The 144,179-nt window shown below is 48.2% G+C and overlaps 1 protein-coding gene and 1 long non-coding RNA gene across 4 annotated transcripts in view; one reads left to right on the top strand and one right to left on the bottom strand.

Moving 5' to 3' along the window:
* Positions 1-27,628: 27,628 nt before the first annotated feature.
* On the bottom strand, positions 27,629-131,590 carry PAX2 (paired box 2). The gene is made up of 10 exons (XM_074958510.1): positions 130,910-131,590; positions 127,300-127,468; positions 125,882-126,079; positions 88,543-88,628; positions 86,459-86,578; positions 60,754-60,929; positions 58,880-59,006; positions 39,514-39,615; positions 33,982-34,068; positions 27,629-32,462 (listed from the first exon to the last, which is right to left on the bottom strand). The coding sequence occupies exons 1-10, from the start codon at positions 130,950-130,952 to the stop codon at positions 32,341-32,343; spliced, it is 1,230 nt and encodes a 409-aa protein (XP_074814611.1). The 5' UTR covers positions 130,953-131,590; the 3' UTR covers positions 27,629-32,340.
* Positions 131,591-136,849: 5,259 nt separating this feature from the next.
* LOC141990822 (uncharacterized) overlaps positions 136,850-144,179 on the top strand; it is a 14,954-nt gene continuing 7,624 nt past the window's right edge. Inside the window, exons 1-3 of one of the 3 annotated variants that reach the window (XR_012640271.1) lie at positions 136,850-137,250; positions 139,223-139,517; positions 140,991-141,068. This is a non-coding gene — a long non-coding RNA (uncharacterized LOC141990822). Of the gene's footprint in view, positions 137,251-137,722; positions 138,223-138,563; positions 138,657-139,222; positions 139,518-140,990; positions 141,069-144,179 lie in introns of those variants that run through there. The other 2 variants (XR_012640272.1, XR_012640270.1) reach the window with 2 other exon arrangements.

Genomic DNA, 144,179 nt, shown 5'->3' with positions numbered 1-144,179 from the left:
AGACACTTTTTAATAACAAAAAGGTCACATTTTTTTTTAAATTTTAGATCTAATTATTTGTCATGAGGAAAAATGGCTTCTTTCCCTGGCCCAAAGGCTCTCTGAAGTGACCCAACAAGGAGAGGTGAGATGATGCCCTTTCCTTCTGTACTCTAAGCCTTGCACCACAGGTAAGTGCTGATGAGGCTATGCACTCACCCGTGCTGCCTGGCTTCAAGTACCAGTACTAGGGATGACTCCCTGCAGCCAGCCACAGATCGTCTCTATCTGTGTGCACTCCTCGGTGGAGCTGGCTGGAAAATGTGGCTTTTTTCCTGGAAGTTTTTGATGAAGAAAAATCTTTTCCCTCTAAATCAGGGGTCAGCAACCTTTCAGAAGTGGTGTGCTGAGTCTTAATTTCTTCACTCTAATTTGAGGTTTCGCGTGCCAGTAATACATTTTAACATTTTTAGAAGGTCTCTTTCTATAAGTCCATAATCTATAACTAAACCATTGTTGTATGTAAAGTAAACAAGGTTTTTAAAATGTTTAAGAAGCTTCATTTAAAATTAAATTAAAATGCAGAGTCCCCCGGGCCGGTGGCCAGGACCCGGGCAGCGTGAGTGCCACTGAAAATCAGCTCGTGTGCTGCCTTTGGCACGCGGGCCACAGGTTGCCGACCCCTGCTCTAAATCTTCCACAGAAAATTGATTTTTTTTTTCAAATGAAAATTTAAAAAGTGAAAATTTTCAGCCAAACCCTGAAATACTTCAGTCCAGAAATTGTGCCATGGAGTTGTAGGTTGGGGTGACTCATGAGCTTCTTGGTTAATTACACCTCTCTTGATGCACCGCACTTTCCCCTCTTGGAGAAGGGCGGCAGTGCATCAGAGAACTCCCTGGCCATGGTGCATCATGGGAGATGTAGGGTACAGCTGGGAAGCTTAGACCAAACTTCCTCTCCTATGAAGCACTATGACAGCATTTCCAAATCGAAATATTTCAGGTTTCTGGTGTTCGGGGTTTTTTTTTGGAAGGGAGGGTGTCAAAATTTCCTGTGGAAGGCAAACTTCTCACAAAAATATTTGTTTAATTAAAAACCACCATTTTCTGTTGAAAAACATGGTCATTAGAAAATTTTCAACCAGATCAACTCCTCACACACTAACAGAGGCCATGCCACGTTGGGCAGCGCCCAGGTCACAGCTGAAGTGCTAAGCGACATTGCATTTGGCAAGCACTTGGGTGGATAACCTTCAAGGAAAATTTGGGTTCTGGAGGAAGAGAGATTTGGATTGTTTGCCTGAGAAAGGGGATGAATAAAATGGGATAAGATAAAAGTATATAAACTAATGAATGGTCTAGTGAAGGTGGACAGGTAGAACAGAGCCCCCCAGTCTTGTAATACAATTACAAGGGGATAGCCAAGGAAAATGAAAGGCAGCAAACTCACAACTGAAAGGACACCTTGTACTTTTTCACTCAGCTGTGGAACTCACTGTCACAGGAAGTCATTGAGGCAAAGAATTTAGCACGATTCAAAAAGAGATTGGACATTTATATGGATAAGAATAGCCAGAATTATCATTAAAATTAATGATAAACATACTGGAAGGGATATTAAACTTCCTGCTTGAGGGCTTAAGCCAGTCTCTGACTATTAGGGCTAGTCTACACTCCTGTGCTACATCGGCACAGCTGCATTGCTGTCGCACAAAGCTGAAGATGTGCTACGCTGACGGGAGAGTGCTTTCCCATTGGCAGTGATCCCTCTAATTTGTCCCACCCATGTGCAGAATGAATTTTGTTATGTGCGCCAATATGGAGGGGATGTGTGACACATCACCTTCATATTGAGGCACATAAAATTCATGTGTTGGGGTGGGGCTGGGGGGTTTGGAGTGTGGGAGGGGGCTCAGGGCAGAGGGTTGGGGTTCTGGGGGAGTGAGAGCTCTGGCTGGGGGTGCAGGCTCTGGGGCAAGGCCGGGGATGAGGGGCTCAGGGCTGGGGCAGAGGGTTGGGAGGGGTGAGGGCTCCAGCTAGGGGTGCAGGCTCTGGGGTGGGGCCAGGGATGAGGGGTTTGGAGTGCAGTGGGGCTCCCTGTGGCTACAGTGGGGAGAGGACTCCCTCCCAGCTCTCTGTCCCTGCAGCAGCACCTGGGCTGTGGGGGGAAGGCACCTCTTCCCGCTGTGGCAGGTCCAGGCCGGGCGGGGCAGGGGGAAGGGTGCCTGTCCCTCAGCTGCAGCAGGTCGGGGGCCAGGCTGGTTTCGGGCCGAGGGAGGGGCGCCTGTCCCCAACCCGCAGCAGCTCCAGGCCAGGCTGGGCCAGGGAGGGGTGCCTGTCCCCCGGCCACAGCAGGTTCCGCATTGGGCTGGGTCAGGGCTTGGGGAGAGGCATCTCTCCCTGCCTCAGCCCTGAGCGCCTGTGTGGCACTTAATAGGCAGCTGCGCGGCCGCACAGCTTAGGGGGAACTTAGCCCATCGGCATAATTACTCCACTTCAAATGAGAGGCAGAAGCTATGTCAGTGATGGAACATCTCCCGCTGACATAAAGTGGTATCCACATCAGCGCTAAATTAATGTAAATTACATGGCTCCAGGGGATGGCTTTTTCACAGCCCTGAGCAAGGTAACTTACATCGTCTTAAGCAGTAGTGTAGACAAGACTTTAGAGACCAAGGTGAGACCTAATGGGGGACAAATTATTTCATGTCTGCTTCTTTGGGTTCTTACACCTTCCTCTGAAGCAGCTGGTGCTGATTAGCGTTAGTGATACTGGACTACATGGGCATCAGGTCTGATCCGGTCTGGCAATACCTATATTCCTAGAAGTGTTAGCCTTACTATCCTGATCAGTCTGAGCAATTACATCCTGCCTCCCTCAAGTCCACCTATTGTTGCAGCTCCACGGGCTTTTGTCCTTCACTGTCTGCTGTGTAGTACTGCTAAACAGCTGCCACTTTCCACTCAGAGGTGGCTGCAGCTCAGTGGTGATTGAGGCACTCTCCATATATGGTTATAAGGCTGGGGGTTCCGCCGAAAGGCAAGGTGCTTTATAAAGGACAGCTACTATGTCAGAATTGAGGATTACTCCAAACCATGCGCTGAGTGGGGATCAATTCTGACTGCAGGCCTCAAGGCTTTAAACAGGGCTGGGGATGACATGGAGTGGTGTGATAGAGACCTGGCTCTGTCTAGAGCTCACTTACACAACAGGTGGGTGTACATCTGACAGGGAAGGGGAAGTGGTGCAGAGGGGCACGTGAAGGGAGATGGCTATGGTAGGGGCTGCTGACCCAGTCTGTGTCTTCTGGCTCCTTCAGCTGCTAGGACTTGATATGTTCTTCTGCTTCCTCTTCAGGTAGGTCCTGTGTGGGCAGGAAGCAAGGCGAGCACATCAGGGTCTTCTCTCCCTTCACCTGCTGAGTCCAGGGAATGGATGGGAGCACTGAGAGCTTTCTTGCAGGGGATCTGCTAACTCCCATCCCCGTGTTTGGCTGGTGGGAAGGAGCAGGCTCTAGGGGCAGGCAGAGAGCAAGGCATAGTTGCTTCTGCTCCCAGCTCATGGGCTAGGCAACTGTTCATCAGCTGAGAACAACATGAAGATCATTCATGCACTTAGGCAAATCTAATTTTTGGTACACTCACCCTTATGCACTGCATGTCAGAGAAGCCAGGTGGGCTCAGTTTGGAGAACCACATTTTAAAGAGACAAATCTGGAAAAAGTGAAGGGGAGAACAAATGAAAAAAGTGATCCCAGGGTTTTGGGAAACAAATCTCCCCAGGGTAGAGTAAGAGCTGGGTGTGGGTGCAGGGGGGCCAGAAGAGGGAGGGAGAGATCCAGTAGTTAGGACAGTAACTGAGGACTTGGCAGACCTGGATTTAGGTCACTGTTCTGCCACAGACTTCCTGCATGAGCTTGGTCATGTCACTTACTCTGTGCCTCAGTTCCCCATTTCTGAAACGGGGGATAACAACATGTCCCTAGCTCCCAGGGGTGCTGTGAGAATAACCACATTAAAGATAGCGAGGTGCTCAGTTACCATGGCAATGGGGCCTTACAAGTACCCTAGCTAAATAGGATAGGCAGCATAATGGTCTTGTGATCCAAGCAGTGCTGTTTGCTGTTAAACACGTTACATTCCCCTCCAGAAGTGGCCGTGTTTCAGGGGTGACTAAAGTGACCCTTGCACACACTGATGTTTGTGAAGTGCTTTGGGATCCTTGGGGATGAAAGAAGCTAAATCAGTGTAGAGTGTCATTCTAAAGTGGTTAGGGGTTATTCCTGTTGCTTGCTAAGCACAGGTGACCTGCTCCCGAGGCACACTGGTGGACCAGGAGGACAGAACAAGGCAAAAGGGACTTTAGATGCAGCAATGAGAATTCACAAATCTCTAGGGGCCACAGTCCTAGCTGGTGTAAATCGGCATTGCTCCATGGAAGCTACACCAGTTTATGCCAGCTGAGGACCTGGTCTGCGACTCTACAGACAGGTTGAGAATGGGGCAAGGTGCCAACCAAGGGAGGTAGTGCAATAGATGGCACTAGAGAGATTCTGGACAATGGCTCTCTGAGGGCTGGTCAATGTGGTGAGGGAGGGACTAGACTACTCCAAGATTCTAACGAGGGAGGTTTCACATTGTACATTTCACAATGGTACTGTGTCTCCTCCCCAGGCAGGGAATCATTTACAAACAGTCCCTGAAACTACATTGGTTTCCTCGGTGCTGGGATAAAATAAAAGCCTGAATTTACAATGTGTGGCCTCTTCCTGAGCTGACACAGGAGTTCCATCTCATCTTGGCTGATGGGTCTGTCCTCCCCACTCCAGCCAGACCACTGGAGTCTTAGCTGCACAGGGTACCCCAGTGAGCAGGGCCTGGATTCCACACACGCTGAGAGCAGGTACGGGACATTTACGAAAAGTTTATAGAGGAGATCTATGGCTTTCTCTCTCTACAGAAGATATGGACCAAGACTCAAACCCCAGAGCTGAACACTCCCAAAGTTCAGACTTGTCTCAGGAGCCAAATACTCAGCAGAAGCCCTGTATCACCTATTCGACATTGGTGAGGCCTCATCTGGAGTACTGTGTCCAGTTTTGGGCCCCACACTACAAGAAGGATGTGGATAAATTGGAGAGAGTCCAGCGAAGGGCAACAAAAATGATTAGGGGTCTGGAACACATGACTTATGAGGAGAGGCTGAGGGAACTGGGATTGTTTAGTCTGCAGAAGAGAAGAATGAGGGGGGATTTGATAGCTGCTTTCAACTACCTGAGAGGTGGTTCCAAAGAGGATGGTTCTAGACTATTCTCAGTGGTAGAAGATGACAGGACAAGAAGTAATGGTCTCAAGTTGCAGTGGGGGAGGTTTAGGTTGGATATTAGGAAAAACTTTTTCACTAGGAGGGTGGTGAAACACTGGAATGCGTTACCTAGGGAGGTGGTAGAATCTCCTTCCTTAGAAGTTTTTAAGGTCAGGCTTGACAAAGCCCTGGCTGGGATGATTTAATTGGGGATTGGTCCTGCTTTGAGCAGGGGGTTGGACTAGATGACCTCCTGAGGTCCCTTCCAACCCTGATATTCTATGATTCTATGATTCTATGATCTCTTGGAACTAGAGTAAATGAGGTGGGTATAGGAGGTGCACAGATACCTGCAGCTCTGTACTTGTCAACGGAAGGCAAACCACCCCAGGATGGAGGGAGGAGTGTCTATTCCTCCCTGGGTGCTTGAGTCAGAAACATACCCTTGTTTGAGAAAGCTGGGGAACCACAGCTGCCTTCCTGTGCAAGAGGACCATTGCTGCCAGGGGCTAGTTAGCAGTGAAGAGACACGTTGCTCAAGCTTTCACAGGTAAGTGAGGCTAGAATACCCCGCCTCCCAAGTCAATTGCAAAACTTGTATGAAGTCAAGGGGCCAACATTTCCCCCAGAGTTTTCCACCCAGAGATGGGAGATAAGGGGTTGCACATGGCTGATGTGTAAACCCCTGGCAGGCACCAGTACATGACAAATGTCAAACAGGGTTGCAAGTCAGTTGCATGCTCCTGTCTAGGACTGTAGTCAGGAGACTCTTCCAGTTCCTGTGCAGATTCTTTAAAGGGGAAGCATCAAGCATGTGCTTCCTAGCCTTAAAGGCACAGTGAAGGGACAAATCACCAAACTCCCGTTCCAGCCACTTTGCCTCCCACCCCCATGGCTTTTAACTCTTCCCTGCCTGGGAAAGGCATGTCTACCCAGAGCACCGGCACTGCTCTTGCTGGCTGGCCCCCTTGGTTGATCACGCTGGGGCAGTGGAAGGGGCTGGGTGCAGAAACGACCCCTTCTGCCCACATGCTGTGGGATCGCTTCCCAGTGACAAGAAGGAAAGTTGATGAGTCCGTACTGAGACAGCGAAGTGGCCGCTGTGCTGCTCCACATAATTAATAAATAAAGCACTGGGGGAGTTTTTGCCATGGCGGCTGCTATGACAGGGCTGTCTACGGTGCACTTAAGCATTAAATGACCAATTTCTGTCAGACTAACTTCCCAAGCCTCTCTCTCTCTCTCTCACTCACAGAGCTAGCTTCCTCGCTCCCTGCACTTGGAGTTTTTCAGCAACTGATGGCTCCTGGTTCATTTCTGTGGAATTAATTGGTCCCTGAATGAATTCTGTTGACAGGGCAATTTATCATGTGTTTGGGTTGACAGTGCTGGAGAGTGGCGGTGGGGGGTGGGGTGAGTGCGATGAGGGGAGATGGACAGGGTGGGGGTGGAGGACAGGAAGATGAGGAGGAGGAGGAGTGGAAGAAAGAGGAGGAGGGGAAAGGAGGAGGTTGTTTTGGGGGGGAAAATAAAATTCTATTTATCTTTTGCTCCCTCCCCCACCCCAGCCTGGTGCTCTGAATACGAGAATGGGGTGGCTGTTTGCCTTCTGATGGGTCCTTGCCAAAAGTCACACCGCTGGCCGGACAAATAACAAAGACAAAATAACTTTCCTGGTAGCTCCAGGCTTAGCCCCAGACTTCTGCACCACCAGCAGGATCACAGGGCAAATCAGATTAACCCTTATAATGCCATCATGTCCCAGACAGCTTCTCCAGTGGCATCCCTCTAATAAGGCACAACCTGAGTTACCCTCATGGCGTGGTTAGCCACAGTACTCCCCTGCTGGCCACGGTTATCAAAGCCAGCAAGGGGATTTGGGTGCCACTAATTTTAATGGGAATTGGCCTTTGACAATCTCAACCTTGGCATTATGTCAGGTCATCCAGGTTTTGGACAATAAGGGAATTGTCACTGTACTTAACATGGGGGGGGGGGCATCTTCCTGTAGCTCAGTTACATACATATATATAGGTCTCGCTACAGGAATCTCCAGGTGACAGTCTGATCTGTGCTATGCAGGTCAGGCTAGGTGACCACAAGTATCTTTTCTGGCCGCGGGTTCTAGGACACTTACATGGGGAGAGATATGGGCTCAGCATGCAAAGAGTTAAAACCAACCTCAGCAATGAGGGAATGAACTGGGACCTAGAGAGAGAACGAGTTGGGTAAATAATCTAGATCAAGTCGCTGGTCTCTCTTCGAGACAGCTGGGAGGCCTTTGTGTAACTTAAGGACACAGCCTGGAAACCCCCGTGCTGAAGCCAGGTCTCTGGGGTGTCAGTAGCAGCCCCAAACATTATCTTCACCTTTGTCCGCATGCTACCTCCCTGCCACAGCCCTAGCTCTCCCCTCCACAATGGAGCTTGGACTTTCCAGAGCACTCATTGTTGGCCTGACTCTGCTCCTGCTGAAGTCAGTTTGAGGGTGGGAGTTTTACTATTGACGCAATTGGAGCAGAGTTAGGCCAATGCTGTTTGCTTCTGAAAGTCTGGACTCTGCTGGGACCTGCATTTGGCCAGTGGAGCCAGGAGAGGCACTGAATTTCCAGTGGCCAGGGCCAACTGAGGATGGTGAACCATCGAAGTTACACAGGAAGTGCACCAGCCAGGATTCATCTGCAATGGGCTAACAAAGCTCTCCTGGGATGAAATACAGGTACATTTCTACTAATGCTAGAAGGTCCAAGATGCAGTGGAAGACTTGGGGCTCTTGTCTTACAAAGGGGACAGATCAACAATTATTGCTGATGGGACTTAGATTGTAAACTCTTCAGGGCCCGGCATTTGTTTGTGCAGAACCTCACAATGGGGCCTAGGTACTAACAATAATAATAAATAGCAAATGGGACACTAGGTTTCCCTGTTACAAGTTATACAGGAAGGATAAGTTAAGCACACTGAGCTTGGGGAATGAGAGAGATATAGAAAGGGGATCATTCCAGCCTGGGGTGTCTGAAGGTGGAATCTAGCTGGTTACAAATTTCATGTAACAGAAATACCTGCCTAATGATTTTCTATAATACACAGCCATTTGTACAGAAGCTGAGATCCAATGTAGTCAAATAGATTTGATCTCAGAATACAGATCATCGATATTTATCTTAAAGAAGGTTAAGGGGTGACTTGATCATTGCCTATAGGTACTTATGTGGGGAACAGAAATGTGATAGTTGAGGGCTCTTCAGTCTAGCAGACAAAGGTATAACAAGATCCAATGGCTGGAAGTTGAACCTAGACAGGTTCAGACTGGAAATAAGGCCCAAGTGGTTAACAGTGGGGATAACTAAGCACCGGAACACCTTACCAAGAGATGGAGGTGTTACGCTCTGTACCTCGGGGGAACACCCAGCACCCCCATGTTCATCCTTGTAAAATGATTGTGTGGTATCCAATGCAAAGTTTGACATCTCGGGTGTCTTGGGAAGGCTCATGATGCACTGAGCATTTTTGTTATAGTGATGTTATAGGTTATAATTTCATGTATATAGTTTGAGGCTGAAAATGTGTCTTCATGGCTTAAAATAAGCCCAGGCAAAAACTCTCCAAGAGCAGAGAGGCAGTTCACACGTCATCAGGGTAGGCACAGGACAAATCCAGCCCAGCCTTACAGGAACAAAGGACGCTGGCATAGGCAGCAACAAATGGATCTGTTGGACTCTTGAGTGAGTCACTCCCCTTCTGTTGGTCCGTTTGGAACGGCGATGAGGTAATGCTCACCTGACTCTGAAGGGGGGGGGCGCAAAGCCAAGAGGGAAGAAAGAACATGATAAAAGGGAGAGACATTTCATAGAATCATAGAATATCAGGGTTGGAAGGGACCTCAGGAGGTCATCTAGTCCAACCCCCTGCTCAAAGCAGGACCAATCCCCAATTAAATCATCCCAGCCAGGGCTTTGTCAAGCCTGACCTTAAAAACTTCTAAGGAAGGAGATTCTACCACCTTCCTAGGTAACGCATTCCAGTGTTTCACCACCCTCCTAGTGAAAAAGTTTTTCCTAATATCCAACCTAAACCTCCCCCACTGCAACTTGAGACCATTTGCCATGCTCTTCCTCTCTTCCATCTACAGACACCACACCAAGTGACTGAAGCGCTGATCAAAGGGGAGAGCCTGGCTGAAGGGCAACCAGCCAGCCTGTGGTGAGAAGCATCTAAGTTTGTAAGGGCACTGGAAGTGTTAAGATCAGCTTAGAATGGGTTTTGCTTTTATTTCATTTGATTAAATCTGACTTGTTATGCTTTGATTTATAATCACTTAAAATTTATCTTTGTATTAATAAATCTGTTTATTCTACCTGAAGCAGTGTGTTTGGTTTGAAGTGTGTCAGGGACTCCCCTGGGGATAACAAGCCTGGTACATATCAATTTCTTTGTTAAATTGATGAACTCATATAAGCTTGCAGCATCCAGCGGGCATAACTGGACACTGCAAGACGGAGGTTCCTAGGGTTGTGTCTGGCACCGGAGATATTGGCTAGTGTCATTCGGTTGCACAATCCAAGGAGCAGCTTACATGCCAGAGGCTGTGTGTGAACAGCCCAGGAGTGGGGGTTCTCACAGCAGAGCAGGGTGAGGTTGGCTCCCAGAGTCAAGGATTGGAGTGACCTAGCAGATCACCCGTCTGGATAACACCAGAGGGGAACATCACAAGTGGATTCTCCATCACTCGAGATTTTTACAATCAAGATTGGCTGTGGTTGAACTAGAACATCTCAGAAAAACAGCCACTGAAACAGGAATTAATGCAGGGAAATCCTGTGGCATGTGTTAGACTAAAGGATCACAGTGGTTCCTTCTGGCCTTAAGAAGTGATTATGAATCTGCCCTGGGATAACAGTGGCAATGAACTTGAAAAGTTTAAGCTAGATTCCAATCTCGTGTAGCCCCCTTTTACATGAATATACTCCACTGACTTCAGATACCTGATTTACATGGTGGAAGTTGAAAGAGAATCAGGCCTTCTGAGAAAGAGGACTTTATGGAACCAGCCAGGAGAACATTGGGTGTAAAAGGACATTGTTTCACTGAAGTCAATAGAAATACAGCAATTTAACCCACATGAGAATTTGGTCCATTGGGTCATAAACTCCTATTTTTTATGAGATACATAATAAAAGTCCCTTTAAGAAATCAATGGCTATTAGCCAAGATGGGCAGGGATGGTGCCGTTTGCCAGAGGCTGGGAGTGGGCGGCAGGGAATGGATCACTTGGTGATTGCCTCTTTCTGTTAATTCCCTCTGGGGCACCTGGAATTGGCTGCTGTCAGAAGACAGGATACTGGGCTAGATGTATCTTCGGTCTCATCCAGTATGGCCGTTCTTATGTTCTTAAAGTGGTGAGTAAAACCTACAATTTGAAATGGAGATGAATGTCAGTTTTAGGGTTGAAAAAAAACATCCATTAAAATCTGTGCTTTAATAGCACAGATACCAAGTAAGCTGCACATTGAAACTAGAGTATGAGGGACAAATAGCCAAAGATAATAGGACAGAAGATTAACAAATTATTCAACACAATCTGCATGGGCTGGAGAACTGATTGTTGTTAGCATTTAATGAAAGAGGGCTGGTGAGATCTCCACCCATTCCCTCACACTGTGGATTTAGGAACATAGGAATTGCCAGGTGGGATGAGACCTGAGGCCCATCTAGCCCACTATCCTGTCTCCAACAGTAGCCAGCACCAGATGCTTCAGAGGAAGGTGCAAGAACCCCCAGAGTAGGTTGATGTGGAATAACCTGCCTTCTGCATTAGGACACTTCCTCATCGCTAATAGCTAGAGATTGACCTAAAGCATAAGATTTAATATCCTGCCAAAGTTTGTTGGCATTAATTCTGGCAATTCTGGATATTCTTGTTATCCATATTCAATCCCTTTTTAGTCCTGGTAACTTCTTGTCCTCAAGGGCATCCTGTGGCAGTGAGTTTCACAGTCTAGTTGTGTTGTATGAAAAAGTTTGATCAGTTTTGAATTTTGTTACCCTTTAAATTCATTGAACGTCTCCTTGTGCTCTGGTGACTTGCCAGGCCTGGGAATGCTAAGGAGGCTGCAGGCTCAGCCTCTAGAGAATAAGGCACTATGTACTGCTTGTCAAATAAGTCCTCCTTGGCCAGGGAATGTCCCTGAGACATTGGGCTATGCAGATAGCTTAACCAGTTCAATGGCTGATGAAATGCGGCACGGCTAGAGGTAAGGGAATGGCTCTGGGGCAAAACTGAGCTGAAGTCCTTGTAGACAATGATGGCCCCTGAACTTTCAGGATACTTTGAAAAGGGACCCCCTGGAGTCATTGTGGATGGTTCAGATAACCTTTCTGCCCAGGGTGCAGTGGCAGCTAAAGTAAATGGGATGCTTGGTGGAGGAGACAATACACAGATTATCCTGACCTTACACCGATGGATGGTTGTCCACAACTGGAGGACTGTACCCTGTTTTGGTTAGCTCACTTTAAGCTTAGCACAACAGAGATTGAAAAGGTCCAGGGAAGGGCAATGAACCAGGCAGCAATACAGCAGGACACATGAATAGATTAAGACCCAAAGGGCCCATTCTGATCATCAAGCCTGACCTCCTGCATAACATAGGCCAGAGAACCTCCCCCAGTAACTTCTACATCAAACCAGGACTTCTGCTTGAGCTAGAGCTCCCTATCATTAACCTAGGTAACTGTAGGAGAAAATGCAGGCAGAAGCCCAGCAGCAGAGTGGGGGCTATCCTGTTTATTGCACTCAGTGTAGCATGTATGATTACCTGCCCTGTGAGCGGGTGGCGTGTGTGTGCATTTGGTGCAAGGAGCTCCTGGTCCTCAGAGACTGTATATGGGCTTTGGAGGTCAGGGTGGTGGAACTGGAGGAGCTAAGGGAGGCAGAGAGGTATGTTGATGAGGCTTTCTGGGACACTGTAGATTTGTCCCACCTCCGGTCAGACAGCCCCTGCACTGTTAAGGAGAATGAAAGGCCCAGAGAAGGAGAGCAGTCAATGGGAACAGAGGGATACCTTCCCATAGTTGGGACCCTCCTTCCAGATGATGTTGGGGTATCCTCTCGCACTGAGGTTACCTCTCCAAGGGAGGGAACTCCAGTCATTAGGAAAAGGCAGGTGTTAGTAATGGGAGATTCGATCATTAGATACATAGATAGCTGGGTTTGTGATGACTGGGAGAACCGTATGGTGACTTGCCTGCCTGGTGAGAAGGTTGCAGATCTCTCGAGACATCTAGATAGACTTGTGTTTAGTGCTGGGGAGGAGCCAGTGATCATGGTACATGTAGGTACCAATGACATAGGGAAGGGTAGGGGAGACGTCCTGGAGGCCAAATGTAGGCGGCTAGGAAAGAGACTGAAATCCGGGACCTCTACGGTGGCATTCTCAGAAATGCTACCAGTTCCACGCGCAGGGCCAGGTTGGCCGGCAGAGCCTGGATGAGACGATGGTGTAGAGAGGAGGGGTTTAGATTTATTATGAACTGGGGAAACTTTTGGGATGGGGGAGCCTATACAGGAAGGATGGGCTCCATCTAAACCAAAGTGGATCCAGACGGCTGGCACTTAGTTTAAAAACTGCTCTGCAACCTTTTTAATGTTAAGAGATGGGGGAAAGCCGATTGCTGCAGAGGTGCACATGGATCGGACAGACTTCTCTTAGAGGACAGTCTATTGATAGAGATTCACTAGATTTTAGTCAGGAGGAGAGGATGAAAGAGGATAAAGTATGGGCCAGATCAGATGAGAAACATTCACATAAAGAATCTGACACATCAGAAAAAGGCAGACAAATAAACAGAAGTTTTTAAAGGTGCTTGTACACAAATGCTAGAAGTCTAAATAATAAGATGGGTGAACTAGAGTGCCTCATGTTAAAGGAGGATATTGATATAATAGGCATCACAGAAACCTGGTGGAGTGAGGACAATCAATGGGACACAATCATTCCGGGGTACAAAATATATCGGAAGGACAGAACAGGTCGTGCGGGAGGAGTGGCACTATATGTGAAAGAAAATGTAGAATCAAATGAAATAAAAATGTTAAATGAATCCACATTTTCCATAGAATCTCTATGGATAGTAATTCCATGCTCTAATAAGAATATAACAGTAGGGATCTGTTATCGACCACCTGACCAGGACAGTAATAGTGACAATGAAATGCTAAGGGAGATTAGAGAGGCTATCAAAATAAAAAAACTCAATAATAGTGGGGGATTTCAATTACCCCCATATTGACTGGGTACATGTCACCTGAGGACGAAATGCAGCGACAAAATTTCTCGATACTTTAAATAACTGTTTCTTGGAGTAGCTGGTACAGGAACCCACAGGGGACAGGCAACTCTTGAGCTAGTCCTGAGTGGAGCGCAGGATCTGGTCCAAGAGGTAACTATACCAGGACCGCTTGAAAATAGTGACCATAATGTAAAAACATTTAACATTCCTGTGGTGGGAAGAACACCTCAACAGCCCAATACTGTGGCATTTAATTTCAGAAAGGGGAACTATGCAAAAATGAGGAGGTTAGTTAAACAGAAATTAAAAGGTACAGTGACTAGAGTGAAATCCCTGCAAGCTGCATGGACACTTTTCAAAGACACAATAATAGAGGCTCAACTTAAATGTATACCCCAAATTAAAAAACACAGTAAAAACTGAAAAAGAGCCACCGTGGCTTAACAACCATGTAAAAGAAGCAGTGAGAGATAAAAAGGCATCTTTTAAAAAGTGGAAGTCAAATCCTAGTGAGGTAAATAGAAAGAAGCATAAACACTGCCAAATTAAATGTAAAAATGTAATAAGAAAAGACAAAAAGGAGTTAGAAGAACAGCTAGCCAAAACTCAAAAGGTAATAAAATGTTTTTTACATACATCAGAAGCAGGAAGCCTGCTAAACAACCAGTGGGCCTCCTGGACAATTGAGATACAAAAGGAGCACTTAAAGATGATAAAGTCATTGCAGAGAAATTAAATGAATTCTTTGCTTCAGTCTTCCCACCTGAGGATGTTAGGGAGATTCCCAAACCTGAGCTGTTTTTTGTAGGTGACAAATCTGAGGAATTGCCACTGATTGAAGTGTCACTAGAGGAGGTTTGGAATTGAGAAACTGAACAGTAACAAGTCACCGGGACCAGATGGCATTCACCCAAGAGTTCTGAAAGAACTCAAATGTGAAACTGCGGAACTATTAACTATGGTTTGTAACCATCCTTTAAATCAGCTACTGTACCCAATGACTGGAAGATAGCTAATGTAACACCAATATTTAAGAAGGGCTCTAGAGGTGATCCTGGCAATTACAGACCGGTAAGTCTAATGTCAGTAATGGGCAAGTTAGTTGAGGCAATAGTAAAGAATAAAATTGTCAGACATATAGAAGAACATAAATTGTTGCGCAAAGTCGACATGATTTCTGTAAAGGGAGATCGTGTCTTACTAATCTATTAGAGTTCTTTGAAGGGGTCAACAAGCATGTGGACAAGGGGGATCCAATGGACATAATGTACTTAGATTTCCAGAAAGCCTTTGACAAGGTCTCTCACCAGAGGCTCTTACGTAAATTAAGTTGTCATGGGATAAGAGGGAAGATCCTTTCATGGATTGAGAACCGGTTAAAAGACAGGGAACAAAGGGTAGGAATAAATGGTAAATTTTCAGAATGGAGAGGGGTAACTAGTGGCGTTCCCCAAGGGTCAGTCCTAGGACCAATCCTATTCAACTTATTCATAAATGATCTGGAGAAAGGGGTAAACAGTGAGGTGGCAAAGTTTGCAGATGATACTAAACTGCTCAAGATAGTTAAGACCAAAGCAGACTGTGAAGAACTTCAAAAGGATCTCACAAAACTAAGCGATTGGGCAACAAAATGGCAAATGAAATTTAATGTGGATAAATGTAAAGTAATGCACATTGGAAAAAATAACCCCAACTATACATACGATATGATGGGGCTAATTTAGCTACAACTAATCAGGAGAAAGATCTTAGAGCCATTGTGGATAGTTCTCTGAAGACGTCCACGCAGTGTGCAGTGGCAGTCAAAAAAGGAAACGGGATGTTAGGAATCATTAAAAAAGGGGATAGAGAATAAGACTGAGTATATCTTATTGCCGTTATATAAATCCATGGTGCGCCCACATCTTGAATACTGCATACAGATGTGGTCCCCTCCTCTCAAAAAAGATAAGCTGGCATTAGAAAAGGTTCAGAAAAGGGCAACTAAAATGATTAGGGGTTTGGAACAGGTCCCATATGAGGAGAGATTAAAGAGGCTAGGACTTTTCAGCTTGGAAAAGAGGAGACTAAGGGGGGATATGATAGAGGTCTATAAAATCATGAGTGGTGTGGAGAAAGCGAATAAGGAAAAGTTATTTACTTGTTCCCATAATGTAAAAACTAGGGGCCACCCAATGAAATTAATGGGCAGCAGGTTTAAAACAATAAAAGGAAGTAGTTCTTCACTCAGAGCACAGGCAACCTGTGGAACTCCTTGCCTGAGGAGGTTGTGAAGGCTAGGACTATAACAGGGTTTAAAAGAGAACTGGATAAATTCATGGAGGTTAAGTCCATTAATGGCTATTAGCCAGGATGGGTAAGGAATGGTGTCCCTAGCCTCTGTTTGTCAGAGGGTGGAGCTGGATGGCAGGAGAGAGATCACTTGATCATTACCTGTTAGGTTCACTCCCTCTGGGGCACCTGGCATTGGCCACTGTCAGTAGACAGGATACTGGGGTGGATGGACCTTTGGTCTGACCCAGAATGGCCGTTCTTGTGTAGAGCTTGTCTTTTAGAAAGACACCCAATTGTACATCAATACTGCAAGTACCGGAGAATCCACCCTGATGGGAGCTGGCAAAGGCTGGGGCTAGCATCAGGGAATAACTCCAGTTTGCGTTTTGTACTCAGTAGCTCACACGCTACTATAGATGAGGGGTCATTGTGGATCGTTTCCAGCCCCTTCCCACTGCAGCTCATCCTAACTCCAACTCCATCCAATACCTTTACCTCTCTTTCTTTGAATTATTTACTTATTTAAAAGCCAGAAGCCACATCTCTGGCCTTTATGGAGTCTGACACAGGGCATGCTTCATGGGCAAGGGAAGAGAATATTGATGGGAGTGGAAGGAGAGGGGGACACTTTGCCACCGGTAATTTTTTCTCAAAACACCATGCACCTCCCTCCCACACAGCAAAGCAGACAGTCAGAAGGGCTTCATGGAAGTAGCCTCCTCCTTTCCCCCAGGAAGGCTCCACCATTACATGGCAATCCCCTGAGCTTCTTCTGACCTCCAAACAAAGACCTAATGAACAAATGTATGCTTCCATATGCCTGCACCCACACCTCAGACCCAATATAGCCCCTGGCGTAAGCAGGCACAAGTCTCTAGGAGCTATTCCTACTTAAACCAGGGTGAAGCTGGGCCCAGATTCCTGGCTGTCATCTTCATCTCAAACCAGTCATGTGACCTTGCGCAAGTCCCTTCACTTCTGTGCCACAGTTCCCATCTGTAACATGGGGGCAACAACATTCTTCTCCATCATGAAAGTGCTTTGTAAGACACCAGATGAAGAGCACCAGAAAACCTGCCAAATCTGGCCATTTGAGTTCAGCCATTTGTGAGTTATTAGCATAGGGGGAAATCCGTGGAATTTCCCCCAACCTCAGAGGTCTATCCTTCCCTGGTTCAGATAACACATCCCTGGTTCAGATAACACAGAAGGGCCATCAGGGACTTTTGTCAACAATAGGAATCACATGGGGTGGGGAGAGCATGACTCTAGCGGGACAACATTTGGGAAAATTATGAGTGCGTGAAAGTTTTCACAACCCTCTGGCCTGATCCAAAGCCCCATGGAAAGACTTCAATTAGTTTTGGAGCAGGCCCTTGTAGAGCTGATACAAATATACTCCCAACTTGATTGCACTTTGTTCTGGGTGGCTGGGCAAGCTGGCACAAGGAGCTCTTTCTTCTCTATCCTCTTAGCTCAAGGGCTACACAAATCCAGCTCCTTGGGTGATGTTTGACACCTCCACAGGGGTAGCTGGTTCTACATTGGTCAAAACATACCCTGCCACCCCATTCACTTTTGGCTTGAGCAGAAAGCTGAGAAATTCCAGGTTGTCATTTAACCACGCAAGCCTCCTCCTCCTCCCCCCACCCCCAAATGCCCTGCATCTCCCTCTCCTCCAGCACAGGAGGTGACATCTATTATTGGCCTTGGGGGCAAAGAGGTCTCAAATCAAATCACAACAGCATTGATTTTTGGCTTTTGCTATATCAGCCAAGCAAAATACGTAAGAAATAGTAAAACACATGAACCACCAACAGGTCCAAACGTGCAATCCAAACCCAGAGATAAAAACCAGAAAGACACCCTGGATGATTATGGAGACCCTAGTGGCAGCTGCATAGTTAAGAGTCTGCCTTTCTGCCAGTAATACACCCCAACCCCGGGGTGTCCCTAACCCCCACCTCTTTTGGCTCAAAAGTGTCTCATGTGGATTCTCAGGCCAGGAAAGCCTTATTTTGGAAAGGGACTAAAATCAGAAAAGTTGTTCTCAAGCAATAAAAGTGTAGGACTTCACTAGGGCTCTATCCAGCCACAGGATCAGGACTTTTGGTTTGGAGCTTCTCCACCAAGTGAAAAGTGGTTATTTCTACTACGGTATTGCCCGGAGCCCCAGTCATAGACCAGGCCCCACGGTGCTCGGCCCTGTACAAGCTGAACAAAGAGATGGTCCCTGGCCCCAAACAATTTACAAGCTTAGTGAGAGACAAGGCAGGTGAGGTGATATCTTTTACAGGACCAACTTTTGTTGGAGAGAAACAAGCTTTCAAGCTACACAGAGCTTGAGACCTGAAGAAGAGCTGTGGGGAGCTCCAAAGAATGTCTCACTCCCAAAGTTGATCCAATCACAGATATTACTTCACCCACCTTGTCTCTCTAATATCCTGGGACCACCACTCACTGCAAGCTACCATCTTAGTACGACAAGGGATAGCAGGCAGATGGGAACACAAGGAAACAGATTGTGTACAATGCTATACAATACTATGTTGTACAAGCTTAAGTGTTTTAGGAACAACAGAAAGGTGACACCATTGGCACTCCCTCTCATAGCCAGGCATGACAGGTTCTCCTCATTCACCACCCCCAGCTGACAACCTTTTCAGCCATGCAGTGGTCTGCCCCTTCTTCTGACTCAGCCCTCCAGCTGGATACTTTTAGACCCACCCCTTCCAGGGTAACAAAGAAGGCAATAAACTGAACTCAGATCAGCTGAACTCTTCACCCCTTTCTAGGCTCTGTAGGGCTTGCCTCCCACTTCTGTGTGGGGTTACAGCTCCAGGGCCTAGCTCCAAACACAATAGTCCATCTTCCCCTTGTGTCAGGGTATTTCTGCACCACCTTTTCTAGGGGAGCAGCCCAGGGACCGCATGGCAAGCAGCTAAGCCCTGCTCCCTCAGACTCCTCACTGTGTCCCTGGACTCCTTCTATCTTGACCTGCCTCTGAGTCTATATCCTTTCCCACAGCTCCTCTGTGGGCCTGCTGTACATTCACCTCTCTCTAGATCCTTCCTTCACACACTAGCAGGACTGTAGCCTCCTTGCCAATCCCCTCCCTTTATACTCACCACCAGCTCCTCCCCCACCTGGGCTTCCTCTCCAGTTGGGCCAGGCCTTCTCTCCAGGTGCAACCAGGTGCACTAATTGCCTGCGACCGCCAGTTAACTCTTGCATTACCTGCGTGGGATACACAACCCATCCCAGGAACTTACAGAACCAAAAAAGAGCTTGGGTGGAGCATGAGAAATGTCCCGTATACCCAGCTGGCTGGAGAACTAGGGGCAGATTTTTCATAAGGATTCAAGGACAGAGTTTTGGGGGGAGCCAAATGCCCAGCTCTCATTTAGGCACCAAAAGAAGGGCCAGATTTTCCAAAGCACCCCGCAACTCCCATGTTGACACCTATGGCTGGGTTGTCAAAAGGGCTCAGTACCCAACGTGCACCCAATGTCCTGGCCTCTTATGAAAATTGGATCACTTCTTTATATGCTTAAGAGGGAGCTGGACTCTGCCCCAGACTGTGCTCCTTTCCAAATGTCCACCAGTCTGGAGGTGTGACCCTCTGGACTTTCTGCGAGTGGTCAGAGATCTAGTCTTTCCTCTGGAGACTTGTGTGGCTTTATAAAGGGGCAGCATTATCTAGTGGCTAGGGCACCACCATGGGAGTCTGGAGAGCTATGTTCTAGACCTGGAACTGCCACTGAACTGCTGAATAACCTTGGTTAAGTCATTTCCCCTCTCCATCATGTTGATTTAGTGTATAAAAATCTCTGGAGCAGGGACTATCTCTCATGCTGTGTTTGTACAGCACCTAGCACATGGAGCCCTGATCTCAGCTGGTGTCTCCAGGTGCTACTGTAATATGAATAGGAGTACTTGTGGCACCTTAGAGACTAACCAAATAAATTGGTTAGTCTCTAAGGTGCCACAAGTACTCCTTTTCTTTTTGCGAATACAGACTAACACGGCTGTTACTCTGAAACCTGTAATATGAATAAGAATGCACATAGATTGCACGTTGTTTTCCATGCCTGGCACCTGTAACTTCACCACTTTCTAGGCTCATCCAGTACCCCAGTGCTGGTTGCTAAAAGGGCTGACTTTCTCTGAGCTCTTTTCCAGAGCTTGACCAATGAACCATGATGCACAGTTTGCAGCTTGATTTCATGAGCCACGCCAGCAAGCTTCCATGTGAGTGTTAGCTGGCGCAATCTAGCATAGAAACTAGCCAGCGTCTCAGCTGGTGCATCTCTCACTTGCCTGAAGTCATATGTTCTAGATGCGTTATATTGCCAAGTCCAAGCATCCAAACATCAAGAGTCAGACTCCCCAAATCCTGAGAGCAGCTTAAAAATTATGAGCTTTTTTTTAATGTTTTTTTTTCCCTTTGCCATGTGGGTTCTGTGCCTGTAGGTCACATTTACATTCTCAAGCTTTTCTCTACAACCTGGAGGGCTAAAAGCTGAGATTCTCCCCTAATCCCAGGATTCCAGGAACTAGGTTTAAAGTGCCAGATATTACAAGTCCTGTGATCAAAGCGTACGAGTTAGCAACGCTTTCAGACAATCGATTTCTGAAAGAAGTGGCTAACTGCAGCTGTGCTAAGCAAATTGCAGCAGCACCCACTAGACAGTACAAGAGACAAAGGGGGGATGGAAACATAACAGAAGGAAAGAGAAAATAGAAAGTGAGCGGGGCTGGCTTTGTGGGGTGGCTTGAGAGGCGGATCTGTACTCAGACGGCAGCATGGCAGGGGGAACAAGCTGCCTGGGAAGGCAAGGAGCTAGTGTGAGGAGAACATTCCGGTTCGGATACTCTCAGAACTTTCACCCAAACTGTGGTAGAGGCTCCAGAGCAGGGGGTGCCGTTGCCATCTCTGCTGAGGGCTAAAGAAGCTTCCAGGAACCGTGTGCCAGACATCTTTGTTGTGGGCAGCAGAGAAAAGTACAGAATCTTACAGCAGAAACTGGTGGGAGCAGTTCAAAGGGGCTGGCTGCTGAGAATCTGCAATAGCAGACTAAACAGGAAGGAAGCAGCGATGAGTTAGTTACAGGTTTGAAAGCAAACAACAACAAGGTGCAATCAGTGGCATGATTGTTGCACTGCCTAAGATCCCAGCACGGAGGGGATGGGCTTTGTCTACACGAGCACTTTTGTCAATCAGGGATGGGAAAAAACACACCCCTGACCGACAAAAGTGCCAGTGTGGACAGCGCTACATCGGTGGGAGACACTGTCCTGCCAACATAGCTACCGCTGCTTGTTGGGGGTGGTTTAATTATGCCGGCTGGAGAGCTCTCTCCCACTGGCATCGAGCGGCTGTCCGGGAGACCTTACAGCGGTACAGCTGTGCTGCTGTAAGGTCTGTATTGTAAACTTAGCCTTACTCAGTGATGGCAGAAAGGGATCAGCAGCATCAGACATCTGTTGGGTGCCCTTGGTACTGAAAGCCCTCAATTACCTATTGCTCTTCTGCCACGCTATGGCCCAGACTGTGACAGCGCAGCCAACTCCGCCTGTCCAAAAATCAGGACGTAGGCATGCAAACAAACTCTGAGATTAGATTCAAACTAACAAATGTGGGGATCTGTTTATTTGCCATCTAGTTTTGAAACCTTTAAGGAGAGCTACAAACTTTTTTTCTAAATACCTGAGATTCCCACGTAACTACCAGACTCCGGGAGCTGGAGCTCTAAGAGAAACATCAGACATCACTAGACTCACCATCAGAACTGGCAACACAGCTGCGAATGGCCCATCTGCAGCTGCATGGGGGGTGATGTAGTGATCAAGAAGGCTTCCCCTGCTCCTGCAGCTGCCTGGGGACTGCCCCACACCAGCAGGCCCTGAACTCTGCGGAGTGCTCACGTTTGCTCTTCTCCCGGGGGCATAATGCCGAAAGAACAGTGGGGAAGAGGTGGGGCCATAGTGGAGAGAAGGCGGGACCATAAGTGGAGAGAAGGCTGGGTCATGGCTCCCCATTTTGCTGTCATAGAGTGTGAGTTTCACATGAACCATGACTAAGTCCTATGGCCATACCAGGCCACTCATTGCTTGCAGACCCAAGCCCTGCCCAGCCTCACGGTGCCTGTTTGGATGTCACTTGAAATCCCCTCTAAACAGGTGATAGCTTCAGTGGGCAGGGTGTGAAGTTCCATGGACTCCAGCCTCCGTGAGGAACAACCTCCGCCCCACTGCTCTAACTTCCACGGAGTGTGTGGAGTAGATTATTGATGCTTGCTACCCAACCTCTCCTTCCTGTGTCGTCTTAAACACCCCTTCCCTCTCACATCCAGGGTTTGCACAGTTCCTTTCTCCAGGGTCCTGGCTGGCAGGACCCTGTGTCTTCCATTGGATAGGCAATTGGACCTTGGTGGGGTGCTCAGAAAAGTGTAGGGAAGGACTTTGGTGGTGTCACCTCCCACCCAGGCTCTGCTGTGGCTCATCTCCCAGAATCCCGATGGCATAATCTGCCAGATCAAACAGTCTTGCAACGCCTTTCCAGTCATCGGAAAATCTGCCTGCGCCGAGGGGTCGCGGCTTTAATTCACTACATGAGAAATGATGTACAGAACAAAGCCAATGGGGGCCCCAGGCCTTTCCCAGGGCCAGGAGGAAAGGGACGAGCTGCGGATTTTATTGAAACTGAAAAAGGCAAACTCCCCCCTCCCTCTTCCCAAGCCCCAGCCGCCAATAGGGATTCAAGGCTCCATGAAGAGAGTCCCTCTGAGCACAGGGCTGAACCGGAGGAGTGACAGGTGCCTCCTGATATGCCTAAATGAGAAGAGCCAATAGGAAGAGCCTGCTCAGCTTTTGTTGTCATCTGGCTTTGCTCGCAAAAGATGCATTTGATTGACAGATGCATCAAGGTTCACAGTTTATTGGTTTTTGCAAAAGAGCCAGATCTGCCAGTTTAGACAGGGGAGTGACACAAAACTTTCCATCTAAATGGACTAATTTTACCACAGGGAATTCCCAGGCAGAGCGCGCCAAGGCAGGCGCAGTCCTGTTTTATTTTTTAACAAGGACTGAATGACAAATATAAACGACAGTTCGAGGCTGACGGAACATCAGCATTTGACACTTCACAGGGGAGCGGTGAAATAAACAATAGGCAGAGAAATTGAATTAGAATCAGCTGAGAGTCAGGGGTGCTAGAGGGAGAGAGATGGCCTGATCCTTCACAGTCATTTACATCAGGGCAAAGTGAGTGCTAAGTCGGTGTAACACAGCTTTGTTAGCCGTTTGCATCCATTTGCATTGATGTACATGACTGCACAAAGATGCATGGCAGTGGAGACCCAAGCCTGAGGGCAGCTAATCCCTCTGTCCCTGCTAATTCAGGTAATCCAGAGCTGCATTATTGACAGAATCATCGAAGTTAAAGATGGCAAAGAACTACAGAGTGGTTTAATTGATCTCCCTGCCAATGCTGGACTGTTCTTTACAGGACATTGTCTAGGTTTCTATCCACTCTTGTTCATTCTGCCATCTGCTAACTTCCGAGTGCTTGGTTTTACAGCCTAATTTTAATTTCATTTTTTGTATGGAACTTCATAGATCACAAAAATAAATAAAAAATCGCCATCATGTGCAAGTGTAACGGTCCTGCCCATAGGGCATCAGCCTAGGCCTTTCAGCTTAACAACAGAGCCATTACCACTTGAACTACAGGAATAACGCTGTTAGCTGATAGCAGTAGTAGGCTGTTATCCTCTTTGTGCACAAGCCACTTAGGGAGATGTGACTTACACACTTAGCCAGGGGTGTGATTTACACACAACTATTTGCTACTCTAGCATGCTGGGAATCTGGATTCCTAGGTTTTATTCCTTGGTCAGGGGTTGAGAGTATGGGCTAGTCATCAGAACCCAGCCAGGGGACTGGAGGGATACTGTGACGTAGGACTCTTAGATAGAGCTGGGCGAGTCATTGATTTTTATTTTTTTTTTTGGTTTCGTGGTCAAACCAAAATATCTAAAAACAAATTTTTTTTGATTTGACACGAAACAGCAATTTTTCCTTTTTTTCTCACCAAAATAATAACAACTCTCTCCCAAAAAGGTATCGTTTCAGGCTGAAGAAACATTTTGTTTCACATGAAACCAAATGTTTTGTTTTCAATATTTTTAACCATTTTTGTTTGTCGTTAAATCTGGCTAAATTGAGAGGTGAAAAGTCACACCATCTCATTCAGAAAATGTTGAAACAAAATATTGTGACTTTTTCAGAATTTTCCCCCATTTTTTTCTCCAGCTGAAGCTATTTGCCAAATTCAACCCGAATTCATGAACAATTTTGGTCAACCCCAAACTGCATTTTTTTGTAGTGAAAAAAAACCGTCAGGGGATCATGGTGGATACAGGAGGAATTCTGAGTGGACAGGAGAGTGGGAGAGGAAAGGGGCAGAAACACGGGGACCATGTGTATGGCAAAATCATGTAGAATGTGGATGGACAATGTGAGTGGGACAGAAGACTGGGTGGGGGAAAGAAGGGGCCCACTGCAGGGAGAGGCAGAGCTGCTGAGGAGTCTGTCCCCCTCCATCCCCCGCTCCTCTCACTATGCTGTGGCCCTCCTCAGCAGCTCTGCCTCTTGGGCTTGGCAATCCTGGGTTTGACAAACGTCCCATGATGCATCACAGGGGGCGGGGGCAGCTCCTCTGTGCTGAATCATGGGAAGTTAATTGGCCAGACACTGCCCCCAGCTGCCATGCCAATGCAGTCTAGTTTTTGTTCTTTACAAATCTGTGCAGTTTATTGTCCATGACTCCATTAGCCTCTAGCTGTTCCATGAGTCTTCCCCTCACCCCCATATTTCCCCAGTATTTTACTCTGGATAGAAGGACTAATATGTAGACACGTGAGCTGTTAATTAGCAGGATCATTCTTCTTTTCTTTAGAAGGTGGGTACCATATTTGTTTTTCTTGCATCCTCCCCAGTCGCCACAGTTTTTCAGAACTGATTGCCAGAGGGACAGAATTCATTAGCTAACTCAATATCTTCAGATGCATACATCAGGACAGGTTGGCTGGGACCATACACGCTCATGGATTCCAAGCGTTCTGTTACCTGCTTCTTATTCAAATCTCTTTTTATAGGGCCTTCGTCATGTCAGAATAGTTCCAATGCCTCTTTTTCTTGTCCCAGTAGCTATAAAAAGGAGTTCATTGTTTCGGCCATTGTTGTGCAATCCCTTATGTCATCCCTTTCCTTGTTGAGGCTCAGATTCTGATGCCCTTACTCATATTGCATAGTACCTTGCCCTTGAGAATGGCTGTGGTCTGCAGTAGGATTAGTAGAGGATGGCAGAATCTGGTGCTTTCTACTATTTCTTTTTTCCAGGCTATAACAGCTCCTGAGACTGGATGTCTTTCTCAAACTATGTTGTAGTTCAACCATGAATTACAGGCGTAGAGGCCGGAATTAGAGCGAAATTTTCTGGCCTGTGCTACGCAGGAGATTAGACTAGATGAACAGATTGGCCTTAAAATTCTATGTAGCTATTATTAAAACAGAATGAAATTTGAAAATCCATTTTCCTTTCCACCAGTGACACTGGTTGTTGATTCTTAGTCAGATACTCGTCTCTGACAGTGAATGTAGGTTGGTCAATTTCCTTTGTTTGTAATCCGGTTCACTTCCCAGTTCTCACACATCAGCCCATTGCTGTCCTGGGTGCAGGGGTGCTGGAACAATTTGTATAGTGGGGGTGCTGAGAGCCATTGAACCAAACTGTAAAACCTGCATATGATGGAAGCCACTTCAAGCCGGGGGATTGCAGCAGCACCCCCTACGCCCCTAGTTCCTTCACCTATGCCCGGGCAGATTCCTAACACCTGCAGCTGTGCAGAGAAAGGTAGTTTTGTTTTGCAGAAGATATTGATATTTCAAAATTTGGTCTCGTTCTCATTTGGAACAAAACCCCAACATTTCAACATTCTTTGTGAAAGGGACTGGTGGCTCTGGGCCTGCCTGCCTGCCTGCCTTGGGGAGCTGCCATGAATGCTGGCTGGAGGCACTGGGGTCTCTGGCTCTGAAGCAGTCCACCAAGTGGTTCTGTTGCAGCTTCGTCAATTCTGACAAATCGGCATTCTCCGAAAGAAAAAATGTTCTGGAGAAAGCAAAATTTAATTTGAACCGTTTTGATTACAAAAACCAAATCCAAAACAATTTCATGGAAGCATTTCTGTCCAGACTTCAGAGGAGCTATGCTGCTTTACATAAACTGGGGATCTGGTCTCTTGATGTCAATGTAACTGTGCAAATTTATATCTGCTGAGGATCTGGCCCATTGATTTTGTGTAAAAACAATTTAAAGAAGCATGAAAAATGTGGATGCAAACCTAGTTTGGCCAAATTGCGAGCACCTTGCTAGGGTTTCACTGGGCCTATACTAAGTTAAACTTCCTTGGACTTCATGTTGAGCTGATGCTTGAGGAAACATTGAGTAAATAGGTCAGGATCTGGCCTGTTTACGGTGCTCCTTAAAATAACATACAGCTATTTCTTATGCAGAGGATGAATACTAAGGCTGGTAACTGGGCTATTAATGATGTTGCATTAGGTTTTGCCCCTCAACTGACCAGAATGATTCAGAATAGAGAGGAGGGTGCGATAAAGCACCAGGTTACAGGGATTCCACTCATGGAAAGAAAGCATATGTCTGTTAGAGTAGCAGAGTGGCAGGCGTCAGCTCTGACAGCTGTCAATCACCCTGCTTTCTGTTGAGGCTTTGCAAAGTACACCCACTCTGTCCAATCACTTTGGTTGAGAATTGGGACTAACTCTGGAAGGTTAAAATACGCTCGGAAAACACCTTGAGCAAGTGATGCTAACCCCCAAATGAGACTACAAGGAGGCGGGAGAGGGGTGAAATGGGACCGCTGCCCTAGGCCACTGTAATGCAATGGCTAACCCAATAACATCTGGACTGCTTGGGAGACACCAAATGTAAGTGTATCATTGGGAGTCCATTGAGAGAGATCAGTGGAAGAGGGAGTTCCCTGGCACTTCACAGGGCTGGGAAGCTGGGCTAGTGGAAGCTCACAGAGGCGGGACGCATTGCTAGAATGCATATGGTGCCTTCTATCAGGCAGTGTGACAGTTAGAAGTAGTGGTGTTTATTGTTTACAGGGTGCCCAAAGGTGTAGGTGTGGGGAGTGTGACAACCCAGAAATCCCGGGGTGAATCTACTGGAGAGAGAGAAACAAGCCAGGAGCCACCAGGGTGACATACAAAAAAAAATTGTTTTTATTTCTCATGTGCGCGCGCACACACACACACACACACAAAAGAGAAGAGGAGGAAGAAGAAAGAAGAAAAGATTCAAACAGAATTGAAGCAATGAGGAAAAGCCAAGAATGGCTGCAACAGCCTAGAACAGGTATGACCCTACGCCTGACGATGCCCTCCTCTCCCACCCAGCATCCTCCCAGTGACCGCCGCTAGCTCTGGTTCTGGTTTGATTGTGTTGTCAGTTCTAGAATTGTTATTTGATCCCTTTTTCCTGCCTTTCAAATCTTTGTCACCTTCCCAGACCTGAGCGAGGATCACATTGCAGTAGCATGGGTGGGTCCTACAGAAACCCTCATCCAGTCGATCCCGAGCAGGACGGGTCTGGCTGTTGTTTCTTTCCCTAGGGGACTGCATATCCTTTGGGTGAAAAAAGTCTTTTTTTTTCCAAACAGTTCAGTAAAACAAGATTCCTTTGGGGGGGGGGGGGGGGGAATGTATCCAGAATAACACTCGCAAGGAGAGATGGATGCAGGGTTGTTTGGGTTTTGTTTGTGTAATATCCTCACATTCATGTTGGGATTAGTTCTGAAGCCTTGCTCTGTATTTGACTCAGCACTATTGATGGGTCAGAAAGCATGCAGACATGGCCCCTTTTCAGCACGCCGAGGTAAAAAAACCCCACATTTACAGGTCATAAAAGGTGTCGCTTTAATGGAATTGTCCCTCCCCCCCTTCCTTCCCCCATTGCCCCCACATCCCAGCAAGGCCGCTAAACAAGAGGTCAGTTGATGAGAGGACACAGGAATTCAGAGAACAGGCCTCAAGTGCCACCTGGTTCCAAATGCCACACTTCCTGTTCCTTTCAGCAAAGCACGTCATTTGCGACAGCTTGTGGGATTCTTTCCCCGAAAGAGGAAAAAAAGGGGTTGTGCCACCTTTCTGCTCGGTCCGTTAGAAAAAGCAAATGTGGCGATGGAGCAAAGAATGAATGGAAAAGACAAGGAGAGCAAGCAAGAAGAGTAAAGAAAAGAACGACAATAAAGAGGAGCGAGAGAGCGAAAGGGGAAAGGAAAAGGAGAGGGAAGAGCAGTGGAAATCATTGCTGTTGCTAATAATACTTTACACTTCTGTTGAGCTATCTATCCAAGGACCTCAAAGCAGTTGGCGAATGTAACAAATTCAGCCTCACCCCACCTCTGTAAAGTAGGGAAGTATTATCATACTCATTTGACAGGCAGGGGACTGAGGTGCAGAGAGATGATGTGGCTTGACAATGTTTACCCAGAGCCAAGAAGAAATCTCAGGAGTCCTATCTCTGTCATCTTCTCTGACCACTGGAAACACCAGTCCCCTCTCCAGAAGTGATGGTGGGCTACAAATGAAGGCGTAAGGGAGGAAGAAATAAAGAGTGTTGAGGAGGGAGATAAAGAGAAGAAATGAAAGGAGGGAGAGGAAAATAAAGGAGAGCGAGGGAAGGAAAGAAAGCAGAATGGAGGAGAGACGTGAAACACAGCGACAGATTTAGCTGGATTTTGCATAGTGATTTTTTTCCTTCCAAACTTTATTTTTTGTTTGTTTTTTGTTGTAATTTTTTTTTTAAGAAAAATGAAAAAAAATCCACCTAAAATAAACCAACTCCCAGGCTCCTGGGGAAGGAGCCCTTCCACAATTTGGCTGTTCCCTCAGGTTCTGGGTTTGTGCTGTGCTTTATTGAACAGATAGTTTTGTTTTCAGTGAGCACAACAAGACTTGCACAGTACAGACAGCGCGTTCCTTATGTACAGGATGAGACGAGGCTGTTTTAATAACTACCATGATGAAGATGGAGATGAACTTATATACAAGAGGAATTGCCTTCACATTACACACATTATCTTCCTACAAAGCAGCAATTGTTTTTGCAAATAACATAATATTAAATAATTGGTAGAATTTCTGTGTTTCCTGCATAGTCCAATCTAATGGAATCTATATGAATATTGATGGTTTTCTTCTGCATAATATCACCACATAAATCCCCGTGTCAGCTACTAGACTTTAGCTATAATACTGCTTTACAATGCATCCATCGACTGTAACTCAAAACAACCAACACAAGAAACTCTTTGGCAAATGTAATTCAGTACATTCGCATGGGGCTTTACGGGGGGAGGTGATGGAAGAGGATAAGACTGCCTGGTCCTCTGCATATTACTTTGTCCTTCTGTTTTCCTGATCAAACCCACTTGCTGTTCTTCTAAACTTTCCAGGCCAAATCAATGAGTGGGGGAAATCCCCTTGCATCAGTGGAGTTAAACCAACTATGAATTTGGCCCTCTGAGCATCAAATTAAGCCAGCCATGACTGAGCCAACCAAATCCTGCCTTCTCAGCCTATCTTGTCTCTCTGTGACATGCCATCATAAGAGTGGACTTTTCTCAGCAGCTAGCTGCTTTGGAACAGTCTTCCTGAACTGCAGGTTGTCCAGTGTGAGGTGTGTCAGTCTCATGTTTTCTAGCCCCTTGGGTTATTCTAGTTGTCATGGTTGGCATTAGATACCTCTGGCCTTGACCGCATGCTGAGTGAAGCTGGATTTTGGACAAGGAGAACAAAGGTACTATTGAGAGAATCAAATGGGGACATCATGGCTTATGGCCCAGCATTTATCTAGTATGTGGGGGACAAACCGAGGGGATGATGAGGGTGAGTTTTTTAAAATGATTAACCATTGTCTCTTTTTTCATTTGAGATAGACTGAGACAATAGGCAAAATTCTCGACCCAGTCACATTGACATAAATCTGGATAAATTCCAATAACGATTGACTTCAGTGGGTTCACAATAATGAATCTGGAGCAACGCCATTGACTTAATGGGAGTGGAGTAACTCTGTTGACTTCACTGGAGTTACTCAAGATTTACCAGAACAGATTTTAGGCCCTTATCTTCTGTGTAAACGAAAACACTCCCTCTTAGCATTCTGGGCCATCCCATTGCAGAAAACGTATCCATATAGTCAGCCTGAGATGTGCAAGTGCTGAAAAGAGCTCTGGGTGAGTGGGGTCTTTGGGACCACTACAGCCAGTTGCTGATGATGGACTTTTCTTGCCTTCAGGCTAACCCTGGAGACAAAGCTGAGTCCATGCGCACATTTCATTCAGGGGCTGGGAACCCTGGGCTTTATACAAATGCTAGTTTCAGAAACTGCTCCATGGTTCACATTTCCACCCTCAATGGGTTGACTCTATCCTGCTTTTATTCATGGACAGTGGCGCACTCATCTTATCCCAATCCTCTCTAAACCAGCAATGAGAATCTACCTCTTGCTGCCCATGAAACCGGCTCTAGCCTTCATGTTTTCTTTGACTAGCTTTTTGGGAGTGTCAGTCCAAAGAACAGGAGCAGCTGAAGTTGTCAGCAATACAGGAGTAATAAGCATTTCCGCTGACAATCAGCCTTTCGAAAAACAGTGCTTGGGAATCACTGGGGAACCAAAGAGAGCAGAGAATCACTACAGAATCATTACAAGAGCATTCAGGAATCAGGGAGTGAATATTACGGTGTGAAATATAGGATTGAGGGTGCAAGGATGAGGCCATAGGTGATAGATGTTAGGGTGCACAACACAGATAACTAAGTGTAGGGATTAGGGTAAAGGGACCGTGGGAGTGGGATAGGGCATAGATAGCAAGGCTGTAGGGGCTTGGGAATTGAGAGTAGAACATGTAATGGGGCTGTAGAGATTAAGGTGTAGGTATTCGGGGACCAGTGTAGGGCACAGGTATTAAGGTGTGGGAGTTAAGGCTGACTGAGGCAGGTATGGGTGAAGGGAGTAGGTGCAAGGTTAAGCACATGGGAACCAAGTGGTAGGGAACCAAGCAACAATCCCAGCCAATTCTGAATTTGTCTGTCTCAGAACTGCTGGCTGACGGGAGATCTAATGGACCTGCATGAAACCCCACACGATCCTTTCTACCACAAGCGCAGTTAGAGCAAGAGACTGGGTTTGTTTTCTTTGTTTGATGACAATGGACACAGAAAATGCTGACTTCCCATGGGGTGCGTTTAGTTGGCTGTTTTGTTTGGTAATTTTATTTTTTGCCAGATGTGAATTGTCCACACTGCTCCCCGGAGAATGGGATTGAGATTAGGAAAAGAGGAGGTGATGGGGCAGAGCTGGCTTCCAATCCTCTCCACCATCACATTCTAGTGCAAAACAGAAAGGAAATGAAACCCAAGAGTGAATGGGGAGCATCAAACATCAGAGGAACTTGTGTGCCATTCGGGCGAGGGGATTTGGGTTTATTTTTGTAGGGTTTTTGTTATTTTGGTTTTTTTTGTTGATTTTTCTTTTTTTTTTAGAAAATTGGGGATTTGTTCATTTTTTTCCTTTTTACAGACCTTCATGACAAAGCATAAAAACACAGTTATATTTATATATCTATTTATATATTTCTTCATTTCATCGGTCGGTTGGTTGATGTCGCTCCATCCTCCTGTCTGAGCTGATTGTGTGTCACAGAAATCGTGTTTGTGTGTGTTTCAACCCAACTCCGCCCTGTGAGGTCACAGCATGCCGGGTGTGTCCTTCAAACGGAACCTTGAAGGAAGCCAAGGCATGAAGGGAAGAGTGGGGATGGAGCACACAGAGAGACCCGGGGGGTGGGGGGGAATGGAGAGTGTTGCACTTGGGCCTTTCCTTCACTGCCAGATGGGTTGCCTCTCTGTGCTGCCATCCCCATGCCAGCCAGACCATTCCCTCAGGCCTCTGAAACAGGCTTGTCGGTTAGCATTTTGAAGCTTCTACCACGGAAGAAAGTTTCTCGAGGGAACACTTTGTTGCAGGTGGCTTCCTCCCCGCTTCACCCTGCCTCTACCACTCCCTGGAGAACAGGGTCCTGTATAAACGAGGGTGGCAGGTTGCATTGCTGGAATTCCCCTCAGTCTTCAAAGTCAGGGAGGCCTTGCATGGCTGAACTGTGCCTGGGATTGTTTGACGGACTGCAGCAGCAGGTGAGCTGGCCACAGGCCTTTCCGGCTGCCCATGGAAGTAGTTAGGTTGGGGCGAGGGACAGAGTGCAGGGGACGAGTATTTCTCAGTCCGATGTCGCGAGCGCTTCAATCCAACACGTTCTGCGGGGAAGGGAAGGGATAGCTGGGCGTGGAGGGGGACGGAGAAGTTCTCTTCACTCTTCCCAGGGATGGAGAAAGTTGATCAGACAGGTACAATATGAAGGCCTAAGCTGTCGCCCTGCAGTTTCATGTGGTTTCCATGGTAACTAGTGGCGGTCATAGGCAGCGGCAGCAGTGGGAGGTGCAGCGCCTCGGGATGTGGCACTATAATAATAAGGGGAACCTGAAAGTTAACACAGGAGAAGAATGGACTGGTTGAAAGGACAAACAGTAAAAAAATAAAAATAAAAAAAAGAAGAAAAGAAAATGAAACAAAAGAAAAGAACAAAAGGAGAAGGACCAAAGGGAAGACCTGTGGCCAGGAGCAGGTGAGCCAACACTCCCACCCAACTGCTGTATTTCTCTGAAGATACATTGCCACACATCATGCTCCCAGCAGAGCTGGTCTCTCCAGGGCTGGGAAATCCTCATTCCTGTAGACCAGCGGTTCCCATGCTATGGGCCCCACCCCCACTTGGGTTTGTGCCATCAGCAGATGAGACTGCGATCCCAGTTGAATATGATGATGCCTCTGCCAAATGGCGCCCTCTGCTTGATCTTGCATGCACCTTGCATGCACACCTATTTCTGCTGGGGCCCTGTGGAGGCCCTGCAGAATGAGCACCTGGCCCTGGATTCTTTGGTTGCTTTGCTGCTGTCTGGCATTGCAGGAATCAATAAGTCTCCAAATGGGGCGTGCAGGCAAAACATTTGGGACTTGTTGCTGTTGCCCTTCTGCACAGGGGCTGAGAGATCAGTGTGTGAGTATCACTCTGGCAGCACCCCGTACCTGAGCTGCAGCAATTCATCTGCAGTAGGCCTCTAGGGGTTGGACTGACTGAACAGATGTGATATGGAGCTGCGAGCCATCTCCAAACGCAGCTGGGGGAGAAACAAAACAATTGTCCTTTGTTTCATTGCTTGGGATTTTGGTCACACTTGGAACAGAAGCCCTCCGGGCGGTTATTGGATGGGAGTTAAACAGTGATTGATTATTAAGATCACATTTGCTGAGGTTTAACAACACTGGAATAAAATGTGTATCTATTACCCAGTTGTTAAACCTTAGTGAATATGTAGTTAATAATCACAGCTTATTTATTTTACATACAATAAATCTCCAGTTCCCATAAAAGGAAATGCTGTGTGAGAGGACAGAGTTTTAGGGCTTTTCTCCCCCCCCCTCCCCCCACCCAGGACAAATTTTAGTTTTTCTGTGAACATTAGGTTCAGTGGGGCTCCAGCCCTGCTGGACAGACTACACCAGCCACCGACAAACTCGGCCAAATTGACCCAGGCATTGTGGGCATTGCTCCTGGGTGGAGAACTTGCTGACCACCCTTGGAATGGTGCAGCCCATGGGGAAAGAAGAACCTGAAGTGGATTTCTGACCTAATCTGGAATGGACTGTGGGTGCAACCCATGGAGAAAGGAGAACCTGAAATGGATTTCTGACCCCATCTGAAGCAGAGTTTTGGAGCAGCCTCAGGCTGGAGAAAAAATAGATGTCATGAAAATACCCACTGAGAGGCCAGACTGGAAAGTGAGGGAAAGACCTTTAGCCTGGCCAGATACTTGCAGACCATTTCAGAAAACAAACGAACAAACAAAGAAAAGAAAACAAAGAGACGCACAGAAGGAGCGCGAGGCGGGTGTGTGTGTGTGTGGGCAGGCAGGTACTCACTTAGTAACGCTGGGTTGCTGAATCGCCAGGCCTCGTTGTAGGTCGTGTACTGAGGGTGACTGTAAGGGTTCCCCGAGAACTCGCTCCCTGCAAGGAACAAAGTGGGAAGTGAAACACAGTGGGAAAGAGATGTCTCTACCCTTCCCCCAAGCTGGTGCTTAGGTCCGTCTGACCCAGGCCATACCAGTTTATGTAGTTTCTTTACCCACCTGGAAGTACAATTTAAGGATATACAATTCTTTAATGTTCAGTGCAATGCTGCCGACCCTGGACAGTCAAAAAGTATGAGTCATGCCCTCAAAATCACAAGATCTTTCTAAAATGTTTAAAATATTGGTTTCTTTTTCTTTGCCACCTGGTTTCCAGATATGCAGGTGCACTGGGGGGTCATATTTTCAAGCTTCGCTCTGCAACCATGAGGGATAGGAACTTGCTTTTTATTTTTAAATGAAAGCCAAGAGCCACACCTAATCCCATGACTCCAGGAGCTGGGCCTTTAAAAGAAACAACAAATATTGCAAGACTCATGATAAAACCACAGGAATTGGCAACACTGCCAATAGCAACTCATGTTGGTCAGTTTTGTTCTTAGTAGGATGCTGGGGGTTGTGAAATGGGGAAGTTTGTTAAGGAGGAAATCATGGGTGGTGGTCATCAGAAGCACTTCACAGGGAGGTGAGGGGAAATGCTATATATGAACTGCAGAGTGGAATATGCATGCACAGCACTTTCTTTCCTCCCCCCTCCATAGCATCATCCAAGCCACAAGAGTGGCTCGGATGTGATGGGCGCCCCATTGACATTCTCTCAATGACTCTCTCAAGTACATAAAAAGTTGTAACAAGGAGGAGGGAGAAGAGTTGTTCTTCTTAACCTCTGAGGATAGAACAAGAAGCAATGGGCTTAAATTGCAGCAAGGGAGGTTTAGGTTGGACATTAGGAAAAAATTCCTAACTGTCAGGGTGTTTAAGCACTGGAATAAATTGTCTAGGGAGGTTGTGGAATCTTCATCATTGGAGATTTTTAAGAGCAGGTTAGACAAACGCCTTTCAGGAATGGTCTAGATAATACTTAGTCCTGCCATGAGTGCAGGGCACTGGACTAGATGACCTCTCAAGATCCATTCCAGTCCTATGATTCTATGACTTCCATACAAAACTTGCTCAGGTTACAAGTCAAAAGGTGATTTTTCCAATTGCTAGTGCAATGGATGCTGCTTGGGTTTGAAAGGTGAACTGGGTTCTCTTTGTCTCTTCATCTTTGCCTAAGATGGGCCCAAACCAACATGACTATGAACTCTGTGAAATGCTGGAAATCTGGACCAGGATCCAAATTTTACAGCTTCGCCTCAGAAGAGCACCCAGTGCACCTCCCGTAGCTATATGGGCTCTTCAGGGCTCATGAATTTGCAACTGAGAAGATATGACTGGAAGACATATGTTGAAGTCAGACTGGGTGATCATAATGGTCCCTTCTGATCTTAAAATCTATGAATCTGTTGAGTAAGGAGATGGCATTTTAAAATAGATACTTGTCTGATCATCACCTCTCTTTAATGAAACTGCAGGCAGGCTGGGAAAGAGGAATGCCAGCCGAGAGCCTATGTAATGCACTCAAATGACACTAAACATAGGTCTGAACTTTGACAGTGGGAAAAGAACAAAGTGGCCATGGTGCCTGGTCTGTACAGTCTGATAATAACTTGCCCGCTATTCTCTGTAGGGACCAGAGAGTCCTTGGTAGAGAAACAATCAGTGTAGAAAGCATCCAGACCTTCTAATAGAGATCCATAGCATGGGGGTTAAAGGCAATAAAGCAAAGTACATGGAATGCCTCGGACACAATTATCAAAGAGATTTCAATTCATTATTCTATAATCTCTGCCAGTGCTTCCTTCTCAGGAGCATTAGAGCCAATGGGCCATATTCTCTGCTGGTGGAAACTGAGTCCATGGAGTCAACACAGCTACAATGATTTACCCTTGATAAGGTTCTACTGGGTTTTCTAAGCAATTCAGAATAATAGCATAAAGTAGTCACCATAAAAAGGTCAACTTTTGTCAAGAGCTACACCCCTCTTCCATCCTCCCCTCTCTGGGATCTGAGGTACTGCAGTTACAGTAGTTCTTACTCTGAGGGCTTGTCTGCACTTGAAATGCAACAGCTGTACTGTTGTAGCTCTTCAGTGTAGACACTACCTAGGCCGATGGGAGGGGCTTTCCCGTCAATATAGGTAATCCACCTCCTTGAGATGTGGTAGCTAAGTCAATGGAAGAATTCTTCCATCAACCTAGTGCTGTCTACACGGGGACTTAGGTCGGCTTAACAGTGCTGCTCAGGGAGGTGGATTTTTCACACTCTTGACTGATGTAGTTAAAACGCCCTAATTTTCTAGTGTAGACCAGGCCTAAATATAGGGGAATAGTTCAGATTCTCAGATTCTACCAAGTGGGAGCTGTTGGCAAATGTTGACTTTATAATGGCAACCACTGAATGTGCTTCCAACCCAGAAACATCCGGCCCTGGAAACCCTGATGGATAGATGGGGGATAGTCACAACATCCCTGCTAGAGAGAACACGGGATGCCATGGGGGGCAGGCAGAGTGATACTACACAGAGGCAGAGTACCAAGCATGGCCCTGATGTAACACCACTGAAGTGAGCTGCTCAGCAGAGTTGTACCAGGGAGAAACCTAGCCCAGAGAGAAGGAAAAGGCCAACCAGACAGGCATTTCTGCTCTGAGCTGGCTAGCCCATGTCTCAGTATGGCTGCAGGGGAGAGCAAAATTCTGATATTTCAAGGCTTCTCTCTCTCTCTCTCTCTCCTCTGTTGTCATCCTAAACTGTTACTGTGATCCTGAACCACAGGTTAAGTAGTGGAGAAAGAGCCCCACTCTGGTGCAGCCATGGGGAGCTGGGGAGGATGGAGGGCAGCCACTGGAAACGGTGTTTATTGACGAGGAGTGAAAGCATGCATGCAGCAGGATAATGAGCTTTTGAGCTCAACTGTGACCAAGAAGAACTGAGCTATTGCCTTTCCCGATCGCTAATGAAACAAGTGTAATTTCCTCATCAGCATTGGATTCTGTTTAATGCTCCCCCCGTTGCTGCTACCAGCCCTCTGCAGGCTCCATGCTGCTCTCTCTAAACCCCTTCTCCTTTTGGAGAGTCCTCTAGAGGGTTTGCAGACCGACTCCAGCAGGCAAAGGGATTGAGGCTGGGGCTGACAGCTTCTCTAAGAAAGAGGGGGAAGGGAGACAGGGATCGAAGGTGTCCTGTCACTTGAGCACAAGCCTCCCAAGCCTGGAACATGCTCAGATCCAGCATAACATTAAAGTAATGTCTGATTAATCCTCCTTTGACTGACCAATTCCTGCCCTTTGCAGGAAGATGCACTCAGTGACCTAGTAGCTTCCATCCATCTCTAGAGCCAGTGAGCCTAAGTTGCAGCTGTGAAATGTGTGCAAACAGGTGACTGTGAATGCAGGACATATCTTAAGGCAGCATCTGCATGAGCCAAAGGGATACGTGCACCCCAGATTACCCATTTTGCACATGCCTGTGTGTCTTTAAGGGGGACAAACTCCCTTCTGTTATACCAGTGCAAACCCATTGATGTCAGCAGGGTTTTACTGATGTAACAGAGATACATTTGGCTAGAGCTGGTCAAAAATTTTTAGATGGAATAGTTTTCCTTCTCAAAATGCTGCTTCAACTAATTTGAAATATTTCACAGGAATGTGTAGATTTCAATTAAATTTTCAACAGACAAGTTTCACAATGATTCAAAATTGAGTATTTCATTTAGACTTCCTTGTTTTGTTTCAACTTTCTCATTTCATTTTAACTTTCTTCTTTCGTTTAACTTTCTTCTTTTGTTTTATTTTGCTTTGACATATATTATTGAAACTAAGAATTTGATATTATCGAAATGTTTTGTTTCAATGTCACTGCATCAAAATATTTTGGAATATTTTGTTCCACCAAATATTTCAATATTTTGATTTTTTGTCCCAATTTGAGATAAAAACAAATTTTAAAATGTTGGAATTTCCTGCAGGACAGAAATTCCACGTGTGTGCCTTTGGATCCTGAATGAAATCCACTGAATCTGAACCTTTCTTCGCAGAAGTCTATGTTGTCTCTTATGATTCATTTCTAAGTTTAGGCCATACATCTGCACTTCATGTCCAACCACAGAGTCACATCTATGCTCTGACATCTGCATCATGGCAGCTTGACACAGGAACCAGTAAATCAGGGAGGACCCAAAGAGGCTCCAGTGGTGAGGACCTAGCCTCAAGATCCCTGCAGTGGAGTGGATGTTCAAAGCACCTGAATGATGCAACTCTCTGGCATTTTGGCACATTTGATTACATACCACAAAGATGTTCTCCGATTGGTCAGCAGGGAACCTTCTCTTACACACTGCCTGTTTCTGATACACTTAAAGAGTTCCTGTTTGTATCTAAGTCTCTGGATGTTTTCACTTCACATTCCCCATTAGGCCTATCAACATCTATCTTATGTTCTATGGAACACAGTTATGTTGGCTCCAGTTGGACTGGAATACAGGAATTGCCAGACCAGTGGTCCATCCATCCAGTCCAGTATCCTGTGACTGCAAGTGGCCAGCACCTGGCACTTCATAGAGAGGCATGTCCAAGTAGGTCCCAGGAAAAATTTCTTCCTAACCCTCAGATTGGCTTAAGCCCCAACATGGTTGGATTTTCATTTTCAGAAGGACACCTATTTGGCTTGAATAATTTCCGATGAAGTGAGTTGTAGTTCATGAAAGCTTATGCTCAAATAAATTTGTTAGTCTCTAAGGTGCCACAAGTCCTCCTTTTCTTTTTGCGGATACAGACTAACATGGCTGCTACTCTGAAACCTGTCTTACACATTGTAATTTAACTAGCCTGTTTTTTTCCCCTTACCTTCCTGCTTCCATTCTTTGTTTGCGTGTCTGCATGCTCTGGGTGTCAACTCTGTTGTCATATGAATAAGCTGAATTCCCTTACCCTTGACTTAAGGGTCTCTCTGACTACTTATTCCTGGTATGTGGGCAATGGGTTCTTAGTGAGTCTAGGTTGTAGCACTGTAGCCACCCATGGCTGTAGATATTAAGTTACCATTGGCATCTGGTCCTTAGCTGTCCTGGGCTTGGAAAAAAGATAGCTTGTTACCCTAGGCAGGTGGGTAGTTAATTATTATGAGCCATGAATAGTGGATAATAATTTACATGGACAGTTAGAAGTTAACTATGATTGTTAATGAATATTAAGATTAATTAATTACCATAGGTTATAGATAGCTAGTTGCCCTTAGCTGCGATGAATCAGTTTTCATGGGCAGTGGGTAGTGCATTATGTTTGACTGTGAGCCATGGGTAGCAGGCAGGGCTTTAAGGGCAGCAGAGACACTGATGGGAAGGGATTTAGAGCATTAGCAGAACACTCCAGGGCCTGAGCAGAATGATCAAGGCCTATACACTGGCTAAGCACAACACAAATGCTTTTGTCATTGACTTACCAGGTACCATTCCTGCGAGAGTTGAGGTTGGGTAACTGCCCTGTCCAGTCGGTGGGACATGGGGTGGGTAACCGGGCAAGGTGGTGCTCGCCATGTCACGACCTGGAGAGAGAAGGAAGTGGGGACAGAGGGTGAGCAGTGTCTTGAACTGAGATCCTTCAGCACAGAACTGGTGTCTCCTTTGTCCACACCAAGTGGCCAGGAGCCTCTTGGGCAAACCACTCTGCCTGGGACCTCTGACTTTCCTTTTCATTGGAAGATTTTGTTTTGGAGACCTTGATGCTTTTGAGTCCAAGCTACAAAGAGGGCACTGAAAAGGAGCCTCTTCAAGGCTCAGAGTTATTCATTTCATCCCACAGTACACACCGAAGCCTCTTGGGCAGCTTGGATCTATTTAACCTAATCGAAGCAAATCTAAGCTGCATAGGAAGTTCTACCACATTCATCACTGGAGTAGCTGAGCTCCTGCACGTGATGCAGGCAGAGAGAGGTGGCATGGTCCAGTGCCTAGAGCTGTCAGGAGACCTGTCTTCCATTCCTAGCTCTGCCACTGTGCATCCTTGGGCAAGTCACTTCACTTCTCTGTGTCTCTGTTTCCCCTCCCACTATTTGTCTGTCTAGGCTATAAGCTCTTTGGGGCAGGGACTATCTCTTCCCACACGTGCACAATATCTAGCACAATGGGGCCCCTCTAGGTGCTGCTGTCATACAAATAAAAAATAGGACCTGGGGTTTTAATTTGATTCCCTCTTTACTTCTGTCATAGATACAAGTTTTCATTGGTTCTTTTGCAAGCCCCAGAGTCAGGACGCCTTCCCCTCCAGGGGATGGGCATGGGGATGGGTGCAGGAGGAGAGGGGCATAGGCCAGTAGATGATAGGGGTTTATTTTTCACCACTGAGTAAGTGCAGCTGTAGGGTCCTTGCTTGCTGCCAGAGGCATGTCCTCATTGGGTTCGCCTGAAAGTGGGCCAGCAAGAAGGGCATTTTGCTGTGAGTGCTCATTGCATTTAAATGAACTAAAATCATCTCAGAAGCTGCTGGGAGTTTCAAGCCAAAACCAAAATAAAAATCCCTCTAAATAAATTAAGACAATCCTTTCCCCACAGCTGCTGGGATCTTCCCAGCTCAACCTCCTATGCTACCTACTGAGCCCTCAGCCCACACCAGCCCTCCAGATTCCTCTGCTGAGCTGTAGCTTGCCATGGAGCTTGTGCCATTGGCTGCTGCCTTATTAAATCCATTCTCTGTTCTGTTTGGAGACCTCGGTCCCAATTCTCCTTCATCTGTGCCCATGTGAATCAGAACCAGCAACCCCCCCCCGGAAGTCAACACAGTAGCACTGGTGTATGTAAATATAAGGAAAACCAGGCCCACTGTTTCAGCTCAGCTTATGGAGAAGTGAAATCTGCGGACTGGGTCCTGGAACCAGCCTGACACCCAGCACTCAGAGTAAATGAACCCTACTTCCCAGCAGAGGGTGAGTTCTCTCTAGGATGTGGTGGGTAGAATCAGTGTCACGGCTTTTGGGCTTTGATTAGTGATTGGTGAACCAGACTGGTTAAAATAAGAAGAAATGCAAACCTTGGTCTGTCCCTTGAGAGGGTCCTCACCCATTGCCATCTCGCCTCACCCTTGATGGTGGGAATTGGTGTGTTGGTTCTGCTGCACTCTGTCCATCCCCCAGAGGTGATGCCTAAGAGTGCATCATGCCATTCTATTCTCTTCTATTCTATAGGTTCTTATCCCACCCTCATCACGGTGGTACCCTACTGATTTCCAGTCATGCATTATGACGAGATAACTGGCTCTGTGGATGAGGGGAAAGCAGTGGACATGTTGTTCCTTGACTTTAGCAAAGCTTTTGACATGGTCTCCCACAGTATTCTTGCCAGCAAGTTAAAGAAGTATGGGCTGGATGAATGGACTTTAAGGTGGATAGAAAGTTGGCTAGATTGTCGGGCTCAACGGGTAGTGATCAATGGCTGCATGTCTAGTTGGCAGCCGGTATCAAGTGGAGTGCCCCAAGGGTTGGTCCTCGGGCTGGTTTTGTTCAATATCTTCATAAATGATCTGGAGGATGGTGTGGATTGCACCCTCAGCAAGTTTGCAGATGACACTAAACCGGGAGGAGAGGTAGATACGCTGGAGGGTAGGGATAGGATACAGAGGGACCTAGACAAATTAGAGGATTGGGCCAAAAGAAATCTGATGAGGTTCAGCAAGGACAAGTGCAGAGTCCTGCACTTAGGACAGAAGAATCCAATGCACCGCTACAGACTAGAGACCGAATGGCTCGGCAGCAGTTCGGCAGAAAAGGACCTAGGGGTGACAGTGGACGAGAAGCTGGATATGAGTCAACAGTGTGCCCTTGTTGCCAAGAAGGCCAATGGCATTTTGGGATATATAAGTAGGGGCATTGCCAGCAGATCGAGGGATGTGATTGTTCCCCTCTATTCGATATTGGTGAGGCCTCATCTGGAGTAGTGCGTCCACTTTTGGGCCCCACACTACAAGAAGGATGTGGAAAAATTGGAAAACGTCCAGCGGAGGGCACCAAAAATGATTAGGGGTCTGGAACACATGACTTATGAGGATAGGCTGAGGGAACTGGGATTGTTTAGTCTGCGGAAGAGAAGACTGATGGGGGATTTGATAGCTGCTTTCAACTACTTGAAAGGGGGTTCCAAAGAGGATGGACCTAGGCTGTTCTCAGTGGTAGCTGATGACAGAACGAGGCGTAATGGTCTCAAGTTGCAGTGGGGGAGGTTTAGGTTGGAGATTAGGAAAAACTTTTTCACTAGGAGGGTGGTGAAACACTGGAATGTGTTACCTAGGGAGTTGGTGGAATCTCCTTCCTTAGAAGTTTTTAAGGTCAGGCTTGACAAAGCCCTGGCTGGGATGATTTAGTTGGGGATTGGTCCTGCTTTGAGCAGGGGGTTGGACTAGATGACCTCCTGAGGTCCCTTCCAACCCTGATATTCTATGATTCTATGATTAAGCAACATAACTAACATCTGTCATGTGTGGGTTGTTCTTTTTTTCATCCTCTCCCTCGGGGGAGAATTGTGTGTACACTGGAGCGTCCAGGCTTCGGACTCACTGGGCTTTCCCAGGCTGAGCAGCCTGGCACGTTATAGCAGGTGTCAAGTGGGGAAAAATGTCACTGAAAAATGGTGGAGAACTCTAGGCTTGACATCCCTGTACTGAAATGCTGCCGCGGCAGGTGAAGGACATACACACTGACATTCCTACTCAGATGTGGGCACGCAGGCACATGCACACAAATCACACCAGATCTATGCACACCCAGATCTAGGTACACCCCCTTCAGATTCACACCCAGATCTAGGCACACTCAGATCTAGGTACACCCCCTTCAGATTCACATCCAAGTATAGGCATCCCCACCCTCACATTCATACCCAGATGTAAGCACAGCCCCCAGCCTACATTCACACCCAGATGTGGAAAATACAGTGGGAGTTGGACACCTAATTCCCTAAGACTCCTTCAACAGTGCCAACCTGGAAAAAGAAGGTGACAGCTCTCCTCCATCTCGGTCAGTGTGGTGATGCAGACGGTGCCACCATCTTGGCTGTGGTGGAATCAGACCAGATTACACATCAGCATTTCTCCGTGGGTTTCTCTGCTGACATCACATAGGGGCCCTGCTTTACTTTGCTGGGTTTCACTTGGTTGTAGATTGGTAGAACCTGTGACACTCTGGGGTCACGGGGGATAAAGCCGCCTAGTTCTTTAGATGGTGTTTTGGTTGCCTCTCAAAAAACATCAATGGCCCCATTGAGGAACCTTTTTTCAGGGTGGTGAACACTCACTGACATCAGTGGGACTACTCAAATAAAGAGAACGGCAAGGGGAATAAGGGTTCTGCAGTGGAGCCCTGAGCATGCCCTGCATACAAACTGCTTTCAGTGTCAGTGCGCAAACAGGCTCATCACCTAAGTTCCCTGTAAGCTGCGTGGCCGCCATGCAGGCAGGGAGAGGCACCCCTCACCCAGCCCAGCCCAGGCTTGCCAGAACTGCCAGGGAGAGGAGCCCCTCCCCCAGCTTGACCTAGTGCAAGCCCGCAGGAGCTGCCGGGGGCAGGAGCCCATCCACCGGCCCGGCCCAGCCCAGCGCAACCCAGCGCCGCTGGAGCTTCCGGAGAGAGGAGCCCCTCTGCCAACCCAGCCCAGCCCAGCCCAGCCCAGCCCAGCCCAGCCCAGCGCCATCAGAGCTGCGGGAGCCTGTTGCCTGGCCCAGCCCAGCCCAGCCCAGGCCCGCCGGAGCTGCCAGGGAGAGGAGCCCCTTCTCTCCCCCGGCCCGGCCCAGCCCAGGCCCGCCAGACCTGCTGGGGAGAGGAGCCCCTCTCCTGGTCTGGCCCAGCCCAGGCCTGCCGGAGCTGCCATGGCCAGGGAGAGGCACCTCTTACCTGGCCCCAAGCTGCTGTGGCGAGAGAAGGCTGGGGGGAGTCCTCTCTCACTGCCACAGCCTCGGGGCAGCCTGCATCCCAAATCCCTCATCCCTGGCCTCACCACAGAGCCCACACCCCCAGCTGGAGCTCGCACCCTCTCCCACACCCCAAACTTCTTCCCCAGCCCAGAACCCCTCACTCCCAGCCCCACCACAGAGCCCGCACCCCCCCCACACCCCAACCCTCTGTCCCAGCCCTGAGCCGCCTCCTGCACCCCAATCCCCTCATCCCCAGCCCCACCCCAGAGCCTGCACCCCCAGCCAGAGCCCTCACCCCCACACACCCCAATCTTCTGCCCCAACCCTGAGACCCCTCCCACACTCTGAACCCCTCAGCCCCACCCCCACCACACATCACCTCCAGATTGGTGCACAGAACAAAATTCATTCTGCACATGGATGTAAAAAAATAGAGGGAACACTGCTCATCACCCACCTGAGCTCACAGGTCAATGACAAAGTCAGATTGCTGTCCAATTTCTGACAAGCCCCCATTGCCAGGCCATTCCCGCAACCCAGGAACCTCCTGAGTGATCAAAACGGAGCCCTCGACTCAACTGTGGCTCTGAGCTAGAGAGCGGAACCTTGAGCTTTCTCCCATCTACAGTTCCCTGCCTGGCCTGAAGGCAGAGAGATACTGAAGGAACCTGCATCTCCTGAAACATTTCACCATGCTCTGCTCCAGAGGCTGCTTGTCCAATGTGCAACTAGAGGAGCATTGCTGGAGATAGCTTGGGCTTGGAGAGACACAGAACTCAGAAGCACCACGAGGCTGCATTAAAGCTTGGACCAAGAGAGCTCACAATACTGTTTTGCTCTCTGGTCTCCTACTGGGAGGTCTTCAAAAGAGCCAGAAAATGAGGAATAGAGATTTTAACAATGCAAACCTTGATGAAAAGGGAGACATTAGAGCAGGGGTGGGCAAACTTTTTGGCCCGAGGGCCACATCGCGGTGTGAAACTGTATGGAGGGCTGGGTAGGGAAGGCTGTCCGTCCCCAAACAGCCTGGCCCCCGCCCCCTATCTGCCCCCCTCAAAACCTCCAACCCATGCAACCCCCCCCATTCCTTATCCTCTGACCGCCCCCTCCCGGGACCCACCGCCCCTAACTGCCTCCCTGGAACCCCACCCCCTATCCAACCGCCCCTGCTCCCTGTCCTGTGACTGCCCTGACCCTTATCCACACCCCCGCCCCCTAACCATCCCCCGGGACCCCACCCCATATCCAACCCCTCCTGTTCCCTGTCCCCTGACTGCCCCCTGGGACCTCCTGCCCCTTATCCAACCCCTGCGCTCCCCACCCCCTTACCATGCAGCTCAGAGCAGCAGGAGCTCACAGCCCCGCCACCCGGCCGGAGCCAGCCGCACTGCTGGCATGGCTGCAGGGGAGGGGGGACAGCAGGGGAGGGGCCGGAGGCTAGCCTCCCTGGCCAGGAGCTCAAGGGCCGGGCAGAACTGGCCTGTGGGCTGGATGTGGCCCGCGGGCCGTACTTTGCCCACCTGCACGTTAGAGGGAATAACAACAACATAGGAAGTAGAAGGTAGAGGTGGCACTGTTTGCACTGGGCACTTTCCAAATGCGAGAGGGACGCATAGGAGGGTGCGGGGAGTGGGATGCAAGAAGAGGCAATCAGGACAGGATGGGGTGTGGGGGGAAGCAGTGCAGGGGGCAGGGATGGGAGAAGGATGCTCTGAAGCTTCTAGACTGTCCTTCCTGCTCCTCCATCCTCTCTGTGGGGTCAGGGTGCATGGCGATGTGGTGCCAAAACCTTTTTCCCTAGGAGAAGTCACTGCTGTGTCATCTCAGACCCAAGCTAGGGTTCCTTGGTGGAGTATGGTACATCTCCATTGAGAAACTTCTGAATGGGAAACCCAGATGTGGCAGAAATGGGCCAGGTCAAATTGACCATCAGAGTACTCAGTGAAGACCCAGGTAGAACCTAGTTCTCAGGGAGGTAGGTTACCAGACAGATACCCTGGGCTCCCAACCTAGGTGTCTCTGTCAGGGACTCACCCAGCTCAAAGATCTAAAATGTGGCTATAGCATAGCACTCACGGTCATTTGTGCCCTCAAGAATGAGGCAAGCGTCAGAAAATCTGGAAGAGAAGACTGTATGATGGGCTCAGGCCCAATCCAAGTTTGACATGGCAAACCATCTACCCTCATGTCAATGAATGGAATCACTCTGCCATCATGGCAGGTATTGCCAGGGGCATATAGGTGAGTCAGCTTGGGTGACCTTGGTTTGTACAGAGTTAGGCATGTGATAGATGGCAAAGTCTTTCAGACTCGCTCATCACTTGGACGGGCCTCATCAACTTCAGGTGCCCGAATCGATGCTAGGTTATAGCGCCTGTCTAGGTGGTGAGAGAGGGGAGAGTTTCTATCTCTGAGTGCTGCTTATTCTGAGTGCACCATACGATCCCCAACATGTCTGCCTCCAGCACATCTGTCTCAAATAGGCTTGCTGGTAGTCAAAAAGGCAAATTTGCTATGTATGGTCTCCTCCAGGGCTCTGGAACCTTTATAGACAGCAAGGAACCCTGAGCACTGGGACCTCTTTGCAATAAGTCTGTCTGCAGTGACGACACAAGTATATGACACATTTCAGTGCAAAATAACAAATGTGGTGAATTAGTGCCCAGGTACCTGTACCAAGTGCACTGTGGTCAAGCGTGATCACTCCCTACCTTTGTAGCCTAGAGATTTGCATGGCAACCCAGCAGCGTAGAAGCTGAGCATCTCTCACATAACTGGAGAGAAGCTGCCCTTCCAAACTGGGGTTCAATAACCAACCCAGGATAGATTAGCGTCAGGCATTTGCAGGTCTCTATATCCCAGCATAGCACAGCAGGCATGGTTGGCACCCGGAAGGAGAGGGGGGCAGAGAGCAGGGCTGGTGGAGGGAATCGTGGGTGGGCAGGAGTGAGGGGTGATATGGGCAGAGGTTAATCCTGTTTGCACAGCCCCCAGGCACATGGAGTTTTTCCAGTCCCCCCTCTGCTTTATTTCTCTTTTAAAGCATTGAATTTTCAGCTCTAATCCCTTCTAAACCGCAACATTTTTCAGGCGCTCTGTGTAAGTGAAACCATAATCTCTGGTAAAACAGACTGCTTAAGCTGCTGCAGCATTAGGCCAATCTGATCCAGCCCCTGGATTTCCTCTCTGCCCAGCCACCACAGAGAGGATTTCAGCTTGAAAGGCTGACTAAAGCCCTCGCAATGGGAACAACAGCACCAGGCCTTGCCTTGCAAAGCTGGGCAGGGTTAAGGGACCAGAAGCTATTTGTCCCAGTGTTTTGAGGTGGTTAAAGCCCCTGCCAGACTTGCAGTGGAGATGATCCCAGACCCCACTTGCACACATCAGGGCTTAGGAAGAAAAATTCCTCACACCTTTCAAAGGCAGCACCTCGTACTCAATGGAGGGGGATATAGGGGTGGAGAGCAACAAGGCATGGGCAACAGGGATGCAGATATACCAAAGACCTTCCTCTGGTGGGCAAAGAGTGAATCATCAGAGGGCCAAAGATGAGCATCTGTCTGTCACTCTACACTAGGAAACTGCATAGTTGTAACTCACTTGCAACACAACTCCACTGGTGGACAACACATACACACGTCTACCACCATGTTATCTAACCCTGTCCTGAGTAAAAGCACCTATGTTTGTCTGCAACATAGCTTTCCCCATTTCTACCACTGGTAGAGCTACCCAGGTAGTGAAGTACAGCTACTCAGTGTGCCATGTAGACAAGATTGATCAATCGATCCCATCCTCCTAAGAATCTCTCTCTCTCTCTCTCTCACACACACACACCTAAGCACCTAGAAGAGACACCCATTTTTCATTTTAACCCATCCCAAATTTCAGTCTGGATCGTCAGCCCTTTCCATTGATTTTCACTGTAGCTCTTTAATGTTGTGGTATTTCAGGTAAAGGAAGGCAGACCTCTCCCCACATCTCCCCCCACACACACACATCCTGGCATTGGCATCAGTCCGACGCCGTGGTGCTGCAACACGCTGGCTTGTCTCTTTCTCACTGGGAGGGGTGTCCCTCGATAAGATTGCATTAGGGAACCCCGGCGGTATCTGTCAATGTCTTATTACTATGGAAATTGACCAGCAATTGAATCAGAAATGGAACAGCTTGTGACCCCTCCCAGGAAGTGGAGAGCCTCATCCTTGGCTCCCTACACATTGTAAAGGGCACTCAGTGTCCTGATGCTGCCCAGAGTCATGTTGGGGAAAGTTTTGGGGGGCCAGGGTGTGAGGGGGTGTAGCTACTAGGACACTCATCTGTGACAGAACAGCAGAGAACTAAATATCTTCCCCACTTTCAGCGCTTCTCTCCCCCCCTGCACTGGCTGAGTTATGGCTGTTTTCCTTCCCTCCTAACACTCTCCTCTGTTATCCTGGCGGGCAGGCGGAATTGGTGATCTCTGGCCTAAATTCCCCCCACGATTTTGGCCAGACAGCGAGAGGAAGATTCACAGCTTTGGGTTCCTTCGGAGACTCATCTCGGCATTTATTGCCCTCTCTGCGGCTGATGGGGGAGTGGGGGAAGCGGGTTGGTTTGCAGGAGGGATAAGCTGCTTGTTTTTCAGTGCTGATTTCCTGGAGGACAAACTAGCTGCATTCAGGGTTTCTTTTCTTTACACAAAACAAGGAAGGGAATTCCTGGATGGCATGTCCCCACTCAAGGGGTCACTAGGCACACCCTCTTAATGCACTCCTGTACACTGTCTTACCAATATTTATGAGTCCCTCAGCATTTCCCTGGTCTATCTAACGTCCTTATCTGGCCCCCATTCCTATTGTATCTGAGTACTTCCTGATCTTTAGTGCATTTATCCTCATACTGCCCCTGTGAGGTAGGGAGCACTATTATCAGCTATTATGATAGCTGTTGACTGACTCTGATGTAAAATAGATTGGTGGGTCCAAGTCACAGAACTGAGGCACAGAGAAGCTAAGTAACTCACCCAAGGTCACACAGGAAATCTGTAGCAGTGCAGATCTTGAACCCAGCTCTCACAAGTCCTATGCTAATGCCCTAACCGTCGAACCAGACTTCTTCCCCATGGCAACTCCCCCTCACTTAGAACAGATTGTCCAGTGCAAACTGGCAGGGCCAGATCCTGAGTTGCTGTAAATTGGTGAAATTTCACCAAAGTCAACAGAGCTGTGCCAATTTCCATAGTCAGGATCTGGCTCCAGAGGTCTTATGAGTCCTGCAGGTGTGACATACTGTATCTCGCACTGTGGCTGTTTCCACTCCTCATTCCTTGACCTTCCTTTTGCAAGAATATTATGAAAATCATGCTCCAGCTAAAAATCATACTGTATTTAAAACTCTCTCCCCCTTTCCCTGTGTTGCTAACATTCCCTTGGTTATAACAATGGAAAGGATGCGAAGACCCTAATCTGCTTTTCAGGGCCACTGCTCTTGCTTTCTGTTTGCACTGCACTCTGGGTGGACAGCGGACCGTGCAGAGCTAGTTTCTGTTTCTGCTCCGATTCATTCACCATTTTCCAAGCCTTAGCCCAATGCTGTCCTTTGAGTTCTCAGCACTGCAGGGAATTGCTGAAATACATATGCAAAGGAACAACCCCAGACCTGGTTTTTCTTGAAAGTCAAAGCTGTTGTGATTTTATTGATGTTTATATCAGGTTTTGTAATGCCCTTGCACCTTCCTTTTTAAAACTGTATTTTACAAAATCTACATTTTTGGGGTCGACAGTAGCTCTATAAATAAACTGACATGTTATCTCCACCTCCTCACCTGCTGGAAAAATTGAGGCTCTGTAGTCCTCAAATACAGTACAGCATGAAGCTTCCAGTATATTGGGTGGATGCATGCATTCTGTCAGAACATGCTTAACATTAATCAACTGGTGTAGCCCCATTGAAGTCAAGTCTACATGGCTCTAGGAACATTTATCTGCAGATATAACTGTTAAAACCTGGACAACGAATGATGTGCCTGGTAAATTTGGCAAACGCATTAATTCAGTGCAGCCTCATTTGTTGACTCTTAGTTCATTGGGATGTTGCATTCACATGAGAATATTCACATGCTTAAAGTGAAGCACGTGTTTTAAGTGCTCTGCTGCACTGGGGCTTAAATGTGGCCAACTAAATGAAGGTGCCTTCAAAGTATGCTCAGAAATACTGTCAGAGCAGGAGACATGTCAGTTTCCAGTATACTCCAGGGCCATCCTAGGCATGTGCAGTCTTTCCTCTGCAGAGATATTCTTCTATTGATACTGAGGCACAATGAATTTTCCTGGAGAGTCCCTCCCCAATTCTACACTGATGAGAGAAGGCCAGAGCCTTCCACACACTATCCAGCTCTCTGAAAGCATGCAGGAGCAGCTCCCACTCTACTGGCAGATGGCCTGCCTGAATATAGCCCAGGTTGGTGGAGCTGAAAACTCACTGCCATTTAATGATAGCTGTTGACTGACTTTGATGTAAAATAGATTGGTGGGTCCATGTCACAGAAATCGCCATCACAGGAGGCACTCATTGGCAGCCTCTTAAGAAAAGCCTAGGACTGAGGGGGCATGGGGACTACATAATCTTCTTCCCTAGAGGTGGCCCCTTGAGTTCAGGGTTGAGGCACAATTGCAAGGTCGTACCTGCACTGAGGCCAAACAGATCTAGGAATGTCAATTCACTACTATCTCTAGCACCAAACTAACTTAAACATTAATTTAAATGTGGCATCATTTCTTGCAGGTGCAGCCACATCCAGCTTTTCATGCCCATCTGCCTTTCACGCTCATTCAAGCCTGAGATTCACTAAGTCCTTCCTCTTCAAAATCCTTGTCTATTCTCTCCTCTGTGCCTTCACAATTATCCTCAATGAACCTTCCCCTGAAAGCTTGGAACTAGCTCCTCTGATTCCTGTCCTATCCCTGATATTGCTAAGCTGTCTGGCCAACCATCACCTTGGGCCATTTGGTCCTGGAAGTCATTGAGCGGAGTGATGCCTTTTGCTTTCCCACCTCTTCTGATAAGATAAGGAGATAACATCTCTCCTGGTGCTGGAAAGTCACTCCTTGTCTGCAGACGTGCCGTGAGATCTATTGCTATCGTCTGATCCCAAATAGAGAAGGAGCTTACGCTACATCTTGGCTCTCCAAAATCTAAACAGGTATCTTGGAAGGATACAGTTGCGGATATTCATCCTCAATGCAGTTTTCCCTTTCCTCCTTAATCTGCACTGGCTCTTTGCACTTGACCTAATTTGACATATTTCCATGCTGCAGTCTGTCCTTTCTAACAGAAAGTATCTCCATTCTGCTGGAGGAGCAGAATCATTCCCAGTAACAAGTGATCTTCTCAGGGCTTGCAGCAGCACCATGTGTATTTGTCATTTGCCTCTTGGTAACTGCCATTCAGTGGAGGCACTGGGTATGCAGGACTGAGCGTTTGGCGTAAGAAGTTCCAGCCAAGAGAGTGACCTGTAAAAGCTCAAAGGTCTGTCTTTCTCTAGCCTTTGCCATCTATGAAGCAAATTCCTAACTACCAGCAGTTAACTGCAGAGGAACTGAATCCCTGAGCAGAATTGTTCCCTAGAGTCAGTGGTTACAGTAGATTGGAGCAAGAGGGGAATTCTCACCAACCCAAGCAAGGATCAGGGGAGGTTGCTTCTATCCCAAGCCAGGGAGAGGAGGGGGAGTGTTCTGCCTCATTTTAATCCCTGGCTATAGTATTGTCTCAAGTTCTTCGTTCAGTCCACCAAAGCACTGGGGCTCTCACCGTGCCATTTGAGAGACTATTTCTAACAGGAGTTCACTGTTAAACTGTTTCACTGCAGCTTGCTTGAGTGGCAAAGACAGCAGCTGAAGGTGTTTGCTATAGAGGAGGTCACCATTGCAACAGGTGGTGAATTCTATTTTCTTAAATGTTGACCATCACAAGCACATTGCTGTGCTTCCAGGAACTAGTTCAAATGCATGTGGTTTTGCTCCAGAAAGGAACAGGATCAGGTTCTTTATTACACTTGTTCCATCCTTTCTCCATGAGGAAATCCTCTTTCCCTTTCCTCTGATGCACAAGGTCTTGAGGAAGGTGAGACTTTAGGGCACTTGCACATTTCTGGTAGCCTCTGCTTGGGCACATCATGGGTTAGTTCTCAGGCCTTGACACTCTGGATGCTATTTGTTCCTCTAAGGTCAGGCCTTCTTTCTCAGGGAGAGAGAAGGGTTTTCCTTGAGAGCCCTGGCACATGGTGGCTTTGCTGGTGAGAACCATGATGTGAAGACTATCCTGCTTCTGTCCATACATGCTAACCATATCACTGCAGTATCTCGGAATCCTCCATGTCAGAAGACAAATGGAGGTCCTTTTCCATTTCAGTTGATCACAACGTGTTTTAAAGTACCTGTTTGCCCCTTTGCTTGGATCATAGCTTAGTCTGGACTTCAGGTGGCTGCAGTTAAGGTTCATTTAGCTGATACTGCACCTTTCTAGGAGCGAACTGAGGGAAATTTTTTCTTTTCCTTGCCTACAGACAAACTTTTCTCAAAGGGCTGTCTTCAAATACAGCCTCCTGCGAAACAGAATGTTCTCAAATAAGCTTGCAAGCCAATTGTGAGTGTTCACTGGGTTTTATTTTCCTCAAGATTGGCCTTCTCACACCTCCTGATGGCTATCCTGTTGGTTAACCCTCCTTGATTGAATTGAAGGACCTCCGTCCTGATACCAAGCTATTACTGAAAGCCACTTGAGAATTCCATCTCATTATTCTCTTCTGTTCTCAGGTGCATATTCCAAAAGGGGAGACTTTCCTCCATATGGTGGATGTAAAGGAGGGCCCTTAATTTTTGTTTTGGTAGAACTAGGGCCTTTTTTAAGCCTCCTTATTTCATTGAAAAGTTCCACATCCCATTACCAGCACTCCTGGAAACATGCAGCTTTCCTCTGCTCCCTTCTGTGTGATAACTACTTGTCAGTTTCCAAGAATGGGGATCTGTGAAGCCCCTGATGATGGATGAGAACAACCTGCTGAAGTTTTTTGGGTTTACATTCCCCCTCCAGGTGCACACTCATCTCTTCTCCCTGCCTACTGGCTTTTAAAGTTGTTGCTTCTGGGTTGGTAGTTACAAAGAAGGGAGACAGGCTGTCCTTGCACCCATGGTCTCAACTCCTCCATGCACATGCATTGAGACCCAAAACTTGGGTTAGGCTCCAACTATGTTATCAATCCCATGAATGGTGTACAACCCCATGGAGGACAATATTCTTATTGGTTGTCACCCACAGGTAAAGAACAGTCTGTACCATTTCACTCTGGCTGCTCCTGAGTTATTATTTCTCAGACTTTTGGGGTGCTGCACTCCTATAGAAGTCTATGGGAACTGCAAGCCCTGAGCACCTCTGAAAATCAGCTCACACTGTATATATTGTCGCATTAGTGTTGCTTTTTGCTTTCCCAGTACTACATACCCTCTTCACTCACATGTCTGTGGGGACTATCAAAACACACAGAAGGGCCAAAATGACCAAGGGACGTGATGGATTCTCCATCACTTGAAGTCTTTAAATCAAGATGGGAACTCTTGCTAAAATAAATGCTCTAGCTCAGTCACAAGATATGGGCTGGATGCAGGGATCACTGGGAAACATTCTCTGGCCTATGTTATGCAGGAGGTCAGACTAAATGATCAAAAATGTCCCTTCTGGCCTTGAAATCTAAAAAAATTGGCACATGTGGGTGGCTCAACATTAGGCACCTCACTTCCTAGTTAGGTCAGGGGCCCAATTTTCAGAGGTGCTGAGCACCTGCAGCTCCTACTGACTTCAGTGTAAAACACCTCTAAAAATCAGTCCTCGCTCTTTCTTAGGTTCTCAGATATGGCTGCAACTGCCTAACTTGAGGCCCTCAAGCTTGGCCTTGGTTTCTGAGAAAGCTGTTCGGTTCCCAAGGATCTGGGATTTGCCCCAAGTTTCATCTCCCGAGCACTCAGCTCGCTGGCATGAAGGAGCCTGCCCTATCCCCCTACGCATGCAGGAGATGAGCTGAAGGAAATGTGGCTGATACCAGTTCTGAGGCCATCCTCTGGCACCTGGGGGACAGCAGCAGCACACTACACAACTGCACGGCATCAGCTTGGGAAGGAAACGGCCAGCTGATGTTCCAGAGGAAGCGTAAGGGTGGTCTGCCCACTCCACTGTGAACCAATGACATCAGGTGGTGTCTCTTCAGGAGGTGATGGGGCAAACAGATCATCAAAGGTGTTCCAGATTCACTGTTTGGAGGCTAGTCCTCAGTGTTGGCCGTGCTAAGCAAGGTTCTGCCTTTTGTAACCACACCACTGCAGCTGCTCTTCGAATATGCACTGTGATATCCTGCTAGTGCTCTTGGCAGATTCTTCCCTTCATGGTGGGGAGGTCCCTGTCTTCTTTGCTTCCAGTAACGTCATGCAGTGTCGGTGACCAGTGGCCCTGACTTTCAGCACCACACACTTCCCTTTACTCTCAGTATTTCCCTAGAGCACTCTGTGGATCAAGGAGCCCACTGGTGAACCTGCCCTTGCATGGGACACCAGACAAACACAAGCCATGCTCTGCAATCCCTCTGGGGTTATGGGCTGCAATATTTAATTTACACACCTCCCAATCCGATTTCACAGACAGAAAAGACACCATCAACCCTTGCCAAAGTAAAGCCACTCACCATATTATTCTTTCTGGAGACTTCAGAGAGAGCCTTTCCCTCTGGCCCGAGCTGGCTGGAGCCCCTGGAGAGCCTCTCCCCCCATCCAGCCCCCTCCTAAACTGGCCAAAGCTTGGACAATAGGCAGCACTCTACAGTCTCAGAGTGTAGCATGTCCAGTGTTCAGAGGCATCGCCCTTTCCACGCGAGATGGCGCGCTCCTGGGAGTCACAGAGACCCCCAACAGTACAGAAGAAAAGGGTCCCTTAGGTATGGGTGACCTCAAAGCCCCTTTATCTCATCTCCCAGCCTTATAAGACTTGGCTCTCATCCTAGCGCTCAGTTGTGATGGTCATCCCCATGCAACACACTGGTAAACTGAGACACTGAAACGTCACACGACTTGCCCAATGTTACACACCAAGAGTGAAATTCTGGCTCCACTGAAGTCAATGGCAAAACTGCAGCGGGGCCAGAATTTCAGTCCAAGTTAGAAACAGCCAGGAACAGAACCCAGTTTTCCTAAGTCCCAGTCCAGTGCTGCATCCACTATGCCACACTGCCTCCTCCAAGCACCCTGAGCAGCCAAAGCCCTGAACTTCAGGCAGGCACATCCAGTGTCCCTTTGCTGGAGGGGAACCTGCTTTGCCACAGAGTACCCCCTCATGGTCCTGCCCCCCCATAGCTCCTGGCCAGTGGATGATCAGGAAGTGATGCGCCGCTCCTCACCTTGACAGCCCCTCCAGAAAACTCTGCCTGTCCCCATAACAAACACATTGTGAACCATTCATCTTTAATGGCTTATGCAAATCAGGGGGGACATCAAATCAATGAAGATCAATAACTGCAGCCGTTTAATTGCCAGGAAAAACATTTTAAGAATGAGCATTATCTGCAGCCCTTTCTCGGGTAATGGCGCCATTAATCCAAACGTTGGATCCCGGCCTAAGTGCAGAGGAATAATCCTCCACCCCTTGTTCTCTGCCCCTCCCCGCGCCTCCTGGGTTGGGTTTTATCCTCTTTTCATTTCCAGTATCTGAGTTTCCCCGTCATTACCGCTGGCAAACAGCTCCCAACGTTAATGGTTCTGCTTTTGTTACTCTGTGCCTGATTGAAATGTCGCATACAGATTGAGATGTTAGTGCTAAGTTGCCACCTGGGAATGTCAAGCTGGGCCTGAAATGAACTTTTTCTCACTCTCAGATCCAGATGGATCAGGCGGGGATGTTCCCAAGCTGAGCTGGGAGTGTTCCACGGTGCAGGGTGGGTGGATGGCTGGGGGAGGCACTGAGCTCAGTTTCTGCAGCAGCTCAGGGCCTTTTTTACAGCCCCCTCTTCTCCAACCCATTCCTGAGGGTCAGATCCAAAACGTGTGCAGAGTCTCAGGCCTACTGGGATTCTGCTCAAGTCCCACAATGGATGACTTTCTCTGGCCTGTGCTGTGCAGGAGGTCAGACTAGATCATCTGATGGTTCCTTCTGGCCTTAACAGCCATGAATCCTTGTTCCCCTCCCTCATCACAGGCCAGTGGAAGGAAAAAGAGGGGATGTGCTGTGTCTGATCCTGCCCCCCGGTTCAGAGAGGTGCCTCTTGTGAGAGAGATAAGGGTGCCCTATTCCTCTGGCGCTGCCCCATAGGTGAGCAAGGTCGGGTCCCCCAGATCCTGTGCTCTTTGTCAGGGAAGCACCCTCTGTTAGAGGTGTGTCTGGCCCCCTCAGCTGGTCTGTGCCCAGAGGTGCATCTCTAGCCATATATATCTGAGAAGGAAGGAGGAGAGGCACAGTTGTCCCACAAATTCCAGCTGTCTAAGTAGCTCTGTAGTGCTGGGCTGGGTCAGCCTCATACATATCCCAGGTCAGGCTCTGATATCAGCCAAACCAAAACCTATTCCCCAGGAAGTCTCAGGACTCACATCGCTTGGCTCCCTCAAACCGAGACCCTGACCTTGCCCCAGTGCCCAGTAACCCTTTCCAGGCCTCTGGCCAAATAGCCCATGTACCTGTGGGTGACGCTCACTTACGCTGCTGGATCCCACCCGGCGGTCAGAGGTCTCCAGATCCTAACATGGCATCCTGCAAAACCCCTGTGGTCAGTGACTACTCTGGGGGAAGCTGGGTGATGCTGGAGCCAGCCATGCCGGCTGCCTAGGAGCCATACCCAATTCAGCCACCAGCCACACTGACCCTGTGAGCTACTAGGCAAGACTGCTGCAAGGAAATGTGGGAGTTTCCTACAAAGGATGAGTGAGGGCATATGGTCCCCCCGGAACTGTCCCCTGACTGGCCACAGAGCTTTTTCCATTTCAGGGGACTACTCCCCAAACAAATCACCTAGGCAAATGTAACCTTGGAGATTTGGGGTACTAGAGCCATCCACCCACTGGCTCAACTGCCTCTGAAGGCTGGAGAGCAGTGCCCTGGCCCTTAAAGACAGGCTATGTCCCATGGCTCACTGGTGCATTTCCTCTGAAGGATCAGCAAGAGTGTCTGGGCCCAGCCTGAGATCCCAGCCAGCTGCTTCCCTAGTGAGGAAGGTGGCTCAGCTCCACCTTGCTTCCTTTGTCATTACCACCAGTCCTTAGTGTCATTGTGCCTGAGGTCATTGCATCTCCCTGTACTTCCCCTATTCCTCACTCACTCATGAGATACCTCCACATCTTCCGCCATTCTCAGTCTTCCTGTCTCCTGGGGAGCTGCCCCTTTCTCTTAGAGCCTCAAATGCTTCACCTACCAGAGTTTTCTCTAGCACATAGCCTTTCCCCCAGGGTAGGCTTCCCCAGGTCTATCTGCAAGCAGCTGCACCAGGCTACAGGCCTCCAGGAGAAGTTGGGGCCAGCTCCCTTTCCTGTTGGATGATTTGAGGCCAGTTCTGTGGCCATGAGTCAGCTACTTCTCTTGCTGATAGGACCTGAGACCCTGGCTTGTTCTATTCATAGATACCTGGGCCATTGGGAGCTCCTGTATAGCACAGGCCAGAGAACTGGCCCAAAAATAATACCTAGAGCAGATCTATTAGAAAAACATCCCATCATGACTTAAAAATGGCTAGCGATGGGGAATCCAACATGCCCCTTGGTATATCGTTCCTATGATTAGTTACCCTCACTATCAAACATTTACGCCTTATTGCTAGCCTGAGTTTGTCTAGCTTCATCTTCCAGCCATTGGATGGTGTTAGATCTCTCTCTGTTAGACTGAAGAGCCCTTAATTGAGTACTTGTTTCCCATGTAGATACGTATAGACTAATCAAGCCATCCCTTAGCCATTCCTCATCTTACATTGCTATGGATCTAGACAGTCTAACTCCGGCACAAGGGTGCCACCCCCAGCACTAGCATCTTCTGAGCCATCCACGGCATGAGGATGCCACAATGAAAGAGCCTGCTGGCTCACAAATTGTCCGTTGCTCCTTTGTGCCCTGGTCCCCCAGCTGTCTCACATTTGGTTTCATTTCCTCCCTCTGGCTTCCCACTAACACCTGATTTTAATGTGCCTGCTATAAGGGAGAGGGGAAGCTGGGAGCTGAGCTATTTTGACAGATGCTGTAGGAGGCACATGTGCTGAGGGGTGGGGGAGCTTAGCCAGGATAGTTTAGCAGCCCTCGCTTGCAAAGGAGAGTCCTAGCTTGCAAGTATCCCTTCCAAATGTTAGGGCCAAATACAAACCTAAACAGCTAGTTCTCCCCGAGAAGTCCAGGTGTGAGCAATGAGTCTGTTGTTCCAAACATGAAGGAGAAATCTAGGACATAGCAACCCAGGTTCTCTTCTCTGTCTGCCTGTCCTATCCCAAATTCACAGCTGGGCAGACCTGTCCCTGAGACACACCTGGGCACACCTGTATGTATGGGGGGAGGGATAGCTCAGTGGTTTGAGCATTGGCCTGCTAAACCCAGGGTTGTGAGTTCAATCCTTGAGGGGGCCATTTGGGATCAGGGCAAAAATTGGGGATTAGTCCTGCTCTGAGCAGGGGGTTGGACTAGATGACCTCCTGAGGTCCCTTCCAACCCTGATATTCTATGATTCTATGATACCCCTGGCTGCCAGTGCTGTGAATTTTAACCTTGTCTTTACCTCTTATATTCCCCAGGCCCCCCTGCTCTCTCTGTCTATTCCGGTGTTAGCCACAGAGCTGCATCTTGCATCGGGAGAAAAAGCAGAAGCTAATGGTGATGACTTGGGAATAAACGAAAGTCTTAGGAGTGCCATTTGGGCAGGAAGCTTACCGGTCACCACGGGGTACGTCTGGGGTCCTGAGACGTTGGTCCCCAGGTCTGGGTTAGCAGAGGCAGATAGACTTGACTTGACTTCATCAAGACCAGGGGTCAGAGCTGGGAGGGAGTACTCATTACCCTGGGGAAGAGAGGAGAGAGATAGCTCACTACTGATGCACCGAGAGGAAGGGAACAGCATACAGATGCGGGGTGGAAGAGGAGCGACGCCAAACCCTGTACAGATGGGAAAGGAGGAGGAAACAGAGCAGATGAAGGAAAAAGGTGGCGGGGGGCAGGGAGCTGTGGACGAGACCCTCATTTCTGCTGTGAGCAGTGGCTCCTTCCCCATCTGGGTAGCAGTGATGGAGAGGGACCAACAATGGGAGTTATTCTGCTGCGGCCGAGCACAGAATGTGGCCCATTCCCTCTGGTGTGGCCAAGCTTTCAGGCCTGTGGACGAGGGGGAAAGTTTGTGGGTAGAAGCTCAAGGGGGAGCAAGAAGGGATGTGGCAGCCTCTCTGGTGAAGGAGAGGTAGGGGCATGGCTAACACATACGTCCCCATGGTTGGGGCAGGATGTTAGAGTGAAATGACAGGGATGCCGGGGCATTTCTGCTGCAAATAGGGCCTTGTAGGCCGGTGGCCATTGTATCTGAGCTCAGTTTGCTCGGAGATTCCCCCCACCTCTTTCCTGGCTCTTGAGAAACAAAGAAGCCTCATCCCCCACCTCTGTCACTTTGTGCATCGGGGTATGAAATTGGGGAGGGGGGAGAGCCACATGGCTAACAGAAGGGTAGGAGGGGAAGAGCCACTGAATCTGAAAGGGTGTCCTGTCCGAAAGGCTCTGGTAATTGCCTTTTTATTGTGGCAGCCTCCAGACCAGACGCGGAGCCAGAGAAACCAGAGGGACTACAAAAACACAAGAAAAGTTGCTCTGATTAATATTACGTTAAATTAAAACTGATTTTCTGCTCTTTCTGCTCTGTTTTTTTCCATCCACTTCCCCAACCCACCTACCCGCTCATATGCTGCCTGCAAGTTGCCCCCTCTCTGCCCCCTCCTGTCCCCGTCCGGCCACGATTGCCTAGTCATTTCCAATTCCTTCTCGTATTGATCTTCCTGTAGAAATCAGTTTTGTAATTAGCTGCAAATTAGGCCTTCTACTGGGGGTGAGCCTGCCCCCTGATTTATCACCAGAGTAATTCACTGTGATCGGAGAGAAATTAAAATGAACTCAATTAGGCTTTGGATTTGCTTTATGGGCCCTGCTCAGAGTTTCAGGGGGAAAAATGACTGTGTCGGTGTTTAATAGTCTAATGAAAGTAAATAAAGGTTATTCATTGTAATAAAGCCAGGGACTCGGGGATGAAGGGAGTCTACAGCCAGCTTCTCCTTCCCTTCCTTTGTTGGTTTATGGCTTGGGGCGGTTTAAAAAGACTTTTGATTTTCATTTTATTAAGACAAACAGCTTTCAGGATAAAAGGCGGAGTGTGGGGCAGGCGCTGCTGAAGCACAGAGCAGAGCTGGGCCGTGAGAGAGAAGCCCAGGGGTTTTGGAACAAGCTCGTAGCTCCCTGGTTACTGGTACATTCTGAAGTTGCACATGTTTCCATACAATGACGTGTGCATGTGGATATGCAGAGAGATGCATGTATGTGTCCATGTGGAGAGAGCTGTACATCTGTGTCCATGCAGAGAGGGATGCATATGCATGCATTTGTCCATGAAGTGGTATGTGTACACATACATAAGTGCCAAGATAGGCATACATGCAGCTGGTGTGGGTGTCAATGGTGCATGGGTGAGTGAAGGAGCTCACTCCCTGCCATGTCCCCCACGTGCCTGATTAGAACCCATTTGCACCCATGTTGCCAGGCAAAGCCCCCACCTGCTCAGATTTGATGTGCTCCGATGTTTGAAAGACATCAGGGTAAGAAGGACGTTCAAAGACTCGATCTAAAGCTTCCAGCTGTTGCTGGGTGAAAGTGTCGGCACGAAGGTGCTTCCGCAAACTGTCCACGCTGCTCTGGGAGTCTCCATTGGGAACCGAGCCCTCAGACACATCTGTGGGACACAGACAGAGAGAACAGGGAGTTAGCTCCACCCAGTCCCTCAGGAAAGGTGTTTGTTGGCTCAGATCAGCACGTGATGCAGTGCAAGGCCCAAACGAGCTAGGAAAGAAGCACTCCTGCTGCCCCCTCCACTCCAAGGGAGCTGCGCCTGTGGGAAGGGAAGGCTGAGAGGCCTTGGGGGTGAGCTCCTGTGCCCTGCCCTCACCCCTGGCTTCCATGGGGAACATTACTGTGCTCCCACCCAGCATGCTTGGGGCCATGGAGAATGGCACTCAGCTCGGAGATGAGTTTCAGTTCCGCTGATTTGCAGTGTTAAAAATCGCCAAATCTCCATTGCGGAGCGTAAAATGGGAGCAAAGCGCAGAGATTAGCATTGCTAGGGACCACCAGAGATGCAACTCATGCCAAAATGATGGGCCTGAGGGGTGGAGACATGTAGCCAAATCACAGCATGCCAAAAACATCTGGAATTTAGGGAGTGCTGTGGTGCGGCATCAAAAGATGTGGCAAGTTTGTCTGTATTATAAGAGCCTGTTCCATCCAAAAAGAGTCCATCCGCGTTCTAACCCCCCTTCCCGCCAGAGGCGAGTCCGTCCGCATTCTAATCCCTGTTCCCGCTAGAAGCGAGTCCGTCTGCGTTCTAACCCCCCTTCCCGCCAGAGGCGAGTCTGTCCGCGTTCTAATCCCTGTTCCCGCTAGAAGCGAGTCCGTCCGCGTTCTAATCCCTGTTCCCGCTAGAAGCGAGTCCGTCTGCGTTCTAACCCCCCTTCCCGCCTGAGGCGAGTCCGTCCGTGTTCTAACCCCCCTTCCCGCCTGAGGCGAGTCCGTCCGCGTTCTAACCCCACTTCCCGCCTGAGGCGAGTCCGTCCGCGTTCTAATCCCTGTTCCCGCTAGAAGCGAGTCCGTCTGCGTTCTAACCCCACTTCCCACCTGAGGCGAGTCCGTCCGCGTTCTAACCCCCCTTCCCGCCTGAGGCGAGTCCGTCCGCGTTCTAACCCCCCTTCCCGCCAGAGGCGAGTCCGTCCACGTTCTAACCCCGCTTCCCGCCTGAGGCGAGTCCGTCCGCGTTCTAATCCCTGTTCCCGCTAGAAGCGAGTCCGTCTGGTTCTAACCCCACTTCCCGCCTGAGGCGAGTCCGTCCGCGTTCTAATCCCTGTTCCTGCTAGAAGCAAGTCCGTCTGCGTTCTAACCCCCCTTCCCGCCTGAGGCGAGTCCGTCCGCGTTCTAACCCCCCTTCCCACCTGAGGCGAGTCCGTCCGCGTTCTAACCCCTCTTCCCGCCTGAGGCGAGTCCGTCCACGTTCTAATCCCTGTTCCCGCTAGAAGCGAGTCCGTCCGCGTTCTAACCCCCCTTCCCGCCTGAGGCGAGTCCATCCGCGTTCTAACCCCCCTTCCCGCCTGAGGCGAGACTGTCCGCGTTCTAACCCCTCTTCCCGCCTGAGGCGAGTCCGTCCACGTTCTAATCCCTGTTCCCGCTAGAAGCGAGTCCGTCCGCGTTCTAACCCCCCTTCCCGCCTGAGGCGAGTCCATCCGCGTTCTAACCCCCCTTCCCGCCTGAGGCGAGACTGTCCGCGTTCTAACCCCTCTTCCCGCCTGAGGCGAGTCCGTCCACGTTCTAATCCCTGTTCCCGCTAGAAGCGAGTCCGTCCGCGTTCTAACCCCCCTTCCCGCCTGAGGCGAGTCCATCCGCGTTCTAACCCCCCTTCCCGCCTGAGGCGAGACTGTCCGCGTTCTAACCCCGCTTCCCGCCAGAGGCGAGTCCATCCGCGTTCTAACCCCCCTTCCCGCCTGAGGCGAGTCCATCCGCGTTCTAACCCCCCTTCCCGCCTGAGGCGAGACTGTCCGCGTTCTAACCCCGCTTCCCGCCAGAGGCGAGTCCGTCCGCGTTCTAACCCCCCTTCCCGCCTGAGGCGAGTCCGTCCACGTTCTAACCCCCCTTCCCGCCTGAGGCGAGTCCGTCTGCGTTCTAAGCCCACATCCCGCCCGAAGGGAGGTGAGTCCGTCCGCGTACTAACCCCACATCCCGCCTGAGGCGAGTCCGTCCGCATTCTAAGCCCCTTACCGCTTGAGGTCAGTCTGTCTATGTTCTAACCCCCGTCCGGCCCGAGGTCAGGATCTCCCTCTTTCACTTCCCCTTCCTCCCCTCTGTTTGCGTTCAGCTCTGTTTGTTAACCCCTCTCTGGCAGGCCTCTCTATTACACCCCCATTCCAGGGATTGTGCCATCTCCCCAGATGCCAGGCTCTCTCTGAGTCGCCCAATCTGTGAGGCTCCCAAGTGAAACCCATCCCTCAGGACATGGTGCAGGGTGCAAGCACCCACTTTGGCCTCCCCCTGCTGCGTGTCATGGTGGCCTGCTTGTGGCAGGGACAGTGTCCCAATGGGCACCTTGCCCCCTAGAGCCCTGCTGTCTCTTGTATGACTCTCCTGCCCTGGAGCGATTGCCTCCCCGGCATAGTTCCTACCCCAACCTGAGACCAGACTGCAGTGGCCCAGAGGAATAGCCCAGCCTGTTCCCTCCTGGCTGTAAGATATATCCCTTTATAGGTGATTATACGATATGATATAATCAATAGTACATTATATACAGTAACCTAGTACAGTGCCACTTGCACGACCATAGAAAATATTACATATTGATTTGTCCCAGCTGGCAGCCTTCCCCTGCAACAGCCCCTTCTTTCTCTCCCTCCTCGGCCTGGGAGGGGGGCAGCATTTCCTGGCACTAAGCCCTTTTCCCCTCTCTCTGATCTTATTCCATGGGGCCATATCCTGAAGTCTTTATTCAGGCAAAGCAAGGATTTCAGTGTGCAGGGCTTGACTGTTGAAGAGCTAGGCGTGCTGGGTGCGGTGAGCTTTGGGTGAACTGGCTGTTATGTCAGGGGGTGATGTTCAAAAGTACCTCAGGCATTAAGGAGCACAAGTCTCAGTGGCTTTCAATGGGCTTGAAAATCATCTCTCCAGTTGCCGAAGCAGCGGTTAGGCTCTTTTGAAAATGCAGGCTGCCAGTTCAGATCCCAAGGAAAGCCAGTGCGGAGCTCTTTGGAAAATCTGGATCCACACTGAGAAAGAGGAGCATGTGTGTGTTGATGTATGTGTGTGCCTCAACCTGTCTGCATCTCTAGAGACCCCCATCTCTCTGGAGAGAAGGATGTGTATCTCTTTGGGTGTGTCTGAGTCAGTGGGCATGTCTGCACGAGTGTGGTACCTCGTATGTCACTGTGTGTGTCTCTCCACCTGGGTGCTGTGTGTACTCGTACAAATGTGTGATTCTAGGCCTATGAGGGCTTGCATCAATATGTGTACCTGTTATTTCAGTTATTTGTGTGTTTGCATGTCAGTGTGTCTGCATATCCATGGCGTATCTAGGTGGCAAAGCTCCCACTGACTTCTGTGGGGCCAGATTTCACCCTCTCTGTTTCTCTGCTTGGCAGTTTACATGCTTTTGTGTGCATGTGCTTTTTGCAATTTATGCGTGTACATCTGTGTATCTGCTATGGTTCTGCGCTTGTGTATCTCCAACGTCTCTGTGTGTATGTGCACGGGCACTGGCCAGGCTTGTGTGTGTAGGAGCTTTCTTAAGTTGCTGCAGGAGTCTCTTTTCCTTCATTTATTCAGGGGCCCTTCAGATCTTGACAAATCTGTCACTCTAAATTTGCGAGAGATTATGGTGCTCTCTCCCCAGCACAGAGAGAGGTGATATATGATATCTGCTGCCTCTATTGATTGCCTGATCTGGTGGCAGAGGGCTGGCGAAATGAACTTGAAATGAACATCATGCCTCAACTCATTGTGCGTATAATACACTACTTAATCCCACATTTTTCAGCCGCTATGGAATTCAATTGATCAATCATGTCCCACTGATAGTACTGTTTTTAGGGGTTATTGCTGCTCTGCTCACTGACCTTTTTATTTATTTAATTTATTTATTTATTATTTTTGTTGGTAAACTCAAGACCTGGTGATAAGACAGGGCCTGCACAGTCCCTGAGAGATGGGGCAAAGGACGAGAATGGGGGGAGGGAGGAAGGGAGGGAAGGGCCAAAGCAAGAGAGAGGAGGAGGGACTAAATGGGAAATGGATTTGTGCCAGGGACATAAGGAAAGTTATAAAGAGAAAGAGACACAGGGAATGCTCTAGCTCAAAGAGGAGTTATGGGCTTGGTGCAACAATCGCTGGGTGAGGATCTCTGACCTGGGCTAAACCGGAGGTCAGAGTACGCAATCAGAATGGCCCATGCTAACCTTAAAATGTACAAGAGATGAGGAATACAGCGCAGAAAGGAGGAGCGAAGGCTGGTCTGGCCTAGGGTCATCTCCTAAACTCTCCCTCAGGGTAAGAAGGATGGTTCTGTAGCCTAGGGCTTGGGAGAACCGGGTTTAATTCCCTGCTCTGTATGACCTGGGGTAAGTTATCAAGCCTTGCTTTGTCTCAGTTTCCATCTGTAAAATGGAGATCATACCCCCTCCCTGCTTCACAGGACAAATACATTCAAAAACTTGCCACATGCTTTGAGATCTACCACTGCCAGGAGGTAGGTGTTTTTTATTATACACACAAGGAAGCAGGGCTACAGTGCAGTGCTTTGAGCTCCCTACACTGCCCCTGAGAGGTGGCTTATGAGCAGGGAAGGTCAAAGGTTTGGGGGTTTCCAGGTGGAGTGTCGCCAGCTCACAGAGTTCCACCATTATGAGTTTGGCCTTCAAAAATAAAGTGAACGTAAAGGAGGTTCTATAATTATTTGTGTTTGCCTGCTGCCGCCAGACCCTGTCAGGTTTTCTTTTCAACTGCAACCACAAGGGCTAGAAACTTACTTCTGTTTTTTAAAAAAGGGAGCTGAGATTCTCACCTAATCACATGACTCCAGGAGCTGGGGCCATAGGGAAAACACCAAATGTCATGAGAATTGTTATAAAATTCCCAGGGTTAACAGCACCATGGGTGGGAGAGAAACAGAGGAGAGAGACACTATGAAGAAGGGATGGACGATGACAGAGGACCCTGGGTCAGAGTGAAGGGAGGATTTGGGGGAAAGAGTACGGGGTGGGAAAGGGGAGGAGATACTGTGGAGAATGGGCATCGTGATGGGCCAGGGGAGACTGTAGAGAGTGAGACGTAAGAGGGAGGTCCGAGGGATGGCTCAGGAGTAGAGGATGCTGGAGAAAGAGCCTGGGGCTGTTCAGAATGAGGAAGGGCAAAGAGAAGAGCTCACGGGGCGAGAGAGCTTCTGTGGGTGGGAGGGCTCCTGGAGGAGGGCAAGGGTCATGGGGAAGGCTCACGGGAAGCCGGGAGATTCTGAGAGGAGACAGGGTTCAGCTAGGGAGGGACCACTGTTAGGTTTGGTAGAAAGGAAGGAATGACAGAGCAGGGCGTTATTATGGTGAAGTGAGGCTGCAGGCAGGCTTATTGGACAGGTGACAGGCAAGAAAGTGCCCAGGCAGGTAACTTGGCAACACTTTTGGGATTGGCAAGAGAACCCCCCATTCGTGCCTGGCCCAGGGACCCCACCAGCCCTGTGACACAGGGCCCCCATGTTGGATTAGGAAGGCCTGCACGAACAGCTTGAGAGCTGGACCACAGACCACAGTCACAATCTTTCTTACAACAGTGTGTGAATGGTGTAAGTACAATCAGAACCAATCCTACACACATAATGGGAACCACATCTGCTCCCAACGGGCTGCCAGGAGAACCCGAAAACAGTTGCACAACTGGCATAACTGCCTGACAAGAGACACATCAACACCCCTGTGTGTGTGACAGAAACACCCCAACTGGTAACACGGAAACACACTGCTAAGTGACACAGAAACACATCCATGGGTATCGCAGAAACAGCCCTATACGTAACATGGAAACACGCTGCCAGGCGACACAGAAACACCCCCATGGGTGTCACAGAAACAGCCATACAGGTAACATGGAAACGTGTTGACAGGTGACACAGGGACATCCCCAGGATGTCACAGAAACAGCCCTACAGTTCAATGTGTTTCCATGTTACAGGTGACACAGGGACACCCCTGTATCATAGAAACAGACCTGCAGGTGACACAGAAACACTTACGTCTCTCATGAGAACATCCATACAAATGACATACCACTCACACTGTGCTCTCTTTGGAGCAGGGACTCTCTCACTGTGTGTTTGTGTAGCGCCTAGCACTGTGGCATTACCAATAATATTCACACTCATAACAAAAATGGATGTATCTGACCTGCGGACACCTGCCTGGTGACACAGCAACACTCATGAGAAGTGCAGGGGGAATGCATCTGGGTAAGTGAAGCTGCGACAGAAACGCTGTCCCTCTTCCCCAGCTTTGTCAGCCTGGGGGTGGTCCCCTCCCATCTGTCTGTCCCAGTGCTACCCTGGCCTAGGGTGACCAGATGTCCTGATTTTATAGGGACAGTCCCAATATTTGGGACTTTGTCTTATCCAGGCACCTATTACCCTCCACCCTGTCCCAATTTTTCACACTTGCTGTCTGGTCTCCCTGTCCTGGCCCTCTGTCTGACGGCTGCCTCAGCTCTGTTCTAACCACACACACACACACCTCTCCCCTTACAGCAACACTGCTCTTTCCCTTCCTCCTTTTCCCCTTCTCTTTTCTCCCCTCTGATGTGTTGCCAGGTCCCAGTGTAGCCAGGGCCTGTCAGGTATCTTTCCTGGACATCCCCTGAGGGGGCTTTCACAGCAGTGCCAGTTGTTGCAGTTTCAAACTCAATTGTTCTCCTCGGTACTGAGGCAAATGGAGTCATTAATTACCTTCCATCGGCTGGGCCGAGTTCAGAACGCGATCAATACGCAACGCTTGTCATTCACGGCAGCTAGCCCTGCACACCCCCTTGCTCTCACTGCATTCAGCACAGGCCCACGGAGCTTTGCTCCAAAGCCCTAGGGCAGCTCTCCTGGAGAGGAACCAAAGCCCCAGCTCTGGAAGGGAGATTAAACCTCCTGCTCAGGGTTCAAGCTAGTCTTTGATATGGGACGCCAGGAAGAAACACAGCAGGGCATATCACTCCACCTCTGCTCACTGCAGGGTTCTTCCACTTCCCTCTGATGCATCTGGTGCTGGCCACTGACAGGATATTGGATGAGGTGGGCCTGGAGCCTGATCCAGTCTGACAGCTCCTGCATTTCCAGACACCTCAGTTTGGCCCCTCTATGCTTATATCAATACTAAGCTTTTGTGATACCGAGGAGGCCTTTACCCGTGGCAGGGGGCAGAAAGCATCTTATCTGTGCCGTTCTCTGGGCCCATCCAGCAGGGGAGGCTGAAATATGGGGGTCATAGCTCCCCCCAGAGGGCTCTGCCCTACATTTAGGGTATCACCGTCTCTGGGTGAGTCAATTCCACGTCGAGCAGGGCTGCCAGAACACACAGGGCTTTGACTGAGGATATTGGTGCAGACGGGGTGGAAGGGAAGGGCAGGGATTCAGGTATGCTGACAATTCAGCTGAGAAGGAGCTCACGGGGATGGGAGCAATGTTTGAAGGGTGCCAGGAAGGTGGGGAGGGTAATGAGGTGGAGAAGGGGTGTGTTAAGAATATTGCAGTAGTGGGAGGTTTCGCAGGGAAGCAGGGATAGTGGGTGGGGGGGATTGGTATCCTTTTACCTATCCTTGGTAAAAGGATATTAGCCTTCAAAAGAACCAAATATGTGTTCAACCCCCATGTCCATATGCATCGGGTAAACCTATGTGTCTGAACCTCTTTATGCAAACCCCAGGTCAACAAACCTATGTCATACAAATTAAGCACATTTGCTGTGTATCTGGACAGGTGGAGGGACGAAGGGCAGCAAGGTTGTGTGTTCTGGCATCAATATACAGCTAGGATTATGAATCTATGAGTGAGGAAGACTGCATATACACAAATGTACATGGGTACAGAATGGATAATGTGGTATGTGCACTGGGCATTTAATACAGGAGGTGCAAAAATACTCTTAATTGTGGGGGCTAAGGTGCATTTAATATTGTGTGAGTGTGCAAATGTGCATTGGATGAAGTCTGTGCATGCAAAGAGCATGCAGTTAATGCTGTGTTTACGTGTGCAAATTCATATGCATTAAGGTCTGTGTGCAAATGTGCATTGGATTACTGTGGAGCATGCAAATGTGCATTTAATGAAGTGGGTGTGTGCATACACAAATAAAATGCATTCAATACAGTTTGCAAATGTACAAATTCAAATTCAGCACAGGGTTTTCGGGACACCACAGGTATTGAGCACGGTCTCTGTGTCCGGTTGTATGCCTCAGGCTGTGAGAGAGCATGCTCATCTGTACTGAATACAGCTGTAGTGTGCATGAGTAAAGGCACTTTTGTGTCAGCATGCACACAACTGCCGTATGCACATGTGCAACATGTATAACCATGCTACATGGCTGTGTTTGAATGAGCATGCACATGCTGGTGTGTAGTGTTGGTGGTTGTGGCTGTGCTATTTCAGTGTAGGGTGTACTGGTGGCTCGCTTATGTGTATCCAGTGCAGCTTGATGGCTCTCTGTGCTGTATTGGAGCCGACGGGGCAAATTCTGCTCTCAATTCTGCTGTAGTAAACCTGCAATGACTCCAGTTACCTCAGTGGAGTCACTCTGGGTTTATACCAGTGTAACGGAAAACAGAATGAGGGTCCAGTAACTCCTGCTAACTGTGTTAGGTTTGACCCTTTAGAAGATAGAAATGCGGCTGTCCTCGGTGTGCGTACTTTCCTTGTTTATATCAATGGAGCAGTAGCAATGGTACTACACAATGGGCCAGAACCCTGACTGGTATAAGTCAGTGTAGCTCCATTCATTTCAATGGAGCAATGCTGATTTATGCCAGCTGAGTATCTGGCCCTCCAGTCCTCTCCCCAGGTGGTGCATACATTTCCTCTAGCATGGAGCCGGCAGGGAGAATGCTGCTGCCTAGCTAATGCAGAGCAAACAGGGCTACTGCAGCTCTGTCTCCCAGGACAGAAGACCTACTTGGCTTTGTCATGGGGTACAGCTCTTTCCCTTCAGATCTTGAGCCTGTGTGTTGTGGTGCTGGACCTGCTGAGGATCCCTTGGTGAGTTTATTAAAAATGGTGGCTTTTGTTAGCTCAAAAGGACACAAGCAAGGCAAAAAATTACACTGCATGCAGCCCTAACTATGCTTGTTTAGAGAAACTGCTTGCATTTATGAAGCCTTTGGTGCGGAAAGCAGGGTTGCAAATGACTGCATCAGATCGACAGTAAAGGCCATTAATTTCCTGTTATGTTTTCCTGTGTTGGGGGCTTTATTAATTTAATTTTACACTGTCGAACAACAGCGAGTGCTGACACCGCCACGCTCAGAGGGGATTTTTTTTCCCCAAGCAGCGCTTTGCCTGACATGCAAATCAACACCATTACGGGAACCAATAAAGATGAGGAGGGGACGGTGGTACCCTTGCAACCCCATCTCCCTGCTTCTTGAGCGGCTCGGGTTCCCAGTCAGGGCGCTGGTGCCTGATTTAGCTATTGACTGCCTGAGCTCAATTGACCTGACTCAAGCCCCAGGCAGCTCTATGCACTCCCCAGATTTTATTGGTCTCACCCATCCTCTCCTCCCAATAAAATACTCTTTACTTCATCTCCCCTTTCTGTTCCGTTCTGTTCTCTCTCAATCCCAGACCCCATTCCCCCTACATCATCCTACTCTGGGTCACCTCAGAACCTACACATCCCCGTCCTTTTGCCCCATTCCCATCATTCTCCCCTTCCCCCACGTACACACCAGCAGGGGCAAACGCACACTCCAGTCCTGAGCCAGGTGCCAGTGAATCATTTTATTGGACACTCTGCTGAGTCAGCAGTGAACCAGTGCCCCAGAGGGGGTGTTGTTTGAGGCTGCCATCTTTTTGATGTGCCATAAAACAAAGGCTCTGATCACTCTGAGTTGTTAAAATTCCCATGGCACTTTTTGCAAGAGTGCAGACATTAACCCGGCTGGCCTGACAAATTCCAACCTGAGTGATTACACACTGCCTAGCTAAATCCCCTGTGCAGTTTCAATTGGACACAGCAGTCTCCTTCCTAAACTGCTGTGTCATTGCTCTGCACTGTTCAGTAACATCTGTGCTCCACCCCAGGCTTAGCTGCATTTCAGCGAGGACTAAAGTGGTTCCTACACAATGAAACTTTCCAAAACAGCCTGTTTTTTTCTCTCGCTAAGCAACTGAACTGTGACAGAAAGGTCACTGAAAAGTGCAACACACTGAAATACTGCATGCATGCAATGCTATAAAACACTGCAACTATCTGGGATGTGCACTCTACTTCAGTACCATATAAACAGAGTGTCACTGTACCCTAGTTCCCTATAACTCCTGTAACTACCTGGGAAAGTGCTTTGGGATCCTCCTAAATGAAAGGTGCCATATCAATGTAAAATGAAAGTGATGAAAAACAGTCCCTTAAAGCAATATGAGGCCTGCTCATCATTAGCAAAACAGTTCCAGATACACAAAAGGGAGCAGGGCAGAAAAGAACCCAAAAGACCTTTAAGGCCCTACAGGATATTTATTTCTCCCACTGGGAGGCTGAGATGCACCCAGTGTCATAGAGGTGAAAGCAGATGGGACTCAACCAAATCCTTCCAAAATATGGGAAAGTTCAGATCTGAATGCAGGGTCAAACTCTGTGCTTGGGGCCCATCTCTCTAGAACTTCCTGCCTTCTCCCCCTAGCCCAGTGTTCCCCCCAGCCACAAAAGCCTTCACCCCTCTGGGAGCCCGGTTATGGAAATGTTGCACCACCTCCTGCAACGGCATTGATTGTGGAGAAGCGTCTCCGGGAGGGTTAGCAGGTCCTCCAGAGCCTGGTGCTTGTTTCATGTGCAATTGGTGTCACGTTAAAGTTTAATTAAGTGCCTAGTGAAGACACTTCATTAGGAGCCTGTCCCAGGGAGACATGCAGACCCCCTTGCTCAGCCCACCAGCTGCGCCCATGGAAATTCTCTGCCTCAGCAGCTGTATGACACCTGTGAGCTGCTGACAAACACAGCACAAGGGGGAGAAGGGAAGCTCCTCAGCCCGGCCTGGCTGCCTCCCTGAACCAAACAACACCCTCCGCACTCTCAGCCCCCGCAGGCTCTTTCCTTCCCGCCCGGCTTGGGGGAAGGGGAAGAACCAACCCGCACAGCCCATGGAGCTGGCCACTCGACACATCTCGGCAGAGAGCTACATGGAGGGAGAGTGAGAGAGATCAATAGGAAGGTGGACAGAGGCAATTGCTGAGGCCTTTATTCTCCTTGACACTAAGGCCCCTCCCTTTACACCACTATGGCAGCCTTAAAGTGGGCACAAATTACATTGGGACCCACTTGAAGCTGCCAGAGCAGTGCCAAGGGGCTTTCCTAGAGATGAGAATGAGGTTCAAAGAATTATAGGCAGATTAGAGAGGCAGGTAATTCATCCCCAGGGTCCTACAACTACTGGAGATGTCCTCGATGCACAGGATCATAACCTCGCCCCAGCCTCGGCAGGCTGACCCAGCCAGCGGGCGCGTCTGTTCTAGGAGCCATTTGGCAGCAATGCCGGCGTTTGGAGGGGATCCAATGTTCCCTGAGAGGTGAATTAAAACTTCATAGACTGTGTTTTCTTGAACGCAAGTTCCTGTGGCACAATTCAGCCAGAGCGCCTTCTCTCTCTTCCCATCTCCAATCACCTTCCCCCCTCTGCTTCACTCATAGTGGACTAATCGCTAGGTGAGATCTCCCCACCTTCCCCTGGGATCAAGTGGAAATGCAGCTGGAGGATCTGATGCCATCCCCAGACAAGCAAAGAGCTCCTGCTCTTCTTTCAAATAAGGACAACCTTTCTAAAATCCCCAACTTCGGGGGATTTCCCCTGGCTCAGACCAAGAACAAGGTGCTCAGTGTGTTCCCTTAGCAGACGAAGACTTGCCTCTGGAGGGGTGGTTTCCATCTGCGGGCAACAAACAACGCTTAATGTTACGTCATCTCCACTGTTGGCTTGGGAGCACAGAGACGGCCAAATTAGGAGCGAATCGGCACACAGGGGATTGACTGTCAGGCCCCAGAGCCGCTTGGATGTGGTCGAGGAGAGAGAACACGAGCCATCCTCCACCGACGCCTCCATAAAGGTTGGGATTTCTGAGGCCGCCGTTGTCTACTGCTGTCAAGGTCAGCAGGTTCGGGTTCACTGAACGGTCAGGACGGTTTGAATTACCGGCGCTGCCTGCCGATTCCCTCGCTGATTGCGATCCGTCTTCCAGCGCCTGGCCGTGGGATGCCGTTCCCCGCCTATGTGCCATGCACAGTGAGGGGGGGAACGGGGGACGCGCAGGGACGTGGGAGAGGCAGGAGCTCTCCAGAAAGGAGATGAGTTTTCAGCCACATTTCAAGAGCGAAGTCAAAGAGAGTGCGGGACCCGCAGCACGCTCTCCGCACACAGGGAGAAGGCGGAGAGAGATGCATATCCCATGACTCTGAGGACACCCCAGCTGGAGATTATGCTTTCAATATTCACCTCCCTCTGGGGACTGAACATCCCTGGTCCCCTTTCCCCTGAGATCTCTGAACTCCCCCCACCCCCCATCTCCACCCTCTACAGAAATGATGGAAATGAAAATTTACCAAGCCCTACGAGGGTGCAGAGGGGGACTGTTGGCCATGAGCTCCATCCAGTTCTGTGTACATGACTTTAGAGGTCAGAGAGCATGGAAAGATATGCAGGCCTCTACAGAAACCATATTGCAGGGCAGTCCTCTGCCCCAAACACAGCTATATGTGTGAACAGGAGAATAAAGGGCTGAGCTAACTCAGTGTGCTCCTAGATTCATCGCCCCCAAGGGGACATGACTGCTGGGCTAGGGTGCAAAGTTTCTGTAGGGAGGAGTGACATGACTTGAAAATATAACGGTCACCCCAGCATTTGTGCGAGAGAAGCAGCATGGGTGCCGGCGTGAGTGGGTGCACGTGTGTGTGCATTGCATGCAAAACAGGTGTGAAAGTGTGCGGGCAAGGGTGACAATGTGCACACGAATGAGTGTGACCTGCAGGGACGAGAGAGTGATAGTGGACTCACGTACATAGCCTTTGCCATTGTATGTTACATATAGGCTTGGAAGGGCTCCATTTTCACTGGTGAAGGTCTATGGACATTGACGTCACTGTACACGCGCAAACTGATGAAACATTATTTCCACTGATAACTGAAATTTACAGCTAGGCAAAGTAAGCAAAATGCTGCTTGCGAACTTCTTAGAGGTCAAGGCTATTTCCTTTGTATACTTTGACGTGATGTTGATGGTCATTAAATAATTATTATCTGCCCCCCTCCCCGATTTTCTGCAACTGTGGAAATTTAAATAGATCAAAATTGAAAAAAATGCTTAAAAAGAAACACTGATGTTATCCGTTGAAATTATAAAAAAAAATAAAAGTTGACTTCTGCCAAGCCCAGTTACATACATGTCTCTATGGGCCAAATTCACCCTGGGCATCATTCCACTGATGTCAGTGGGCTTGCGACAGAGATTAACATGACCCAGTACATACATATGTTTATAGTCACACCACATGCCTATTTGTGTATAAGCCCCTGCATGTACAGCTATACATGTGTGTATCTCTGCCTGGCTACCCCGTGTATATGCATCAACAAAGGCCTGCGCATACCTGTGCATCTACCTACATATGTACACCTCGGGGTGTATGTGTGGTGGGACTGTCCAAGTCAGAGACTGAGGCTGTGATAGGCTGACCATAGCTGTTCACATACACTCCCAAGACTCAGCCTTCTCCAGGCCGGCAAAGTCAGAGGCCCAGACCCTACCAGCTGCCAGATACATCCTACCTGCCCCTCACTCCCCATCCTACCCCCTCCAGCTGCAAAGAATGAAGGGGGCAGTACCCACTGTCTTGCTGGTTTACATTAATGAGATACACAGAGTGTAATCCGGCAAAGGATTCAGCTCTACAAAGGGAAGTAATAGCAGGCTGCCATGCACAGAGCAGCTCAGGTAATTGGTTTATCTGTCTAGAAGCAGTGGTAGCAATCTCTGCACAGACAGACTAGCAGTAAAGTCTCTTCCTTAAGGCTATTTCCTTTGTCTTTTCAATTGCTTGCACATCCATGTGAGATGGGGGGGGGGGAGGAGAGAGAGCTAGAGAGAGAGGGAGAAATGTTAATTTGTGAATTAATGGCTTTTCTCAGCAGAATTGTAAATTCAAATGTCACCTCGCCCGGTGACACTGCGGCTGGGCTGCTGAAGAAGCAGCGATCACATTCCACCACCCCCCAACACACACACACTGCCGTGCACCTCCCCTCCCCAAAAGATAGCTGCAGAGTGGAACATGGTACTTTTAATTCGCAATCCCACCACAACAAAGGTGTGCCACCAGGTTTGCGCGCTCCAACCATCCTGGCCACAACCCGGACAGCTTGCCCGCTGCACCTCACGCCCCATTTCAAACATGTACAGCTCTAGTCCAAGACAACACATTATCTCACCCCACCCCCGACTAATCAAAGGATGATTGTTTTTAAGGGAGGGCTTTAGAACGGATGCTGCTGCAGCCCTCTCTTCTCCTGCAATAATCAGGTGAATTAATGACCCTGAAGTTAAAGTGAGCACGGGTACTTGGGCGCTGCATGGCGTAGGGGAGAAAGCCTTCATTGTTTTCGAGCAGGAGGCGGGCAGCAGTGAGGGAGATTCATGGATGGAGATTGAATATGCAATTTTCTTTCACCTTGCCAAGAGCTGCCCCTGGGCTGTGCCTGGCCTAAATTTTTTTTTCCCTTTTGCCATCTCTGCCTTATCCGGCCCTCCCACCTCCCTTCCATTCTTTCCAGAAAATTACCTTCAAAATTGATTTCCACTTTTACAAACAAATATAATGGGAACATGAAAAAAAAAAAAAACTTGGGCTGTGATGAATTGGCGCTGTCAGGTGCTTCCAAGTTGCCTTTGTTTTTGTTTTATTGCCCAGTAGGTTGTTTGTTTTGCCAGCAGCTGGTACTAGTGCCCCTACCTGCCCCATCATCAAGGTACACGACCTCCATCATGGTGATACCCCCGGTGTTATCACGATGTTAACCCCGTTACTCCTGATTCCCCACCTCGCCCAAAGTATTGCTGCTCCCCATCACTGAGAGGCTACCAGTCCCCATTACAATGCTACCCCAATGCTACCGCGATGATACAACTGAGCCCCCATCACTGTGATACAGCCAATCCGAGTCACTCGGCTATCCCGATTCTCTAACACCACCAATCCGAGTCACTCGGCTACCCCGATTCTCTAACACAGAATTTCACCCCGGCCCCTCCCCCGCTGTCCCCCCACCCCGCAGCCTCACCTCACTGCGCCGCCAGCGCTCTGGCCTGCCGCTCCTGCCGGGCAGCGTGGCAACATGGCTGGCTCCGTCCTGCCGCTCTGAGCAGCATGGTAAAGGGGCGGGGAGCGGGGGGGAGGGGGGTGTTGGATAAGGGGCAGGGGGCTCCAGGGGGGCAGTCCGGGGACAGGGAACAGGGAGGGTTGGATAGGGGATGGGATCCCGGGGGGCGGGGGTGTGGATAGGGGTCAGGGCAGTCAGGGGACAGGAGACGGGGGGGTTAGATAGATGTGGGAGTCCCAGGAGGCCTGTCAGAGGGCGGGGATGTGGATAGGGTTCGGGACAGTCAGGGGACAGGGAGCAGGGGGGGTTGGATGGGGGTGGAGTCCTGGGGGGGTGTTTAGGGGCGAGGGGGCCCAGGAGGGGGCGGTCAGGGGACAAGGAGCAGAGGGGGTTGGATGGGTCGGGAGTTCTGAGGGGGGCAGTCAGGGGTAGGAAGTGGGAGGGGGCGAATGGGGGTGGGGGCCAGGCTGTTTGGGGAGGCACAGCCTTCCCTACCAGGCCCTCCATACAGTTTTGCAATCGCGATGTGGCCCTCGGGCCAAAAAGTTTGCCCACCCCTGCTCTAACACCACCGATCCGAGTCATTAGGCTACCCTGATTCTCTAACCCCACGCTACAACAGATCCCCATCACTGTGACTTGGGCCTGTCACTACATAGACTTGGCTCCTATTGGCATGTTACACAGATCCAGTTTTGCTACTTAGGAGCTTCATCACTGTGTTACTCCTGTTCTCCTTTGCCACGTCAAACTGACCTTCCGTGCTGTTACCCCGACTGTACTGTAATGTTACATCAAACTGGGGCATCGCCATGTTACCCCATGTTCTCATTTGCCTCATTGCAACATAACCCCCAATTCCCATTGCCATATCATCCCGATCCCCACTGCCATGTTCCCCTGATCCCATCACAACTTCATCCCTGTGCCGCATTGCCATGTTACAACATCACCCTGCACCCCATTGCCATGTTAGCCCTGTGCCCCATTGCCATGTTACAACATCACCCATGCCGATCATTATGTTAGCCCTGTGCCCCATCGCAGCCTCCCCCCTGCACCCTATTGCCATGTTACCACTGATTCTTGTCACATCACCACCCAGAGCCCCATTGCCATGGTACCCCGGTCCCCCATTGCCACGTTACTCCTGATCTCATTGCATCATCCTGCCACGTATTACCATATAACCCCTGATCCCCAACACAACATCACCCCTGCATTGCACTGCCTTGTTACTGCTGATCCTTGTCACAATATCGCCTGGCGCCCCATTGCCCTGTGACCCCATTGCCATGCTACCACCCATTTCCACCACTGTGCTCCCCCATCCCTCCTCACCTTCTTAGCCCTGACTCCAACCACCGTGTTACCCCTGACCCCCATCCCACTTAAAGTCCAGGACAGATTCAAACATCCACCTCTTTGCATGCAGACAGCACCAGTGAATACCTGGACTGCAACAGACAGAAAGACCCTGAGACCCCAAGAGATGGATGTCCACCAAGAGATCTGGGATGAAACACACAGAGAGGACACACAAGGTGGACCCGGGAAGGTGCTTTTCTGAAGCATTGCGAGGAGTTTTAGCTGCGTAATTCCCATTGGACATGTCAATGGGAACTGGGTAGCTAAAGTAACTCACCTTCAGAGACACAGACAAAGGGGGTCTCCAGAGTTCTTCCACCATGGACACGTGTAATCCCCTGTGTCCAGGTCTCCTGGGCTCTACCCAACACAACTCCACAACAGCCAGTTGCTACCCCCAGCTCCAGCTTTCTGTATACAGAGGGCTGGAAGTGGTCTGAAAAATGGGGGGTCTGTTAGAATCCGGGAGCTGCAGCTGTGATAAGATTGAGCTAAAGCCCCTCAGCAAGCTGGCTTGATTGTTAAATTTCTCTTTTTGCTAGGGTTGCAACCCCTTGCAGCCCCCTCGCCCCTTCAAGCACTGTGTATACCTTGCAGCTCACAGCAACAAAGAATGCCTGCTCTCTTTAGGGTAATACCTTAATGTGCGCAAGGCTCTGACAGCAACTTGTCAACCTGAATGCACATCCACTGATGTTAACACACAAATACACAACACTCACACAAACTATGCACACAAATGCCCAACTCTTGCACAAGTACACCTATACCTAATATACATACAAATACATACACGTACACAGCACCCACCCACATACATAAAAATATACACACAAGCACACCCCATTCACAAAATATATATTCATACACAACACTAACGTAAATCCAGCTACACACAACAATGCACAATACTCACAAATCTACAAAACTTCACACTGTTCACACAAATACACTCAAAATATGCACACAGATGCAGTGTTCACAGAAATACACAGCATTCACAGAAATGTACAACATGCCTATACTCACAATGCACAAATTAATATGCACACTGCTCGCACAACATGCACAAAAATCGAAATACACACGTTCCACTCTGCCAAGGACAGATGTACAGACAAGTGGAAACCAGTCACACTAACACACACAAACATAACAAACAAATACACATATGTTCTTGGAGCCACAAATACAAATGCAGAGAGGTACACACACACACACAAACACACTCCAGGACAGATCCGCTTGTCCTCAGTATTACTGATCCATGGCAAACTAAACAGCAACTCCAGCTTTGCATGTGTTCTGCCTAACCAGCCTTCTTTTAACTCTGTCTTACCTACAATTCTGCTCAGCAGAGGCACATCCATCACACACCTCCCCACCATCCCTAGCGCACACGCGCACACACACACACGCACACACACACACACTCTCAGGCTGGCTTCAGAGCTGTCTCTTTTGGTTTACAGACAGATCTCATGCAATCACAACCCATATTTCTGGCACAGTCACGCTGGCACCTGCTAATTCTGCCCTTTTTCATCAGTGCTGTGCTGCTTATGCCTTGTTCTGCCATCACCTCTTCCTTCTCTCTTCTTCCATGCATGCTCTGCCCTCTCTGGCCATCCTTCCTCAGTTTGCTCAGAGAGGTGCGGGGCAACTGGCAGGTGTCGCTCATTTCTACATTCTAATCTCTTGCTGTTGGGAGTCTCACCGGCGTCAGGACTATGGGGGCTTCACAGACAATAAACTGCCTCTTGGAGCTCCAACTTCATCTGGTGCATGAGGGAGCTGTTAACTACACCTGCCTGCATTGACGCAGCCACGCTGTAGGTTCAGCACAGACACTGTTGCCTACAGGGATACAACATGGCCATGGGCAGGCACAGCCACGCTGCCTGAAACAACACAATTATAGGGCAAGGGGGATAAAATCACAGCACGAAACAACACAACCACACCTCACACAGAACCAGATTTGCCAAAAGTGACACATCAAACACCCACGGCTATCGCATGGGGCAACACAACTACACCCATCTGCAGTGCCACAAACACAATCATTCACCTGCAACAAGGCAATCGTACAGAATAATGTGAACACCCCTCTGGGGTGACACTGAAGCACAGCATGAAACAACACAATCACACCACAGACAATGTTGCCAGGCTTTACCTGCAGTGACCCCGCAAACTCAGGTGTCTTTTACACAACCACACGGAATGACACAAACTTATCCAACTGCACTCACACCAACACACATCAGATGCAGCGATACACTCCCATGGCGTGATACAAGCACCTTGTTTGCAGCACTGCATTTAAAAGCACAAAGGCATATCCCTGTAATGACACAAACACTCCTCTTTTTGCTGATACAACCAGCAAAAAGCAACCACACTACCAATAATGGGATAATCACACTACAGACAACATAAATACGCTACCTGTAATGCCACAATCATGGAAGATGGAGCAACACAACTACACTCCCCAAAATAAACACGGTACAACATGATAACACTGCCTGAAATGACAACATCCCAGCACTGCAATAACACAACCACACTGCCTGCAGTATCACAACCAGATGGTACAACCCTACCACCTGCAATCAATGACAACATCTGTTGCAATGACACAACATCCTCAATGGAAATGACCCAACAATGCTGCCCGCAATGATGTACTGATGATGCCTACAATGGAACAACCTCACTGCCTGCAGTGACACAAACACACCATCAGGAATGATTCAATCATGCCTCCTCGAACAACACAATTGCTTCAGCTGCAATACTGCAAAATTGCAAGCAGTGATGCAGCTATACCATCCCACCAGCAGTAATGGTAGAGCCCCCCAACATGAGCACCACGGTCATGCTGCCAGCAATGACACAACCAAATCACCTGCAATGACAACCATGCCACCGCTAGTGAGATAACCAGGCAGCCTCGAACAATACAATTGTACCACAACGTCAATGACACAACCAGCTGCAGCAAGTCTGCTCAAGCACATCACAAGCACAGGCTTCTGCACTCACATCACACCTGTCCTTGTGCAAAAGTCTCCATCCTGATCTTCACGGCACGGGCCTGGGGTATGTAAGAGCCCAGAGCTCCTGGATGGAGATGGTGGTCGACAATTCCACTCCTTTGACCCCAAGGAATTCTACAATAAGGGTAAAGCCCATCTGTGCAGCGATTGCCAGTTCTGGACTATGGACTGAACTCCCCCAGGAGCTAAGTGCCAGCCCAAACCTCCCTGCTTTCCGCTCTAAGAGCGAGGCGCATATCTTCAAGAGGCCTTTGCTCACGTAAACATGGAGCCATGTTAATGGGAAAAAAACCAATCACCAAACTAACCAACCCAACTGAACAAAACAAATCCTTTTCCAAAACCAAACCACTCTGCCACACCGACGATTCTCCCCCTGGGGAGAGGAAGAACCACGTGTGATGGATGTTAGTCACATCCTGAAATGACAGGACGCACCTTGAACACCACAATCATACCACATGCAATGACAGGACGCACCTTGAATATCACAATCACACACACCCCCCCCGCCGCAATGACAGGACGCACCTTGAATATCACAATCACACCCCCCCCCCCCGCCGTAATGACAGGACGCACCTTGAACACCACAATCACACCCACCCTCCCGCCGCAATGACAGGACGCACCTTGAACAAATTAATCACACCACCTGCAATGACAGAATGCACCTTGAACACCACAATCACACACACTCCTGCAATGACGCAGCCACCTTGAACAACACAATCACACCACCTGCAATGACACAACCCGCCTTGAACAACAAAATTGCACCCCCTGCAATGACGTAGCCACTCCACTTTGAACCACACAATTGCACCCCCTGCAATGACAGAACCGCCCCGCCTGGAACAGCACAATTGCACCCCCTGTGATGACACAGCCCTGTGCCCCACACTTAGATGTATATCATTCCAATCATCCAAACGTCAGACTACAAAAGAGAAGGAAAACACTGAACTGCATTCAGCCTCTCTCCTCCTGGGGATATCACACTGGAAGCACTCTGGGTATTATTGCCACTTATACTAACAACCACCCGTCCACCTCCTCTCCCACAAAACCACTGCTGATAGTAGTGCTGATAATGCTAACAGCCCTGTGGGTTTTATTACTGCTGATAATAATAATACTAGACACATTACGGCTGCTCCTGCCAATAACATGCCGCCGATATGATCCCTGCTAATGCTGACAGTACTTGTGGATAATATCGCTGCCATTGTCAGCACCGCAGATCTGATTGCCGGTAACACCAGCAAATACTGCTATGATTATCGCGGGCCACTACGAATAAACACTGCCGTTGTTACAGCAGAGGAATTATCAACACCGGAACGGGAATCCAAAATGAGAATTTGGATCTATAAAAGAAATCTGCCCAAGCCCTGCTCTTGAGAGAAAGAGCTGCCTTTAATCATGACGGTTTTCTAACGATCACAGTGGTCTCGCCTATCACATGGAGCAAAAGTCCTCCTGGGAGCCTGAAGAGGCCAAGAGGTACAAGAGGGCACTGGGAATGGTGCTTTGATTATTCATTCATCCATCTCCCCCATATGAACCTACCCATCCATCCCCGTACGTGTCCATCTAGCTATCTAGTTTGTATATAATGCCCCTCACCATCGCAGCTGAGTGGAACTCATTTCTTTATTAGAATCGGTGGGTCTGAACAGGGTCTCCCCATTCTCTCACGTGCCCCTTCTGACCCTGTTGAAAGGAGGGAGAGAGGAGGAGGGGAATAGCCAATCGCTCTCACCACCGTGTCACTGGGGGCCTTCGTGTCTTCCCTCCCATGGCCATAGTGCTGCCATACCCGGCTGGACCTGCTGCACGCAGCAGGGAGAGGGGCTCAGCCTAAGGCAGGGACCACAGGAGTAAGAGCCAGGGATCCTACTGTGGCTGTGATATGGGGACAAGGCTCTCTGTGGCCTTGAGCAGGTCCATTCCCCTCTCTGTGCCCGGTTCCTTGGGGACGGCTGGGTGGTAACAATGGACACATCTGCCCTACGGCATGGCCATGGCTGGCCCGGGTCAGCTGACTGCCTGGGCTCTGGGACCCTGCAAGAGGGGTGGGTTTCAGAGCCCGGGATCTAGCCCAAGACCGAACGTCTACAGTGCAATTTTATAATCCCGCAGCCTGAGGCCAAGTCAGCTGGCCTGGGCTCTGAGTCTCAGGTTTTTTATTGCAGTGTAGACACACACACCCCGAACCCCCAAAAGGGCTGAGGATTCACCTGTGAATGTCTACAAGGGGCTGGAATGACAAGAAGTGCTAAATACTCATAGGGGGACAGACCCTGCAATCCCTACGCAGCCTTTAGGGTCTGTCCCCTTCCTGACTCTGATTAGCGGGCACACAGCATCCCTTCCCACAGCCCGAAGCGATCCCCTCCACCTAGCCCCCCATCAGCCCCCTGAAAGTCCTCCCCTGCAGGGACACCTGGCTGTCAGTGTCCCTCACATAGCCCAACGCATGCAGCCGTCTGGCTACCTCTGCCTGACTCGGGAGTTTGGCTACATCATCGTGACATATAATTATCTCCCCTCTTCTTAATCATCTGCACCGCTGTCTAATGCAGGCACCAGCTGCTGCAAGAATGAGCGGGAGGGGAGCAGGGGACAAGGGCGGAGGCTCCTCTCTGCTCCCTTTCCCCTCCAAGCCGCCCCGCATGCTGCTAACGACGTTTTCAGAACCAGGGGCAGCCTGGCTTGTCCCCTCTGCTCTGACTGGGACTTCCCGAGAGAGCACTCCCACTTACCCCATAGATAGGAGGAGGAATTGGCAGGGCTGTTCCCTGCTCCCTAGCATGGCTGGGACTGCAGATCTGCCTTCAGAAGCAAACTCTTGCTCTTTAAATGCAAGAAGCAAGCCCCAGCCGGGAACAGATGCAAGTAGATCATGGGTACGGACATCATTCAGCACCCATGGAATACACCGGGAAGATGATTCCTTACAGTACAAAATACCAGCGGCTTGCCAACAATCACCCCCTCCAGTCTCCCATGCCTCCCACCCCACTCCACCTTGCAGCTAAGACAAACTGGAACCTGCCAGGCTAGGAGAGCACTGCTGGAGAACAAGAGAAAGGTGCTGGATGCAGACACACCACCTTGGGAGAGCTCCTGCCAGGAAAAGAGATCTGAAGCAGAGGGACCTCCAGTTAGTACTGTTGGTCGGTGGGGCATGATGCCGGGGTATCCTTGGGAGGGCAGGATGGAGACATATAAGGGCAGATTCCTCGAAGGCACTGAACACACGCTACAAGATGCAGTGGCCACTGGCAGCACTGAAAGCTGAGGGTGCTCAGCACCACACAGTGAACGTCTGACGACTCTCCCGGCTTCTGGCTGGAAGCAGGGACTGCAGAGAATCTCCTTTCCTTAATAAATCAAATCTGGGAGGAATCAGAGCGACCAGTAAAAGCTGCCCTGTATGTCTGGGTTTCAGATCCTTTTTTTTTTTTTTTTGGTACTTTCATTGTACTGCGCCAAACAGCTCAGATTCTTGGACTGAAATCTAGGGAGTGGATCAGTCTGTCATGGGCAATGTTTGGGATGTTTGGGAAGAGCAAAGTACGGATGCCAGATGATCTGCTTGGCATTATACCAAGTACTAAGGGATCCTGCCAAGAGCCAGATCACCGCAAAACTCCACTGCAGGTGAAACTTATCAAATCTGGGTTTTCCTGACAATGCCAAACACAGCCGTGGTGTACCTAGAGGTTTGCAAATCTATAGGGGAACCTGGTCCCTCAATTTCAAGTGAATCCAGGTCAATTTATGCTTTAGGTGTAACCATGAAAACTACCGGAGGGTTTGCATTCCAGTAGCGACGGGTCAAAACCAAAACCCTGGATCCTAGCACTCCCAAACTTTGAGACAGTAGTTCTCAACCTCTCCCTTAATGTCCACCCCTTTCCATAGTGGGACTGTCCCAGGACCTCACTGCCATCAGTCTGGGGACTGGATCTGCACCTGGGTCCTGATCCAACTCCCAGTGGAGTCAGCGGGAGTTTTCCCATTTGCTTTAATGGCGTCTGAATCTCTGCGTTCCAAATGACGCGGTCCCTGGTTTTCACCAGTAACCTGGCAGGATGAGGCTGCCGGAGCGAAGTTTTGCTAGGGGTTACCGGGTTCATTTGAACCTGAAACTCAAAGTGAAACTCAGGAGTGCGTGAACCCTATGAGAACCGAAGCCATGGAAGTAGCTGGCACAACCCCCCATACAGCTCTTCTGCTGAGATATAGCCTCCACCTCCCCCCAACCCACCAGATAACACGGGCTCCCTGCCATTAACTTACCCCCATTTGGCCTGGGGGTTGTAGGCAAGTCAGTCTCCTACTGCTAGGAGGCACCATCCACACAACAGACAAGAGTGGGAAGTTACAGATTAAGGCAGTGGTTCTCAATCAGGGATACACATATCCCTGGGGGTCTGCAGAAGTCTTCCAGGGGGTACATCAACTCATCTAGATATTTGCCTAGTTTTACAACAGTCTACATAGAAAGCACTAGCAAAGTCAGTACAAACTGAAATTTCATTCAGACAACTTGTTTATACTGCTCTATCTACTATGCCAGCATTTCTCCACCTGGGTGTGTCAACAGGGAGTCATGGGATGGGTTTAGAGGAGTCTCAAGTGCAGGGCTGGCATTAGGAGTGGCAAGCAGGGGCCCTACAAAGCTAAGATACATACCAAAGCCTGAGCCCTCTGCCCAGGGCTGAAATCAGACTCCTGACGGAGTACAGTAGTCTGGAAAGGTTGATAACCACTCAATTAAGGCACAATTGGACGGGTCAAACAACTCAGGCCTCACGCTCTGAACAGTCCCTCCCCAATTTTGAGTGCATCCAAATACAAGAGCAGATTTAAGGCAACAAGTATGCAAGCTTTCCCCCCTCCTTCCCCCCCGAATGCTGAGACTCCACTCCCACTCCTTACACTGCCCACCTGGAAACACACCAGCGGGTGGGCTTGGCTCTTCAGCTTTTTGCTCATTCCAAGATCTATTTAGCCATTAATCCACCCCGGTGTGGGAAGGGGAGAAGAGAAGGAGCAATCTTAATCCCTAATTTCTGTGGGTTTGAGGGTGGGGGTCAAATACTTGGTAGGTCTCCTGTACGGTGGCCAACCCCAGGGCCAAATACTTAGTAGGTCTCCTGTACTGTGCAAGCAAGTCTGTTTGACGCAATGAAGGAGGCCAGCTGAAACTGGGGCCCTTAATGTCACTGTAAATACGTGGCTGATGGCATGTTGTAGAGAAAGGGCTGCTTGCATGGAGAATCTGAGAGTCACATTTCCTCCCACCCCACTGCAGGTGCTGAGCCGAGATGGCGTCAGGTTAGGAAGCAAGTGAGTCAGAATGACCTGGTTTCCCTGCAGTTCAAAGCGCGGGCACCTGCTGGCACCTGGGGAGTTGGGTTCCAGCCCTTTCCAGCGGAAAATGGGCTTGGGATCAGCTCCAGGAATGGAAGCGGCTGCTCAGCCCGCCGAGCAGATGTCTGGAGAATGTAGCCTGTCACGAAAGGCCTCGGAAGAAGAACATTCCAAGCCAGCAGGGCGGTGCGGGGAATCGGCCGCTGCTGCTAAAACTGATCTAGCCCTGGAGCAGCTGCAAGGCCTGGTTTGAAATCGGAGCCTGTGCATGGGGACAAAGAATATAAAAGGGGAGGATGAGCCTCTCCCCTCCCCCTACCTTCATCACGTTTCCTCTTCTCGCCATTCGACCGAGGAATGCCCAGGATCCCGTTAATGGAGTAAGAACCCACTGGATCATTGGAGGCACTGGAGACGGGAGGGGATGCTGTATTGGGAACTGGACAAAAGGAAAAGGGAAAAGGGCCATGAGGAGAGCAGCACAGCACTCAGGGAGCACCCAGCCGAAAGCTACCCCTCCCCGCGCTCTCCTAGGAAAGCCCCTGGCACCAAACAGACCCCAGTTCGTGTCAGCAAAGGAGCCATAGACTGATATTCCATAGACTGACACTGCCTCTTGCTGCCTCTCAGTCTTGCCACATATCTCACCATACAGTAGCTCCACAGACCCCAGTGCATACCATCAAGCAGCTACAACCTGCCAGTAGATCCCAGTCTAGAGCAACAAAAGCTCCCCAAATGCCTTCCAGTGGAGTCCCATGCAAGGTCTGCATGTGCCACACAAGCTAATGGCCACCCAGTCTGTCCAGGTTCAGCCAAGTGCCTCCCAGGAAAGCCCAGTGTACAGCGTTCTCTCCCAGTATGCCCCGTTCAAGAGGTACCTGTCGCATCACATCCCAGACATCCTCCCAGTGCAGCCTCCCCTCCAGGATACAGCCAAGCACTGGTGCACAGCATTTCAGTGCATCTCAGTACAAGCCAACACCTTCTACAATCTCCCAGTGCAGATCAAGAGCTCACAGTACGTATCCCAGTACAGATTAACACCATTGTGGTGCATCCCAGTACGGACCATCTTCCAGTATAGGCTAGAAGTCTCCCACTGCAATCCAGTCATGGCCATCATCTCTCAACAGTTTCCAGTATAGCCCAGTATCCGCTCAGAAAACTCATTCAGAAGAAAGAGTGCAGGTGTGCAGGGTAGTACACTGCGTTCCAGGAGGCATGCCACCACTTTCTGTATGTGTCCTAGCAATTAGCAGCACAGCCCAGATATACATTGGTGCTCCCTTGTGCAACCTCCCCTGCACACCTCTGCCCCCACCCCCACGAACATTGTACTGATGTGATCAACACCCCTCTGTGCAATAGGAACCTTTCAGTACAGTACAGACTCTGCCAGCCCTATCTAGTATAGACCAGTACAGCCCAATATGGCATCACACTTCCAGTGACAGTACCCACAACACCATTCCATACAGGCCAAGGCATTCTATCACATTGCAGGACACAGCACTTTTCTTCCAGTACAGAACAGAACCCCCCAGCCCCGTCCAGTATAGACCCCAGCACTTCCCAAGAGATCCCCGTACGGTGCTTGATTTCCAGGAACAAACACCCACCAACCCCTCTCTAGACAGGCATCACATTTCACAACTTCCCCAGCATACAGCACTGTTCTTCCAGCACAGATTAGCAACCCCACCCTGTACCCGCAGGAGCAGAACATACAGACAAGACCACAGAGCCAACAGTAAAAAATGCCTTTGACGCCCTTAGCACAGACTCGGTAACACTATAGACTAGCAAACTCTCTGCAGACATTATTACAGGCTCAGAATCCTGCACACATCATAGTCAAACCATCTCCCATTAACGTCTCAGTGAAATACCGGCACTGCTGGACTCAGTGGCCAGCTCTCGGGAATGTCTTTTCCTGCTACATGCGTATCCTTGTCTCTGAGAAATGGGCTCATTCCAGGGATGGGAGAGATGGATAAACAGAGAGGTGAAAGAAGAGGAAGAGTGTGAAGGAGGCAGGAAAAGGGAAGGACAGGGAGAAATGTGCTTGGACACTTTATATACAGGGAGGGAAAGGAGAGAGACAGACAAAGGGAGGTAGAAGGATAAAGAGTGACTCAATACTGTATGAGATTCCAACGCCGTCTACCTGCTGAGTCGCATTCTGACTTGGACGTAACCCACTGACCCCACTGGAGTGAGGCCAGTGGAGAATTCGTCCCTCTGCCTTTAGCTGTGCTGACTGTTTGGTGCCTCTCTCACGCTAGCCTGCCCTAGTATCCGTCTTTCTTTGCTTCTCCCCCCACCCCCATCCTTATTCCCTTGTGTCTAGATCCACCTGCCCCATCCCTGACTGTGCCGGCCCCTCCGTGGCCTTCTTACCGATCGTGTGTCCAGGTGCAGTCACTCCAGTCCCAGTCCCATCTGGTGTCGGGTGGAAAGGCTGCTGAACTTTGGTTCTGATAATCCTGTAAAAGAGTGAAACTGGGTCAGAACTCAGCTCCTTGCACAGCTCCTCCAGCCCCTCAGAGCCCATCAAATGCTGGCGTGGCCCTCACCAACCCCAACTGCCAAACAGGAGGCCCAATCTACTGTCAATGCGCAGCCCCGAGCAGGAAATAACCCTGTGCAATGGCTTCTTCTGACTCAGCATGGCCACAACATGGTCATGGGGGTTTCGCCAGCCATGTCAATGAGATTCCCTCTGAGTCCTTCTCAGATGGAAGTTTTCACTGCAGAGCTAACACAGCTCAGAACGAGCACCAGGAGTAGCAGCCTGTCTTGTGTGTCAGCAACTAGGTTATCATTGATGTACTGACTGTTCAGGACCATTATTCCCGGTGATGCTGTGAGAGGCTGGACGAACCCAGCTCAGTTGCCAGACTCCGGCAGCCTTAGCAACTCGCAGAATCACTGTTTAATGTGTGAGTGGTGCAGATCTGATCTGTAATGTGACTGAGAGGGAAATACGTGTGAAGGGTGACAGGGCCCAAGGACATAGATTCATAGAGTTAAAGGGCAGAAGGAACCATTAATTCATCTAGTCTGACCTCCTGTATGTCACAGATCATAGAATTTCACCCACTTTCCCCTGTATTGAACCCAATAATGTGTAATTATGACCCATCTGGGTGTCAACATCATACTACATGATCAAGAAGCTCTGACCCAAGAGAGCAAGAGACTAGAAATACAAAGCACTTTGGTTTTTTTTAATAAAGTAAAGCACTTATTAACCAATTAAGTATTACCAGGGGCGTTTCCCTGGATAAGTGAGTGACTGGGGGCACAGGGCAGCCGAAGGAACTGGCAGTGGGATATAGATCATAAGCAAAGACAAAGCTCCCACAAGTATGCGGCTTCGGCATTTATCGGGCAGTGAATGAACATAACTCAGAAGCATAGAGAAGTTGTGTTGGGGAATGTGACAGAGCAGAGGAGACATCCCAGAATGAAGATGGAAAGTTAACGCTCAGTTTATGTTCCTGTCCTTGTTACATGAAGTTTTTCGCCACTAGATCACTGGTTCAAATCCAGCTGAGGTCAGTGATGAAAGAAAATCATTACCTCCTGATGGCTGCTGGTGAAAAGGGCTGGAGAGGTCCCTAGCCCGTGCTATTAGCCCTCTTGCTGGCGAGCTCAGCAAAGCCACCAAGAATTGGAGAGGCCATGAAGGCTGAATCCCCCTCAGACCCTAAATGGGGGTCTTTCCAGGTCAGGGCTGAGCCATGGGGTGGGGAGTGGGGGGCTGCGCGAGGGCTGCCCATGCTGTTCAGGGATTGGTTTCCAGGACTGTCAGTCCTGTATTAAATTCACTTTAAATCGTGCCCTAAAGTCCCTCCTAAAAGTGAGAGCAAACAACTGAAGGTGCCTGGCATCCTCCCCTGCTCCACCTAAGGTGGGAGGCACATACGTGGCAGAGCTCCTTCTACAGAACAAGCTGGCCAGACTTCAAAGAGAAAAGGCATGTTCCATGGCCCAGTGTGGGCTAGGGGGAGGCCGGGCCAGGGCCAGGATAGTGTAGGTAAGGCCGAGATTATGGGGCTGTTCCCAGGCCAGAGAATGGTATTGTGGGGCTGAGCACCCGAGAAGCATCAGGATGTTTAGGCGTTGCAGGTGATGGAGCCTGAAGTGTACTGGAAGGGGCAGGTGTTGCAGAGGATGTATGCGGAGGCAGGTAATGTAAAGGTTTGTATCTGAAGAGGCCCAGCTGATATAGCTTCACTTATGTCAATGGATCTGTGCTGATTTATACCAATTGAGGATCTGGTCAGGAGGTATTTGAGGGCCTTGTACATATGGGGCCAGATCCTGAAGCTATGCTGATTTACACCAGCTGAGGAGCTCACCTAAGAAGTCCATGAAGGGGCAGGTATTGTAATTTCTTTCTTTCTCCCCTCTCCCCCATTCCCTCGAAGCACCCTGAAGTGCCACTGTGCTTGTGTGAGTTTATTGATTCCGTCCAGCCCAGAGAGAGCGGAAAGTGGGGCTGGGGTGCAGGCACGGGGCTGGAAATAGAAAGCTATAAATTATTTGTGACAGGAAAGCAATAGTGCCAGAGAGCTGAGCACAAGTCCCGTGTCACTATTAGATTCCTTTTAGCCTGATGACACTGTAAAAGAGGTTAAGTGTCTGATGGAATCGTACACCTAGGGGGCAGGGGCAGGCTGGGAGCAGAACAAGCCACACAGAGCGGGTATATCAATTCTCCAGGCCAATAATATTCCTCTCATTGATCGCAACACAAAGTTCAAAAAATCTCATTACAGCCAGGCAGACCTGGAACTTTTTAAAAATCAATAGAGTGATATAATGTATGTATGCTTAGTATAAATGTATCTGTTCATCTATCCATCCATCCAAATTCTGCCCCGGGTGGGTGGGGTGGGGGGGGTCGGGGATGGGGTCTGAGTTAACTTACACATTATACCGTGTTACATTGTATTGTACTATATTGAAATGAGCGAGTTAGAAGAATTCCCCTGCAGCCTTAGATGACATACCGTAAAAAGTCCTATTAGCAGGGAGTTGACATCAGACATCCCCATTCATATTTTGAGATGACCTCATACTATACGAAGTTATTCTGTACAGGTGAAAACAATTCCTTTTGAGTCTTACCCTAAATACAGTTAGAAGAGCATTGGAGTGACATCAGAGGCCCTCATTCGTACTAAGGTGACCTGAAATGCTTCCATTCACAGGGATGCCAGCAGGACTTTTTTGAAGTGAGAAATATAAACAAATTAAATTTAAAACGGAAATATCCTGGCCTGCTGTTACAAGACATAGCCCTTCTGATTTGAGGGCAGCCTCTCTCACAAGCTCTGTTCGCCAACTCTTGGTATTACATGGTTGGTTTTCTATTCAGTTTGATTCCCAAGATTTTCACCTTGCTCTAGAGAGTCTTGATGAAAGCTGGGCAGAGGGGAAGAGCGAATGAGGCATTTAACATACCAGTGAAGTAACTCTGATCTCACAGGGTAGGAAGCTGTCCTACAGGGAAACTTATCTCCCTCCCTCACCACCATATTACCTGGGTACCTCACAACATTAGCATATTTAACCTCACAGCACCCCTGGAAGGCAGGGAAGCTATAGCCCCATTCTCAGAGGGGAAACTGAGCCACAAACAGACAAAAGTGATTTACCCACAATCACACTGAAAGCCAATGGCAGAGCTGAGAATTGAACTCAGGCCTCCAGAGAACTACACCCTGCCCTCCCTACCGCACCATCCTTCATAGCTTGGTTGGACATGTAGTATTCATGTCACTCTCTGGGAGGTTTTAGTGAATTCAGCACGGTGAAAGGTTTTGGACTGACAGTCCAGGGGCCAAAAAGGCCTCCTTATCCACAAAACAGGAACAATAGCCATGCAAGATTCCCCCGCGATGTCCCACCAACCCATGCAGGGGTGAGAAGGGAAGCTCAGTTTCCATATCCACCCACACCTTGGACTTTCCACTGGGAATGCCATTACAAGGTTGCCAGGTAGGCCCAGTTGGGATGGTGGTTGCTGAGATGTGTCCATTAGGAACTGGATCTAGACTCACCAGCAGCTGGTCATTTTTGGTCACTACCAACCAGGACCAGAGTTCAGTCAGTGACCTGGAGGTGACCGGCTCTGTAGAAAACATTCCTATCTCAAGAATGAAGCTGGTTTTGTGTCACAGGCTCACGAGGAAGTCGGTAGAAGCACTGAGGTTGTGTTTCTGCAACCCACCAATAAATCTGATCCAAGTAGTTCTTAGAGAGACAAGGTGGTATTGGTAAGAGAGACAAACTTTCAAGCTGACACAGTGCTGAAGGACCTGGAGAAGAGCTCTGTGTCCTCTCCAAAACTTGTCTCTCTCACTAACAGAAGTTGGTCCACTAAAAGATATGACCTCATCCATCTTGTCTATCTAATATCCTGGGACCAACACGCCTATAATAACGCTACATACGTAGTAATTATTGGCATACCAGGGATAAACCCAGTAGAGGTCTCAGAATGGAAGACATTTCCTTTGGCTAAAAACAGCCTGGAACCCTGAAAGAACCCTCATATTGCAATCACGACACTGTTGGAAAAGAAAGAATGGAGCTTTTGGATGGGATTGACTAGAACTCTGAATTGGAATATAGGATGTGGCCATTCCATTACCTTGCAGTCTATCTGTGGATGGAGCTAAATAGTCACCCTAACAACTAGTGCTGGGTGAAGAACTCATTTTTTTCCAGTTTTCTGCCAATTCTGGAAAATCAGGAGGAAAATATCATCTCGGGTTGAACGATTTTTTTCCATAATTTTCAGTGCATTTGAAAAGTGTAAAAAAAATATGGCTCAAACAAAATGTTTTGTTTTGATTTGGAGCATTTTTTAACATTTTTGATTGTTCCTTTAATAAAATTGAAATACATTTGAAAGCAAAAAGTTGTCTTGAACCAAAACATTGACACCTTCCACTTAGAAAATGACATAAAGAAATGTTTCCTTTTTTCACTTTTTTTTGGGGCAGGACACAAATTCACAAAATGGTCTGGTGTTGTCAAATCAGCATTTTTGTATGAAGAAATTTTGCCCAGCCCTACTAACTACTACTTCTGTCACTTTAAGAGGTAAAGTGAGCCCACTGTGAACAAGAACACCTGAAGCATGGTCCCCAGGGAAACAGCCGATGAAAGCTGAACAGAGTTGACCCAATCCTGGCCATAGCAGCAACCCACACAGCATAACAATGCAACCCTCACACACCAGGGTTTTTCTGAACTTTGAAACTTCTTCCACATGTGATCCCTAGGTGTCCCTGAAACCTGGGCCTTCTGCTTACTGCTACGGGAGAGCAGAAGTCCAGTTCACCTCTTGCTGCTGCTGCTGACGCATTGACATTCCCTAGCCAAGAAGCTGGAAACAGCCACGCTTTTGACCTTCTTGCACAACTACTCCCTGAGTCCTTCCAAAATGGGGAGAAGCCACAATGCTCAATGACTCAAATCAGTGGTTGTCACCCAGCCAATGCAGTTAACTTCCTTGCAGTACATGTGAATCCTTTCAAAGTTCTTTTATTGAGACAGTGTCTCATTGGGCTAGAGCCATCCCTGGTTTCACCCCTCATAGTCAATGACTGATGTAGTAACATCATTTGTGTTTAACTGAGGGCAAACTGGCTACCAGTACATGGGCAAATTGGTAGTTATTGTAAATTCCCATTTTCATTTTCCAATGGGCGACTTTTGCACAAGCAGTGAGTGTGCAAATCGCACAGGTGCAACTCTGACACTGGTCTTTGAAAACACAGCTCCTTCAAGTTTAGTAGAATATGCACAAGATTTAATATATAAGCTTCTGAAGCTTTAAATTGTGGGACATTTAAAGACATTTGATGGCAATAAAGAAACTGAAATTCATTTTGCCAACTGAGTTTAATATGCGATATTATGTTAAGTGATGGTATATTACATCATTATAGGACATGACATCACACTGTGAAATAGTGTCTCTTTCAGGAACCTGTGAGTTATTGTAGTTGATTCCTGGTATCACCCTCTATAGTTTATATTGCAAAACAGTTTCCACTGAAACCAACCCCGTTTTCAAATGCTCATAACTTCCTGAAACATTCATCGTTTGGACTGAAATATTCCATGCGTGGCCTCTGCCCAGAGGTGATTATTTTTTTTGGAAAGTTTAAGTTTAAAGTTGAGGTTAAATTTATTTTTGGAATGTCCCTTTGGCTAATTTTTGAGTTCAGAGAGTTACAAAAATTCACCTCTCCTGTTATTAAGCATAAATCGGCTAAGCTGGCTTATCTGATTGGGGCTACACAACAAAAATGATTGATAAAATGTGAAGTTCAGCTGCATGGCCATAATCCTCACTCAAGTGTAGCACTTATGCTTTGTCTGCAGAGCACTTCCCGCCCCCCCTTCCCCCCGATAAACAAGTGATTGAAAAATTCCTTCTGTTCAGTGAGAATCCAAGATTGTGATCGACTGTAAGAAAGGCCCTACCCCCTTTTGTGACATCATTACATGTTCCCACTTCCCAGCCTGATAGGCCCTAGGACTTCTATCTTACTGCAGCTTGGGATGGTTTGTGAAAGGAAATGGGTAAGTGCCTCGGTGGAAAACACACACACAGTCAAATCTTGCCAGAAACTGACACAGCGTTGGCCACAGGAGAAAATTGTGGAGTCCAGAATTTCAGGGTTTCTGCAGCTTGTGCCGCATTCTACAGTATGCTTCAGTGTCTTTTTCTTTACAAAACTGAAGGTCAATGTTTTCAAAGTTGGATGCCAAAAGCTAGGCACCTACATTCATGTAGGCATTTACATAAATAGCCTGAGTTACTGCAGCAGTGAGCACCCACCGTTCCCATTTACTTGCATGGGAAGTAAAGACGCTCAGCGGCTTATTAATTTACTTATTTAGGTGCTCAACTATGGATTATTAGTATTATTTATTTTAAACAAGGGTTTGAGAGGCCAGTGCTCTGCACCTTGCATGAACTGAGGCCTAAATAAGTAATTTACTAGGCTATTTATATTCTAAAATCCGCACGCCATGCAGTGTTGCCATGTTATGTCACCGTAGCTCTCACACGTCCTGCCTTCAGGTGATTTAAAATGGATGAACCAAACACATTCTCCCTCCCCCATTTATTACCAGGGTGGGTGTAACAGTGTGGTGCGTGTACAACACAGCGCACAGCAGACTAAGCCATCGCCATCACTCAGAGACCCTGCTCTATGGAAGTAGACGGTAAGGACTTTTCCTTCACAGAAGAACTCAGAAATGCTTTGCACTTTTACACAGACAATGAAAACATCCACAGTTATGTTAGTCAGGGTAAGATGACAGAAAAGATAGATCCTTGTGCTTCTATGCATAAAGCAACCACTAGACAATTGGGCTTAGGAGAGAAATTTCCCTATGGACAAATTTTCTGGTCCTGGCCACTGTCATACACAGGATACTGGATTAGATGGATCCCTGTTCTGATCCAATTTGGCAATTCCTGTGGTCCTACCAGAACCAAGTAGCATCCCCTGGGGGCAGCAGAGGAGTAGAGTGCCCATCCACCCAAAGAAAGGTCTCTACAGAGCTGCTGACTCGAATAAGCCCCCCCTCCCCCATTTCATCAGACCCTTCTGCCATGCTCTATTTTTCAGGCCAGAAGGATACATTCAACAGAGCACACAAAGTATTTTTGATTTTTTAAAGTGTGTATGTAAAATATTATTAAGGCTTCCTATTAGCAGCCTATTAGAAGCCCTCAAGGTGTGGGTTACTGGGCATTTACAGCACTTCTCAGGAGGTTAAAGTTGCGATGCCTTCGGCCTCATTCTCCACAACACACCCCAGGAAGGAGTTAATGGCTGAGGAACATGCACCCTACCAAGTCTCAGTGCTTAATTAGCATGTGTCTGCACCACTGCATCATGGGCAATACAGAAGATGGCCCAGATGGCAGCCTGGCCAAGTATTGGGTAAGAGCAGCCACTACCAAAGACCGGTGTGGCATCTGCTCTGCACCAGATTAGTTCCTTAAAACAGGCTGGTGTCTGTCCCCACAATGGTCACTCTCAAGGGAGCATGTCCAAAGAAGAGATAGGTCTAGAAGGACGTAGCGGGAAAAAGACTCCTCTTACTAAGTAAGGGCCGGATTTGCTCCCACTTACTCCTTTTGCATAGCACCTTGCTCTGGGATAGCCCCAGGGAAGCTAGCAGGCTTGCTCACGGAAGCAGGTACTACTCAATGGGAGTAAGGGGTCCAAATCTGGCCCTGAACTGAAACAGGAGAAAGTCCCTTCTTTTCTATCCAAGAATCTGGCTTCAGTTTAAATCACAATATGTGAAAGAGAAAGGGAAGAGGCCTTCCCTGTACAAGCAAATTTCATAGCTGAGCGCAAGCATAGGACACAAACTTCATAGCCTAGTGAGGGAAGCTGGTCTAACATTTAAGCCACTAGCCTGGGATTTGGGAGAACTGCATTCAATTCTCGGCTCCACCACCAACACTCTGTGAGACCTTGGTAAGTCACTTGTCTCTCTGGGCCTCAGTTCCTCATCTGTACTATCGGGATAATAGCACATCCATGCCTCACAGGGCAGTCGTGAGCACAACATCATTACAGACTGTGAAGTGCTCAGATACTACAGTAATGGAGGTCAAATAAGTATGATAAATAGCTGCAATTCAGCACTGGTGTAGCTTCCTTGCTTAGTGGAATGTCTAGTGTAGACAGGGCTTGGGTGTTCTAAGGGTAGGATTGGAGATCATGTTGGTAAGAACACCTGCAGCCTATCTACACTCAAGCTCCCAGTAGGGGACCTACATTGGTGGTGAACTGCGGCTTTGCATTTACTAGTGCAGATGCAGCCAGAGAAGTGGCTGCTCCATTCTGCTGCTGTGTACTATAGCCACAGTGTATTTTCCACCATGGTGTTACATGGATAATAGCCTCTCCCATTGCTGCTAAGATGTACCGTGACACCCATGATCCAAGGAACAGTGGTTGATGCCGGTAGGAGCAGCAGATGCAGTTGGTAGCTGGCCTGAGGCTATGGCACACCCTGCCCTGGGTTCAGAATGTCCCCAAACGTCAGCGCTTTCTGGAGGAAACACAAGACCCGTGTATGCACCCAAACTTTCCCTGACAATGAAAAACAAATACACCTCTTCCTGCTGCTGAGGTGGGGAGAGACAAGAAGGGAGCTCAGATACTGTGGTGGTAAGCATGGAATGGGTAACTACATACTAGATTTGGGAGGACAGGCTGAGGGGATGTATTTTTCTGAAGCTTTGAGGTGATTGAGGGTGGGGAAGGAATTCAGTAGTGGTCTCTGATCAACACACTCAAGTTTCATACCTTCTCCTTGTGCACATCAGTCAAACTGTGCTGCCTTCCGGCTTTGCACACTAGGGGCACGTCTACACAGTGAGTTACTGTGCGGCAAGCCCAGGTGTGAATCTACACCCACCAGCTTGCTGTGCAGCATTCCACATGGACAGCGAAAGTCCCGCCATGCAGCATGTCCTACTTCACTTGCAAGTTGTCATGCACCGAACCGCACTCTGAGATGCTGCACTGTGGCGGTGTCCACACGGAACGTTGCTACATGGCAAGCTGGTGCGCTGTAGAGTCACACCCTGGCCTGGCAAACAGTAATGTGTAGATAAGCTCTGGGTGCCAGATCCCTGACAGGTGTAATTCACTGTCACCCCACTGACTTCAATGGAACTATGCTGATTTACACCAACTGAAGACCTGGGAAAAAGGAACCAGTCTCTCCCAACTTAGCCTCAACCCAACCCATGTGCAAGAGAGAAGCCCAATCCCTTCCCTTCCCTTCCCCCACAAGTCTCTGATGAGATTTTCCCGAGACCGAGAAGGCTCTTGGCATGCCAGAGACAGGCAGAATCCTCAGCAGTTTTACCATCTGAAGGGCTTAGAGGGGCTGGAGTTTTGTTGTTTTAAATCGGTGACCCATGATGACACCATACGGTTTTATTTCATTTAATTTGAGCAAAGCATTAACGTCAGCTTGTAGCAGCTCCTTGGCCATCCTGGCTCTGCTATGTGGTCCCCAAGTAGAGAAGACAGGTGGAGGAAAGGAAGAGCAGCAGCCAGACTGGGGGGGGAGGGGTGCGGGGGAGCAATTCTGTAGGGCTGGATTGTGAGGGCTCTAACTCATGTGGGCGAGCAGTGATCCAAGTGCATCCCATTGGCTTTAGTGGGTCTAGTTAGCATAAGACTTGGGCAACACTTCACATTTAGATCAATTTAGCTACATTGCTCAGGGGTGGGCGAAAATTCACCCCCCTGAGCCGCATAGTGAAGATGATCTAACCCCTGATTTAGATGCAACTTGGTCAATGGAAAAATTATTCTATCAACCTAGCTACAACCACTTGGAGAGGTGGATTAACCACATTGATGGAGAACCCCCTTCCATCCACATAGGAAGCATCTGCGCTACAGCACCCGTAGTGGAGACAGGGCATAAGCCATGTAAAGATTGCACCATGTAGCCGCTAGTCTGGCTGAATAGACAGCTGTGTTATATTATGGGAAACAGGCTCTCGCTACCATAACTGCCATCAACTTTTTTTTTATTTTGTGTTTTTATTTTATCTGACAGGTCACGGTATGTTTGTATTTATACACTCAATAGGCCAGATGCTTAGCTGTAAACACAGGCATAACTCCACTAACTGAAGTCAATGGATCTATGCTGATTTACACCAGCAAGGATCTGGTCCTATCTGGCCATACCCCTGGCTCTACTTGGCCCTACAGAGTAGTTTTGCTTTGGGTTAATTTTCTGTGAATTCTGTGCCAGGAGCTGGGAAAGGGACCCACCCTACACCAAGCCCTCGGAATCACCAGCCAAGCAGCCCCTCCATTTGCATTGGGGTATTATAAAGCATCCAGGACTTGGCACACAGAATAGCTAGAGAATCCAGGCAATGCAGGGGATACTACTGGGAAAGACAGATGACAAAGCAGGGTGTCAAAGTCACTCTGGGGAGAAGGATGGGTTAATTATTTTAGGTATGGGCTGGGACGTACATTTAGGACCACCCCTGTCCATCAACCCACCCCAGAATTCCCACTGGGGTCAATCAGTAGTTTACACAAAGACCCAGGATAGAATATTTTGTTTTTGTACAGGAACTTAACTTTTAATTACTCTCATTACTTATTATTGGCTTGGTTGGTACCTTTAGTATCGCTCAGTGGGAAAGTATGCTCTCCTTTCAATCCCTCTGTGTCTGCCCTCTGTTCCTTTTGCTGGTTTTCTCTCTCTCCCATCTTTCTACATTTTCCCTGCTCTTTGGTCTACATTTCCTTCTCTTCAGCTCATGACTGCCTGGTGAGCAGTATCCAGAAGTGAAATAGTAAATGGTTACATTTTTTTTTAAATGTTGTGTTTAATTTAGTGTTGTGATTAGGTTTGAGGTGATACACTCCAGAGATCAATAGAGGGCAGGGGAGTTCACACTTCTCAAAGTGATTATTTCAGGCTGGCTGCAGACTCAGGCAGCCAGTGCTTTGATTACATTCAGTTCCCATTTGAGAAGTTTTCTTTGCAAACATGAATGCTGAAAACTTCTATTAAACAAAAGTAAATGGCCATATTCACAACATACAGAATGCTGTGCAAGCCACAAAAGTATGGGAAGCAGGCTGCATTCAGCCATGAGGCTGAGTGGTTGGCATCCCTACTAGAAAGGAAACTGAGGAAATTCTTAAAAATGACATGGGCTTTGCTGGTTTCTGATTTGTCTTTGAGGAATGACGAGTCAATCCTTTTGGGAGAGTCTGACTCAGCCTGGAAGTGTCAGACAGTAGCTGTGCCAGCAGGTGAGTTTAGAAGACTTGCAGATGTCCTGAGGCATTCCAAAATCAAATGACTTGGTATGGAGCCTTGGAACATTACCTGAATATTTTTGCTTTCAACACATTTCCAGTTAATAAGTTCACATTTAAAGTGCTGAATTCCTCATGGACATTTCATTTTGATTAACAATAGACAGGTGCATGCTACGAAGGGAGTCCTGAACTAGGAAGAAGCAGGTAAGTGCTGCTGACTCTTGCAATTCTATTCTGAGTCTCGTGCAATTTGGTGTTTTATATAAAGCCCCAGCCCCTGGAAGCGACTGATTGTGTGAATCTGAGGTGGTTTTTTTATTATTATTAAAGGAAAAGACACGTCCAGCCCTCATGGTTGTAAAGGAAAACTTGAAAATGTGACATAATTGTACCCTACTGGCTCAAACCAGACAGCAAAGATAGAGAACCCCAAATTAATTTTTATTATTCAAAATCTCATGATTTCTAAGTCAATTTCGTGACTTTTGAATGCTTATGGTTTGGAACACTGCAGGTAATAAATAGATGGCAGTGGATACATTATAAATGTTGATGTATTCTTGCATGCTGGATCATGTGCTGGTTTTGTGACCTCCGTCTCTGTATTTGGTTGTATCTCTGTGTGTATGTAAAGGAGCGTGTCTGAGTATTGATCGATTTGGTCAAAGATTTTCTGATGAAATGTTTTTCTGTGAGAAAATGCCATTGTCAAAATCAAAATAGAATTTTGATGCAGAATGTGTTGCTTTCAACCTAAGGCTTTTTGGGGAAAAAAAAACAAACTGAGATGAAGCATCTAGATAAGATCTCAACCTTGTTGTCAGAACAGAACATTTCAATTCTTCATTTCAAAACCAAGTCAGTTCAAATTTTTATATTATCCTTAAAAAGTCAAAATCAGAAGGAAACATTTTGATAGTCTTAAAACAGAATATCTTGATTGAACCAAAAATTTTAAAATTTCATTTGGCAGGAAACTTAAAAAAATTCAGATTCAGAATGAAAAAAACAAATTTTGAAATGTCAGAATTTCCCACAGAACAGAAATTCTGAGTTCTAACCAGCACTAGTTTGGGTTTTTTTTAAACTGTGGGAGAGATCCTGAGCTGATGGAAATCTGCCTCACTCCATTAAAATCATCGGTAGGAATGAAGGTTGAGAAGTATGCACTGTGTTTGTGTATGGAAATACATAGGGAGAAAAACCAGTGTATGTTTTATGTAGTGTATATGGGTGTGTGTGTATCTGTGCATACATGTTTACAAAAGAATGGCACAAGCCTGTAGGAACAAAGTCAGAAAGGCTAAGGCACAAAATAAGTTATACCTAGCAAGGGACATAAAGGCAATAAGAAGAGGTTCTTAATATATTAGGAACAAAAGAACAATGAAGAAAGTGTAGGCCCTCTACTTAGCAGGGAAGGAGAGCTAATAAACTGATGGCATCAGGAAGGCTGTGGTGTTTAATGCCTATTTTGCTTCAGTCTTCACTAAAAAGGTTAGTGATGACTAGATATGCAACAATTAATATTAACAACTGGGGGGGAGGGGAGACAAACTAAAATAGGGGAAGAGCAGGTTAAAGAATATTTAGATAAGTGAAATGTATCCAAGTCAGCAGGGCCTGATGAAATTCATCCTAGGGTAATTAAGGAATTAGCTTGAGCCAGCTTGGAATCATTAACAATTATCCTTGAGAGCTCATGGTGAATGGGTGAGGTCCCAGGGACTGAGATAGGGCACACCATACCTATCTTTAAAAAAGGGGAATAAAGAGGACCTGGGGAATTATAGACCAGCCAGCCTAACTTCAACAACTGGAAAGATACTGCAACAAATTAATAAACAATTTGTAGCACCTAGAGCAGTGGTTCCCAAACTTGTTCCGCCACTTGTGCAGGGCCACGCCGGTCTGTTTACCTGCCGTGTCTGCGCCAGTTTGTTTACCTGCCACGTCCGCAGGTTCGGCCGATAGCGGCTCCCAGCGGCCGCGGTTCGCTGCTCCAGGCCAATGGGAGCTGCTGGAAGCGGCAGCCAGTACGTCCCTCGGCCCGCACCGCTTCCAGCAGCTCCCATTGGCCTGGAGCAGCGAACTGCGGCCACTGGGAGCCACGATCGGCCGAACCTGCGGACGTGGCAGGTAAACAAACTGCCCCGGCCCACCAGGGGCTTTCCCTGCACAAGCGGTGGAACAAGTTTCAGACCCACTGACCTAGAGGATAACAGGGTTATAAGGAATAGCCAGCATGGATTTATCAAGAACAATTCATGCCAAACCAACCTAATTTTCTTCTTTGACAGGGTTACTAGTCCGGTGGATGGGGAAAAGCAATGGATGTGATAGGTCTTGATTTTAGTAAGGCTTTTGACACACTTTCACATGACATTCAGGAAAATGAGATCCAGATGAAATTACTATGAAGTGTGTATACAACTGGTTGAAAGACAGTACTCAAAGAGTAGTCTAGACATCAGCAGTTTGCTATCAAACTGGAGGGATTATATAATGGGGGGGAGGGGTCTCACAGAGGTGGGTCCTGGATCTGGTACCTTTAAATATTTTCATTAATGACTTTGATAGTGGAGTACAGAGTATACTTATAAAATTTGCAGAGGACCCCTAGCTGGGAGGGCTTGCAAGCACTTTGGAGGACAGGATTAGAATTCAAAATGACCTTGACCAATTAGAGAATTGGTCTGAAATCAGCAAGGGAAAATTTAATCAAGACAAGTGCAAAGTTCTTCACATAGGAAGGAAAAAATCAAATAGATAACTACAACAAAGGGAATAACTGGCTAGGTGGCAGTACTGCTGAAAAGGATCTGGGGGGTTAGAGTGGATCACAAATTGAATACAAGTCAACAATGTGATGCAGTTGTGAAAATAATATCTTTCCAGGGTGTGTTAACGGGGGCGGGGGGGTTATATGTAAGACAGAGGGGGTAATGTAACTGTCCCACACTACTCAACACTGATGACACCTCAGCTGGAGTACTGTGTCCAGTTCTGGGCACCACACTTTAGGAAAGATTTGGACAAGTTGGAGAGAATCCAGAGGAGAACAACCTGATATTTGAGTAAAGGTTTAAAAACCTGGGCATGTTTAGTCTTGAGAAAAGGGAATGGGGAGAGAGAAGAGAGGGACACCTGATCACAGTAATTAGATATGGTCAGAGCAGCTATAAAGAGGATGGGGATCCATTTTTCCTTCATGTCCACTGAGGGTAGGACATGTAGTAATGGGCTTACTCTGCAGCAAGGGAAATTTAGGTTAGATATTAGGGAAAACTTTCCAACTCTAAGGGATAGCTAAACTCTCAAAATAGGCACCCAAGGGAGGTTGTTGGAATTCTCATCACTGTTAAAAAAATTTAAAAAAACCAAACACCTGTCAGGGTTGTCTGGGATTACTTAGCCCTGCCTCACCGCAGGGGGCTGGACTTGATGACCTCTTCCAGCCCTACATTTCCATGATCTCTAGGTCTATCTAGAGTTAGACATTTGGGTCACACTTTATATTAAGATCCCCTTTATAAAGAGTTAAACAGAGAAGGTGGGTGAGATAATCTCTCTTATTGGATCAACTTCTGTTGTTAGAAGACACAAGCTTTTGAACTACACAGAACTCTTCTTCAGGTCTGAGTCCAACTTGTCTCTCCCACCAACAGAAGTTGGTCCAATAAGAAGCTCCCCTTGCCTCTAATATCCTGGGACCAACACTGCAGATAATAGATGCTTTACTAAATGCTCAGTTGTCAGAGTCCAAGAGGCCCATAGGTTGTTTCTAACTGTCTTATAATCATCAAGAGCAGTTTATACATATGTCCTTATAACCCTCTAGAATACTTGAAATTCAAGTCTGTAACATGATGATAAAAGGCTAATAAATGACTTGGATGTTATGTGCTAGCTCTAAATGGAATCTTAATATAGAAGGTCTGATATTTGTGCACATTAGTGAGCATACATTTGTATTTTTTTTTTAAAAGCCCATATAATGCATCCTTCTGCTAATTTGCAGAACCATATAACAACTTGCACCTTGGACAACTGTGCTATTGTTTATAACACATCTTGTTCCAGTTGCAGTAGCAGCTAGAGGGCCCAATTTGGATCTGGGCCCTATTGTGCTAGCCATTGTATAAATATAGTCCCTGCCCTAGGAGTTTGCAGTCCAAGACTGCATTCTGCCGACACAGCCATCTTACCAAAAACTACTTCTAAAATGCCAAACTTCTGAACACCTTTCAAACAGTTGCCATACTTAAATAAAAATAACCCGCCTTGCGACAGGGCTGGCCAACTCCTGAGCACCCCCTTATGGCCTCACAATACAGCAGTCCTGCCTCAGTTTCCCTTATTCAGGGTTCTCTCTCTCTCTCTCCTTGTTCAGCAATACTCCTCCTTAGGGCTGGATTTATTAAAACAAACTCACTCCTAAAAATAACACTCTGGGAGCTACATCAAATCTGTGCTTCTACTGGGAGTCTCCCAGGCCCTCCCAGCCTGGAGCCTTTTCCAGGAAGGCTCAGGGTTCTCACCTCATAGAGCCATAGGATTAGAAGGGACCACAAGAGTCATTGAGGCCTACCCCCCTGCCAAGATGCAGGATTTGTTGGGTTTAAACCAGGGGTGGGCAAAGTACTGCCCAGGGGGCTCCATCCAACCCTTTAGACATTTTAATCCAGCCCTCGAGCTCCTGCCGGGGAGTGGGGTCGGGGGCTTTCTCTGCATGGCTCCCGGAAGCAGCAGCACATCCCCCCTCTGGCTCCTATGCATAGGGGCAGCCAGGGGGCTCCGCACACTGCCCCCGCCCCAAGCACCCCCCCCCCCAACTCCCACTGGCCAGCAAATAGCACCTGCAGATGGGGCAGCACACAGAGTCGCCTGGCCATGCCTCCGCATAGGAGCCAGAGGGGGGACATGCTGCTGCTTGAGGTAAGCTCTGCCCAGAGCCTGCACCCCTGACCCCCTCCCACAGCCCAACCCCTTGCCCCAACCCTGATCCACCTCCAACCCTCCAAACCCCTCAGTCCCCCCTCCAAACCCTAGAGCCCACACCCCCAGCCAGAGCCCTCACCCTCCCACCCGCATCCCTACCCCAGCCCAGAGCCCCATCCCTGAGGCTCACGAAAGCTCATGCTCAAATAAATTGGTTAGTCTCTAAGGTGCCACAAGTCCTCCTTTTCTTTTTGCGAATTCAGACTAACACGGCTGTTACTCTGAATCCCACACCTTGAACTCCTCATTTCTGGCCCCACCCCAGAGCCTGCCCCCCCAGCCAGAGCCCTCACTCCCTCCCACACCCCAACTTCAAGAGCATTCATGGCCCACCATACAATTTCCATACCCAGATGTGGCCCTCAGGCCAAAGAGTTTGCCTGCCCCTGGTCTACAGCATCCAAGACAGATGACTGCCCAGCCTCCTTTTGAAAACCTCCAGAGAAGGAGCTTCCACAGCCTCCCTGGGCAGCCTGGTCCATTGTCCTACTGTTCTTACAGTTAGGAAGTTTTTCCTGAGGTTTAGTCTAAATCTGCTGTGCTGTAGAATCATAGACTCATAGAATATTAGGGTTGGAAGAGACCTCAGGAGGTCATCTAGTCCAATCCCCTACTCAAAGCAGGACCAACACCAGCTAAATCATCCCAGCCAGGGCTTTGTCCAGCAGGGCCTTAAAAACCTTTAAGGATGGAGATTCTGCCACCTCTCTTGGTAACCCATTCTAGTGCTTAGTTTGGACCCATTTTCTCTTGTCCTGCCCTCTGTGGCAAGAGGGCACAACTTTTCTCCATCATTTTTATGGCAGCCTTTCAAGTATTTGAAGACTGCTATCATGTTCCTCCTTAATCTCATCTTTTCCAAACTAAACATACCCAGTTCCTTCAGCCTTTGCTCATATGGCTTGCACTCCATCCCTTTGATTATCCTTGTTGCTCACCTCTGGATCCCTCCTACATCCTACTCACTCCCAGCAAAGCCTTTCTTATTTCCCCCAGTACCACAGGGTTCCTTATTAGGATTTACTCACTTCTAGCAGCTACTCTGGTTTGCACCTTCCTGCTGCTCTTTATAGGGAAATCATCTCCCCAGCACCCAGCTGGAATAGGGGAGTTCCTATTAATTAAGCCCCACACTCCCTCCAAGATATGGGGGCAGGGCTAATTAGACTGGGCTGGTCAGCTCCAGACCACCCCATTACATACTCCAAAATGTTTCCTTCCCCCCCCTTCTTCCTCCAAAATGTGGCATTTCTCCCCCAACATGACGTTGGTCTGAGACGCACGACAAAGGCAATACTCAATGCTGGACTTGTAACAGGTATCAGGTCTGATATGTCACAAGCCACCAAGGCAAGAAATAATGGGCCGGCTGCTCAGTGGGTCTAAGTCTTCACAGGTGAAATCTTGACTGCAGTGGCTCCCTGATGAAGATCTGACTTGTAAACTTTTTACTACTAAAGAGCTGAAAATGTCCCATTGCCTGTGGGATACAGCACTTGTTTCTGAGTCCCGACAGGTCACAAGAAGTTGCTTCTTAAAATCATGACATTGTAGAGGACCTGGGTTAGGTCATTTTTACCTAATGCAGTTATTTCCAAATGGGGTGCTCTTATTCTGAAATGAGTGTTTGCTCACAGAATTGAACTGAAATAACTACGGATGTGAATGAGAACTGATTTAGTTATTTTGTTAGCTAGTCCATTTAGCATGTAGACAGGCCCTGAGAAGATAGATTTGTAGGTAAAGACATATTAAAGAACAGGGGCAAAGACATCTGTAAAACCACCCTAAGCTATTTCTACATTTGTTTTTTGCTGCAAAATATGTGGTTTAAAGAGAATACTTGATGGCCTGGGGTGGCATGAAGATTTTACCTACACTTTTAAAAGAGGAATTGCAAAATCAACCATGAGCAGAGCAGGTTGGGAAATACAAAGAAAACTTCTTTTTTTTGCAAAAATTTTCACTTTTTAATATATTTTTCCATCAAACTCTTGACATTTTTCATGAGATTTTTGAAATTAAAAAAAAACACCTCTGCATCTGGTCAAAACCCACCAAATCATGAAAAAAACTGTCAAACTGTTAGAGGGATTTTGGAGGGAATTCATCAAAAATTCAAAACTGTAATGAAAAATTTCATTAAAAATCAAAATCTAGAAAATTTCAACCGGTTTTATTCATGAGCAATGCACCCATCCTGAACTCTGGCTGAAAAAATTACCCTTTGTATCATCCACACCATCATGTGCTCTCTATTTACAGGGCTATGAAACTTCGTGCATATCTGTTGTTGTGTTTGTACGTGCTTCTGTTTCTAGAGGGGTATGTGCTTACGGATTTATATCACTGTGTGTTTTGCAGGCTCAGTATAATGGCCACATCCTGAGTAGTGTAAACTGTCATAGCTCCACTGAAACCAACAGAACTACTCCAGTTTATACCAGCTGAGGATCTGGTCCATCGTGTTCATATATGTATGTGCAATATATCTATAGCTACATGTGCAGCTAGAGGAACAGAAATAACAATAAATAAAATATGCATTTGAATCATTTCATGTGTTTGCATGAACATCTGGGTGTATTTGTGTGTATATACATCTGTATGTGCGGAGATTTAATTTGTATCTGTATATGCATTTGTATACACATCCATTTGTGTTTGTGTGTCAATCTGTATGTATGTTTCTACCTCTGCATTGAATCTGCCTCTGTGTTTTATGAATAGGGATAATGGCAGTGTATGCGTTTATATATTTGTGTACATCTCTGTGTGCATATTATAGCTGTATATGTGTGCGCTTGTGTGATGCATCTGGATGTGCTTATATTTACTGGTTTATAGATGGTGTGTGTTTGTGTCTCTGTTGTGAGGGGGGATCTTCTGCATTAATCTCTGTGTTTTTATGTACCCTTCACAGCTCTGAGAGGCAGCATGTCCTAGTGGACAGGGCTTGGAACTGGGAATCAGGAGGTGCAGCTCTGCCGATGATCCATTGTATGACCTTGAGCAAATCACTTCACCTCTGGTTCCCCTCCCACTTTTTGTCTATTTAGACAAATATCTTTGGGGCATGGTCTGAATCTCACTGCATGTGTGCAGCACCTCGCACGATGGAGCCCTGATCCTGACTGGGGCCTCTAGGTGCTAATGTAATTGCATTATAATAATCATCATCTCTGTGTGCATATGCACTCACAAACCAGTGAATGTGTGTATGTGTTCACTTGTGTGTGTGTGTGTGTGTTCCTAGCTTTGTATGGGTGTTTATCTCCCTATGCGTATGTGCAGGGCAAGGGGAGATGGCAATCAAAGAGTTATTAAATGCCAAGCGGATAGGCAATAAATCCCATTGATTTTACAAACTCCAACTTGTCTTCAGTCTCCTTCCATTCTTTATCCTGGGGGCATTGCACCACAGCCCTGTTTTAAATACCTTTGCTTCCCCTCCCCCCATGCCTCCCCAGCGCCCCAAAAAAGTGTCAATATTTTATTTGGATTTTTAACTTCGCTCCATAACAGTTGTTTGACCTCCTGACTCAGGTGAGTCACATAAATTCTGGGACTTTATTCAGGAGCCATGTTCCCGCTATTGAATAAGCAATTTGGGAGGGTGAATTAATGACTTGTGCTGCTGCTGGAAAGTCCCTGAAGAAATATTAAAATTGCTTGCAGACTGAATCAATACCCACTGAACACCCAGCATGAGGAGCTGGGCTTTTTAATGGCTATGAACAGAAGCGTTTGGTAGAGGAAGGGGAATTCCTACACACACGCGCACAGCCGACAGCATCCGCTCCTCCCCTGTCCTTGTTGTCATCTCCAATAACAGCAAAATCATTTTATGCACAAAAACTGGTTACAGCTGATGTGTCCAGTGCCTGAAAAGTGACTCAGAGGCTGGTTCCCTTCTCTCACTCTCACTAAGATCACGTAGGACTTGCAAAGACTGGATGTGCTGACTCTGTGTTACGTGGTTGCACTGGTGTGCGCTGGCCAGGGCACCCGAGCGGTTGTGTTAGTGTTGGGGAGCACTGATGAGCTTGAGGGAGGTCTGCTGTTGTGTTGGAGTGTAGGCTTGTGTCATTGTGATCGTGTTTTGTGGGGGTGCCCCGTTGCATTCCGATGTGGTGCATGGGGGAGACAGCGGCCTGGGGATGTCTGTGTTACTGTGTTGTGAGGGATGGTTTTTGTGTCATATAGCGGTGTAGCTGTGATATGTTTGTGTTGTGTGTGCTCAGCACCTTTCTGGCTCAGGCTCTCTGTCACTGTTTGTATTTCTTTTGCAAGGGCACTAATTTTCACCCACAGGCCCCTGTGCTTATGTCGGCTTTTGTGGTCACAGTTCAGGATTCCCTTTAAAATGTAGCCCACACGGTTTGGAACTGTGTGTTTGAATGGCTGTGCTCCGCGTTAGGCAGCTGGGCGGCCATTATTGTGTATTAATCCCCAGGTGTGCGCTTTGTATGACTGCGTGTCTGTTTCATTGATTTGATCGGGATGATTTTGTAATTGTGTGTCTCCGTGATTGAGTTAGTGTGCATCTCAGCACTCCTGTGTATTGAATAATGATGACAGGGCTTGTGTTGTTGTTTGACTGACTAATGGCCTCGTTTCAGTGCTGTGAGTGAATATGTCCTTCTCCTGTTTCCATGTCTGTGCTGGGGTTGGTTAATTTACACTAGATGATTCTTTAAGGTGCTCACATGAAGTATAAATGTCTCCTCAGCACCCAACTTGTCCTCTTTATTGGGCTGTGCTCAGACTACAGTGCTTGCATATGTGTGTACAAATAGGACTGTGTGTGAGAAAGGACATGGCTTGCAGCTGCTTGCTTCACTGAATATTGTGAAGTCACTTAATTGTGTGCATCTGCATGACTGTGTGTATGTCTGGTGTATATGTGGGTCCGTATGGCTGCCTGTACATGTCTCTAGGCTCAGTGTGTGCATGTGCATATGTATTTCTCTGTGCATACATGTATGAATGCATACGTGTTTGTGCATGTGTTACATGGCATGAGTGATTGTGTGATTGTTGCACACATATACAACTATATGTATGAATTTGTATAGAGGACTATAGGTATATGCAAGAATGCATGTGTCCGTCTCTGTGTCAGCAAGCCTGTGTTGTATGTGTATATATACTACTATGTTTTAAAAGATGCAATATATGGGAATGTAGATGTATGCGCGTGTGTGTGCGTGCAAAGTGTTTTCGCTTTTGTAGACATATTATGATCCATTGTCCCATGACAACTTAGCCTCAGACGAGGCTGAAATCCGGGTGCCATGGAAGTCAGTGAGTGATCTCCATGGTTTATTTTTATGTCGATGATGAGGGTTTTTATTTTGTTTGTCTATTTGCTACATACTGTCAGTGCATTTGACACTGAGGTTTCCCATTCATTTTGGTGCCATCAGGGTTTGGCCTAGAAGCAAAATCATCACAGGGGCATTAAGGGCTGGAAACTATTTGAGGGAGCTCTCGGATTTCTTCCTTCACCGAGGTAGCCCACCGGGAGATGGCCTATACCCGGCTCTGGAGCCATCTGCAGTGTACGGACTCAGCAGGCCAGTAAGTCTGGCTGATATTTCCCTATGAAGTTTTTCACAGGGCAACTCCTCCTTGCATTAGCTAAGTCCTTGTGACTGTCTCTGCTACCTCCCTCTCTCCTCTTCATTCTCTCCCACTCTCTTTTTCCCTTCCGCCTCTACTCTCCCTGCCTCCCTTCTGCATTTGACCTTGAACATGCAACTTTATCCTTAGTCCTCCCTCCTATTAAACGCACACACACACACCCCTCACCCCACTCAGGAGGAGCAGCATGGGGGTGGGTGGGCAGGGGGAAGAGACCTGGTTGAAAATAATTTTGAGGCTGTTAAACAGAGGAACGCAGAATATCACTTGGGTAATGGAAATAAATTCCATTATATTTGCATTTTAATTTTCCACATAAACAAAGGCCCAGTGTGTGCCGGCTTCACCAGAATCACCGGCCGGAATTTAATTAGAAATGAAAAGTTTATAGGGCCCTCTTTAATGCGATTAATGCACGGTTAACATTTATCACATACATATGCTGGAGTCGCCTTTTTTAAGCAACCACCGTCCATGAAATGAATTTCTTTTCAACTTTTTTAGCGCGTGTGAGGAAGGCTGTCTCTGGTGAGGCGGTCCAGTGAGCACACTCCTGACAGCTTGGTAAACTGCAGCCCTCAGAGGCTCAGCAGCCCCTAGATACCAAGACAAGTTCAAGGTGGCTTGGAGGGAGCATGGTCTAGTGGTTAAAGCACAGTGCTGGTTGTCAGGGGATCAGGGTTATATTCCCAGTTCTGCCGCACACTAGCTATGTGACTGAGTTGCTCTCTGAGTCCGTTTCCCCAGGTGCTTTTTTAAAAGAGAAATGAGCCAAAACAAGGACTCTCATATCCAAAGCCCTTTGCATTTCAGGGGATCTCTGGATCTGAGCCTGGCTCGGTGGGTTGGGTTCTAGATATTTCTAGAGCAGCTTCCATCATGAGATCTCTGACATTTTGGATCAGAACAGCTTGTGAGGTTTCAGCACATCAAATCTATTCCCAACCCCATAGGGCTGATTCAGCCTCTTGCCTGAAACTCAAACCCTAACCTAAATCTAATCCAGCTTGGAGTCCAGTTACTGCCTCCATCTCTAGTAAATGGAATAATTGCACTTCCCTAATTCAGAGGGGCACTGTGAGGTGAAATTCATCAATGTTTGTAAAGTGCTTTGAAATCCTCTGATGGAAGGCATTCTAGAAGAATGATCCTAAAAACCACGGTGATGGGCCCATTAGAAATGTAGAGAAACAGACAGATAGCTGATTTTTTGCTCTTGCTCAGTACCTTCCCTGACAGAGTAAGACACAGAGGTAAAGGGTCAAGGATTTCCACCTGTCCTAAGTACTGTGTGAACCTATGCTCCCTGCCCCACTCCAGCATCAGGAGGAAATCACACTTGTCGCATCCCTGCCTCCTCCTGGAGCCAGGAGTACTACACCTGTCCAATCGCCTTTTATCACCTGCCACAGATATTCTTGACTGTTCCCTCCCACTTCCTCTTTTCCTGCCCCAATTCTATGATGGATGGGGCTTTGCAGCCACCCCACCACCCCACACACAGACACGTCCATGTCTTTCTCTCTGACTTGCAGACACGCAGAGTGATTAAACTGGGCCTGTGGACAGACAGAGAGTGTTAGGGACGCAGCAGAGAAAGGGGGAATATGAAACCTCTATTGGTCCCTTGAGGAATGATGTCCTTTCCTTATCTTATCAGCTTCTCTTCGCTCTTCAATTATAGTCTATTGAGACTGGCCTCTTAACCCAAACAAGATAACCTGGGTAATGAGGAGGAAAGTGTGAGGGGAGAGGGGAGAGTGGGGGCTGAGTCTGATATATCTTGTACCACCCCTACCCCCATTCGTACCCTCCCTGCAAACACCAAGACACTCCCCCTCACACACAAATAATCCACCAACACAAGAATTCCTTACCACACATATACGCTCTTCCGAACATAATGCCTTAACACTCCCACTCTGTCCTAGGCCCTACCACTCACGCACACTCCCTCATGCACAATATCCCACAAATACATAGCGGCTGGGCTATACACACTTATCCATCCACATCATCTCAATATGCATACACTCTACCATGCTCACGGCTGCATACATACCCGCTCACCCATACAATCTCAGCACATGCACACCCATACAGTCTCTCTCACATACACACACTACCATGCCCAGTAGCATACACAGATTCACCCAGACAATTTCACCACGTACACACCCTGCAATGCACACACTACTACACATACACACTTGCATTATACCCACTACCCACCTCACACATACATATTTTCCCCAAACACATATATGTGATATGATTTCCATATTACAACACACACTGTCCCCGAATGCACACAGAGACTACCTCAAACACCTCCAGTACTAATTGTACACTGCTATGCATGTGCTGTCCCCAAACACACAACTGTGGTACAAGAGACACTAACAAACTCCTCAAATACATTCACACTGCTGCCCAAATGACAGGATATCACACACATACTCAGACAGAAACACAAACAGATCCCCACAAAACCATCCTCCTAGCACGTATCTATGCCCACGCACGCTCCGCCACATGAACACAGACTCCTAGCATATGCCCACAGACACATGATACAGTCTCACAGATATGACCCTCCCCATTCCTCATATAGACCCCTCATACATACAGTCACATTCTAGTTACAAACATAACATGCCCAGACAGACACATTTCCTCGTAGACCCCCACACACCCCTTCTCTTACACGTCGTGGTGTAGAGGTCATGCCTCACCTAAATATCCATTACAGGGAAGAACATCTGATCAAACATTACAGGCCCCATGGTGAGCCCTCAAAAATGCATGTGTCTGTTGTGTTCCCAGCCACTGCATGTGCACGCACAGATCAGTCAGCGTGCATCCAAGTACGCAGTGGCATGTACGAGTGGTGCAGTCAGCGCTTTCTCTTTGGCAAAGATGGTCTTTTGAGTTATACAAATGATTAGCCTGAATGCCCCCGCCTCTTCCTTCCACTCTTGCTCTCCAGGGCTTCTTTACCCTTTGCATTCCCAAGGATCACTTTGGCCCCTGCCTACCCGGCTCAGGGGTCGTTTCCCTGCACACACATCCTGTGAGCTGCAGGGTCACTGTCCCCACCAGCCCTGCCACTTACAGCTGCCTGGGAACCCTCAGGCACCAACATTCCATCTGCCAATACTGTACATTCCCTCTCCGCATCTCACGCATCCCTAAGAGGAACTGGAGGGTGGCCACAGCAATGCTATGTACAAACACCCCAGATTTATGTTCAGTGATAATAATCTGGCCAAATCTTGCTCAGTCTTTCACTCTGTTCCTACCCCCTTGACTTCATGAGATGCTTCTTTCTTCTCTCAGCCCATCCCACCCAGCAGCCACCTTTGCTTTCTCCCACCTGCTACAGAACCGTCAGACCCCCAACGTTCAATTTAGCGGCTCTTAAAGGGACAGAACCCCACATGCTTTGTCTATTTCAAACTTTTGATTTGTTGTTTGATCGGTGGGAGGAGGGCCTACATCACATTGTTCCTATTCCAGTCTCCCTCCACTGCCACAGGATTGGTCCCTGTGCAGGCAGTGCATACACAAACACACTCTCTCCTCCCCCGACAAATCCTTCTTCACGCAAAAATAATCCCCTCCACATCCCCCCTATATCATTTGCCTCCCCGGTCGTTTTATAAATAAAGGTCAACACTTTCAGTCCTGTAGAATTAAAGCTGGGCTTCTGTAGCTGTATTCAGGCAACTAAATGTGAATTTGAGAGCCTAGCTTCAGGCACCATGCTTTGGAAATATTAGCCATAAACAATATTATGCAGCTGCATTGGGCTGCAGTGTTTTCTAAAGGCAGACTGGCCAGAAACAATCCTTTAAAAAACTGTTAGAAGAGCAATGGCTCTTTATAAGGTGATGGTCCCTTTAAAAGGCATCCAAATGTTAATGTCTGAAGGTTCCATGGCAATTGAAAGAAAGAGCTTGGAAATGGACATCAGTTTAGAGTATAAGGCCAGGAGGGCCCACCAGATGATCTAAATTCTAATCTGACCTCCCATATCTCACAGGCCACTACCACCACCCATCGCCCTCAAGCTAAACCCCACAACTAAAATTAGACCAAAATATTACAGCCCACAGGAGACTAGACTATTATGTGCCACAGAGAGACAATAGGAGGGACTGAGGTGCAGTGGTGCTTGAGGCCCCTACTACGGCAGAGAATTGGAGACATACCCAGATAATCCTGGCAAGTGATCCGCACTCCATGTGGCAGAGGAAGGCAAACACCCCACCCCAAGGTCTCTGCCAATCTGACCTGGGGGAAAATTATTTCCCACCCCCATAGGAGAATCAGTTAGACCCTGCGTGAGGTCACCCTGCATTGTATCTCAGCCCCAGCCAAAGGAAATAGTAGGTCTGTTAATTGTTCACCACAAAAATTACAGCTCTCTGTAGCAAACAAAGGACTGGGATGTTAATGGAACCAGTCAGAAAATGGGTTTTCTGTTCTACAAAAAATGGTGACATTTTGAAGGGTTTTTCCATCGGAGTTTGGGACAAAAAGCCAAAATTTTGAATTTTTTTACAAAACAAAATTCTGAAAAATTGTTGGTTTGGGTCAATCAGAACGTTTCGTTTTGAGTTCAGTCCTTTTTTATTTTTTCCCAATATAAAAGGAAGTACATTGCCAATGGAAAAATGTTTTCAAAACAAAAACAAAGAAATGGAACTTTTCATTCTGAAAATGCTAAAATGTTTTGAAAAAATTGGAAGTAAACAAAATTTCACCCAAATCAATACAAGTTTGGAAAAAAATCAGTCGCATAGCAGTGGCATTTCTGACAGAGAACTGTTTCAGCAATTTTTTCTGAGCAGTTCTAGCTGCTAATCCTTCTAATTAAAGGGGGGGGGATTTTGTTGTGTTGACAGAATAAGCTAAACCACTGAAATCAGAGAGTCAGGATTTTGTGTCGAGCAAACTTGCTACGGAATAAGTTAACACATTTTGTGCCTCGCTTGTTTATTTTGTCCCTTCTTCCCCTTTTTCTGTTGCATTATTCACTTTTCCTTCTATAGCTTGATCAGAGGTGAGCCTGATCAACAAAGTTTGGACACCTTCCCCCTCAGCCAAAGCTGGAGGCTGTTTGGCTCTGGGGTTTTGGCCTGGGCCCACATCGAACCTTGGTGGGATTTGCTCCCCCTGCCAGAGATGAAAGTTTAACCCTGTGCCCTGCAGTCTACAGAGAGGGAAGGGGATTTAGCCTTGGAAATTAAGAAAAGCGGCTCAGGTGGGGGCCAGGAACAAGGCAGGGAGAGTGCAAGGTAAAGACTGTGATTGACTCCAGAGAGAGCACAACTAATGGAGGCAAACCCGTGTGTGTGTGTGTGTGTGTTGGGGGGCTTGCTAAGGGCCCTGGAGAGAAGGTGCCGCCCACAGCCAGTGAGATTCTGGGAGGGGCATTGCTATTGGATGAGAGGAGCAGGCAATGTTAAATTTCTGGTCTTTGGACAGGGGGATTACATGAGATGAGAACCTACTTTCTCTGGTTTTCCCCAATTTCACTCGGAGCTTTGGGTAGATTTCATTGGTGATGTTTCTGAATGGCATGTTCTGTGTAACAGCCTGCGAGCTCAGGGTTATACCTGCAAGCATGTTATACTTCCCTCTTGCTTTGCACACACATACACTACCCACAACATCAGTCATACGTTCTCCACCCTCAGACACACACATACACTGAAAGCCCCAAGGACTACACTCATCCAGCCACACATACACTCCCCACAAGCATACATAGCCAAGGTATTTACTTCTGTCAATTTACTTGCACTCCCTCTCCCCATACGTATGTATATATACCTCCCAAAGACTATATGTTCCCTGCATACAGACACTTAGATACACACATATAATCCAATCAACACAAACACACTCCACATGCAGTCCCTATACACACGTCCACTATACTCACAATGCCGCTCACAGAACAGACATACACCCCCAAAAACTCACCCACAATTTACATATACATATACACAAATGTACCCATCTGCATGCGCATGCATACACGTGCGTGCACATGCACACACACACACACTCATTCACTCTTCCTCACACATATCTATAGGGACACACGCACGTGTGCTGTCCACACATCACACATGATCTTTTTCTTTTTTCTCCCTCACCCCCAACAACAGCTAATCTCCTCCATGGCCCCGATATTGAACTATTGTGTTGTCCATTTCCCAGTGACAAGGGGTCTAGTTACAGGGTTATTGATTGGTTTTCATGCAGACAGATGGATCCGTCCTGGTTGCCCATCGAAACCCACCTCTCTGTGGGCTGATTGTTGCAGCTCGGGGATAGGATTGCACAAAGAGACCACCCTCCACGTCAGCATCCTTCACCCAGACCGCGGATAGTAATAAATGGAGCCAGGCTGAGCCATAATAAAAGCAATTGAGTGGGTTACCTGTGCAGACGTGGATTTATACCGCCTCGTATTTGATGTGATTGTTTTATTGAGTTCTCAGCACAGTTAGGACCCCATTTATTTATTTATTTTGTAGCACTAGCCAATGTCCACCTTTGATCTTTTTCTAAGATGTGCCCTAGGGGAACAGGAATGGATGGGACCCCTCCAATTTTGCTCTTCCTTATAGGCCGATGCTGATGATGCTTTCGTGGGAGAGCCCTAGCCACAAACAGCTCCCTTATTCTGCAAATCTGACCGGGAGCTAGCCATGTATATTTGTTTAACCCTTAAAATGCTAGACTTTTTCTGGACTGCCAGCGAAAGGAATGTTGAGGTCCACTTGCTGATTTTCCAGAACAGCCTCAACTCAGACCCATGCAAATGCAGTGTTTGCACAGTGCCTAGCACAATGGGGTCTTGATCTGTGAATGGGATGCAATTCATATGATAAATAACAACAGTAACTCAGCCTCTGAGTCGGTACCCACGTTTGGGAGCCCACAAATAATTGCAAGCATAAATTTCCTGGGTGCGAATGTTTCCAGGCATATTCTGAAGCACTTGGGTGCCCTGTGATCTGATTTGCAGGTTGCAATCAGGAAGATGGCTGTCTACATGGTATGAAACATGCTCCCAGATATTTGCACTGTGAAAATGGGAGGTTGCCTCTGAAAAATCGCTCCCTGTAGTGTTTTATCAGAGGTGCCATGGTATTTGCTGTTCTTCTTAAAGCCCCAGCTCCTGGGGTCAGTTGATTACATGAGATGCTCAGCTCTCAGTTTTTAAAAAATAGTGAGTTGCTAGCCCTTGTGGTTGCACAGGCCAGGTCTACACTATACATGTACATCGGCAAAACTAAATAGCTCAGGAAACCCCCACACCCTTTAGTGACACAGTTATACCAAGCTAACCCCTGGTGTACACAGCGCTATGCAGAGGGGAGGGCTTTCCCTGCCGACATAGCTAGCATCTTCACTGGCGCATTAGAGCAGGGCAACTGCAGTGTTTTAAGTGTAGACCTGCCCTGAGAGAAGCTGGAAAAAGTGACCCAAGTGTGACCCAACGGCTCTGAAACCAGAAGGCAATAAAAACACCCCCCAAATGGATTATTATTTTTTAAACTCAGGATTTTTAAGCCACTCTCATGACTTTTGGGCCCTGACTCAAGATTTCTGAGCACCTGGGCTTGACAAATCTGCCAGTAGATTGATAGTATATGACAAAGGAATTGGGGATGGGTGAGACACCCCCCCCCCCCGCCCCCGCATGCTAATCAGCTTTTTCAGTTTCAACAATGATGGATTGACAAAGTCAAGCAGAACCTTTCTGAGTAGCCCTAATCATCGTCATAATCATCCATACTCTGGGTGGGGTCTTCTACAGCATTCATCCTTGGCCTAACTCAGCTCCTATTGACCTCAGTGAGGGCACAGTTAGGCCGATGCTGAGCACTTATGTTTAAGTGGCCCCTCGCATCAAGAAGGATGCCCATGTACTTTGCTGACTGAACCCTGCCTGCCAGACCCTCAGATTGAGCACTGACACACCTCTCTTGGAGTCAATGCCAATTTAATTCAGGCCAAGATCTGGCCTAGTTTAAATGTTTTCAAAGTCAAATCCTGGATTTTTTTTTTGCTATAACATGAAAGTCATTTGATTAGATGGGGTTATGGAGAAGCAGGGGCTTTTCCATGTGTTTGCTATATGACTTCCTTTTGAATCAATCATATTATCCTATCGTAAAGGTTACAGATGGACTGTTAAATCATCCAGTCCATTTCTCTAGCCAAGGCAGGAGTGTCCCCTACATTTTCTCGTGTTTTTATCCCATCTAGTTTTAAATATTCCTAAACAGTGAAGAATTCCTGTGAGAGACAATTCCACAGCCTAATAGATCTCACTACCAGGAAATTCCTTCTGCTACTAATTTAAATGTTTCCTTTCTTAATTTAATCCCTTTACTCCTAGTATACCACTTTGTACAAGCCTGAATAACTCCTTTTCTCCCTCAGAGGGTCTGAACCCTTCAGATATTTGCAGATCATTATCTTGTCCCCCTATTTATTTGTCTCTTAGCCAAGCTACTTATTACTTTACTCATTGCCCCAAAGTCAAATGAGTTTTTCGGATAACAGAGGTTCTGATAAATGAGGTTTGACGGCATAGGACTCATTCACCCAACACTGAAATGCAGCTGCCTCTAGGATGTAGTACAGCAGCCATTCGCTATACGCAAAAACTTGCACAAGCTTAACTCGCAACAACAATGCACTGTTGTTGCGAGTTAAGCTTGTGCAAGTTTTTGCGTCTAGCGAATGGCTGCTGTACTACACCCTAGTCCATACTAGACTGAAAGGGTTGAGCTTTTTAAAAGGCAAAAGGTACATGCAGTCTCTGAACATATAGAGTTGCAGAGCAGGAAAGATAAATGCCAGGAGCTAAGATCTCTCCTTTCCAGCCCTTCATTGGGCCAGATAGGAAAATCAGAGGGAATGCATCACGATACAACCTGCCAATGGCCAGATGTGAGGAATACGACAAGTAATGGTGCCACAAGCAACTCCTTTAACTGAAGCAACATTGTGTATGACCTCAGTTTTATGGGCCTGTCCTTTATTTGCAATGATGGAAAGGAGGTAACACTGGGTTTGTGTGTGACTAGGAGAATCTGGGTTTAAAAGGAGGATGTAATGAAGTCCTACATGACCCAATCACATTCTCTGCTCAGTTGAAAGCAATTGGGAATAGGAGCTGCTCTCCCTGGGGTGGGAAATTGAATGGAAACCTGGTATCCAGCATTAGGCCAATGGGGAGATCGTAAAAGGTGCCGGTCCCTTGCTGGGATCCAGAAAGAGTTTCTTTTGTGTGTGAGGAGAGGTGCCAGATTAAGAGACCTGAGAGCCACGGCCCCTATTTATCCAGACAGCAGATACAGCATTAGGGCAAGCATTCCCCACCCCTGCCCTCCGTCACTGGATTACAGGAACCCACCTCAAGTCAGAGGCTTGTTCGTTGTACCTGGGCGGGTTAATCCCTGGCCGCTCTGCTAAAACAACCAAGAAAGTGGCAGATTAGCACCAGCTATGGCACTATGTTTATATGATGTGGACACTTGCTGACTAGGAACTGGACTGAGAGGCACCAACTCGTTTAATATAGACCATCCAGTAGTTGTTACTTTCGGTCGTTATTGACCTCGCTCACATTACTGATGCTCTCAGCAATCCAGAGTCCTCAGAAAAATCATTATCCATCCTCCAGATTTCACATCTACTTAGCAGGATGAGGAAGGTGGCAGAGACTCCAGGACTCGGCCACAAGTGACAAAGATGGGTACGGGATTTTTTTGGGAAAACTCACAGATTGAATTACAAAAGTTGTGTCCTATAGAGGAAGAGAGAGATGGGTGTGTATAGAGATTAGACAGATAGATAAAAAGATGGATGGATGGATCAATCCTTGACTGATGTAAATCGGCAGTGCTCCAGGATTGGATCTGTAATAATTCTACTTTGAGCTATATGGGATCTTTTAGGCAAAGACTGCACAACAGTGGCTTACAAAGGTAACTAAGTATCTCATTTCCATTTTACAGAGGGTGAAACTAATGCACAGAGAGATGAAGTGAATTCCCCAAGATTACATATCGAGTCAGTGGCAGCTTCGTCAAGAGAACCAAAGTCTCCCTACATGAAATCCCCTGCTCCGATTGCTAGACAAGGCTGCCTGTGGACACTGATGGTTTATAGCCACATGCTCAATATTTCACAATACAACAAACACAGTTCCAGGGATGATATCACCTGAATCAATGTCTGTCTTTCCATTTGTATTTATAAAAGAACCTCATAAAAGGAGGCAGTGTGAAGACCTACAATAACTAGGAATCATTGGCCAATTATTAAATAACGTAACAGAAAACATTTTCCAAAACCAATCACATAATTCTAGAAGTGAACATATACTAGATACTTCTTGGGAGGGACTGAAAAAGCTTTATCCTGCCACCTAGCATGTGACAACCCAGCTGAGGTTTATCATGTCCAGCAAACTGCACACCCTGCTATACGAATCAGAGAAACACACAGTCCAAAGAGTAACCATAAGCATGCAAACTGACTATAATATTATTCCACAAGCCTGTGACTCCTGCATTCCTCAGATAGGGATCATGCCTGTTTCTCCCAAACTGCAAATCTAATAGTACTGAAAGCTACCTCAGTACCGGAATGGAGGGGCACTTTGTCTGTGGGCCGGGTCCACACCTGGGAGACTGTACAATATATTGAGTGTTAGAGGGAGGTAAAAAAATAATGCTTAGAATAGAATGGGGGTTGAATCCTTAACTACAGAACTCTGAACATGGTTCCATGATGTGCTGTTCCCACTAAAGCACACAGCATAGCTCGTACAGATCTCAGTGGGTTATCATAACATGCACAACCTGGGTTCTTAAGGTTCTCCAAGAGCAGCAAAACAAAGCCAACACCCCTATTGACATCAGATAGCCTCGTCCCAGTGGGAAGTGATATCCGACACCCCAATTCATACTAGAGACGCCACTGTACTGCTAACAGCAATGCGGACGCAAACCCAATTTAAATAGTCCACATTTAAGTGATCAGAGATAACCAGTCTGCTTCCATGTGATAATGGAAAATCTCTCTAGTCATTTGAGATCAACATTCATTGTTTGCTGTGTTGATGGAATTAGAACTTTATGCCACTTAATTGCTTCTCAATGATATATATACAATATCTGACTTATAGGTATATAATACATTAAACCTGCACTAATTTATATTATTTAATATATGAAATGTGTACTGGAAATCTCCCATATTAGACAACCACCCATCTTGAGACTACCAATTGAAGTCTATTTTGTCCATTGACTAACGCATTGTGTATATTTATTCGCCACCGTTAACAGAAGACCACCAACTGGTAGGCAAATGATTTTTGCTGGTGTCTTGAGGGTTACGATAGGTTTTTCAATATACTCTGTATGAAGAGCTAAAACACAGTGTTGCAGCATAGGGGTTACATCGGCACAAGTTTGGGATGATCGTGTTACTCACAAGTGGCCCAGCCGAGAGTGAGTTATAAGTGTTGTCCCAAATGCATGCTGATCAAACTTTTACAGTCCAACATGTATGCTGTGGGTGCCACAAATTTAACAGAAAATCTACTTAAAACGGTTTTAGGAAGATTTTAAAAATTTCACGTTGACTATTTTTTGTATCCTTGCACCTAGAAACCCATGTGCCTTTGTTAGTCTTAGTCCAGCTGTACAGAATTCAGAAAGAGCAAAATGAAAATGTAATTAATACATTTTCAGAACCTCTTAAAATGCCCTAGAAGAGCTTTTTTTTAATACATACAAATGTCACACATGGCTTTAAAGTCTAATATATTTGGTCTTTCCAGGGACAAACGCTATTCTCATTTCCCGATCGAAAACCGGGCTTCTGCCATTTCTGCAAAGATCTAATTTCTAGAGCCCCTAGACACTGGACTTTAAACTTGTCATTAGTGCACGTCTGAAAACTGCCCGCGGTGGACTTTGGGCCAATTCAGTTTTGGGGGCAAATTCCACATTGCAGGGGAAATGAAATGGTTTTTGTGTCAGGCTGGTTTTAAGAAATGGCGTCTGTCTGAAACCACTCAGGGAGTTGGAATGTTAGAGTAAATCCAGGGAGGGCCAAATTGGTGATCAGAGGTCAGGTGAGGTGGACACAGGTGCATGATAAATGCAGTTTGTCACATGACTCGGCAATTTATCACACATATGCGATGTCTACATGATCTGGTTATTTCAAAATGTTTGTTTCGACAATGGAAGAGAATGAGAATTTGCATTTTAATTGTAAACACAGTCCTGTCTCTTTCTACTATCTTCTCAGTGTTGTTCCCACTGAAGTGAAAGGTGAAACTTGCATTGTTAATGGCATCAGGATTGGGCCCTTGCATTCTCTCTATTTCCTGTTCTGCTGTGGTTCTCTCACAACACACTGCTGTGTTCCTCCCCAGCACACATCCTAAAATGGTGCTTTTTCTATCATTGTCCGCAGCCATTAAAGGAATCATTTCCTTGCAAGTCTGGGATTCTGGGAGCCCCACACAAAGTTAATGGGTGAACAAGAAGGAGGTTGGGCCTGCATTATGAAAGAGATTGAAGAGAGTCTTAATCAGCAGAAACTGAAAAGATCCCATTCTTCCTTGGCAATCTCACACTGAAATATCACAGTGGTGAGAACTGGGGCATCACAGTTGGGCCTATCTGATATAATAATATTTACCATTTATAAATCAATATACATCCCCAAAGAGTTGTAGTTAGCTAACGTACAATGTCCCCGACCCCTCTGAGATATGTCAGTATTATTATCTTCATTTTAGAAGCGGGGAAACTAAGGCACAGTAACATCAAGGCAGCACAATAAATCAGCAGCAAAGGTATGATTAGACCTGGAAAGCATGTGGCTCTGGTCTTGTGCATGAATACGACACCGTGCGGCCCGCTGCAATGTGCTACTCTTCCCAAATAGGTTACAAGTCCCTGCTTTCAGTGGCTATTGGATGTCAATTTGCTTTGGGCTAGTTAACCCAGCATGCATGTTCCAGCTAAGCAGACTGCATCTTTGCTCCTCTCTGAAAGAATGTGCTGTTCCTTCAAAGAACCTAAAACCCTTCCTCTGGACTTCTGGGGCATTGGCTTAATTCCTTTCAGGGATATCTGGCTGTCCTTCCACAGCTGCCTTGTAAGGTGTCTGAATGTCAAACTCTTACTATTTCAATACCTGACTGAGAGAGTAACAGGGACCTGGAGGTTTTTTAGGAGGGTGTATAATTACTCGATCAGTATTATGTTACCCTGTTCATAACTTAATAACCATTTTAATACAGATGGCACACACAGGGATAATTTCCTGGGGTAGCCTAGCAGTATATTACAGAGACTGTGTGTCTGAGGGAATCTTCTTTAGCCAAGGTACATTCTACCAGCTAATTCTACCTGCTGTTTTCAAGATGATGTGGAATAATTCCATATCATTTGCAAAATATGTAAAGCTGTTTATATAGGATGTGAATTTGGGACTTATATGCTGCCTGGGTTATCAGACTTATTTTGATAAATCTCCCATGGATAGCACAAGACAAAAAATACTGTAGTGTTTCCCCAGTGTTTATTTTTCCTGATGTTGGTGTGAACATCCAGGGTTTTTCAACATTCTGGCTACACCTAAGTGTAAATATACAGGCATATGCATGTATGCACTCACCAGATACTACCATGCTGGTCAGTGTGCATGTGTCTCTAAGGTATGTGTATATATACTCCATGTAGTGTGTGTATTTTTTCTATCATTGTCCGCAGCCATTAAAGGAATCATTTCCTTGCAAGTCTGGGATTCTGGGAGCCCCACACAAAGTTAATGGGTGAACAAGAAGGAGGTTGGGCCTCCTTTTGTGAGTGTGTAGACTGTATATATATATATATTATTCTATTGGAGTGGTATTTGTATCCGAGTGCATAAATGTGTATGTTTTTGTAAGTGCCTGACTATATGTGTTACAATATTTCTAATAGTGTGGCATATGTGTGGGTAAGTACGTACAGTCTTGTGTGTGTTTGTATCTTTGTGTTATTCTGTCTGGGTGGGTGTGATATTTGTCTATGCGCGCGTAAGTGTCTACCTGTGTGATGCCAATGTGTGACTCTCATGCATGTGTGTGTTGTTCATACATGATTATATGCATCACAACATCTTGCAGCATTCCCCATTTTGTCACCTGGAATATATCCTTTTTGCCACCAAAGAAGGGATTCTTTCCCTAAGGGGTGGGGAGGGGTGGGTGGTTTGTTTTACATCCATCCCGCTGCAATCAAAACTTCTGCAAGGGGCTGTGATCTGTGCAGGTTCGAACAGCAGCTAGACGCCTCGTGGAGCTCTTCCCTGCCTTCGGAAGAGGCGTCCTTGCTGGCTTAGCAGCTGCCCCTGGGGGTGGGGGGAAGGAGCCTCGCATTTGGGAAGCTAAGTCTGTTTGTTTAAGATAAACAAACATTTGGTGGTTTAATGGCTCAGGAGTGCGGGCTGTGATTGTCTTTAGATATGGGCGCTTTTAATCTCACAGTCTTAATTACTGAAAACACTGGCATCCATTGACACGAGGGAAAGAGCGCTAGAGAAGCAGGACAGAAGGAAGGAAGGAGGTCTCCTGGCAGGTGCCTACCCTCGCACTCCCAGCCCTGCCATGCAACACCCCGCGACGCGCACTTTCACCCAGTCATTTCACCCAGCCGGTCCCCTCCGGGGGCCGCCCCCGCGCGCCGTCTCCGAGCAGGCTTCCAGCACCAGCAGGCCCCAGGAGCGGAAAGCCCCGGGCTGGGGGTTCGCCGCGGGGGCAGGGGCACGGAGGGGGCGCGCTGCCTCCAGGGACTAGCCCGGTCACCCCGGGCCTGGGGGAGCGGGGAACTCCAGGGCCGCAGAGGAGGCGGGTGCCTTGGAGGGGGGAATGTTAGAGCCCCCCGGCCCGGGTAACCCGTAGGCGAAAGGAACTGGCTGGCTGCCGGCTGGGAGAGCTTTATGGGGGCCATAAAAGGGAAGTGGCCGTGGGGGCAGGGGAGCTGTGGGAAAGGTGGATCGGGCTGGGCGCAGGGGAGCGGGGACTGGCCCGGGGGCAGCGAGCGCATGGCCGGCCCCTGGGGCAGGGCGCTGGGTGCCGGGCCGAGGGGCGCCCTTACCTGTTGATGGAGGAGACGCTGGGCACCGTGTCGTTGTCGCAGATGCCCTCGGCCAGGAGCCGGTCCCGGATCTCCCAGGCGAACATGGTCGGGTTTTGTCTCTTGTACTCGGCGATTTTATCCACTACTTTGGGGGTCGCCACTTTGGGCTTGGAGCCGCCGATCACGCCGGGCTTGATGCTGCCCGTCTCGTAATACCTGCTCCAGAGCAGAGCGCGGTCAGTGCCCGGGGCCTGCGCTCCCCTGCCCGAGCTCACCCGCACCTGGCCACCGGCTGCCATGCCATGTCCTCCCCACGGCCCGCGGCCCCGCGCCGCCCCCGCGCCCCGCAACTCTATCTGCCCTTGCTGCCGAGCGGAGCCTCCCCCGCCTGGGGCCTGGGGGCGCACGGCTTCGGGGCGCCATTGCCTGCCTCCTGGGCGGCTGCCCTGGGGCGGGGGGACCTGGACAGTGGAGGTGGGGCTGTGCCCTTGGGCAGCGGGGTGTGCTGGGGAGCCCGGGGGCAGGGGAGGTGGGGCTGTGCCCTTGGGCAGCGGGGTGTGCTGGGGAGCCCGGGGGCAGGGGAGGTGGGGCTGTGCCCTTGTGCGGCAGCGGGGTGTGTTGTGTGTGTGGGGGGGGGGGAAGGGAGGCGGCTCCTTTTTCCACCCGAACTCCAGGCCCAGCCAGCGATGGGGAAACAAAACGGAAACCGCCCCCCGGATAAAATCCAGGGGGATGGGGGCCAGTGAGAGGCCCAGGGACACAGCCGATCGCTGAGCTCACCCCCCTCCTTTTCGCTGATGTTTTCCCCTCCTTCCTGGCCCCCCCCATTCTCACCCCAGCCCCCATATTTTCTCTCCCCCGCTGGAAGGGCCTGGCTGTGCCGCAGGAGGCGGAGAGCGGTTTGCTTGGCCTGGGTGCGCAGCCGGGATTTCGGGGCTCCCCGCCCTCTCGGCTCATCTCTGGCCCTGGCACCCCCACGTCCCCGCGTGGCCACTAGCTCGGCACGGTTTGGACACCGCTTGTGCAAAGGGCAGGTCGGAGGATGGCCGGGAGGTTCCGGCACAGGCAGCCTGTTTCCTGAACCCCAAGGCCGGGCTGAGGCAGGTTCCCCCACCCGAGCTGCCTCCCGGGAGATTTCACACCAAATTTGGTTGCGACCGTTTTTTTAAGGCCGCTCGGCAGAGTGGGGGTGGGGTGGGGATTTTTTCCCTTTTCTTTCCTACTCACAAAATGTTCCTGCTTCAGGTTATTTCCCAGGCAAAGGGGAGGGAGAGGTGGCTGGGGGTGGGGAGGGGGGCTGTTTGTCCTGCAAATTGCTCTTCTCCCCTTTCGGGCTGCGTGACAACCTGGGGGCGCAGAGGGGGGCCCCGGGGGACATGAGAGGAGGAAGTTTGGAGGAGGGGAGGGGATGCACCCGCTGCTCGCCCGAGCCTTACCTGCCCAAGATCTTGCTGACACAACCGTGGCTGACCCGCAGCTGCCTGGAGATGTCACAGGGTCGCACTCCCTGGTGAGCCAGCTCGACTATCCTTTGTCTCACCACGTCAGGTAGGGGCCTGCCGTTCACAAACACCCCCCCGAGCTGGTTCACTCCCCCATGCCCTGCTGGGGAGAGAGAATAAAAAACACAACAACCCACGCACCCCAGAAACAGACCGTTAGTCGGGGATAGTTAGCGACCCGCGGGCAACATCTCCAGTGACTAGCTATGAATGGAGGCGATGGAGGGGGAGAAGGGTGTGGGGAAGGACAAGAAAGAAAGAAAGAAAGAAAGAAAGAAAGAAAGAAAGAAAGAAAGAAAGAAAGAAAGAAAGACACCCTAACCCAGAGGAGTGAATTTCCTACGAATGTCACTTTCCTCCCTCCACACACCCAGCTACTCTCCAGCGGCGATTGTGCCCCTTTATTCCCAGGATCTCTGAATGTCAGGGTCATTATTCTGGGGACGAGCATCGATCTCCAGGCTCGTGCCGGCTCGGCGAGTTGGGAAGAGATTTTCTCCCAAACTCTTGAGTTTCCCTTCTAGAGGCTCCAGGCAGAGTCCTCTTCCTGCAGCTGCTCCTTCCCCTCTCACTTCATTCCCGTGCCATGATTTTCCATCACATTGCCTGCTGCCTTTATTTCCGCACCCCTCACCCTGGAGAATTTTTACCTGGTATAGCTCGTTTTCTCCATTTATTTTCGGATAGCTCTGAATTAGAGGGGAAAGAAAGAAAGAAAGAAAGAAAGAAAGAAAGAAAGAAAGAAAGAAAGAAAGAAAGAAAGAAAGAAAGAAAGAAAGAAAGCTGTCTTTGTATCCCGCAAACGATTACAGTTTATATAAACAAAACCTCTCTCTCTCTCTCTCTCTCTCTCTCTCTCATAAGCTTTCGGTCTTTTAGGGGGGAAAAATCCGCCAGAAAAAAAACTCGCCTTGATTTTTTTTTAAACAAGGATTCTGTTCAAGGGGAAATAAAAATTCCCCATTCGCCCCTCTTCAGACAAAACCCCAGCTCGGTCTTCCATGGGGTGCCCGAGTTGCCTTTTTTCAGTAATCATTTGGATGAATACGGGAAGGATGGGGCTTTGCACCTGCTAAATGTTTCAGGCAGGAAGCGGCTGCCAGGAATGAGGAAATCTCTTCATTCGGATATTAGCAAAATACGAGCTGTATTTGTGACGCTCGCACCTAAGTGTGTGCGCGAGAGCTCCAAATGCGCATTCGTAGATATGTGTGTGTGCCCATAAATATTTAGAGAAGGTATATCTTCATTTGCCACGATCCCTGGGTGTCTGTAGCGATAGAACTGGGGAGTGTGTGTCTACTGTGTTTAGAGCCTTCCTTTCACCCAGAGCTAACCTGCTGCAGAGATCTTCCGCTGGTTTTGCAGTTGGCTGAAAAATGATCTGTTTATATTTTTGCTGGGTTTTTTTTCTCTCCTGCTTTTGACACTGACTCATTGGCTCTGAACTTAGTGGGAACTCTCATTGCCCTGCGATCGATCCAAGTCCTTCTTCACAAATAGATATTTCACAAATATTTCACAAATATTGTTTTTCATCTCTCACAACCGCCCGCCCGTGCCCCCCATCAACACCCAAGAAACACCCTCCAAAATGCCTTGAGCCTAACCCCAAGATGGTTTCTTTAGACCGCTCTTTTTGGCCCGATTAGATTTTTTTAAAACCCCTTTGTGAAAAAAAAAATACTTGGGATTATTGGGTGGTGGTAGCGGAGCATTTCTTCCTGCCCTCCACCCCCCGGGATCCTTTGGGTCTTTCAGGAATGGTGCGGGTGGGTTTTGTCTCCATGCGTCCAGACCACCTTTTGCACATGTTGCCTCTAAAGTTACAAGCCAGCCGTTTCTTCCACACCTCGCTAATAAATAATTCAAGGCACCTTGGATAACTCGCATTACAGAATATTAAAAGGCAGCAGATGCAAAAAAGATTAAAAAATTAATAATTCAAATTATTGCACCCAGTGGTTCCCCCCTGCCCCCCGGGCTTGTTTTACTTTAGATCGGTCCCTTTCAAACCTTATTTTCTTTCTATATATACACACACATCTGTCCCTTTGAACAGAACACAGTCTGGAGTCTGTATACATGTGTGAGCGCGTGAGGAAATCAGCGCTTATGTGTATTATAATTGCCCGCTCATATATGGATTATATATAGGGCCCAAACTGAATCACGCTTTCTTTTCAAAATTCGGCAGCAAAAATAAAACGTTCCCAGATCTGCCTGGGTTTTCTTTAAATCATCCGCTGGGTTGTGAAATATTTTTATCGATTAAATACATTTTCCAAATTAAATTAAATGCAAAGGTATTGCAATCAATTAAAAAGAAAGCCGCCGCCGTGCAAACAAAATATTTCCAAACGCTGGGCGTATTTTCAGTGAATATACTTGGGAAACAATATTTTTTTCCCCTAACAAAATCGCTCAGAAAGCAGCAATTTTGAAAAAGAAATAAAGCTGCATCCAACCCTCTTCGTGGGCTTTATATGTTTGCTCTTTTTCTTCTTGCAAATCATTTTTTAAAACCCCACATATTGTACTGTGTATCCTTTAAATATTGGGTTATTTTTAACAGCTGGCAGGACAGCGTCTTGAAAAGTTTCGCCATGGAAAGTTACAAATTGTTCTTAATTATTCATTTCCTGACTCAGTATGGTCTCTAGCTCAGATTTTTATTTTTCCTTCTGTCTTTTTAAATCCCTGAATTATTTTCCCTGCCTGCGGTTAGCTCAAATGAATTGCAATTTCATTATTACAATAATTGTCATGGGTTGTTGTTTTTTCCTTTCCCCCCTCCTTTGATTGAAATGAGATTCTAGACTGAAAACATATCAGAAATCCACTTTCTTGTATGTCAATAATGCATTTAAAATGCACCCGAGGGATCTGGTAAATAAATAAATTAAAAAGAAAAAGAGGGGGATTGTGACTTCTTAATAACCCTCGAAAATGCCGGATTTCCAAACAATATAATTGTCCTCTTTCTTCCTTTAATTCATCCTTAAAACAAACAATCACTTTCCCAGTCATTTAAAAATGACATTTACCCCCTCTTCCGTTTAAAGAACAAAAAATGACAGGGAGAACTGTGGTTCCACACATATATATGTATTAAAATTTAAAAAAATAAAGCTTTGACCCACGTTGCAGATTAAAATATAAACGATCGAAAATACAAGTGGACACACGCGTCGGAATCAACTACTCCCCCTCGGAGGCACAAATTTGCAAAGTGGATTTGGAGCAAGACCTGATTTTGTTGTTGTTGTTGTTCCCGTTCACACACACACTAATTCCCTCCAGTAAGTTTGGGGGGTTCCCAGGCTCCGGGATCCCCTTTGGTGGGGATCTTAGCCCCGAAGGAGATAGGGAGCAGCTGTGGCCGGTGATGGCAAAGCAAGGCAGGGGTTTCGGAGCCCACCTTGGCTGGGGGAGGCGGCAGACGGCTGGGAGGATGGCCTGGAAAGAGGATCAGGTGAGGAAGAAGGGTTGGGGAAGGAGGCATGGAGGGATGCAGGAGAAGGAGCTGGGCTCCGGTACTCACGGTGCATTGCTGAGAAGGGGTCTGCCTTGCAGTGCATATCCATGGGGAGGCAAAGGAAGGGGAAGAAGTCGGCTGAAGCCGCCGTGTCGCCTCTAAAACTCAACTTCAAGACTTAGGGGAGAAAACAAAAAAGCAGCCAGCAGGGCGAGGGGAGGCGGGGGGCGGGCGCTCGGCCCTGCCCGGGGAGCGGAGAACTTTCCGGGGGCCGTGGACGGGGAGCTGGCTCGAGCTGGGGCAGAGCAAGCGGAGCCCGATGGTTCTGGTCAGCAGGGTCCCAGCGGGCAGCGAGAGGCAGCGGCCGGGGGGCAGGTGGATGTCATGGCTGGAGCGCTCGGGTCAGATCATCCCTGGCAGCCGGGTCAGCAAGGGGCTGGAGGCTTGGGCGCGCCTGAAGCAAGGTGAGGATGATGATGGTGGTGGTGAAGCAGCAGCGGCAGAGGATGATGCGGGTACCTTCCTCTTCCTCCGCCAAGTCTGGGGCTAGTTCATTTAAGTTCAAAGTGGAGTAGAAATCCCCGGGATCTCTGAGCACCGGCAGCCCCCTCCCTGCGTCCCCTCGCCTCCTTCTGCTCCCCAGGCAGAGGGTCCCGCTCCTGGCAGACTTTCTGGCAAGGTGGGATGTGTTTGCGAGGAGCTTTGGCTGGAGAATGGAGCCTCCTCTCCCCGCGTGTGTCTCTCTAAAAGCTGCAAAGCCCCCTCCAGATCTCTCCCCCCCCACCCCCCACCCCCACCCCTCCTCGCCCTCCCCCTTTGCCGGGAGATGGATGACTTGTCAGACAAAGGCAATAGATTCCAACACTCTCTGATTCGCCAGCGCGCGGAGACGGAGCCCGGGCGAGGAGGTCCGTGCTTCTGTCACTCGGGCAGAGGAGAGGGGGAGGGGGGAGTGCCGGGGCGCTGGGGGGCGGGGGGGGGGGACAAAACTACAGAGAAAAACGAAACTAGCGGATAAGACAAACTCCAGATAAGGGCTGCAGCGGGGACGGGGATCAGAAATTGAGGGGACACGGGAGGGTGCGCTGAGCTTAAACAGCCTGATTCCCTGCTTTGTTTCCGGCGCCTCCAACTCCCCTATTTAAGCACATTCTCTCCCCCACGCATACACGGCGCTTGTCAGTTTCATCGGCCTTTTTTCTTTTTCTTTTTTCTTTCTTTCTTTCTTTCTTTCTTTTTTTTCTTTTTCTTTTTCTTTCTTTCTTTCTTTCTTTCTTTCTTTCTTTCTTTCTTTCTTTCTTTCTTTCTTTCTTTCTTTTTTGCACCCTCACCCGCCGATGAAAGTGCTTTCCGCCTACCGGATCCAGGAGATCTCTCGAGCTAAAGCGGCTGGGATTTGATCCACATCAAAGCTTTCTCGGTGTTTAACTTCAAAAAAAAAAAAAAAAAAAAACCACACACACACACACAAAAAAAAACCCACAAAAAACCCTCCTGTTGTATCGCTTTGAAGTGGCATATTTGGGACTGGGAGATTACAAATCCGGGGGTTACAAAGTTTCTCTGGTTTTGCGCGCGCGCGTGTCAAAATAAGGAAAATAAAACAATCCCGAGTCTCCCCCCACCCCACTATTTGTTTATTTTTTTTTCCTTTCAGGCAGAGGATTTATAAAGTATTTCGGAAACGGGTCGAGAAGTAAAAGAGACGGCTTTAACCTAACAAGAAAGCAGAAGAGAAACGCCTACCTCGGGATAAATAAATTCACACACGTGAAAATGGGGCAATTTGCAGTGAGCTCAATGTTTGTTTCCATATGTGTTTATTATCATATGAAACACTGTTCGTTTCCCCTCTTCCTTTCTTGGTCCCTCCTTCCCCACCCCTTTGCTTATCTGTCACAAAATACCCCCTTTGTTTTCTAACTGGTTAAGTAAAGAATCTCCCAGAGATCTTTATGAAATATTTTCCACCATCTCATAAATCATGTTGGCACTTCAGCTGATGTTTTATCTCTCTCTTTCCCCTGAGTTTGCAAAGCCTGATTTAAAAATCTTTCCGACACTATATATGGTTAAATGCAGAGAAAGACAACAATACCTCTTTCCAGTGTGTACATTTAAAAAAAAGAAGAAGAAAGAGGTTAAACCAGCTGAAACCAAAATATCCAAACACCTCCTCCGAAGGCTACTTTTTTCTTCTGTTTTTAATAGGGGTTTGGAGTATTTGTAGTTGGATCAGTAATAATAATTATTATTGCTGTTACAGTTAATGCTAATTTTTTATGAATGCTCATTATTATTGTTATCAAGCCCGGCATGACTGTGATTTCCCTCCCTGATTTTTGGAGAAAAATCCCAGGACTGAATTTCCACCAGGTGCAAAGTTTGGAAGAGGCTTGTGAGCGGTTCTGGTTCAGAGCCCCTGTGTGTGCGTACGGAAATACTCCGTACTGAGCATTATTGCTTCTGGTTTGGGGGCGGGGGGCATCTGTGCCCCTTTCTGGAGAATTCATTTCTCCCCTCCGCAGCTCACATAGCCCTAGTCTGCCACCGGCAAACTCACTCCTCCCCATGCTGAACCCCCACCCCTGCCATCCATCCTACCCCTCCCCTTTTTTCATTGCCTCCTACTTTGCTAGCTGCCTTTCTCCACTCGCCCGGCTGAGGTGGTAGATCAAAGAGGAATCCTTTCCCCGCTCACGCACGGAGCATGTGGGGGAGGCGGGCAGGGAGGAGGGAGGGGGCAGCGTTCAGGACTGGACGGCTGCAGGTGAAGCGGGCCTCACTGCCCAGAATCAACCCGCGTGTAAGGTGTGCGGGAAGGGGGCGGGCGTTCCTTTCCCTCCCACTGCCTGTAGATGGCGCTCTCCGGTTTGCTTTTCGTCTATGGCTCCAAATTGATACACATCAACTTCTATCGCTGGGGAAAAGTTTCAGACTAACCGGATTTGAACTTAATCTGCCACCCAGTAGCCGCAGCAAATATTAGCAAATGGCTGACAAACCTCTGACACTCACCGGCCAGCGCTGGGCAGAAGGAAAGGGAAAGGGGTGGAGGGAGGGAGACTGATAAACACACAATTACAAAGACATTTGCCATGAACTCTTTCCCCCTCCAATAACTTTGGTTTGCATTGGGGACTGGGAGACCCAGTAACTGTCCTAGTTTTAGCCCGCTGGCTCCCTGTCTGATAGCTCCTTTCCCTGATCACCGCGCCCCAAAGGCCTCCGCTGCTGGGGGACATTAGCGCTTCGGGGAGTCCTTTATGGGAGCTTCCGCGACGCAGATGCTCTTGGGGCGTTATCACTCCTGGCTGTGTGTTAGGGACACAGCAACTTTCCTCTGGTGGGGCCGGGGGGGGGGGAGCAGACGAATTTCCCCCCGAGCCTGCGGGAGTTGTCACTTTGACCTTGTTCCCCTACTACAGTCCCTGCATTAGGAAAGGGGTCCAGGAACCAGCAGTGACTCCGGAGCCTCGTCGGCGCCAGCGGCTCGCCCAGTTTAACGAACCAAGTGTTTGATCCAGTTAAATCGGGCCAATTTTCCCATGTGGACAAGGAAGCCTTTTGCTTCCCCAAGAGGGGAGGAGATAATCTCAGAGAGCTCTCCCCCCCCCCCACCCGCCCATATCGCATCGTCACCTGGTGCCCCTTCCCTCCCCACGGTTTCCTGGAAGAATTGCTTTGTCAACATTCAAATCCACAGAACAATTTCTATTTGCGGGGGGTGGGGGGAATATCCACGAGGATCTATGAGAATATTCCCCGCGCACGTTTAATAATCCGAGATCAGGAACAATGCAGAACTGTAGGGTCTGTTGAGAGCTCCCACTCTTCTTTTTAGGTGAACCCCCCCCCCAAACCGGGCTCCCATTCAGTCAGGGTTGGGTGCTTTTCCCCGTCCGATTTTAAATGAACCTTTCTGTCTCTTTCTTTCTTTTTTTTTATTCCAAAGAGAGTCTCTCCCCTTCCCCTAACCCAACCCTCCCCCCCCCAGCTAGAAACATTTACACTTCAAAAGAGGCGACCGCCTCTCTGCGGAAATTTCAAGAAAAATAAACTTTTGGAGGAGTTGAAGTGATACCGATCTTTGGATTTGCTTCATTAGCTGCTTTTCGCAGACTGATCAAGCCCAAATCTTTCCTATTGATCCCACTCACCCCCCCCCCTTCCCGCACACCCCCCAATGCCCTGCTCAGCTCCCTTCAAATTCTCGCTGAATGCTCTGGGGCTGTTCCTCAAGGGTGGCAGGTTTGTAGTCTCTCTTGGAAGGGAGTTAATGAAACGTTAGTTTGGACAACCGCTTCTTCCCAGTCCCGCAAAAGTGGGGAGCGGAAGCGATTTGCGAATCTGAAAGCGAGGAGGGTGGGACTCATGACCGGAGCCTTTTTGTCCAGTTCTTTTGAAGATTCGGGCCTATTTTAAAAAATAGTTTTGACTGGGATCCTTACGTCCAAACCCATAGCCCGCACCCATGTTGTCTCGTCGTTGTATATACGGCTCTAGGGTTGGAAAGGCGCCGAATCTACTGCTACGGAATCGGCTTGTTGTGGGGACAATTCTCATATTTATGTTATCGAAAAATGTTGCTAGTTCCCGAGCGCCACAAAATCAACTTTTCTTTTTGCAGGCTTGTGAAATGAGTCATTGTAAATACCCTTCGTTGTTAGGTGGTTTATTTCGGGGGGCCTACGCGCGCACACACACACACACACGCTTTATGATTTTACATTAAAATCCACCCTGACTACCCTCCCTCCCTTCCCAAACTCTGCAAACTCCTTTCACCCCAAGTGGGAAAAGGAGGGTCAAGAACCTTATTCCCAAGGAAGAAGAAAACCCGATCCTGTAGGTTGCTTCTGGGGAGAGAATCAATTTGGAGGAAGGGGGTTGCCTCAAGGTGAGGTGTTTGAGGGTTTATGGAACCATTGGGTGGCTACTTGGATTTGATCCCCCGAGTTAGAGTCTGAGTTGAGGGGGTAGGGATGGGGATACACCTTGGATCTGTCCTTGATACCCCCCACCCCGGCCCGTATCCCCCTCACACACGCTGGGGAGGGGTGTGTGAGAACTCCCAAACCCAAAACTTTTCGTTTATCTGCTTACTCCTCTTTCTTCCCAACAACCCAACTAGGGAGCTGCCCTCGGGGGATTTTTTTTGGGGGGGTGGGGGTAGGGAGAGGATTGCATTCAAGAAATTCCGAAATTTAAGGGCGGCTCAAAGGGAGGACTCCGGACTTCAGGGGAGCTGGAGCAGAGAAGGAGCCCTGGGAGAGGAATTGGGGGGGTGGGTTGCTGGTTAAAGTCCCTGGAGCTCTCTCACTCACACCCCGAAATCGATGCATCGGGGAGACACGAGGCCACTGCTTTTCCCCCTTCCCTTTTGAAATAAAGTTATCTTCAAACGAACAATTTAAAAAGCCCAATATTTGTCTCGGCCCTTCCCCCGTGTGTCTCCGAGCCCCCCTCTCTCTAAGCACCTCTGGTCACGTTGGAGGATGAGTTTTTTGGAGAGCTTCTGGTACAATATGGAGCACCATGGGCTGCAATTTCACACTCCACAGCACATTCCCCCTAAAGCTACTTTCTTTCTTTTTCTTCCCCCCTCCCATCTAAGACCCCCTCTCTCTTTCTCTCTTTTGTGACTCATGGGTGGGTTCCATGTCTGGGGGACAGGCTTCTTGGGCATCCTGGCACTGGGCAGAAAAGGAAGGAAGGGGCTTTGCTCTGCTCCTTTGCTCTGCCTGCCGCTGCTACCGCTGGCTTTCCCCTCTCTGCATTTGTTTGCCCTGAATGGTAATAGCCCACGTGTGCTGCTCTTTATTCAGTAACCGACACTTTAACCTCTCCTCTTTACAAGAGAGCGTTTGCCACAAAAACGAGACAAGCCGGAGACCTTTTACAGCCTCATTGGGCGGGGGGGGGGGGGGGGGGGAGGAGGAGAGCCAACATTGTGGAGAGACACTTCTGCAACAAAGCCACCTCTTAACGCACTGGGCCGGCCAGAGCTGGACGCAGACCCTGGCCAGGGCTGAAAAAACACAGCAAGTAGCCTCCCAGGCCATGGACATACGGACAGCCTTAATGCAAACTTGCGTGCATGGATATAACCCCCTCCTGAGCGTGCATCTAGAGAGCAGAGATACATGCATGCAGGCACACCACCAACGCGCAGACACACAGGCTGCAAACGTCCATCAACATACAGTCTGCAGATAATAGTACCATGCTCATACACCACCAAACACACGTGTGTACAGACGGACTGTAAATATTCATGCATGTGTGCACTTCGTCACGGTGCATGCACGCAGATGGACTGCAAACATTCATGCAAACACACCACCAATACACCGGCACACGAACAGATGGCAAACATGCATGCAGACATCACATGCATGTGAGAGGTATGCTGACTGTGATCTTGTGTGTACTTATCATGACTGCGGTGAAATGTTTACAAATACCAGACATACCTGCAAACAGACTGCAAACTTGCATGCATCTAGACAGACCCCTTGCTGCACATACATACAGCACACATGCATGCAGAGGCAGACAGCATACCCACAGTCCCAAAGCTGTGGCATCTGGAGATGTAGGGATAAAACCCTGCCGGATCTCTTATATTTCCCCTGAATATCAAAATATTTGAAATCCTAGTTCATTTCTTCTTCCCCTGGGGATATAGGGAGGACGGAGGGTGCTTCTTATAAGTATGTGCGGGGAGAGAGAGAGGTGGACACTGCTCGGTTGTCCCAGACAAACTGGGTCCAAATGTATCTTGATTTTGGTATGGAGCTCTGGGAGCCATAAAGCCAGCCTGTGCTAGGTTTCCCTTTGCTCCGGGCAGGAGGTAGGGGTAGGGCCTGGGATTTTTTTCCCCTGCTGGGGATATTTTTTGTCCTCCTCTAATTTCTCCATAAAACTCCAGATGACTGAATTAGACGCTTTTTAAAGTCTCCTTTTAATCAGCGTTAAGGGGAGACCCTCCCTCTCTCCCCTTCGTCTCTGGTTCTCTCTCTGCCCGTCCAAGGCTAGTTTGCCTTAGGGGCATTTGCAAATGCTCGGATTTACAGTTCTCACACACACAAACCCATTTCTATAACCCCACTATAATGCACCCATAAAACGGGGAGAGAGCGAAAAGTGCTGCGGATCAGCGAAAACCCCTTCGCTCTCCCATTAAAGTCCCTGGAAAGGGTAATTCCAGCAGTCCCAGGGGCCGAGGTGGGTAATAACTGCCTGGAATTCATTTCCAAAAATCATCGCACAAAGAGACCTGAGGACAGAAAGGCAGCGACTGCGTCCGGCACCACAGCCGGCTCCCCATGTTACAGGGCCAGGCGAGCAAGTTTGGTGGAGACTTCTTCACACTCGTAAGAAAGTAACATATTTCCCAGTAACTGCTCTCCTTTCTTTCTTTCTTTCTTTCTTTCTTTCTTTCTTTCTTTCTTTCTTTCTTTCTTTCTTTCTTTCTTTCTTTCTTTCTTTCTTTCTTTCTTTCTTTCTTTCAGAGCTACGTAAAGGCCAATTCTTTAGGTAAATGAATCCATCCGAAAGAAAGAAAGTTTCAAAATGTGGCATTTCTAGCAGCTCTTTCCAGTCTCTTTGTAACCCTGCCGCTCCCCCACCCCCCCTCCACACTTTTTCTCCCCCGCCCCCCCGGTCCCGTTTCGGAACTGGCTGGGTTTATAACCAGAGGGGATCTGAGGGGGAGTTTCTTTGGGGAAGGAAGGCCCAGTTTCGCAAATGAACAAAGAATGAAAATGAACCAACAAAGGGATCCCCCTCCCCAGTGAGGGAGACGCAGGTGAGGAGAGGGCTTGGGGAAATTTGCCAGGAGCAGTCAGGGGCTCCGGTCTAGGGAGTGTATTTGCATATGGGGGCATTTTCAGGGTCCGGGCACAAACGGGCCGTAAGTTTCTGGGGGAGCCCCCACTTTCCTTCTGGGAAAGCAGCGAGAAATGGCGATTTTCGATCGTCTTTATTTTTTTGAAGGTGACGATTCCCACCACCGGTCAGAGCGAAAGCCCGAGTCTGACGCCTAATTAAAAAGAGTGGCAGCGAGAGTCATTCATCTTTAGCATCAGCTGCTAACGGGCTCGCAGTTCTAGTGACTCCGAGGACAGGACTGTGAGAGAGGGGAGTCGAGAGAAGCAGGCGAGAACGGATTTAATCAGAGCCACTGGGAAAGGGAAGGAGAATTTACAGAGCGGGGGGGAAGGGGAAAGAGAGAGAGGAAAGAGAAACGAACCCCCCCAAAAGGAGTGACTGGATGAAAGCAGGCAGGGAAGGATGAGGGGGGCAGACTCCGGCTCCCCAGATCTAAACTGTAAGCAGGTATCAACCCTTTCCATCCCCCCTTTGCCTCTGCAGGATCAGAGAAGCGAGAGAGACATCGGGGGAAAAACCAGCGGGGCTAGAGAGAGCCAGGCAAAGGAAGAAAGGATCTCCACTGAGCAGCGGAAGGTTTTGCCCACCTCGCCTGCCGCTCCTCTCCTTTGCCATCCTGCTCCCTTCCCTCCGTTCTCCTCTCTCTGAGGTTTGCAAACAAAACGTCACCAATCGATAAGCCTCTCGCTGTGTGTGTGTGTGTGTGTGTGCGTGTGTGTGTGTGTGATCCTGACCGGCCGGACTCCCAAATCTGCCGCTCCCGACTCGTTCACTACCTGTAAGTTCAGAATTACAACCTTCTACTTCTATGCAAACTTTTCTTTGTAAGCGTATCCTTTCTCTGGGAGGGAGGGAGGGAGGGAGGGAGAGAAACAACCAGCAGGGGATCAGTTAATTTCTGACACGCAGGTTTGCCACCCCAAAGTGGGCAAACAAAACAGCCCCTGTGGATTTTGTTAACAATATACAGAATCAATAATTTAAAAAATTATATGAATTGTGATTAACCGAAAGAAATCTTTAATTGACCAGGCTGAGGGGGAAGACTGCGGCATTCATTCTTTGGGGGCGAATACACATGTATGCCCAGGTTTGGTTTCTAATTAAATTAGCTCTAATTTAGAGTGTGTGTTTGTGTGTTTAAAATGTATCTACTCGATGATATTGAGGTCGGGGCCACTTTAAATGAAAATCTACCTTTCGCCTCCAGGGCTCCTTTATTAAGGGATAGCCGGGAGCGCAGCGTCCGGCAGAAAACTAGGTTGTACTTTCCATTAGGAAATGCCAATCAATCCTTTTCAATACACCAATTAATAAATCCGATTGGTGATAGCGCCTCCAGGGTACCTCTCTGGGTGGGTGGGTAAGTGAGTGGGGACGGCGAAGTTAGAAGGAAACTGTCCTCAAATAGCAGCCAGACCCCTTTCCCCCCTCCTCGAGGCATGTCCTGAGAAGCATTCAGATCCTGAGCTTAAAAATAAGTACAAGGATCTCCCAGCCAAAACCAGAATGAGATCTCAGGCGAGGCAAAGGTTTGGGGAGCCAGTATAAAGCCCTGGCCGGTGGGAAACAAGCCGGGTGTTAGAAAGGGGGACACAGAAGAACAGAAGGGAAAGAAAGAAAACAGGGGGGGCGGGGATGAAAAGGAGAGAGAATTCCCGAAGTGGAGCCTTCAGGATGAGTCTCTAAGCCTCCCATGTAGTTAAATTAGTACACTTTAGTGAGATAGCTCAGTGGCGAATATTTTGTGAGTGTGTGTGTGTATACACACGCGATTAGAACAGGGCCTGTAAATTCCCCTCGTTATTTTATTTATATTTAGCCTGCACTTATTTAAACTACACCCCCTCTCCCTACCCCACGCCACGCAACTCTAACCCGGGGAATAAACATCATCGGTTTTGTTCGGTTAATTTCAAAGTGAACTGCAGCCCCAAGGTTTCATTTTTCATAATTAAAAGGGGGCCAGGAAGCTACCAAACTCCTCCAAGCTGGCAATCCATCCTAGGTGGGTTGGTTGCTCTCTCTCCTGGTGCTACGCTCTCCACATATACAAATCAGAGGGGAAATGGGGGGGGGGGGATAGTGGCTTTATTATTTTTTTAAAAGAAACGGGTAAACGTAGAGCATACGGGATTGTGTCGTAGGACTTCGATGCTCGCTCTGTAATGTAGCCGTGACATCGGGTCTCCTTTCTTTGAAATGACGCTGCTAATGCGAAACAAAACAAATGTTGTGAATATTTGTGTAGCTGTAGGAAGCCACAAGAAGTTCCCAGCCAGGCGAGCGGCCCCTTTGGCGGAGGATGGCGGAGCTGGGACAGGTGCAGGTATGTGGTGGAGGTGGGAGAGGGTGGGTGACGGGGCAGTTATGGGTTGTGAAGCCCCCTAACTGGCTACATTTCCAGGTTACTCCCTATGGCCAGAACAAAATCAGACAACAACTATCTGCATAGTCCCTTCCTGCCCGCCTCGCCTCCCTCCAGGGAAGCACTCACATGCCATTTCAGACTAATAGTGCTAAAGGAACTGATCACTTTTCTCAAAGCTGAGCCAGTCAAAAGGACCCTTAAAACAGAGCGCGAGGTTCCCGAGAAACCTGGGTACTAATAGCTAAATAAAGAAATAATACACAATAATAACAATAACCCGGCCGCCTGTCTTAATAAAGGGGAGCGAACGAGAAAATTCATATTATTGCACGTGGTTTCACCCTGAAAACCGAGATTTATTTTTTTACACTCAGGGACGGTGGCGGTTGGTGCTGGTTTTGGTGGTGGGGCAAAAGCCACTTTTGCGAGTCTCTAATGTGCGGTGTAAACACAGAGCAGAGGGGAAAGCGCAGCGGAGGCTGATTTTACAGGTTTGCACTTCAGAAAGGAGAGAAGTAAAAAAGAAGAGAGAGATTGAGATTGAGAGAGAGAGAGAGAGAGAAAGTCTCCCAGGCAGCCTGATCCCATTAGCTCCGTCCTTGGGTTGCATATTTATACGGTCTAGGAGGTGAACAGATGGACTATCAATTTAATTCCATCTTCAACACCATCAGAGATTGATTTTCTACTCGCTTTTAATTTTGCCATAATTAATTAGATCATTACAACTGTTTGCTATTGATCTCCCTACTTAAACCTCAGATGCAAAGGGACTTCGGCAGACCCTTTAAAAACACAGAAGGGAAAAGGAACACAGGGTATATATTCACAATCAAATCCACTATATATGCACAATGAACGTACCTATATTATGGCTATATATAATCCTACTCATATATATGTACTAGACCTGCCACAGGGGTGTGTGCATATGTATGTATATATATCTCTCTATCTCTCTGCCTAGATCTGTATACATGCGCGCCCGCATTCCCAGGTTCCTAGCTCGTGGATATTGCATTTTATGACTCGATCAGAAACGGCAAAAGAAAATCATAGCAACAAACATTAGTTACCAAACGTAACATGGAATCCTCCCCCCCTAACCCCCCCCCCAAATCCTGGCTCTTAGCAGCAGCTAGACGCTAAGACAGCAAACGAGTCAGCTCTGGTGCACTGCAAGGTTTGTCACATAAACCTCAATTCGGGTTCTGTTTTTCACAATGAAATTAAAACCCCCAGCTCTAGATGTAATTTGAAAGAATCAAACTGCACAATTGTGCGCCTAGCCCGTGATCAGCCGGTCAGGAGCCCCGAGGAAATTCTCCTGCACAGAAGGGGTTATTTGAAGCTTTGTTTGCAAATCAGTAAAAAATAAAAAATTAAATAAAATAAACAAACAAACAAAAAACAAAAACAAAAAAACCCCGTCAATGGGAAAGGAAGATTTCCCTGTCACGGCATGGTTTGGGGGCAGGAGGTGGATGTGAAGTAGCTAAATGAAGCCAAATGATTAGCTCCCAGTGTAAACCTCGCAATCCCTGTTCCGAGCTCCAGATCCCAGCGCTGAGACCTGGACTCTCCAATGCCGCTCCCCGAAACCAATGCACTGACTCACAACAAGCTCAGCACACTCAGGGCTCACAACACACACACGCGAGAACTGCTCGCTCCTCACACCCCACACTCCCACTGGCAAGGCGCAAACAATCTTCAACACACGCGGGAAACCCAACACACGCACCAAGCAGCCCACGGGAAAAGCGTCCGAGAGGAGTTGGATACAATGACTTTAACCTTCTCCAGACGGGACAAAACTCGTGCTAGGAAAAGTAGAAGTTTCAGAAGTAAAATTATTTACTGGGTAGGGCGGGGGTTCAGTTTGCTACAGATGCAGCCAGCTAGACTGGGAAGGGGAGAGCGAGCGAGGGTAAATACGAGGAGCCCAGACAGTGTGCTGAGCACACACACACAAGCACACACACACACTGCATGTCACAGACTCACACAGAGTGCATGTTCCACAAACAGTGCATGCATGTCACACACACACAGAGTGAATGCATGCCAGCCACACACAATCCATACATTTTGCACGCACAGTCACACACACACAATGCATGTCACAGACATACACAGCGTGCATGCATGTCACACACACACAGTACATACATGTCACACACACGGAGTGCATGTGTGCCAGCCACACACAATGCATGCATCTCTCTCTCTCTGTCTCACACACACACACATACACACACTGCATGTCACAGACTCACACACACAGAGTGCATGTCACACAAACGGTGCATGCATGTCACACACACCCACACAGAGTGAATGCATGCCAGCCACACACAATGCATGCATTTTGCACGCACAGTCACACACACACAATGCATGTCACAGACACACACAGTACATGCATATCACACACACGGACTGCATGTGTGCCAGCCACACACAATGCATGTATCTCTCTCTCTCTCACACACACACACACACAAAGTGCATGCATGTGTCACACACACACACACACACAGACACAGTGGAGGCGTGTATGTCTCTCACACCCATCTGGACGTTCTCTTGCGGGTTGCCTGCAAAGCACCCACTCTAAACAAGGTGAGAAACCAAGCCTGACGTGGTCTGAAGCGCGGAGGCTGTAGGAAGTGTGCGGGGGGAGGGGTATTTAGCAGGTGGGATGGAAGTGTTGGGGGACCTGGTGGAGGAGAGGAGGCCCAGGCGGTGAGGCGGCTGCCTCCTGCCAAGGGAGGGAGTTGGGGTGACTGGCTCATCCCCTCCCTCCTGAATATTCAGGGCTCGCCCCCTCACTGCACCCTCTCGCCCCCGCCCCCTTACCTGCTCTCCCTGAGCTCTGAGCCATGGATCCTTTGCCTAATGGTCCGTCTCCCCGGGACGGCTGCAGCCCAGGAGATCCGCCGCGGCCTTGGCTTGCTGCGCCTCCTCCCCGCTTGGGTGTCCCGCTTTCCCCCGCGGACTCGCAGGATCTAGGCGCAACCACCCACAACTAAACGGTTTCGATAAGAGCGCGCACCCCGCCGCCCG

The sequence above is a fragment of the Natator depressus genome, chromosome 7 (assembly GCF_965152275.1).
Source record: "Natator depressus isolate rNatDep1 chromosome 7, rNatDep2.hap1, whole genome shotgun sequence".
Taxonomy (NCBI): Eukaryota; Metazoa; Chordata; order Testudines; family Cheloniidae; genus Natator; species Natator depressus.
The sequence above is the reverse complement of the archived record's forward strand: the minus strand, read 5'-3'. Positions and strand labels throughout refer to the sequence as shown.

What these genes read in the sequence shown, in the direction of transcription:
- PAX2 (XM_074958510.1), bottom strand. Translation starts at nt 130,952, where the DNA reads ATGGATATGCACTGCAAGGCAGACCCCTTCTCAGCAATGCACC. An exon ending in AGCACATCAAATCTGAGCAG is followed by an intron (nt 59,007 to 60,753) that starts GTGGGGGCTTTG and finishes TCTCTTCCCCAG; the next exon opens with GGTAATGAGTACTCCCTCCC. An exon ending in CAGCAACCCAGCGTTACTAA is followed by an intron (nt 32,463 to 33,981) that starts GTGAGTACCTGC and finishes TTATTATTATAG; the next exon opens with TGCCACATCCCGAGGCGCTG.